General features: G+C 40.1%; 8 protein-coding genes and 1 long non-coding RNA gene across 14 annotated transcripts; 5 read left to right on the top strand and 4 right to left on the bottom strand.

Annotated features, from left to right (window-relative positions):
- The first annotated feature begins 14,815 nt into the window (after positions 1-14,815).
- Positions 14,816-35,168, top strand: LOC136748612 (cadherin-like protein 26). The gene is made up of 16 exons (XM_066702519.1): positions 14,816-14,944; positions 19,330-19,449; positions 19,924-20,073; positions 20,631-20,772; positions 21,296-21,459; positions 21,704-21,835; positions 22,227-22,409; positions 22,688-23,007; positions 23,495-23,637; positions 23,807-24,037; positions 24,649-24,873; positions 31,088-31,209; positions 31,840-31,947; positions 32,081-32,215; positions 32,747-32,815; positions 33,085-35,168. The coding sequence occupies exons 1-16, from the start codon at positions 14,909-14,911 to the stop codon at positions 33,289-33,291; spliced, it is 2,487 nt and encodes an 828-aa protein (XP_066558616.1). The 5' UTR covers positions 14,816-14,908; the 3' UTR covers positions 33,292-35,168.
- A 6,698-nt stretch (positions 35,169-41,866) lies between these two features.
- LOC136748611 (uncharacterized) lies at positions 41,867-46,276 on the top strand. The gene is made up of 2 exons (XR_010816599.1): positions 41,867-45,408; positions 45,856-46,276. It is a non-coding gene; the product is annotated as an uncharacterized LOC136748611 (long non-coding RNA).
- A 6,008-nt stretch (positions 46,277-52,284) lies between these two features.
- Positions 52,285-55,585, top strand: LOC136748609 (histamine H3 receptor-like). Its single transcript, XM_066702516.1, has 3 exons — positions 52,285-52,844; positions 53,173-53,339; positions 53,689-55,585. The coding sequence occupies exons 1-3, from the start codon at positions 52,598-52,600 to the stop codon at positions 54,475-54,477; spliced, it is 1,203 nt and encodes a 400-aa protein (XP_066558613.1). The 5' UTR covers positions 52,285-52,597; the 3' UTR covers positions 54,478-55,585.
- A 975-nt stretch (positions 55,586-56,560) lies between these two features.
- LOC136748610 (uncharacterized protein SCO4629) lies at positions 56,561-60,460 on the bottom strand. Its single transcript, XM_066702517.1, has 6 exons — positions 60,213-60,460; positions 59,390-59,478; positions 57,893-58,016; positions 57,499-57,651; positions 56,973-57,155; positions 56,561-56,773 (listed from the first exon to the last, which is right to left on the bottom strand). Exons 2-6 carry the CDS (start codon positions 59,459-59,461, stop codon positions 56,655-56,657), a joined length of 651 nt encoding a protein of 216 aa, XP_066558614.1. The 5' UTR covers positions 59,462-59,478; positions 60,213-60,460; the 3' UTR covers positions 56,561-56,654.
- Positions 60,461-60,991: 531 nt separating this feature from the next.
- On the bottom strand, positions 60,992-65,029 carry mtg2 (mitochondrial ribosome-associated GTPase 2). 2 transcript variants are annotated; one of them, XR_010816598.1, is made up of 8 exons: positions 64,963-65,029; positions 64,109-64,324; positions 63,631-63,778; positions 63,199-63,314; positions 62,889-63,107; positions 62,074-62,212; positions 61,500-61,958; positions 60,992-61,393 (listed from the first exon to the last, which is right to left on the bottom strand). XR_010816598.1 is itself a non-coding variant. In XM_066702515.1 (7 exons), exons 2-7 carry the CDS (start codon positions 64,319-64,321, stop codon positions 61,564-61,566), a joined length of 1,230 nt encoding a protein of 409 aa, XP_066558612.1. In that variant the 5' UTR covers positions 64,322-64,324; positions 64,963-65,029; the 3' UTR covers positions 60,992-61,563. The 2 variants fall into 2 exon arrangements, 1 of the variants encoding a protein (XP_066558612.1); XM_066702515.1 differs by having other exon boundaries at positions 60,992-61,958.
- Positions 65,030-65,407: 378 nt separating this feature from the next.
- Positions 65,408-78,319, bottom strand: LOC136748604 (calcium-responsive transactivator). Of its 3 annotated transcripts, none has more exons than XM_066702508.1 (11): positions 78,006-78,319; positions 76,411-76,487; positions 75,849-75,933; positions 75,208-75,352; positions 74,627-74,827; positions 73,972-74,136; positions 71,324-71,425; positions 70,295-70,387; positions 69,598-69,717; positions 69,217-69,416; positions 65,408-68,834 (listed from the first exon to the last, which is right to left on the bottom strand). In XM_066702508.1, exons 1-11 carry the CDS (start codon positions 78,072-78,074, stop codon positions 68,808-68,810), a joined length of 1,284 nt encoding a protein of 427 aa, XP_066558605.1. In that variant the 5' UTR covers positions 78,075-78,319; the 3' UTR covers positions 65,408-68,807. The 3 variants fall into 3 exon arrangements, with proteins under 3 accessions (XP_066558605.1, XP_066558606.1, XP_066558607.1); XM_066702509.1 differs by having other exon boundaries at positions 69,289-69,416; positions 78,006-78,317; XM_066702510.1 differs by lacking the exon at positions 71,324-71,425 and having other exon boundaries at positions 78,006-78,316.
- Positions 78,320-78,533: 214 nt separating this feature from the next.
- LOC136748606 (proteasome subunit alpha type-7-A) lies at positions 78,534-82,031 on the top strand. The gene is made up of 7 exons (XM_066702513.1): positions 78,534-78,756; positions 79,286-79,412; positions 79,794-79,918; positions 80,314-80,436; positions 80,925-81,044; positions 81,204-81,266; positions 81,828-82,031. Exons 1-7 carry the CDS (start codon positions 78,661-78,663, stop codon positions 81,918-81,920), a joined length of 747 nt encoding a protein of 248 aa, XP_066558610.1. The 5' UTR covers positions 78,534-78,660; the 3' UTR covers positions 81,921-82,031.
- A 699-nt stretch (positions 82,032-82,730) lies between these two features.
- Positions 82,731-87,504, bottom strand: lsm14b (LSM family member 14B). Of its 2 annotated transcripts, XM_066702511.1 has the most exons (9): positions 87,235-87,504; positions 86,714-86,877; positions 86,426-86,555; positions 85,355-85,540; positions 84,740-84,817; positions 84,393-84,554; positions 83,945-84,095; positions 83,656-83,823; positions 82,731-83,540 (listed from the first exon to the last, which is right to left on the bottom strand). In XM_066702511.1, the coding sequence occupies exons 1-8, from the start codon at positions 87,353-87,355 to the stop codon at positions 83,658-83,660; spliced, it is 1,158 nt and encodes a 385-aa protein (XP_066558608.1). In that variant the 5' UTR covers positions 87,356-87,504; the 3' UTR covers positions 82,731-83,540; positions 83,656-83,657. The 2 variants fall into 2 exon arrangements, with proteins under 2 accessions (XP_066558608.1, XP_066558609.1); XM_066702512.1 differs by lacking the exon at positions 85,355-85,540.
- Positions 87,505-90,188: 2,684 nt separating this feature from the next.
- taf4a (TAF4A RNA polymerase II, TATA box binding protein (TBP)-associated factor) lies at positions 90,189-110,794 on the top strand. 2 transcript variants are annotated; one of them, XM_066702506.1, is made up of 16 exons: positions 90,189-90,441; positions 90,584-91,570; positions 96,575-96,729; positions 97,162-97,281; positions 98,583-98,705; positions 99,667-99,789; positions 100,147-100,236; positions 100,660-100,893; positions 101,336-101,477; positions 104,648-104,762; positions 106,213-106,382; positions 106,544-106,674; positions 106,764-106,889; positions 107,372-107,428; positions 107,802-107,921; positions 109,062-110,794. In XM_066702506.1, the coding sequence occupies exons 1-16, from the start codon at positions 90,210-90,212 to the stop codon at positions 109,227-109,229; spliced, it is 3,093 nt and encodes a 1,030-aa protein (XP_066558603.1). In that variant the 5' UTR covers positions 90,189-90,209; the 3' UTR covers positions 109,230-110,794. The 2 variants fall into 2 exon arrangements, with proteins under 2 accessions (XP_066558603.1, XP_066558604.1); XM_066702507.1 differs by lacking the exon at positions 98,583-98,705.
- The last annotated feature ends 4,440 nt before the right edge of the window (positions 110,795-115,234 follow it).

Raw genomic sequence — 115,234 nt, 5'->3', positions numbered from 1 at the left:
ATATCAGCCAGCAGTTCACGAGTTGAGCATTCACTGTCGCTCACATCCAGATAAAGCCTAGAAATCCGTGTAAGTCTCCTTTCTTACAGCGTATCTGTACCCTAGACTCACGGGCAGTAACACACTCACCGCAGATTGCATGTGTATCTAATGTGTATCTAATGTGTGCATTTTGTAATCGAAGTTTGGACATACAAGATTTTCAATTGATGCATCTCTCTCTATATGGACTGAACACAACTTTTAAGAGGCGAACACTGCATCGAGTGACACTGCTGTCAAAGCGGCTGTAGCGTAAACATGAAGTATAATTGCAATTATTAATATTTACACGAATAGGTAAAGCATGGAGACGTCTGGATGATATTTATGGAATATGTACAGGCATATATGGTTGCGTAACTTGCAAGCCAGTTTATCCAGTGTATGAGGTTTGTGCACTGCACATTGGGTAGATTAACTAAATAAATAAATACATAAATAATCCATTAGAGGCAAACCTGAACAATGTAGTGGATACATTTAGGATTGGAAACAAATATAATCTTAGAAAAATAATCTGAACAGATAATCTTCTAGGGGGTGGTCAACGTTTTGGCTTTATCCCAGGCACATTATACGAAGTGGAAGTGATAACTATACATGTTAAATTGATACACACACACACACACACACACACACACACACACACACACACACACACACACACACTACACGAAGCAGCATCGGTGCAGTCGGATCACATACACACACACACAACCGGACATACTGTATTACAATGTGTACTGTAGAGACTATGTATGTATGGAAATGCAATTTAGACAATGGTACAACTGTCATATATTGAACTGTCATATATTGAACATGTATGCACAGTGCACACATCCTTTGCAGAGATATGGCACCACAGGGTCTACTGTCAGTACTGCACCTTGAGACACCGAGCATAAAGTTTGTACTTATTGCTTTATACAGTAGATGGCAATGAGTGATATTAAAATGATGTACTTTGTACTGATGTACACATCACTGTTCATTTTCAAGTGATGATAATAAAAATTGTAATAGGCGTTTATATCACAACATCGTGTCCAGCAGTGGCGTGTTTAGGGGGGGCACGGTGCCATATGGCTACCCGAGCGGGACTCGGACCCGCAGCTCAGACACTCAGAGCTCCTGATACTGTGTTACACCCGTCAGGGCAATCAGGTAGATATGTTGAATTGGGTGGCTTAACACTGTAATTATTAATTCGGAAGGTTATGTCACTTGTAATGTACTATGTTCAGTGAGCAAAAACTAGTTAAAACATGTTTGCACTCCACTATGGCAGAAGAAAGTCTTTATGGGCAGCGCACCTGTACATAAGGACTCACACTGATGTCTGTTGATGTTATTGATGAATTGGGGCGTCACAACAGGAGACTTGCATTCACATAGAAACTCCAAAATAGCGGCAGAAACAGCTGATTTCCAATTAACAGTTGCGGCTTATTTTTAGTTGGTAGTTTATTCCAATGAAAAATGTAACCACTATGAGTTTTGTAGCCGGTGCGTCACAGTTTGTTTTTAATCTGCACCACTACACATAACGATAGGTTATTATCATAACCCCGGTTCCCTGAAAAAGAAAGACAGCCATTACCTAATGGGAAGAGCCTTCTGACCTGCCAATCATTGAAAACATGTACCAAAGCTGCCCAATAGGGGCCCTGCTGGCAGGAGGAAGACCCACCCCCCACGGCTGTGAAAAGTCTCCTCCTGACTGCAGCTCCCTGCTATTTCTTCATCAGTAAGGTCGTCTGGCCGAGCGACCCCTGAAGAGAAATGGCTGTCTTTCTTTTTCAGGGAACCGTGGTTATGATAATAATCTATCGTTCCCTTTCAAATCGAAAGACAGCCATTACCTAATGGGAAGACTATACCAGAGCTGTCGCGAGTCCTGACACCTGACTAAGCCTAAACCTATAATGACAAGGATAGCAGAGCCTCACGGCACCTGAGGGCTAGCAGTTTGCAGTACCTGAGTGCCCAAGCCTGGGCGCAGTCGGTCTGCCACGTTGAGGCGGTAGAACCTTGCGAAGGTCTGTTGACCGGACCAGATACAGCATTACACAGTTCTTGCAGTGTGGCACTGTGAAAAAGAGTCCATGACGTGGCTTGTCCCCTCGTTGAGTGCGCTGAGATGTGTTCAGGCATGGGAACATTAGCAGTCTCATAGGTGAGCCGGATCATGTCCGCCACCCAGTGCGCCAGTCACTGTTTGAAACCGCCTGCCCCCTGGTGGTGGAACCGTAGCAGACAAACAGCTGGTTGGATTTGCGGCTCTGCGCAGTCCTCTGCATATAGCACCTCAAAGCCCGGACAGGGCAAAGTGTGTGTAGTCTGCAGCCCTCATCTGATTCATGAGGAGGGGGATGGAAAGGCCCGGGTATGTCCTGAGAGTGACTCTGTCATTGCTTCCCGAGAAGATCAGACAGGCATTATCCACAGAAAAGGCATGAATTTCACTGATTCTCCTTGCCAATGTTATTGCTACAAGAAAAGAAACCTTGAGCGAGAGGAATGGACTGGAGGATACACTGTACAGTCAACATGCGGAAGGGTCTTTTCTTCAGAAACATGTTGAGGCCCCTCAGATCGAGAATGGGCCTGAAGCCTCCATCCTTCTTTGGCACCAGGAAGTACCCCAAGTAGAAACCTGCTCGAGAGTCTTTGTTGGCCACTAGTCGTATTGCTCACTTCTCCCGCATCACCGTGATCTCCTGAGAGAGAGCTTGAGCCCTTTGGGGACATCTGACAGTAGTGGTCAGCGCCCCCTTGAAGGAGGGGGGGGGGGGGCAGAGTGGAACTGGAGGGCGTATCCGTTGGTCATTGTCGTTCGCACCCAGGAGTCCTGGGTGCAGGCTTGCCATAGGTCGAGTCTGGTCAGTCTGTTGGGGGGGTGGGGTGGGTTGGCGATGGCAGCCGCAGGGGGCGTCTGTTGTGCTCTTAGGCTTCCAGCTGGAGAGCCTGTTCTTTCCCCTCACCGGCGGCTGGCCACTGCGGCACTGGTCAGGCTGCGAGTCACTGGGCTGTTGCGGTCTAGCTTGAGGCCTCCTCTGCCTCGGCCATGGCCTGTTGGGTTGCTGGTGTCCCCATAGGCGGTGTTGTGGTTGCCGTCTAGTCTGTTGGAGGTCAGCATATTTTGATGCTGACTCTTTGGCCTTCACTGACCGCTCAATGGAGAGGTCCACCGATTCTCCAAATGTCTGGCCCGGGGTGATGGGAGCATCAAGGAGGACAGACTTCTCTTTGTCTTGGAGCTTCACCTGTGTCAGCCACAGATGGCGTCTGGCTGCCACCATAGCTGCGAGAGATCTCCCCATAGCCTTTGCTCCCTCTTGCAGCAAATCTGTCATGTAGGTGTTGACGAGCTCCATCTCCTCCACATCCGCCATAGATTGGTGCTCCCTAAGGTGTCCCGTCAGGTGTCCCATGTACAGGATGAGGATAGCCTGTGCATTATTGGCTCGGACCGCTGAAGTTTCCGCAGCATATGCCTTCTTCAGCATCGCGTCCGTCGTCCTGCACTGTTTATTAGGGCAGAGTGGTTCCTTGCACAAAACAGCACCAGCTTGGACTGATGTCAGCTCGTTAAGAGGTCGATGGTCGAGGGATCGATAAGGTTTGTCGATGTCGACAGAAGGGTCGAGGGATCGATGAGGTTGATCAATGTCGACAGCAGGGTTGAGGGAATCGATGAGGTTGATCGATGTCAAGCAGCAAGGGAGAGGGATCGATGAGGTTGGTTGATGTCGACGAAAAGGTAGAGGGATCGACAATCGCGGTGTGTCGAGTGCTGTTCTCGGCGTGTCGAGTGGTTTAAAATCCACCGAAAGAGGTCGAGATCCCAGGATAGAGTGGGCGGCACAACCGCGGGGAGACTGCTCCGTGGAGTAGACTCCTTCTCTACCCTCTCCTACACCACTCGAATCTGTAAAAAAATATATAAATGGTACAGAAGGTAAAATCATGCAGTAGATAGAAGGGAACGAAGTTGGCTCCAAGCAAGACTCCTCATGCACACTTACCTCCAAGAGAAGCTGAAAACGCAAGAGAAAAAAATACAAAAAGAAAAGACTGTAGTCTGAGCTCCGAAGAGGAAAAGTAATAATAGAATAATCAAAGGATATAATCCGATGAGGAACCTAACTCTGAAGAGTAGGGGAGAGCAACTTCTCAAGCTTTAGGCTTGCAAGCGAAACCGAGCACATTCACTGGCAAGTGAAAGAAGAAATGGCAGGGAGCTGCAGTCAGGAGGAAACTTTTCACAGACGACGGGGGCGGGTCTCCTCCTGTCAGCAGGGCCTCTACTGGGCAGCTTTGGTACATGTTTTCAATGATTGGCAGGTCAGAAGGCTCTTCCCATTAAGTAATGGCTTTCTTTCGATTTGAAAGGGAACCCAGCTAACACACAATGTTGAATTACGTGGCAACGTTGTGTGTTAGCTGGGAAGTGGACGCTGAATCAAATATTTACATTGATCTGTTATTCACCCAACCATTGATCCACCTGCTAATCTGTCCATAGTAGCGGTTACATTTTGAGTACAGTTTTCTATTAGTGGGTGGGTCAAAGTTTTGATTTAATCTGGCCCAAAGTTGTGTTCTGACAATAAACTAAAACATGACAGGGTACAAGTTTGTTTTGATTTGGTCCAACTTTAGGTTTCATTAGGTTGATAAATTAATTTTATTAGTTTGTTTGTTTATATAGAAACTAAATCACATATTTCATTGAAATGTCAGCCTACACCACTACAGTAAATGCCACAGCGATACTCTATGTAGGTTTAACAGCTGATACCCTGTAGCAAAAAGAAACCTGACATGCTTTAGAATAGGGAAAGTTGGTTGATAGCACTATTTGAATCTATTTTAATTAGGGCTGCTTCGATTAATCGATTAATTGGGTCTATTATTCAACTAATGAATTGATTGACGATCAATATTTTCTTAATTTAATTGAGCAGATTTTTTAAATTATAATAATGACTGGCGATTATACAGTTAACAGTAGAAGCACCGATAACTTTTTAAATGCTGTGGTGTAATGGATGTCAATCGATTGAATAAAACTAGGACAAATGTATTTAAATGGTAATATTAACATAAAATATTTAGATGATTGGTATAAATAACATCAAAGTGCTTTTTTTTTTAAATGCGTCACTGCACGTCACTGCTCCACTTGTCACGGAGGCATTTTCAGTTGCTGTGTGCAAACACTGACCGGCGCCTCTGCTGCATGTTTCCCTGTATACGCGCGTGTGCGCTCGGCGATGAGCTCTTCTTGCCCCCGCCACTGTGCTGCTTGCGGCCAATGCAACTTGCCTGCCTGGAGTGGGGAGGTCCTATGCCCCATCTCTCTGGGCACTGACAGCAGGTGCAATTTGGCTGCAACTTCCGGGTCCGCTACACCTGCGAGGAGGACCGCCTGTCTCTGGGTCCGCACGAGGAATCAGAGCTGGAAGTGGAGCTCATGGAGGAGGAGTTGGTCGCACCCACCCCTCCTCCTCCGTTGAGCGTGGACACCCCTCCTGCTCCTACAGGACAGGACTGGGAGTTCTGGGCAGTGATGCAGAGGGCTGTGGAGTCTTTCCAGCTCCCCTGGTCCTCTGATCCTGCCCTGCCGCGCTCCAGGTTTGAGAGGGGTCAACGTTTGCAGTGGCCCACACAGGACCTCCCGCTGCTGCCTGACCTCCTCGAGGAACTGAGGGCCACCTGGGACCATATGGCAACAGCCCCCACCCTAGCCAGGAGAGGGGAGGCTTATGCCAGGACCCAGGGCTTGGCAGAAATGGGTTTTGTCGAATTTCCCAGGGTGAATTCCACCATAGCCACGCTGGTCTCTCTGCCTCTGCTGTCCACGGAGCCACGCGACCTGGCCTGCCCCAACAGGCAGTGTCAGGTCACAGAGAATCTGCTCCAGAGGGCTTATGAGGCAGAAGCCCAAGCGGCTCGCTTCAGGAACATGGAAAGCTTGCTGGCCCTGTATTTGGCCCAGCTGGCAGACCCCTCAGAGCATGATGGCGCATCACCAACCCCACCCCCTATCTCAGAGATAGTAGCGGCAGTTGACCAGCTCATCACAGTGATGCGCCAGGGGGCAAGGGCGACTGGGCAATCTCTGGCAGCCATTGTGGCGGCACACTGCCAGCTTTGGCTGTCCCAGGCACGGCAGGTCTCTGAGGTGGACAGGACTTGCCTCATCTCCCCGGGGTTCACCTTTGGCCCCTCTGTGGAGGAGATGCTAACACGCACCCTCCAAGAGAGGGAGCAGTCCCTGCAGCTGGCCCGGATTTATCCCATTGCACCCCAGGCCCAGCTGCACAGGCAGTCTGCGGCAGCTTGCCGGCAGGGAGGCCCCCCGATCACGGCTCCCAGACCACAGCCCTGCCCACCTGCCGATCTCCGCCAGCATTTCACTGGCAGGCAGGCGCACCGCCCTGGCCCCTGGCAGCCCACAGCAGCTCATGGTAGGAGGGGACCCGGCCCGACCCCACCTCCTTCACCACCTGAGCCCCTTCCCTGAGGCGTTCTAGCAGCTTCTGGCAACTCCGCACCCAAGTCTCTTTGGTGCTCCAAATTATATCAGTTGGCTACTCCCTACAATTTCAGACACGTCCACCCCCCTTCCAGGGCATGGTGTGAACGCGAGTGAGGAACCCATTGCACTGTGCGGCGCTCCGCACCGAAATCGTCGCTCTCCCAGAGAAGCAAGTAATCCGTGAAGCCAACTCAGCAGGTATAGTTCCTCTGACTGTGCCTTGATTCCATTGCCATGCTTGCCACGTTGGCACCAAAGAGATTTGCCTCAATACACGTGTCTCTCCCTCTTTCGACTGAGAGCTCGTGTCAGGGTGTCCCTTTGCCAGAGGCTGCTGGGCCTCCTAGCGGCTGCATCACATACCCTTCCCCTCGGCCTCCTCCAATTGAGGCCACTGCAGTGGTGGTTCAGGTCTCTCAAGATGTATCCCCGCCGCAATCTAGCACACCGAGTCAAGTCACTGGAAGGCAATCCGTTGGTGGTGGAGCCCTCATAATTTGATCCTTGCTGTGCCCCTGGGGCCAGTCTACCACCAAGCAGTCATGACGACAGATGCCTCCAAGCAAGGTTGGGGAGCAGTCTGAGACGGACGTGAAGTCCGAGGCAGGTGGACGGAGCCAGCACGGGCCCTCCATATTAACATCCTGGAGTTACAAGCAGTATTCCTTGGACTGTCTCATTTCCTGCCAGTCCTACGGGACAGACATGTGCTGGTTCGAACGGACAACACAGCGGTGTTCCTCCCTAAAGTGCTGTCTCCATTCCATGTCAACAGGCCTATTGAGTTGATGGCTTTTCATCCTCCTCCCTTCGCTTCAGAGCAAGAGAGTCGGCTTCACCTGCTCTGCCCTGTTTGGGCCCTCAGATGCTATTTGGAACGCTCTAAGGACTTTCAGTGCTCAGACCAACTGTTTGTGTCTTATGGAGCGCGGACACAGGGCCAGGCACTTTCAAAGCAGTGCCTCTCGCATTGGATTATGGACACCTTTACCATGGCCTACGAGTCCACCGGGACCCTGGTGCCTGAACACCTGTTGGCCAACTCGACTCGAGGCTTGCCACATCTTAGGCCCTTTTTCAAGGCATCCCCTTGGCAGACATTTGTGCAGCTGCAGCTTGGGCCTCGCCACTTACATTTGCCCGGTTCTACAAGTTGGATTGAAACTATTGTTACTATGTACGAAGACATGATAAAGAGCATTCAAGCAAATTAAAACAATTAGGTGCAATCACTTTTCAAACCCTTAGTGGAGGAGTTAAAGTATCTTGGCGTCTCCGTGAGTGATGGTAAGTGGGAATGTGACTTTGTGATTATATCACTCAGATGGCCTGAGAGCCTCTGGGAATCTGTTGCTGTGATGCTCACCAGGAGGAGCAAATTTAAAATGGAAAACATTTAATAAGAAAGACATTTCTATATTGCATATAAACATAGGGTCAAAGCATTGATTTGGTCAAACCCACATTTTACTACAAGTTATTGTACATCTAAGCAAAATACAGTTAGGTCCATAAATATTTGGACAGTGACACAATTGTCATAATTTTGGCTCTGTACACCACCACAATGGATTTGAAAGGAAACAATCAAGATTTGCTTTAAGTGTAGACTTTCATCTTTAATTATTTTTATGTGTGCCCCCCCCCCACACAATTTTAGGGGCTCAAAAGTAATTGGACAAACTAACATAACCATGAATTAAATTGTGAGTTTTGCAGTCAATGACTGCCTGAAGTCTGGAACCCATAGACATCACCAGATGCTGGGTTTCTACCCTGGTGATGCTCTGCCAGGCTTGTACTGCATCTGTCTTTAAGTCCTGCTTGTTCTTGGGGCATTTTAACGTCAGTTTTGCCTTCAGCAAGTGAAATGCTGCTCAATTGGATTCAGGTCAGGTGATTGCAGAACATTCCACTTCTTCGCCTGAAAAGTCTTGGGTTGCTTTGGGTCATTGTCCATCTGCACTGTGAAGCATTTGGCTGAATCTGAGCAGATAATATAGCCCTAAACACTTCAGAATTCATCTTGCTGCTTTTGTCAGCACTCACATCATCAATACATGCAAGGGAATCAGTTCCCTTGGCAGCCATACATGCCCATGCCATAACATGCTTCACAGATGAGGTGGTATGCTTCGGATCATGAGCAGTTCCTTCCCTTCTCCATACTTTTCTCTTCCCATCATTCTGGTAACAAAGTTGATCTTTGTCTCATCTGTCCATAGGATGTTGTTCCAGAACTGTACAGGATTCTTTACATGTTTTTTGGTAAACTCCAATCTGGTCTTCCTGTTTTCAGGGTTTACCAATGGTTTACATCTTGTGGTAAACCCTCTGTATTTACTGATGACAAAGATGGTGATGACAATTGTGTCACTGTCCAAATATTTATGGACCTAACTGTATGTCCATTTGTTTGCCTGGGAGTTTTGACACTATGTGTAATTGTAATCCCACACTGAGGTTTTATGTTATTTAAACTAGAATAAACGTTCTTATGAGATGCTTTGATTCAAAAGCTGTATAGGCTGGTCTGGTGGGTGTGTAAAACCTATGAAACAAATACTGAATAAAGATTGTGGTTCTCACACCAAAAAAAGAAAAGAAGTGATAACTCTAGCTTTCTTTGCGGTTTCTGAATTCATTTTAAAATACAAAACAACACCAGCTTTGGGGAAAAGAACACAAACATTTTATACTTGTGCTTCCTCAGAGCCAGCAGACTGACAAGTGGTAGGTATTTCTAGAGCAGACAACAGGTGTGGTTAATTAAAAGTAGACAATCAGATGTAGGTCATTAATAATTAATTAATAATGGCTCAATCATGACAATAATAAGAATAGTTTGTTTGGAGGCTGATAAAATAGAGGTCATAAGGCAAAAGCCTATCATAAACTTTTAAACTCTTATCTACCTGCCTAGAACAGAATACATGCCAAACACAGAATACATCCTAGTCCTAGCACAGAATACATGCCAAACACAATGTGAAGTGTCACGGAGTGAACATAGATAACCTCACAGAAAAGGACATTTTTTTCTTACCACACCAGTTTGTATCTGAAATATGATGCTTTACCTGTAGGTGGAGGAACAAGTAAATCTCTCCCTGCCCTTTTAAAACATTCGTAATGGTTTTCTCAGGAAAAATGAATCACAATTTGTATAGAAAGTGAAAGAGTCACAGAGAGAACATTCTTCATTATTGTGTATGGCGCCAACTTTATCATGAACCTCTGGCAACGAGATACATTTGTTTGTCATTTTGCAGTAGAAGAGAAAAACAAGAACAATTGTGGAGTCAAAACAAAATTTGAAACCTCTCTGTCTGTGTATGTGTGTGTATTTATTAATGACCTTAACTTTGACCACTCTAAACAAGCCTAGTCTGAGATTAATGAATGATGTTAGCATTTATTTGAGTTTGTTTGGTTGTTTTTATGGTGGGGACTTCAAACCTTACAGACACAAATGTTTTCAGAAAAAAAAAAAAATTCTGTCTGCCAAGGATTTATGGAGCTGTTTTTACAAACACACAAAGAAATTCTTGTGGAATCTAGGTCAAGCAAGTCAAGTAAAACTTCACTTTTATGAGTTTGTCCTCCCCAAAAGGTTAGGTAATCACCTGTATGTGGAATTTATTAAGATACGCCCAACAAACATAGGCAGGCCTGCGCACAGGAGGGTCTCGACTGGGGAGGATGGGGTGGAGCTGATGAATTGTGCTTTTTTGTATTTTTAACAGGTAAACAAAGTTCTTAAGCACATACAGCACTAGAAAAAACATTTTTATAATCTGCTTTAATTTTGAACACTTTTTCCCGAGTCCATGTTTATAATTTGAGTTTTATCTGATGTTTGGGACTTAAGTATTTAATCTATTTTAATTACACAGTGCTTTCACCCCTCTTTTTATGTTGTGCCTGTGACAGCACCACAAAGAAGGAAGACAGCATTATAAAACAACAAAAGCAACTCGAACAGTAAATGTAAATTATTTAGTGCTCACACACTAACATGAATGTGGCTTACAGCAGAAAATAGATGAGAAACAAAACATTTTGTTTGAGGGGGGCTTTCAAATGAGCATTATTTTGTGACACTTTCAGAAACTGAGGAAAATATTAAAGTAAACTTAAATTAGTTTTTCCTGTTTTGTGAAAGTGGTTTTAAAATATTACAACAATATTATAAGGTGTTATTATTATTATTATTATTATTATTATTATTATTATTATTATTATTATTAATGACAGGTGGAATAAGTCAGCTTGGAAGCTCTTCCATTTGCAGTAACAAAAAAACTTAGCATGAGAAAGAGAGATTTTTTTAATTATAATTGTTCTCAGGATAGATGTCTTAACTAACTTGTCTACAGATGCATAATCAGAACAATTCATATTGTTTATTAATTTCAACGTTTATTATCCTATTGTTATTATTAAGAAAAAAAAAAAAAAAAAAAAAAAAATATATATATATATATATAGATATATATATACACTCACCTAAAGGATTATTAGGAACACCATACTAATACTGTGTTTGACCCCCTTTCGCCTTCAGAACTGCCTTAATTCTACGTGGCATTGATTCAACAAGGTGCTGAAAGCATTCTTTAGAAATGTTGGCCCATATTGATAGGATAGCATCTTGCAGTTGATGGAGATTTGTGGGATGCACATCCAGGGCACGAAGCTCCCGTTCCACCACATCCCAAAGATGCTCTATTGGGTTGAGATCTGGTGACTGTGGGGGCCAGTTTAGTACAGTGAACTCATTGTCATGTTCAAGAAACCAATTTGAAATGATTCGACCTTTGTGACATGGTGCATTATCCTGCTGGAAGTAGCCATCAGAGGATGGGTACATGGTGGTCATAAAGGGATGGACATGGTCAGAAACAATGCTCAGGTAGGCCGTGGCATTTAAACGATGCCCAATTGGCACTAAGGGGCCAAGAAAACATCCCCCACACCATTACACCTCCACCACCAGCCTGCACAGTGGTAACAAGGCATGATGGATCCATGTTCTCATTCTGTTTACGCCAAATTCTGACTCTACCATCTGAATGTCTCAACAGAAATCGAGACTCATCAGACCAGGCAACATTTTTCCAGTCTTCAACTGAGCTTGTGCAAATTGTAGCCTCTTTTTCCTATTTGTAGTGGAGATGAGTGGTACCCGGTGGGGTCTTCTGCTGTTGTAGCCCATCCGCCTCAAGGTTGTATGTGTTGTGGCTTCACAAATGCTTTGCTGCATACCTCGGTTGTAACGAGTGGTTATTTCAGTCAAAGTTGCTCTTCTATCAGCTTGAATCTGACCTCTAGCATCAACAAGGCATTTTCGCCCACAGGACTGCCGCATACTGGATGTTTTTCCCTTTTCACACCATTCTTTGTAAACCCTAGAAATGGTTGTGCGTGAAAATCCCAGTAACTGAGCAGATTGTGAAATACTCAGACCGGCCCGTCTGGCACCAACAACCATGCCACGCTCAAAATTGCTTAAATCACCTTTCTTTCCCATTCAGACATTCAGTTTGGAGTTCAGGAGATTGTCTTGACCAGGACCACACCCCTAAATGCACTGAAGCAACTGCCATGTGATTGGTTGGTTAGATAATTGCATTAATGAGAAATTGAACAGGTGTTCTTAATAATCCTTTAGGTGAGTGTATATATATATTATGTTTGAACATTTAAGGAGCAAGAACATGCTAGTACCTGTGTAGGAGGGGGGAACTGCCAGTGACATTACATGCACTGCCTTGGAAATGTTTAGTTTGTGATTTGAAAATCATTGTGTTAAAATTAACTTACCGTCCTATGGTGATGACACATTCAGAGAAACATGATGACTCAAAGTCACAGCCTAAATCACCACTGTTTAGTCTAAGCATAATTTTTTTAGTTTAATGTAAATTATTTATTTGACCCCAGATTAACATTATTACATTCAATATTTTATGAGTTTTTGTTTTAAGTAAAGTACCTTTAATGGTGTATGGATGCATTAAGTTAGAATTGAAGATAAAAATCAAAGACTGAAGTCAGATAGCATGACTCAGGATGTAATAATTAAATAAAAGCAAGACCTTTGTTAAATGTTAATTGTCCAGGATTAGTAATTTTATTAAAATCATATTGTTTATAAAATGAATGAATGAATAATTTAAACTTTGCATCAACTTTGCAAAGTCTGTAAGCATTGAATAACTTTCTTTTAGAAATCTCGTAATGCAACTTTGGATAGGCAGTGATTCAATGAAATTCAATAATTTTAACCCTGTACAAAATAGCTTAAAAAAATGTTTAAGGAAATGAACAGATAAACTACTTTTAATGTTGTGATATATTCTGTTTTTGGAGTATATTGGCAAGGTAATGTAATATCTCTCACATTAATGTTTTATTTGATTGTTTCAAGATGAACTAATGTAAAAGGCTTTGAAAAACTTACAGTATTTACAGTAAAACTATTTGAATATGAATGAATATTTATTATAAAATAATGTGTGTTAAACACTAAAATTGTAGCCTAAAATTTGTGAAAAACATGGAAAATGTAATCTAGTCAAAACACAATATACACATATAATTCAGTCAAATTTAGTCTATAATCTTTATAATGAATTGTCTTTTCACCATGTCTTTAAAATCTGTTTTCAAAACTCTAGATAAAAGTATATAAACCAAAACTATTCATGTATTTTCATGTATTGTATTCAGGTATTTTAATGTCTACAAGCCCATACAGGGTCTAACTTTCTTCCTGTTTCTTACTGTTTCAACTCAAAACATGTTTACTAGACAAAATAGTTGATAGTGTTTCTCATATATAAGATAATCATTAATCTGGATTAAGACTACATAGTGAATCCTATTAACATGTTCTTGGTTTTTATTTTGAGGTCAAAGTATTGACTTTATTACATCAAAAAATAAACAATGATTTGAGGTCACATGGTGATAACACTTAATTCAAGGAGTGCACATACCACAATTTGCATATATGGAGTATCAAACAGACTTGTCAGGTACTTCCCTCTGAACAATAGAAAATGGACAGAAATAAATATCCCAACCACCCACAAAAACAAAAACATATATAAACTTTCAACCATACTAAACCATTAATAAATAACCATCCTACTCTCTGGTGTTTGTCTTTTTACTCTTAGCTTTCAGAAAAGTCACATGGATGACATATTATTATGCATTTAATCTTTAACGTTATGTTGTGTGGTTGATTTAGCAGTTTGACAGTGCAATTTTAGGGTTTCTTGGACTGGAGGTGATTCCCAATGCATAAGCACACAACCAAACACTGGTCTCAGTTTTTACAGATTCCTGATTATTTAATGTATTTCAATAGCCTAATATCCCTCAAATTTAACACACTCCAGGTGTTAGCCGTTGCACTGACAGATTCACTAGCACAGGGTTGTTTCTAATGTACAATCAATCAATACATGTATGCCAAATTCCTACCACAACAATTTTAGACTGCACATAAGTAGTCCACTGGCTAGCTTTATGTTTCTCTGAAGCAAAACATTTTTTTGCCTCATGTATCTTTTTCTTACACTGTTTTCCCCCCTGGATTATATTAAAAACCCACGCAAATTAAATTAAATAACCATTTTTGTTTTTATTAATGGGTGAAACTAAAATCCCCATAGGGCAGACATAACTTAATTTTAATAAAAGTCAATATAGATGTTTCATGTCTATATGTGTGTTTATTTATTACAGGTAAATAAACATTTTTCAGAGTGCTGGATTTGAATGGCGTTACAATGTCAGTGTCAGTTTCAAGATTCGTTTGAAGGCTTTGTTTAGAAAAGAAAATCGACCTTGTCACAGGACACTTGAGCTAATGAGATGTTTTCAAGGTGAGTTTGGGTCACAGTGGAGCAAGAAGGGTGGGAGAACAACTCCATTAAGCCCTTTTCTTGTTTGTGTGCCATTTAGTGTTAGATTTGAACATTTACACAAAAAACAACAAAAAACAACAAACACAATCAAATCTTCAATCTTCTTCTTGTGCCTGACCGAATAATGTAAAAAACTCTGCTTTTCTGAACCTGTCACTGTATTAACAGTGTATTCACACACAGCAGTATTTGACTGTATGTGCCTGTGGCATTTCCTGGAACAGGTTACATCACAGGGTCAGCTCCACAAACCTGCCCACACTTAAACAGTCAAGCCCCTAGTTTCAGTTCTACTTGCACTATAGGAGAGTGAAGAATAGAAATAGTAGCCATCTGTGCCTGGGATTATAACTGAACCTGTTTTGGGTGCACAATGAAGATTGTTATTGTACTTCTCCTAACTATTTCAGTAAGTATGCTTAAAAATGTATTTGCAATATTGACTTTCTTGTTGGTTTTTAAATTAGCAAAAAGTAAATAGAGAGAACAGGTACTGTATAGGTTACTGTAAAAATGACCTGAAGAGGCTTGCTGTGCATTCCAGAACAATCCACATATGATACAATTCATAGAAATGATTCTTAAATAATAATTATTTTTATTATGATGATTATGACGATAATGATGATTATGATGATACATTATTATTACTATTATTATAATTATTATTATTATGTTATCTGACACATTTACCCAAGCCTGGAATCAACAGTCCATTGTACTTAGTACTGTTTAAAGATAATCATTTCAATAGCAAAATTATAAAAAGGTCCGCATTTTTTGGGAGGGGAATGCATAAGTGGATTGAAACAAATCTAAAACAAGTATTAAAAAAGTTATAAACTTACCTTAAAAGTAAATTTGGTAATATTGAAAATTACAATAATATTCATAAGGTTCTTTATTGTAAAATACATGAACCTGAAACTTTATCAGGAATGCCTTATCAGGAACCCCGCATCCCCCAGGCAAATTGAGCTTGCATTTGAAATTGTTTCTTCATAAAGGCCCAAAGCTTCACACCATGTACAGAACGGCATTTTTTACAGTTTTTACACATTGTATGACATTTTCCCAACAAAACTCTACTCTAAGGCATTAGGACTGCATGAGAGGCATTTGAGGTGCTTTTCTTTGTGTAACATTACATTTTTGGTACAGTGTATTAAAATGACAAGGTTGCTATGCAGGTTTAAGCACATACTTCAAAGGCTACAGTTTTTGGATCTGAACATGAAACGAGCTATGGAGCTTGGGGGGGGTGTTTAAAGATTGCTTCGCTGATAATGGACCACCACAGGAGCATACTGCACACGTGCAAACTAGAAAAACAGACTTACATCATGTCAAAAATGGTTGAGAATTCTAGAAATGATTGTTTTATGCAATTGTGAAAATGAGTGAAGCAGCATAGTCCAAAAAAAAGAATTTGTATTGCTGTACACCCAAGTGCTAATATATATTTTCTCTGTGATGTAATTATTATTAAACATTGACATCATAGAGCACTTCTTTAGAATGGTAAATTATATATCTGTCAGCTTTTACACATGTAAACAATTTATCATTACTTCCCCCCTGTAGAGATTTTGTGATTTAAGTTATTCTTATGTATGCATAGAAATTAAGTTCATTATTATAAAATGTTGTCGATTTGGGTTCATTATCACACGATCATGTAATTTGATGATGCAAAACAGAGTTGAACAATATATTACCTAACTTGTCCCTTCAAATACATTCAGCTTTAAAAGTCCAGGCTCCACTCCTTGTTCCACATTTGCCGTGTCCTCTGACAGACATGTTTGTGTAGTTTAGTACCACACTATCCAGTTACTAACTAACTATATTCATTTTCAGTTTAAATTAGTGTTTAATTTGAATAAATTAGAACAGCCCAGCGGTTGAATATTGTTTAACTCACTGCATGATATTTGTCTGTTTAACAATCAAACAATCAAAGTTACTAGCCTGTAATGTTAATCTTTTTCATACTCCTGAACGTAATAGGAAAAGGCACACGTGTTTGCTTCTATACATTGATTTTAATAGCAGCTGTGCTCTCAGTATTTTGTATACCAATCAATTAAAAAGTATAGAATGGCATAATATCAATATTGTATACACCAAAAGCATATCTGTCTAGAATAGTTCCATATATACACCGGCCATCCGGCATTTAGTGAATCCTCCGTTGGCTTTGATAATCACAGCAGGCTTCCTGGAGGGTCTCAGTAGGTGAGGAACCTTCTCAGGAGAGATATTCAACCACCACTCCATGCAGAACCTTTTCCAGGATCCAGGTTTCATGGCTTTAGCTGGTGAATTGCTTTTTCAGTTTGCACCACAAATTTCACGAGGAGTTTTTATTTTTTTATTTTTTATTCAACTTCAGTAATTCAGATTCTCCGGCCATTTCAATACTTTTTTGTTTTTAGATCAACACAAAATCACAAAATCAACATTCCCGACATGCCTTCTCGATCTCCATATCTCAATCCATAGCAAAGGTGTGGTACAATCTGAAATAAGCAACTCGCAAGCTACAGGAAGCATCAATTTGATGTGATGAATAAATGTTAACCTTGTATATTTAGACAAATATGTAACTATTTTTGACAGATATGCTATTTTCCTTATTTTTTGCATTGGAAAAAGCACTAAACTGTGGTTACTTTTCACTATACTTAGGACTAGACCAGTGGTGTAGTCAAGGCCCCTATTCATTTGAAGGGAACTTTGCGTATGTGCACGTAACTTGGCATATTCCCACTAAGAATTTATGTATAACCTCCTATAACCCCTATAACAAATTGTGTCACCAGCATTGAATTCAATTTGTCAGAGGGGGTGGGGCGGGAAATTTATGGAGCATACTTCTGTCACCACTGTCAGCACTGGACTAGACCAAATCAAAACCTACCCTCAAATCGCACAGTACAAATCTGTACTATATAATGGTTTAATTTATTGACACTTTATACTATGTATAAATCAAAATGCAATTTGGTACATCTTCGAAATTTGTGATTTGTGAGAGGGTTAAAGTTTTGATTTGGTCTAGTCCTTAATCAAAGGTATGAATAAATGTGTAAATTACTATATATATATATATATATATATATATATATATATATATTATAATGTGCACCACTTGGGTGCAGCATTTAGTCTCAGTTTTGGCTTTGCCAGCATACAGCATAAAATCCATACACAGGGAAAATAATAAATAAATACATTAATACATAAATAAATGTCAATGTATTTATTTATTGGATCATTTATGTATTTACTCATGTATTTATTTGAACATTTATTTATTTATTTATTATTTTCTCTGTATTTTTATTTTCAAATTTGGCCTACATTATCATCCATACTGGTCAAGCGAAATACAAGTATATATCCCCCCAATGCTATATTACAGATAGATAGATACACAGGTAGATATTCAATTAGTACAATTCTTAGATTCTATTTTTTTTTTTATTCCTCTCTGGTAATTTTGTAAAATACAAAATAGGTCAATAAGACTTGAAAATCAATATTGTGTAAATACTTAAAAATAGTTATTGACTTGAAACAGACCAGAACAATGTGTTTTGCAGTTCCAGGATTTAGTATTCTAATTTGATGACTGCATATCTGTTCTTTGGTAAGCACATGTGAGATACATAAAACTGTTTGCCTGGTTAAAGGCATATACTAAGAAATCATTGATAATAACATAAAAATCTACACACAGTGTGCGCTTGAAATGGTTTATCTAAGTATACGATGGATTACAACATTATAATTAATCAGTTCAATTTAATTATTCATCCATAGACTTGTCATTTATATAGACATTTGTATGTGATGGCTATTGGCATTCCCTGCCGTATGTGCCGAATTTATGAGTAAGGCCTAAGGTAACCACCAAATCTCTTTCAACTGACACATTAATGTCATGTACTAAAATCTAACATACCAGAGAGGAATTTCACCATGCGTTAGCTTCCTAGTAAATATATTTGTTTAGCTACTATTCCTTACTGTTAGTGTCTTGTTTTGTGTTTTAAAAACATGTTTACTGTCACCAGCTATAACAACAACAAAATAAATATATAAAACGTAACACAGTAAGCATTTAGCCTAAGGGTACTAACAGTAAAATACATAATTATAATGTTCGTATGACTTCTGCTAATATTGTGTCTTTCATAATAGTGAAAAATGAAATGATAACACATTCTGGAAAATGTTATTGCTTTTTTTGTCTAGGTTTCCCAAATCTACAACACCTCCAAGCTAACAATGTATTGTCACCATTATAAAACTGTTCAAATTATGTGTGCATAAGTATATTTTGAAAAAGAAGATTTTCAATTTTAAAATAAATGTCTCCAGTCCAAGACAATAAAATTACAAATATTATACAAATTAACATAAAACCTACTTTGTTTTTGTATTGGTTCTTTCTACGTCGCCTTGGTGATCCTTTTGTTTATCTGTATCAAAAATACTTACGAGATATGTGTATAAGATATATGTATTTATTTTCAAAAATAAAAATTTGCTTCAAAAAGGAGGAGTGTTTACTTTCTTTTTAAAACAGGTTCCTCCAAATAAATTTGTTGAAGAAGTCTGCATGCAATTTTAAAAGGATCAATGGAAATGTTAGGTTCAGCATTGTCCTATCACATGTTGCTTAAAGTGTATGAATGTGCTTTAATTGTGTTACTCATTTGTAGTGTATTTTGAGCACAATTATAGGTGTGCTCTTGACTGCAGTTTTTTTTTTGTTCTTCTCAGCACTTGGACATGCTCAAAGCTTCTTCGGCAGTACTGGCACGTCAGAAGCGAAACTGGATCATAGAATCCTTTAGCATTGAGGAAGGGAATAAGAGGTCTATCCCATATGTTATTGGAAAAGTAAGTACACTCATTTTGAAATGCTTCTGTTCATTTTGTGAGTTTATGATGATAATGATTAATTATCATTAATTAAATCATTTGGTGCTGATTTTACCTCAACTGAGGTGTCACTAAAAATAAGGATATAATGTAATATTTTGCTTTTGTGTTGCAATTAATAATATGCACAAACAGGTTTGTCTGCTTGTGCCTGTTTAAAATTGGTTACTTTATGTGTACTTTACCTTACCTTACAATACAATACATTCGCTGAGTACTAAAATCTGTCTGGGCCTTGGGATTAGTCCATTATTATTATTATTATTATTATTATTATTATTATTATTATTATTATTATTATTTATTTATTAGCAGACACCCTTGTCCAGGGCGACTTACAAAATATTAAATGGTAATCCTCAACCATAGGTGTTTAAATGTACATATTCACATCAATATTATAATTAAAATCATGATTGCACTGTACTTCAGATTGTGCTGGAGCGTAACTACACTGTGAGGTTCACATTGACAGGCCAGGGGATAAACAAGCCACCCATCAATAGTCTTGAAATCAATCAGGACAATGGAGAAATTATGTTGATAAAAGAGATAGATTATGAAACGTACACCAAACTGGAGGTAAGCAGAAAACATTGCTAATAACATTTAAATCAAATTATTTTCTATTTGTGTATGTTATTACAAAATGTGAAATGAATGAGGTCAGTTTTTGTAAGATGATATCATAAAATACACAACATGTGTACTGGTGCGAGGGCTGTGCATGTCTATAACTTTGGGTTATCAACTTTGGGTGTGTTTCTGGTTAAATCTCCTTTTATTATTTGCCTAACTGGGAAAAAAGAAAAGAAAAACATTAATGTTGTGTTTCCAGTATTTGTATTTGAACACTGATATGTTAGTTCAAATGTGTAATGAATTAGCTTTCATGAATTGCAAGCTCCCACAATGCACTGTGATCTGTGTCCCTATTTAAATCAGCTTAACAATTTACATTAGTTAGTTGTTTGACCCTGAACAGATCCATTTCAGCTTCTCACCACATCCACCAAACAAATTTCACTGTATATGTCTTCTAAGCCGGTGCTATTTTAAAAGTATTCCTTTTTTGGTTAAATCTGTTATGGGAACATAAAATATAAGTTTTAGTATGATGTGTATGTCTTTTTTAACAGCTGGTATTCACAGCACTAAATCCTAATCAAGCTGTGGATACACAACTTGGAGTTCATATAAGTATCTTGGACATCAACGACAACGCACCAGTTTTTCAGTTAAATCTATACAATTTTACAGTCAAAGAATCAATGAAACAAGGTATGTATACTTTTCCAAGACTGGGCTTCACTGAGGTTTTGTTGTTATTTTCTTATTGATGGAAACAAGCAATTGTATAATAAGATACACAAAGCCTGGTTATTTCAAATGAAATAAATACTAAAATAATAATGATCATTTTGCCAACTGTTATGTTTCTTGTTTTACTGCTCATCTAGTGGCCATACACTATCACTGGCAATCAAACCGTTATCAGCCATGATTCAGAAAACAGAATATAGCTATTGGTTCTCAAAGCTGTATTCAGCCATCTTCCTTAGAGGGACATTATGTGAACCATGTAATAGTGCCATAGGTGTATCTGAGGTCAAATGCTAGTTAAAACATATTTACAATTATATTTTAGATTCAAATATATAAACCTTTATTTACAGTTTCTGTTTCTTTCTAAGTGACCCAATAATTTAAATCCCAGTGTTACTAGTGAGCCCAAAAAGGACATTTACTTAGGTATCTACATTTCTGTCTCAGTTTAAATGTTTAATTGTTCTTTTTCACCAAGGAGACATACTTGCTGTCATACACGCTATGGACAGAGACATGCCCAATAGCGTGAACTCAACCGTCAATTACAAGATTGTCTCAGTGAATCCAAAAACATCCAATGTTGACTTTGAAATTGATCAAATTGGGAGGATAAAGTTCAAAGGATGTTTGGACTATGAGGTAGGTGTGTTGCCCGATGCCTGGAAAGTCAGACGTGAGTGGGGTTGTCCTCCTCCCAAACCTCAGTTTAAAACTCCATATTGTGAGGTTGACCTTAAAGCGAGTAATTCCTCTGAAGTGTTATAATGAGCTTCAAAGCAGCTCTTTCCATTTGAATCTTTCCCTTGGACTGTAACAGGAGGTCTGCAACTGGTGGAAAACTGAATGACCATTTATTCAGATTCTTACATTTTCTTTTCTTCAGGAGACATCTCTATATAAGATCATTGTTGAAGCTAAAGACAGGGGTGATAAAGTACAGCTGTCAAGCTCTACTACAGTTGTTCTCAATATAGAAGATGCAAATGACAATCTTCCGGTCCTTGTTAGCCCCATGGTAAGTAGCCATTTTATTCATAAGAAAAACATTTGCTTTCACACAATTTACTGTTTCTTATTAATGAGATGAAAAGGTATACAGGTCAAAAATCTGGATGCAAAAACTGGGGGGTGTTTCTAAAATAAAACACAGGTACCTCCGTTAAAACTGCTATATTGTGTATGTTGTCCTAGATTAATATTATAATAAACATTAAGATTGTATTCAACCAATTGTCAGTTACTAAACAGGGGTTTTGTATTTAGAAGAAAACAATGTGAATAGTGGTTTCAAAGGTAGTACAGTACCTTTGAAACCACTATTCACATATCTGCCTGGCCAGAGCAACATTGCAATACAGCTCGTCTTTACAATTGGCCGATGTGTGGTGTTTGGTCTGGTGTTTTAGGCAACTGGAAAGGTGAAGGAGAGGGAGACGAACGTCACTGTTCTGACTATAAAGGTGACCGACAAAGATAAGCCATCCACACCTGCATGGAAAGTACGATATTACATTGAGGATGACAAAGACGGCCACTTTCAGATCGACATTGATGAAAAGACCAATGATGGAATCTTGAAAGTTATTAAGGTAATATAAAAAAATCACATTAGAAATATGGAACCTGAGATACTCAATTTCTGCAGCTAATGTTTCTCCATCCTTTGGGGTTTGGTTTGTTTTTTATATAGTTGGCTAAGTATACCTAAAAGGAAATATCAAATTAGAGATATGTATTTAGTTAAGTGCAGTCTCTTTTTGGAGGACCCCATGTGTCACAAGTGTAACTCCACATAATAGGACAACTGAGTAGACTTGCATTTGACATGCTCGTTCAGTGCCCTCCACCTCTTCTGCTCGTTTCACAGCCTCTGGATTTTGAAAGTGGCATCCTGTGGAACTTGTCAATCTCAGTGAAGAACGAGGAGGATTATTTCTCATGCATTGTGAAGAACAAGAAACCAAGGGGGCTGTGGGATGTGGAAATTATACATCTTGATAGAAATAAAGGGAAATCATCTATATCAGTGAATCAGCGCGTGGTCATCACTGTGGAAGATGTCAACGACCCCCCAGAATTCAAAAAAGGCACTGAGAAGGTTTACGTGAAAGAAAACGTAAAGATTGGTCATTTCCTGCAGAATGTCACTGCCACAGACATGGACAGTGGCCTTTTAAGCGTAATTACGTAAGTACCGAGATGTAAAATCCCTGTAGACTTTTGAATTTAAGTAAGTTATTGTTTTCAGTTGCCTACTTAGGGCTAGACCAAAGCCAAACTTTGAGCCACACACAATAATAAAGTATAAACCTGTACTTTATGGTCATTAAATGTATTGTCTAAAGCCACGTTTTACTAATTATAAACATAATTTAAATAAGATACAAGCTTGTAATGTGATTTGACTTGGTTTCATTATAATTAATTAATTAATTATAATTAAACATATCAATGGATAAAGACTAGAACCTCCCCCCCCAAAAAAAAAAGAATCTAAAATGATTTTTTCCACTTTTATTTAATTAAAAATGTGTGCTTCTATTTTGGAAAAAGGCCAAATACTGACCTACCATCCTACTGAGTTAATTTTGAATACAATTTCTGATATGTTTTTAGTCAGTGTGAACAAGTACAAATAAATCCATTGGCTAACTTTGCATTATTTTTGTAACAGGTATAAAGTAGCAGAAGACCCAGCAGGGTGGGTGACTGTGAACTCTAAAACGGGTGCAGTTACAACAAAAGGCATAGTGGACAGAGAAAGCAAATATGTTGTGAATAATACCTATACTGTGGTTATACATGCAGTTGATAATGGTAAGACCTGTACAACTATATTTCACATTTACATCTGAGTTTACTAGCTACAATAAAGAAGGCAAAGTCTAATTTGTAGAACCATGTAACAGATACAACTTTTTACAAAGAATTGTGGGGAATTGTCAAAGTTCCAAGTGATAAAGCAATAATTTTTTCTTTATCACAGGAAAGCCCCCCATGACGGGCACTGTGTTGTTGAAAATCTATGTGAATGATGAAAATGACAATACGCCCACCCTGATTTCGAACATGATAGACATATGTATGGCAGATGGAGAGTCAATGAATAATATCACGGCTGAAGACATAGATGAAGGTTATAACTCTGGGCCATTCCGCTTTGAGCTGCTCAATGCGAAAGAACTGAAGGGAAAATGGAGATTGGATCCCACTTACGGTAAAGCCTGACCACTGCACTCTGTACCACATTGTTCTTAAAATATAGTAAAATAAAAGTGCTGTTTCATAAAGGCTCTTCACCCTTTGCTCTACTTACCCCAACAGTAAGGGCAAAGACCCTAAAACATTTTATACCTGCATATTTTTATATTTGTTGTACTTTCTGTGGCTAAATCGTAAGTGTAGCCTTGATGTGTTGTTAAGTTAATGGCAGAACAATATTATGAAATGGCAAGAAATCACAGAAATAAGCTACGAAACTTAGATATTGCACATTTTAAATGGTAACTTCAGTATCTAAAAGAAGAGTGCAATATTTTTCTCTTTAGTTGTTTTACAAACTCAGGGTTAAAACTAAGCAGACCTAGCAATCACCTGGATCAAATAAAAACTAAAAAAAATAACAAATATAATGTTTAACAGCAGCTTTTGTGTTTGCCACAGTACAGTTCTTTTATCAAATGTTAACATCCCATCAAGTACTGTGTTTTTATTTGCCTTTGAAAGGATTGTGGACATTTTGATTTGGTCTGGGCCATGATCTCCTTACCAAATCTGTAACATATTAGTTCAAAATGTTCCTGATGTCATGTGTGTGTCATTTCATAGGGGAGACTGTTAACCTCATCAGAGGAAGCAAGGTTTTCAGTGGAGTGTATGAGCTATCTGTGAAAGTCTACGACAGACAGGATTACTGGGCTCTACACAACCTCACAGTGACTGTGTGCAAGTGTACTTCATTGCCACCCAACTGCAGACACAGGATGTCCACAGCAGCACAGATTGGAGGCGGGGCTCTAGGGATCATGTTTGTGGCCATGTTTCTATTGCTGGGTATGGCCAGGATTCTTTACTTCCTTGTGTCACGTCAATGTCTACTGCGCAAGTAGGGATGCACCGAATGTTTGGCAACCGAAAATAACAAAAAAAGCTAAAAATGTTAAGGCATTTTCATTGCAGCTCACATTGCTAAACTGGCAATTGAATGAAAATGTATAAAAAAATGAAAAAGAAAAACATATTGCTCGGTCAATTACAGCTGTAATTGCAAAATATTCCTTTATAAAACAAATAGTCACAACCTTTATAGTTAATTTGAAATTGTGACAATAAAAAGTGATAATGTCAGGAAACAATAATACTAGAGTCTGACAGGCGTGAGAGTTGACAGGTCTGCTGTTATTATGCCATTTCCATACGTCTTCTAATAATGTATTTTTACATAGATATTAATTCAACAAAGTTGTTGTGTTAGATAAGTATTCATCAATTGCATCAATTACAGTATAACGTATTTATTAGTGTTTTCATTTCATTTTCTGCTGCGTAGCGGAGATTCTGCTGAAGAGAAGCGTGCAGTTTGTTCACATTGCGTCTTTGCTGGCGTGCGGTATTGACCAATGGAAAGGACGTCACTGTCTGTCATCATTCCTACAGAATATATATTTTTTACCCAACCACAGACCATGACTCTATGAATATCTAGCCAATCCAATGAAATCTTTTTAATGACGTGCAGAAACCCACAGAAGGGCGTAGCACTGAAGAGGAAGAGGAGTATGAAGAGCAATAATGTGTAATCATATAACACCCCTTCGAATGTGTTAGTGTGTTTATACAGATCCTCATTAGCTGACATGTTATTTCATATGTGATTGATTAATTTGAAAATGATGCTCCCGCCTCTACTAGCAAGTGTTATAATTCAACAGAATGCAGTGTTTTGGTCAAACACTTGCAAGTAGAAATTGTGTGAGCGCATGTTTTTTCTATCAAGATCCTTTTCCCTCATACACACCTGGCTATTAGATTTTGTTATAGTGATTTGATTAATTACCTGAATAATTGCCACATTTTAACATGTTCACCACACATTTATGCACCTTCATGCATTTTTGGTGATGTTTGCCTTTGGCTGGTAAAAATACCAAGTGGCTGGTAAGTTTTTTTCCTTCTACCAGACACAGTGGCTAGTGGCCGAAAAAGTTAATTTTATCCCATTTCCGATCCTAGGTACTTGTCTTACTTGTCTTACTACTTTTCATAAAGAAGAACCGGCAACTTTTCCTGAAGAAGTAGGCTAAGTAGGCTTATGTCTAGTACGATAATTAATTTGTTGTGGGTTCATCCACTTTTTGCACTCTTTTCAATGCACTTTTTAATGAACTTTTTTGTTGTAGGCATACAGAGTACGTTACATTCTTTCAGCTGTCAGTTAGATGCCTAATATAGGCTATTCAAGAAGGGGGGGCTCAAAGATGGCCAAATATTTTTACTTTACTAATTTATTTTAAGTTATATTGTGCTTTGTTAGAACATAAGAACATAAGAAAGTTTACAAATGAGAGGAGGCCATTCGACCCATCGTGCTCGTTTGGTGTTCATTAATATCCAAGTGATCCAAGGATCCTATCCAGTCTATTTTTAAATGTTCCCAAACTTTCAGCTTCTACTTCATCGCTGGGTAGTTTATTCCAGATTGTGACTACTCTCTGTGTAAAGAAGTGTCTCCTGTTTTCCGTTTTGAATGCCTTGAAGCCCAATTTCCATTTGTGTCCCCGGGTGCGTGTGTCCCTGCTGATCTGGAAAAGCTCCTCTGGTTTGATGTGGTCGATGCCTTTCATGATTTTGAAGACTTGGATCAAGTCCCCACATAGTCTCCTCTGTTCCAGGGTGAAAAGTTTCAGTTCCCTCAGTCTCTCCGAGTAGGACTGGACCTGGAATAAGTCTGGTTGCTCTCCTCTGAACTGTCTCTAAAGCAGCAATATCCTTCTTGAAGTGTGGAGCCCAGATCTGCACACAGTATTCCAGATGAGGTCTAACTAGCGCATTGTACAGTCTTAACATTACTTCCCTTTTTTTAAATTCTAAACTTTTTACAATATACACTAGCATTCTGTTTGCCTTTTTTATTGCTTCCCTACATTGCTTGGATGGAGAAAGTGAGTAGTCCACATAGACTCCTAGGTCTTTCTCATGCGTTACTTCATCTAGATCTGTACCTCCCATAGTGTAATTATAATGGACATTTTTGTTACCTGCATGTAATACCTTGCACTTGTCCACATTGAATTTCATTTGGCAGGTGTCGGCCCACAACTGAATATTATCTAAGTCCCTCTGAATTGCCTGTGCTGCCAAGATTGTATCTGCTGAGCCACCTATTTTAGTATCATCTGCACATTTGACAAGTTTGCTAACTATCCCAGAGTCCCGATCATTAATATAGATTAGAAAAACCAAAGGCCCTAGTACTGATCCCTGTGGAACTCCACTAACAACCTCACTCCAGTTAGAAGCAATTCCTCTAATCGACACCTTCTGTTTCCTATACAGCAACCAGTTCATAATCCATTTACTTACATTACCCTGAATGCCTACAGCTTCCAATTTGTGGATCAGTCTTTGGTGTGGAACCTTATCAAAAGTATTTTGAAAATCTAAGTATATCATATCATATGGTTTCACGTGATCTACAGCTGCAGTTGCATGTTCAAAGAACTCTGATAAATTAGTAAGACATGATCTGCCTCGTCTAAACCCATGTTGACTATCTCCAAGAATATGGGTTTCATTAAGATGCTCCTCTATTTTCTGTCTAATCATTTTGTCCAACATTTTACAGGTGATGCAGGTGAGACTGATTGGTCTGTAATTTCCTGGCTCAGTTTTGTCCCCTTTCTTGTGGATTGGTATGACATTTGCTGTCTTCCAGTCAGTTGGCACATCCCCTGTTCTAAGTGTCATTTGGAATAATTTAGTTAGCGGCCTATAAATAATTTCCCTCATTTCTTTAAGTACTGTTGGAAATATCCCATCTGGCCCAGGTGATTTGTTTGTTTTTAATTCTGCTAGTCCCTTTGGTACCTCCTCCTCATTTATCCTGATCTCTCTTAGGGTTTGACTGGACTGATTGTCAACCTGTGAAATACTCATTTAGAATATTTGCCACATCTTGTTCGTTTTCCAAGATACCTCAATTTTTGTCCTTTATCAGTTTCACTTCCTCCTTTATTGACCGCTTACTGTTGTAGTATTGAAAAAAGCTCTTTGCATTGGTTTTAGCTCCAAGAGCTATGTTTCTTTCTATTTCCCTCTTTGCTTTCCTGATCCCTTTCTTAAGATCTCTTTGCAACTCAACATATTCTATGTATTTTGTTTCATCACCATCCCTTTTGTATGCGCTATACAACATTTTCTTTCTCTTGATATTTTTTTGCATACCTCTATTAAACCATTTTGGCCCGTGTTTTTTGTTCCTCAATTTGCTAAGTTTTGGTACAAATTGCTCCTGAGCCTCAAGTAGTATATTCTTAAAATATATCCTTCCATTTTCAACTGACTCTGTATCCAGTGTGCTCCAGTCTATCTCTTCTAAGTGCCGCCTCATACCTTCAGGGTTTGCTTTCCTAAAATTGTAGCTCATTGTTTTAGACTTGGACCTTGTTTTTTGAAAGAATGCCTCAAAGCTAACCATATTGTGATCACAATTTGCCATTGGTTCTCTAACTACTGTCCCCCTGACTCTATCTTGGTCATTTGAAAAGATCAAGTCAATACATGCGGTCTCTCTGGTTGGTTCCCTGACAAATTGAGTTAGAAAGCAGTCATTTACCATCTCAACCATTTCTATTTCTGCTTCTGTAGTCCCCACTGGGCCTTCCTAGTCTAAGTTTGGGAAATTGAAATCCCCCATTATAACAGCCACTACACTTGCTACATGCAGTCCTGATTACACTGTACAATGCAGCATCTTTCTGAATATCTGAGTTTAGTGGCCTGTAACACACTCCTACCACTAATCCTCCAGATCTCTTGTTCAAAAGTTTCACCCACAAATATTCTGTTCCGTTACTGGGATCTAATACAAGTTCTTCTGCCTCAATGTAATTTTTCACATATAATGCTACCCCACCCCCTCTTCGATTTTGCCTGTCTCTCCTAAACTGTGTGTATCCTTCCAACTTGTATTCATCCCCATCATTTTCTGTAAGCCATGTTTCTGTCACTCCTACAACATCATAGTCACACACCAGCACTGTGGCTTCCAAGTCTAACATCTTGTTCCTTATACTCCTGGCATTGAGGTACAAACATTTCAGGACTTTCCTACTAGCAGTTTCCCTTGGTTTTCTTTCCTTAGTGGAACATCTCCCATTGTCAGAGCTCCCTGCCCCCCTGGTTCCTAGTTTAAATGATTCTCAATTTCACTGCACATACGCTCTCCAAATGCATTAGCCCCCCTTCTGTTTAGATGTAGACCGTCCAGTTTGTACAGGTCCCATCTATCCCAGAAGAAAGACCAATGCTCCATAAACCTAAACCCCTCTTCCCTACACCAAGCTTTCAACCACGTGTTAAACTTTCTAATCTCTGCCTGTCTCCCTGGCCTGGCACGTGGTACTGGAAGTATTTCAGAGAAAACTACCATGGAGGTTCTGCTCTTTAGTTTTGTTCCTAACTCTTTAAATTTGTCTTGCAGAACCTCTGTACTACCTTTTCCTATGTCATTGGTTCCAATGTGGACCATGACCAGTGGATTCCCCCCGGCTTTGGCCAGTAGCCCGTCTACTAGTTTAGGGAGATCTGCAACCTGAGCACCAGGCAGGCAAGATACCATGCGGGTCTCCTTGTCACTAGAACACACTGTGTGATCTACACCTCTAAGAATTGAGTCTCCTACTATAACTACCTCCTTCTTCTGGGGGGGAGTGGGCACCATGGTGCTCTGGTGCTCAACTGCCCCCCCATCACCCTCTGAGCTGTCACTGTCCAACTCGGTGTCCAGCAGTTGGAACCTGTTGGGCAATTCAAGCTGTTGGGGTGTCTCTAGGGGTTGTGCACGCCCTTTTCTGGAGTTACGACCTACTGTAACCCAGCAGTTCTCTACGCTGTCCTGCTCTAAGGTCTCAACTCTCCTAGGTTTTGGCGTGCACACCATCTCTCTCATGGGCTGATTGACCAATTCTTCTAAATCCCTAATACAGCGCAGATCGACAAGCTGAGCCTCAAGATCATGAACCTTGATCTCTAGGATTTCAACCTGCTGACAACGTTCACAAATGAAGCCTTCTTGGATGAGTTCATCCAGGAAGGCAATCATTCTGCAAACCTGACACTGTAGTGGCCACATGCTTCTAAATGTTACTTTTTTTTTATATACGTCTCTTGGTTCCTGCTGCTAGTCAACTGCCTAACTTTTGTCAATGAGAAACAGCACAGCTCGTTCTCAACAGCTGCTTTATGTAGCTTTTGTCTACCTACCCCCAATTCACACCTAACTGGCCCCACCTGGCTCCTCCTGCAACAGAATTCCTGCTAGTCCTAGACAAAATCTCCCCTCTCCAACCCGTTTACTTTCACCAACTCAGCAGCTAAACTGAACTGACTTCAATTTGGGCAAACTACAGACAATGCTAACGTCAATTAAGGCAAACTTAAAACAAAATGAGCAATGCTAAGACTGGTCTGAAACTAGTCAAACAACAAGATGACTACCTTTCACCTGTACTCTCCTGTCTCCCTCTGTGGCAACTTGTAAATACTTGTTTTGTTGGTATAATATCTGTTGGAATGTACTTTGAAAAGCAAGACAAAATAGTAAAACGTACATTTAGACTATTTAATTTATGCAATGGTGAAAAAATTGGCAAAATAATTGGAAAAAAATGCAAAAAAACGTGTTCGGTGTTCGGTATTCGGTATTCGGCCTTCAGCCAAGTGTTTCATTATATTCGGCTTCGGTCAAGAATTTTCATTTCGGTGCATCCCTATGCGCAAGTTCACAATACACATGTCCTGCCCCTGCAAATAAATGTACACATATTTTAAACTTAAAACTGTATTGCGTCAAACTCCAGTGATATGTTATTAACCTGTGGCTAACCTGGCTGTGAGTCTCAAAATGCCAGTCCAAAAACGTCACTTGAATCGATCTAAAGAATTAGTTATTGAACATATTGTCTACATTACATCGGCAGGAACCAAAATGTAACTCTCCCACAGCTGTAAAGGAGATGTTTAATGCTTTCTCCTCTTTGCTTGAAAGGTTTGGTGCTTTTGGCAAGTGTACTCTCATGCAGACACATTAAACAAAGCGCTCAAATTGATGATGATGGAGGGAACACGTTGCTGGTATTCAATACTGAAACACCTGGATCGGACTGCACAGTAAGATGTCTTTATCCTTCCTGTATTAGAATCTGAAAAATACAGCTCTTGTCATTCGGCCCAAAATTGTTTTCTGAACATAGATTTTAGAATGAATATTATATTATCTCTTTATCTACTTTTAAAATGGTCTATTACACAATTCAATAAACACTTCACACTTAACTTAAGTGTTGATAACTATAAGTGTGATTGCTGTTGGTTTGGAACTACAATCATCTGTTGGGAGTCCAGCTCAAGACAAATTAGATAAACCGTCTGACACTGACTTCCAAAGTCCATGAGATTGGCGTCAGTTAGGATTTGAGGACTTTGGTGTCAGATCAAATCAGAGTTTGAGCCAGTGTTTGTGTCTGCTTTTAAAGCAGAATTACTCAATAAAAGTTTTAAGTCTGCATAATTAAACAGATATTCAGAGCCTATTCAATTTCACTTGATAAGCCAATGGAAAAAAGAAGATACCAGAATCATTACTGTCTAATGCGTTTCTACCCAAACATGTAAGGGATTATTTTTATGCTATCAAAATGTGAATACATTTCAAATGCATTAGAGATTTTTTTGAGAAAAAAAAATGTTTTGTATTAAATAATGTTAATCTGTTTTTATATTTGCAATTTCTGTATTAAGGTCCCTCATAATGCACAACTTATCAATGCAACAAAAGTCGGAAGTCAATTCAGCTATGCAGGAAAGAATGGGATACTTCCACCGAGCAGATATGATAAGGTTGATATGGTAGGCCACATATAAATATTTGTCTTCAGTGATCAGCATCAGAAAATAGATTTTCTAATTTCAGTAAAGCTCAAAATGTGGATAATATTTTCACAGAGCTTAATGTTTTTTTTATATATTTATTTCTTTGCAGGGTTATCAAAACAGTTCTGCTTGTAGTTCTTTCCATCATGGTTCTGCTCGCAGTTCTTTCCGTCATGCTTATGGCAATACTGGAATTAATCCAGGGCAATACAGCAATTTTCACAGTACCACCACTTCTGTAAAGGTGAGTATTCTTTGGTGACTTGGAATAACGTTATGAAATCAAGATGACATCATCTGATGCTTCTGGAATAATTCATATTATTAGCATACACAGTGTTGGTTAGAATATTATCTTCTACCTTCTCAATTCTATTTCTTGATTGTCTATGATTATATATTTATTTTGAAATTACTTCAATAGAGGAACTGGATAAGTGACACTACAAAACTAAATTGTAATCTTAATTTTATTAATTAATACATTTTCTATAACTTGACTTTAAACCTCATTAAATTAAAGTTAATCAGAGCTATTATAAGTTAGAGGCCAATTAGATTTTATTGATTTCTTAGTTTACTGTTTCTTCATGTAGACATGCCTTCTGCCAATTAGTCAACTGCTGTAGAGATGCAAAACTATAGTGAATTATGTATAGAAAACAAAATACAACATTGAAAATGTATAGCAGCCAGAGTGACAATCCCAGTAAAACCACAATATTGGACACAACCAGTATTCCTTAATAAACTGTATTTGTTTAATGTCCCAAAGAATCACAACTGGAGAGCCCAAAGTGAATTATTTTCCCAGAGAGAAGCATTACACTCCCTGCTTGAAAAGGTAGGTTAAAATAATCCTAAATATATTAAGGAAACATAAAATATGCAATGCCCGTGTCTGAGATTTTACATATAAATAGATAAAGTCAGCTAATTTAATATGAGGTTGCATTCTTACCTGAATATAAATATCTTCTTGTTTGTGTTGTGACTGAAGATATTTGATATTTAATTAATTAATTGTACTGGGTCAAGACGCAGTTAAGACTAGGCTATATCATTCATGCTTTTGAGTAACTGATTTGGTTGTTTGTTTGTTTCTGTGGACAGAGACTATTCACAATACAAGGTAACAAGACTGAACACCAGGATTATGACCCTCATGTGTATGCCTATGAAGTCGACTCCATAACTGATGCAGACCTAGACGCCATTTCTATCACTGACATTGAGTTTGTGCCTGACCAAATGCTACACGTGGGACCACAGTTCACTCAACTCGCCACAATTTGTATGTCCAGTATGAACAAACATTAGAACATGTCAACTGGAAAGCATTTTGTGATGATGAGACAGGCCAAGGCTAGAAAGAGGTTTCTGCATCCTGCATACAGGTTTTTTTTCCCATATGAAGAAAAATATAAAGGAGACATTCCATTTTAAAAAAGGACAGATACATAGATTATGTTTAATGGAATAAAGTGAAGAATTATCTGCCACAATAGCAGTGAAGGCAGTTGACACTATACCTCTTTATGTACAATTCTGTAGCAAATGTAGCTAAAGAATAAAAGATATCTTCAAATGAAGCCTTATAAAGCTCTGGAATATATACCAGGAATATATTCCAATAATAGAAAACAGTCAATACCTGCTAAGAAACAGAAGTCAAACAGATCTTGAATAATCGATTGTTGGATTTCACCAGGAGGCCCTTATATTTGATACGCACTTATGTTTAGAGTAATGCAGTGAAAAAAGACATAGCCTAAACATAAAGATTCTCCGAAAACAAAAGAGTTTTTGAATAGTTTAAAATCCCTTCAAATCTAGTGGGGCAAAACTGCCCAATATTCAAAGTGTACATAGAATGTATTTGATTTACTTGGAAGGATGGTGTCTGGGAAGGTAGATGGTATGTAGATGGTATGTAGATGGTTTCTTTTACTTCATGATGTAGGCTCCGAATCTACAGTGCAATGTTAATGCAGGGTATATGGTGTGCTGGTAGCAGAGAGAGTAAAAAAAGTAAAAACAAAATGGCTAATTGAATGTGAATATCCATATTTCAGAATCTGGACATTTGTAAAATTCTCTGTGTGGTAGCAGTATTAAAGGTGCTTTTCAGATTAATATATGTATATAAATATGTACAAAATACTATTTAATCTACTCCCATTTTGTACAATAACAGTCATATTACATAGCAGTGCTGGGGGGAAGATATGTGTTGATCACAAGTTTCAATGGATGGCCTCATTTGTCCTGCACTAAACAATCTATTTCAATAGCCTGAAGAACCTTTTGGAGCACATCCATAACAGTGATGTGAAACTAATGCAGTTTGGTCTTGCAGTGACCATCTAATATTTTACTTTTTCCTGTCTTTGAAAAAAAGGGCAAAAGCCAAAAGATTTAAATTGAAAGACATGGGGATGGGAAACAGTGAATCAGTACACCACCACTAGCATTGTAATGAACAATGAGAAGGATGGACATCTACATTTTCTTTCATTTGTTAATTACTGAAATTAAATGTTAACATTTGTTATTGTAAAAAAAGAAGAACACATGACAACATTGATCTGTGTACCCAGTAGTGGGTAAGATAATGGGTACACCCACATTTTAACATTGTTTGCGGATTTTCACACCAGTGTTGGGATGTCTACATTGTGTCATGTCTACCACAAACACAGACAGGTTCATCTCGTTTCTTAACACAAGCTCAAGGAATATTAGGCCATAGATGTCCAACAAATCAGTCAAAACAATGGAGTGACAACAGAAATAGTCTTAACAGAAAAGGACAACAAATCTGAGCTCTTTTTTCCTAGACCTGTGGTGTGTGAATGAGTTGCCTTGAATGACAGGCTAGTTGACACTTACAAAATAGTATTGGATGTCAACTTATCCCTTCTTTATGTAGGCTATGGCACTGATGGATGTACGCAACCAACTCACTTTGAGATTCTCATCAACACCCTCTGAGACTCAAATGAGAGTGAAACAACAGTTGGGTCTACCAATGTCTAGCACTGAATATATCTGTGTGTATGTTTATGCCTTTAAGTTCATGTTTGGGGTGTTGGTTGCTTTTGTTATGAATTGTGTAACAGGCTGTGGTTTTGCAACTTCCCTGAAGGCTGTGGACAAACACATGAGCATATCTATAAATAAAGATTATTTAGGGAGTCCTGTGGGTTTGTTTAATTTGAAATTAGCTTGATGACTCTTGTGGAAAGAACGCATCTGCAACCTTTGAGTGATTCATTTGAGATGCATACATTGTAAAATTACATTAATTCATTGGTATAATGTCTCCCTTTATGGAACAGAATCAAAACGATGTTTTTCACGGAAATTACACAAATGTCACAAAGTTTCTATAGCTTTCAGTGTAAATAGGGATTGCAGGCTGGTCATATCATGAGCATATCCTTAATCCTTTATTGAGCCAGCTGTGAGCAAAGAATACTTATTATTAATCACAAGGTATTTTATTGACAGTGCCGCATTTATCAAGTGTTATTTGTTTAAATTCTTGTTTTTTTATGCTTTTGAAAGACACCACAGAAAGGTAAAAGCTCGGCAGCCCCTATGTAAGCCTTTAACCAATTCTCTTACATGCCTAATTAATTCCAAGTCTTTTTAATGTCAATACAAAATACAGAGCAATACAAAAAAAGAACAACAGATGTTGCTAGGCTGCACATGCAGTAGCTGTGTGTCTTACAGAAAGACCTGTTTGTTTTAACCCTCAGAGATACCATGACAAAGGAGGATCCCATTTGGTACATTTCTCATCTGCTGCAACTACACAGAAGTGTCACGTTGTGATGGCACATTAACAACAGACAGTTCAATCAGGAAAGGATTTCAATACCTGTGTTTCCGGTAGATTGTTTAGATTTGGTTTGCATGGTTACTAATCTGTCTGTAAAGTACTTGAATCTGCTAACAGGCAACCAGGAAAAACACTGAGATGGAAATAAGAACATAAGAAAGTTTACAAACGAAAGGAGGCCATTTGACCCATCGTGTTCGTTTGGTGTCCATTAATAACTAAGTGATCCAAGGATCCTATCCAGTCTATTTTTAAATGTTCCCAAATTTTCAGCATCTACCACATTGCTGGGGAGTTTGTTCCAGATTGTGACGCCTCTCTGTGTAAAGAAGTGTCTCCTGTTTTCCGTTTTGAATGCCCTGAAGCCCAATTTCCATTTGTGTCCCCGGGTGCGTGTGTCCCTGCTGATCTGGAAAAGCTCCTCTGGTTTGATGTGGTCGATGCCTTTCATGATCTTGAAGACTTGAATCAAATCCCCACGTAGTCTCCTCTGTTCCAGGGTGAAAATGTTCAGTTCCTCAGTCTCTCAGTAGGACATTCCCTTCAGACCTGGAATAAGTCTGGTTGCTCTCCTCTGAACTGCCTCTAGAGCAGCGATGTCTTTCTTGAAGTGTGGAGCCCAGAACTGTACACAGTATCCAGATGAGGTCTAAGAAGTGATCCAAGAAGTGATAGAACAGCTGATAACTGAAGAGTTTAAAAAAAAAAAAAATACTTTCTATAAACCACCAAGAAGCTTCCAGGCTAGTCGGTTCAATATTAATTTGTTTTTAGTTTATTTGACATACATCATTCAGCTACGATAACTATGAATCTTAAATCTCCGGTTTGAACAAAACTCTTCAATTTCCTTGTGTGCGCCTTAACTAGATTTGAAGATGAGTTATTTGTGACTAGCTCTGATGTAATGCACTGCTTTTTTAAGCCACCTCTCATCATTCCCAGTATTATACGGTGGCCCATAACCACATATCACATTTTATACAGGAAATCACTACTTTAGACTTAACATTATGCTGACCAATCTTAATGTCATTTCCACCAAGGAGATCATTATAAAAATAATCGTGATAAAAAGACAGTCTCATTTCTCCTGGTATTTGATCAATAAATATGTTCTATATAAATATTTATTCTGTATGCTATGAACTAGAAGGTAATGGTAAGTAACAACTAGGCAACATTTGGAGTAAAAGACCAATTTCTCTATACATTTGAACATTTTTGATATACACTGTAAGGGATATGTGGGGGACTGGGGATGTTACATGAATTAGACTAAGGCAGGGTTTTCTAAGGGCAAAAGAGCAGCTTTGAGAAGCAGTCATTCACCTCTTTGTACAGAGGTGATTGTATACGAAGAGCTGTACACAAGATCAATCACAAACTGCCTGTGATTTGATGTGTCCCCTGAATCTAATTTAGAATTCCTTCCTTGTTGAGATAATTTGGTTTGGATTTTCTTCGCTAACAAAGATGAAAAGAAATCAGAGGCAGCACTTGTCGGTAAAAAGGTATGCAGTATTAAAAAAAGAACTTGGATCGCTGTGCTTTGATCTCAAAGCCTTTTTTTTTGCTGTCAGCATAAATACATTTCCATCGAGGGTTTCAAAACAGACATGAGAGATTTTTATTGACTTATAATGAAGTCTGGAATTGATTTGCAAGAATTAAAATAAATGTATTTTTTAGAGAGTTTTTTCAAACCTTTATTGAAAAAGGGCCCTGATATGTAACCCTATTATTCTGTAGTGTGAGCATATTTTCTAAACCAAGCAAGAGACATATAAAGTATTTACCTCATCTGCAGAGTTCCTGATACTGACAACATAGAGCATTTTGACTGTATCCCTCTGACAAATGTATCAGGTGCAATTGACATATAGCCTAGTAGCATGATGATTTACTGATTTTTGCGGTTGTAGATTACAGCTGCAGTTTTGTTCTGCTCCATAACCAGCCACAATAAAATTTGATTAATACATGTTCTGTACTTGACTAGAATATGTGAAAACAGCTACCTATAATATATAATTAGAGATGCTCTTATTATTAAATTACTTCCAATAATTGCATGTGTTGCTGTCTAAAAATATAGATCTGTATTCTAATAAACACTAAATTCTTTGATGTAAAGAAACTACACACTACTGCATAAATCATGTTAAATACATAGTATATTCCATTGGAAGAAATTACTCTTGCTTCATATATCAGAGTTTTAAAGGTGGCCTATGCACCTGATGTTTAGTTTGGAAACTATTCATGTTTAGTTTGCAAATAGGAGTGCCTGAGAAAACACCTTTTCAATGCTGTTCTAGAAACTCTAAATAAGGTCACAACTGCCTTAATTTATTACGCCAAGCTAAAGACCAAGGGAATACATAGAAAATATATATGATAATGTATATAATTATTATAGGCAGCCTATAGCGCAACTAACATTAACAATACATTACTGCTTGCAACTGGCAACAATTACTAGCTTCATACATTTGCTTTCCATTATTCATTAAGTGTTTTTCACTGTATCAAAGTATAGATACACCCGGAGAATATATACACATATGTATATTATTTTTTTACTTTTAAAATATTTTCAAACACACTTCCAACTGTTCAATTTGAGTAAATTAAAAGGAAATCACTTGCTTTCTGGCTTTAAGTCCACCATTGTGTTACAGAACTACATTGATGATCCTATGCTTATAATACATATCTGTACATAGACGATAATACAAATCTGCAATCACAAAATAAAAATAGCTTGTTTGTATGGGGTCAAATATAAGTTACTGACCCCAACCCTGCGAGACATGGTTAACTTTATTCTAGACAAGAGACAATAACATAGACATCTAGAAAGTATGTGAATTGAGAGAATATTAATGATACAAATAATATATGTTTGAGAATATGAACTGGGGAGCACAGAACTATACCACAAAAACAATGCTGGTTACAAAGTGTACAAATATATATATATATATATATATATATATATATATATATATATATATATATATATATAAAGTTTTATTGGGATAAAATCCCAAGGTTTTGGTACAGTCCACTAATTTCACTCTGTCAGTAGGAACCCAAACTGTGGTGTTCAGAGTGAATGACTCCGATTAGAGAAATTCAAGGTGTTACAACAGACCCATGTAACTGTTCCTGGTCTCCCCTATCTTTTAAACGCTCCTGCCATAACATTGCAAATATATACCTCATACTTATATAAGTACTTTTAATGAAGTCCTTACTTTTAACATTTCAGTGATTTATTCTGCGATTGTGCCTTTTTCTTGTTGTACTCTGATATATATTATTAGAATTTTTTAAAATCTCTCTACCTAAATAGTTTGTTAAACCTACTTCATTTTTACCAGACTGGAGAAACGTTAAAGACGTTTTGCTGAAGTCCTACCAACAGATACCTGAACATATTTGATGTAAGACGTGTGTGAACCTGTAGGCTACTGTAGGTGTTGATGTTCATTATTAATGTTGTGTATTGGAACAATGGAAATGCAATACGGCTGTTAATGGCAGTATATATTATATGCAAAATGTAAATACATAAACCAGTATATTTTACCTATATTTCACAGTTTCCTGGTGAAGAGCTCACTGCCAATCGCTGATTCCGCAACCTGTTTAAACTCCTTCCTTACGGGTTTTCCTTGAAATGTATTCCAACCCGTCACAGGCTCTCTGGGTTGTCACTCTGCTTAGGCCCGCCTTCAGCGGAAGTCAGTGACCCAATCAGCGGAGGTTTTGGTAACCAACTCTTTTAGTACGGAAGTGCGGGGCGGTGGAGGCGGTACGCATATGAAAGGCTTGTAAACTTCCTACAACTCATGAGCAGCAACACAATCATCTTTTGTCGGACCTGCTTGCTCTCTGATTTGCGTATTTCGCTCCAGTTTTTCTGCCATCAGTCGGACGGACGGAGTCGTGTTTACTAACGTGACGTGCTGCGTCATCAACGCGCTGACGGACATCCGGGCATCATTAATATTGGATCGAAGAATTCGCAAGGAAGATTTCGTTTTCTGAAGAAGGAGGAGGAGGATTATGATATTGGAAAGCTACACAAAGCTGCCGCTAGGGGCAATTTGTCGAAGCTGAAAAAGCATGATGGTCAATGAGATGGACAAAGACAAGAGGTAAGAAATGTATTCATTATTATTATTATTATTATTATTATTATTATTATTATTATTATTATTATTATTATTACGAATAAAATTATTATGTTGTATAGAGGATGGTCCTGCCTTACAAATGGAAATGTAACATACATTGAATAACTGATGTCTAAATTGCATGCTCTCATTCAGCATGTTGTGGAATCACTCTGTAATATCACAGGGTCAAATCCCCGCATCCTGACCTGCCATTGATCTAATGGATGCACAAAGACAGCGTTGATTTGCTGTACATTGTTTTAACGTATTTTGGGACATTTCACATGTAACATTGTGCAGTGCGTACGAGTTGTGTGTGTGTGTGTGTTGCTGATTCCAGCTCAAATGTTTCCGATCAGATGAGGCTCCGGCCCCCCGACAACGCCTGGCTTGGGAGGATGAAGCCAGTATCCACAGCGTTGAACCTGCTGAGGCACTAAATGAGGTAAACTCTACCCTGACTTCAGCTGGTTTGTTTGCTGTACAGGACATGAACTGAGAGTTGCTATGACAATTTAGTCTTTTCTTAGTTTCTGATTCTGCCTAGTGCAAACTGTGAAGGTACCAGCTTCAGTCAATGGTGTGTCAGTCAAAGGTCTACACATCCTGACTATATCCAGTTCAATCACTTTCAGGTCTGTGATTTTGAAAAGGTAGGTTGTGTCCCCCCAGAAAAACAGGCCAGTGTTCAAATGACTGAACGTGTGTGCGCTTGTGAATGCGAGACTTAACCTTTTACGTGGTTTTTGTTTTGTTGTGCTTTTCTATCGTAAAGGATGCGTCTCTGAGGCTCCAGCTGACCGGCCTAGAGAACAAGTGCCTCTGGGTCACCCTCTCCCTCACAGAGAAGACCTTCCTCCTGGAGAGTGTGCAGCGAGAGAGAGACCAGGACTAGACACGCCTGGAGGCCCTGCTGCAAGCGGAGAAGAAGCGGCAGAGCAAGTTCTGGAGCAGAGCATGCAGGAGAGACTTGACCAGGCCAACATCGAGAACTTGCTCCTGCGACAGCAGCTGGAAGCAGTTCAGAATGAGGGCCTGGTCAATGACAAGGCCATGACTGACAAGCAGAAGCAATTCAGCGACATCCTGGCCGAGATGACAGCCGACTATCACAACAGGGTCCAGATGGTGGACAAGCACAACCAGGCACTCCTCGCCAAAAACAGAAAGCTGTAGGAGCAGATCACCATGCGGAAGAGTGAGGAGGCGAAGAGAGAGGTAGGCGTCCAAAAGATTGCATCACCTCTGACAAGGAATAGAAGCTCTTCATACCTGGTGATTTACGGGGAAGGAGACTGACACATTTGTAGCAAGGCTTTATTTTCCAGGCTCAATTGTCCTAGATTCCAGATTTGTCAAAGGGATAAGGAGCTATATGTAACTTGTGCAGGTCAGAGCTCCCAGCTTGGGGTTCAAACCACGACCCACAGGTCTTCCTCTGCCCAGCAGAGCGATAAGGCTGCTACGCCAACAGACCAACTCTCCTGCTACAGGAGGCATATAAACTCTACCAATCACACAGAGGGGTTACGGCACTGTAACGAGCTCATGTGCACAATGCGCCCTGTTACACACACTCCAGTTCACAGAATCAGTGCTGTGCAGTACTGTGTGGATGACATCGTTCATTAGCTGGGAAGTGCTGCTGTTAATGCCAAACTATCTGTAGAGTGGAGACGATGTGATGGGCGGCTCAGAATCTAACAACAGTGTTTGGAGTAGTAGTCTGCAACATTGAGTTAACAGTTGACGATGTGATTTGCAGGCCATCGTGAGACGTCTGGAACAGGAGCTGGCTGACACGCTGCAGAAACTGTCCGTGTACGAATCGTCTCTCTCCAGGTCAGTACGCGCAGCAGAAATGACCTGGAGAAGGAAAATATCTGCCTGAAGAAAGATATGGACAGGATGAATGTCTTGCTTTGACAGTTTTTAATTACTACTTGTATCTTGATTTCCTATATCTCTCCATTCTTTATCATGGTTTCATTTGTGCTGATGTACAGGTGTTGGTATAGCAACACAGCATTGGTACTGAATAGAATTATACTGAATAGATTCTTATATGTACAAGTAGCCGATATACATATGTATTACATTACAGGTGCCACATAAAAAGAAGTCTCAGAGGTAGACGTTGTCAAAGGAGCTGAGCTTGTGCTCTGAAGTTAAGTTGACAGCTGACAGTGACAAAAGTACGCCCTCTATTACAATAGCACAGACTGAGAAAAATAAAATGCCTCAAGGGGAACAAAAACATAGTGTATCTAATCTGGTGACTGAACGAAAGAAAAACATTTTTATAAAACCACCTGCATTGACTCTAACCACGAAACAAACACGACAAGCAAAATGAAAGGTGGAGGTGGATCTGTGCATTGGAGGCAGCCATGTGGTTAACAGAAAACATGTAGCATCAAAGAGCAGGAGGCAGCCATTGGTGTTGCGAAAGGCAGCTTTCATCAAGGACATGTGCAGTTTGGAAATAATAGTGGGCAGCAGTGTGTGCCAAACACTTATTCATAGCAATGTGAAGAACATAGAGACCTGGACTAGTGCTGATTTAGATACTATTTTACAAAGTAGTATAAATAAGTTATATGGCACACTGCAAATGGCTTCAACAATGGATAATAATTACATTTTAGTTACCGAACTTCCAGATAAATTAGAAGTGTTTGATACCTCCTTTAACATACTGATGAGCAAGTCTCTGGCCGGTTTGATGGGAAATCAGAGTGACAGTGCTTTTGCTGACATAGTGATATCCCTTGGTGGTGCTTTGAAGAACACACTGACTGTGCTCAGTGCTGGTCTTGTGACATTTGCAGCATCAGCATTTGCTGTGATTCATGGCAGTGGGACATTCTTCATCTTTGATTCCCATTCAAGAAACTGGGAAGGCATGCGAGTACCTAATGGAATCAATGTACTGATCAAAAAGAACAGCATCCAGGAGGTAACACAGCACTGTGTCAAACTCGCTGAGTCCCTGAATGCGGATGAGCTCACCCAGTTTGAAATCACTGGACTAATTGTTAATGTTGATTAAGGAAACACAACTGGAGGATTCCTAAATTAGTAGAAGTATGTTTAAATTATTTTGTGTTATATATCTCAGTGAGACATGGAACCTACGCAAAACTTTGAAAGCTGTGAATGAGAATCGCTGGAGATTCAGAAGTTTACGGCAGAATTGTTTTGGTCAGAAAGATTGCCCTCTCTGCTTGCCTTATTCATTGCCAATGTAAGTCTGCATCTCTTCGAGACATGGAAATCAGTCTGTAACAATCACAGAGCCATTTCCACTACGTTTTGTTGTTGTTTTATGGTAGATGATATTTCAATGCATTTATTATACATTTCTTTGTCTTTACATGCTGAATAGATTGACAGAGTAACATAAGATTAAGAGGAAGGGGAGTATATTAAGTTTATGTAGTAAATTCAAATTCAGGACAGTGAAAATACAGGGGAGTTGGAGGGAGAGAGAGAGAGGAAGGAGAGAGAGAGCGAGAGGAGGGAGAGACAGCAAGAGAACTTAAGGGAGAGAGCGAGCGAGAGACAGAGAGAGCGAAAGCGAGCAAGCAAAAGAGAGAGAGCGAGAGAGCGAAAGAGCGAGAGGGAGCGAAAGAGCAAGAGGGAGCGACAGCTCTTTTGCTCTCAATCGCGCTCTCTGGCTCTCTCTCTCTCATTCATACAGACTGCAGCAGAGCTGTGGTGCTCCGGCTGTTTGTTGTGTGTATATCGTCCCCATACATCTGTGGCGCTCCGGCAGTTTACTGTTTGTGTATCTCCATGATCATACATTTGTAAGTCTGAGACAATCAAAATGTCATAGGACTTTAAAATGCATTGGTAGTGTTGTTAGTATTGCAACAAACCACTGATTTATACAATACAATGAAAATAAATAAGCCTTCCTACAGTAGAGTAATTAAAAAATGAGGCGAGGATGTAAAGTGCAATATTTGATACCATATTCAATCTATATTTCTTGTCAGTTAAGTTTATTCTGTAAACTGATCAATAAATCATTTTCATAGTACTTTTTTATATACATGTATGTATTCATTATTTTGTACCATCAACTTATTGGTCATCATTGTGTCCTGTTAAAACTGCTTATCTATTGTCAGGAGAATTCCAGGAGAATATGTTTGCAGCACATTTGAAATTAATGTTGTAAAAGTATTGTAATATACAATTATTTCTTATTCTGTGAGAAAACATATGTGAAAATAAAGAATAGGCTATATAAAATAAAGTTTTTGTAAGCACAAGTCTGGTAAGGAAAGTTTGTTGATTTCAAAACCGCATTTTATTTTCAACAACAATGCATAATCTACAAAGGTTTATTATTGTTTCCTGCATATTATTATTAATCAAATTGAAAGCAGCGTTGCCAAATGCTGAGTCTCGCCAGCCGTTCGCTTTCAACCCAAAATAACAATTGAGATTCGAAAAAGACATTTATTAAAAAAAACAGGCGCGTCTCATACTTTTTTGCTAATAACATAAAAAGCCTGATGAGTTGGGCTTAGCTCTCTTTAAACATGTAATGTAGACAGATACAGGTACCACTCGTATCAGCGGCACAGTGGCACTTTTTGGTTTAGGCTAGCTGCACTTCGGCTAAAGTAAACAAACAAGATTTTTTTTAACTTGCTGACGTCAGATGCAAGAGCTCCAGCTACCTGAGCTACCTGAGGCTGTAACCTATCAGATATATGTCAGGGGTGAACGCCCGACCAGGCTTGAGCCCTTTTATGAAGGGAGGAGCCGACAATTATGGTGCCACCCCCTTGCTGTGTGGAGGCGCTGCTGCAGGGGTGAAAACTGAGAAGGAACATTCGACCACTAATAATAAATGCATTGAAATATCATTTACCATAAAACAACAACAACAACAACAAAACTTAATGGAAATGGCTCTGTGATTGTTACAGACTGATTTCCATGTCTCAAAGAGAAGCAGACTTACATTGGCAATGAATAAGGCAAGCGGAGGCATATATCCTTATTGCCACTTTTATGGATGTTGTGAATCCAGTACCTTCTGTATAGAGGACTGTATACCAAAGTCCAGGTATACTAAACCTGTGTGATCAGCACTGTCCTCTATGGAAGGGAGTCCTGGACGACTCGCACACGCCAGGAAAGACGGCTGAGCGAAAAAGCAAGCAAGAATGAGCGAAATAGAGAGGGGGAGGGGGGGCAGAGAGAGCAGGACTTCAGTCAGTAAGGAGGGATCTGGGAGAAGCAGAGGGAGAGCAGAAAGATGAAGCTGAAGTAAGGAGGGAGAGGAAGATGAGGCAGAGGGAGAGCTGGAAGAGCAAGAGTGGGAGCCAGGGATTGAAGAGCAGCACACTGGGCACAAGTCCAGTAGGAATCACGGTTTGTTCATTCTCTGATTGTCATTGAGAGCAGTTTTTCTATTCACATTAATACAGATTATTCATTTGTCTGCAACAGGACATTAGGATAATTGTAGATTGTCAATCGTAGCACAGAACAGACAAAATATATCACATTCATTCATTCATTAAGAAGTTATATACAGTAATGTGCAAAAGTTTTAGAATGCTGTAAAGTAAGAATGCTTTCAAAAATAGACATGTTAATATATTATATTAATCAATTAACTAAATGCAAAGAGTGTGAACAGAAGAAAAATCTACATCAAATCCATATTTGGTATGACCACCCTATTCCTTCAAACACAGAAACTAGTGTCTTGGATTAATACAATTTCATGCATTCTCTGAATCTCAAATAAGAAGGTCCTGAGTGAAGGCATTAATATAATTTTTTGGTTTTGATTTGTTTCTGCTTCTCTTTCAGGTAGGATGAGGCCAACACCAAGCTGCGCGGTGAGAATAGAAACCTGGGAGGACGCTTCCTTAGCCCAGTGGGACATGGACTCTCTCACCACTGCCGAAATAAAATCTGAAATTCAACAGCTGTGTTCATTTTCAAATTAACTTGTGTATTTCTCATACTGGTGTTTGTGCAAGAGGGTGTATTATTTATTAAATGTACAATACAATCTTAGTACACATGTGCCATATGTTCGCCATCCTTGTCCTAGATTGTAGAAGCTGATAAGTGCAGACAAGATTTTAAGTCAAAGTCAAGGGCCGAGGGAAAGGGAGCATAGAGGAAATCAAAATAAACAATACGACTGCTAGTAATGCAAAGCAAGAAGTATAACAAAATGTTGTATAAGTGCAATCTTACAGGAGAATAAATGACTAAATTACAAGTACTGTCTGAAAAGATTTGTCTTGAGTAAGCGCCAGAAGGAGGTCAAGGACTCTGCTGTTTTGATTTCAGTGAGAAGGTCATTCCACCACTTATGGGCCAGGGATGAGAAGGAGCGGCTCTGGAGGACAAGACAGGACAGGAGGTAGAGTTAGTCTTCTGGCAGCGGAAGAGCGCAGTGGTCTGGAGGGGATGTATGGGGAGACGAGGGTCTGAAGGTAGCTTGGTGCAGTGTGATCGAGACAGCAGTAGGTGAGAGTCAATGTCTTGAACTGCGTGCCGGTATCGGGAGCCAGTGGAGGGAGCGGAGCAGTGGAGTATCGTGTGCGAATCGGGGCAGAGAGAATACCAGACGAGCCGCAGAGTTCTGGATGAGCTGGAGCGGCGGGTAGTGGATGCAGGCAGGCCGGCCAGGAGGGAGTTGCAGTAGTCCAGGCGGGAGAGGACCAGTGACTGGACAAGCAGCTGAGTCGAGTAGTTGGTGAGAGGGAAAGTGAGAAAATTTGGCGTATGTTGCTCAGGAAGAATCTGCAGGTGCGTGTCAGCGTGGTGATGTGCTGGGTGTAGGAGAGCACAGGATCAAGGGTGACTGCTAGATTTTTAGCGGAAGAAGAGGGAGAGAGTGTCGTAGATTCCAAGGGGATTAAGATGAAGAGATCAGCAGGTGAGGAAGAGTGGGGGGAAGAAGGAGGAGATCAGATTTGGAGAGGTTGAGCTTGAGGTGGTGTGAGTGGATCCAGGCGGAGATAGCAGGCAAACAGGAAGAGATGCGAGGGGATGAGATGGTCAGAGGAGGAAAAAAACAGGATCTGGGCATCATCTGTGTACAAATGGTAAGAGAAACCATGGGATGCGATGAGGGGCCCAGGGAGCAAGTGTAGAGAGAGAACAGGAGGGGACCCAGGACGGAGCCTTGGGGTACACCTGTAAGAAGAGGTTGGGGGGTGGATGAGGAACCTCGCCATGTCGCTTGGTAGGTCCGGTCATTGTGGTAGGAGGTGAACCAGGTGAGAGCAGTCCCAGAGATTCAAAGGTCAGCGAGGCAAGAGAGGAGGATGGAGTGATCGACGGTGTCAAATGCTGCGGAGAGATCAAGGAGGTTGAGGATCGAGGAGAGGGAGGCCACCTGAGCACAGCTGAGGGAGTCAGTGACTGACAGGAGAGCCGTCTCAGTGGAGTGAGCTGTGCGGAAGCCGGATTGCAGAGGATCAAGGAGCAAGTGATGGGAAAGATGCAGAGAGCTGATGGTGGAGAGGAGTTTGAGTTGAGGAGGGAGGAGATGAAGAGGAGAAGATCAGGAGCAGTTGCTTGGAGGAGGTGAGTGGGGAGAGGGTCCATGGCACACGTCATGGGCTTGTGAAGGAGGAAAGAGGAAAGTTCAGAGTCCGATAGAGGTGAGAATGAAGAAAAGGAAGCTTGATCGGTGGGAGGTTTGGGTGTGATGGGAGAGGAGTGGGGACTGCTGAAGAGTTTGAGGATGTCTGTGATCTTGGAGGAGAAGAAGGAGGCAAAATCATCTGCAGTGAGAGATGAGGGAGGAGAACAAAGAGGAGGTAGCACAGTTAACAGACAGTTGGGAAAAACAGTCAATAGAAGGTAAGAGAGTGAGGGCAGTGGAGGCTGGGGTGGAGGGGCAGACGGAGCGGAGATTACGGCAGAAGGTGACATAGGGGAATGGGTGGGGTGGGGAGGGAGGGGAGAGAAAGGGAGAAAGAGATTAAGTGGTTCTCTGAGATGTCCAGGGGGGAGCAGCCTCTAGACAAGATGAGGTCTAGCTGGCGGCCTGCCCTGTGAATCTGGGGTGACGGGGAGAGAGAGAAGTTAATAGAGTGGAGGAGGGGAGGGGTTGAAGAGGTGGATGTTGAAGTCTCCCAGGAGGATGGTAGGTGAGGACAGTGAGGGGAGGGAAGAGAGAAGAAAGTCGAGTTCATCCAGGAAGGAGGCGAGTGAACTGGGAGGATGGTAGAGAACTAGAAGGAAAAGGTGAGAGTGAGAGGTGAGTTCAACTGCATTGAATTCAAAGCTGTTAGTCGTGATAGAGGAGAGGGGGGGACAGAGAAAAGGAGAGAAGGGGAAAGCGGGAGCCCTGTTCCTCCTCCCCACCCGGTAAGACGTGGGGAGTGGGACAGGACAAACAGAGAGGATAAGGCAGCATGGGTGGTTGAGTTCTCAGGGGAGATCCATGTCTCTGGGAGAGCGAGGAAATCTAGAGAGTGGTGGGAGGCGAAGGTGGAGATGAAGTCGGCCTTGTTGGAAGCTGAGTGGCAGACCTCCAGAGAGGGCAATAGAGGGGAGGGAGGAAGGGGGGAGAGGCAGGGAGATGAGGTTAGAGGGATTATGGAGGCGATGGCGTGCAGGTCCACGCCGAGAGGAAGGAGAGAGCAGGACAGGAATTGGAGTGATAATCATGGCTGCCTGGTGTCGATGTGCGGTGCCGCCTCACAGTCTTCTCGCTGGAGTCCCACAGCTAGAGTCCCTGCCCTTTGTAAGCGTGGCCCTTCGGAAGGGGGGCACTGAGGCTGCTGGCGCTGACTGCTGGCGCGGAGGTCCTGAGGGGCTGTTAAATAGTACACCTATAACTAATTCGGAGATAGCACATCTGAATTGCATTGGATTACACTGCTTTGTCCAGAGCCCGCAAGTCCCGCCCTAGTACAGCGTTGGCCGAACTGAGTGCTTGGAATGTCTGGAATGCTAAACTCTATGTAAATGCCTGTTCTGATTGCAGAAAAGGTGAAGCTAAGCGCACAACAACACTGTACAATCTCTCTACAACAGTATGTGCAATGCAGCTGTTTCTGGTTACAGAAACTGCATCAATATATAGTCCGAACTGCACTAAGTAAGACGGTAACTAACAAACAATAGCTGCCATTACGAATATAGGTGCAGTAAAAATGCAATTACCTTACTCCTGCTACGAGGAGGAGAGGGTTAGTCTTACAGTTTGGAGTGATTTATTATTTTATAGTTTAGATTTGTTTGAATATAGAGGTGATGTAGGATTATACATTTATTTTCATAAAAAGAATACATTTGTGGGAGTAGTTATGTTTTGGGATATTGTATGTTTTTAATGTTTCTTTTGTTGCCCTATTTCCTAATGGTTGGGTCTAGAGGGAGGGGCTATACTGACAGTATATAAGGGGGATCAGGGAGGTCAGTAGAGAGAGCTGGGTGGAAGGTTAACACATGCACCTTTTTGATCCTGCGTTGAGGAGTTGTTTATGGTTTCTTTCTGTTTATCTGAAATGTTGAACTGAGTGCTGGCAGTGACATTATTTCCTTGTTTTGTTCCTGTTTTAGTACGTTTGTCCCAAAAGACAATAAATATAATTTGTTTGGACAACTGTTCCCCTTGGTCTTAAATGTGCAACACTTGCACCACTTGTGTGTTGGTTAAAGCTGTACCTCTCTTTTTTTAATCTATTACCCTTTAAAGTAATACTTGCACACTTCATCTCATTTGTGATGTGTTTTCAAACACATCTAGATCATTAGAAAGGGCTTGAACAAGAATCATAATGATCAAAGCTGATAATTATGCTTGTATTAAAATAGCCAGGTCATGAGTTAGAACTTTCACAATTGGACAATCTAGAACTGATCCCACGAGCACAGACTGGGATTCTCATGAACACATTTCTCCAGCACTGTCAACCTGCTCTTGGGGGTGAACGCTTGTACAAGGGATGTAGCCTGTGTGTGTTTGTTTCACTGTATTTCATGACTTCTGAATGAAAAAAAAAAAAGCTGTGATGGAGGGAACCTATTTAGTGCGTTTTTTGCTTCATTTGTTTGATGGGGAGCATCTGTGCCCTGTTTTACAAAATATTTGTCTCACTAATAATCCAATAGAAATGATGCAGTTCTATTAATATGAATAAAGAAACACATTCTGACACCTTTCTTTATTAATAAATGCCCTATGGCTGTTAACACCACACAACAGCTGAACCATAAAGCAAGTATAGTGAGGGGAAAAAGTATTTGATCCCCTGCTGATTTTGTACGTTTTCCCACTGACAAAGAAATGATCAGTCTATAATTTTAATGGTAGGTGTATTTTAACAGTGAGAGACAGAATAACAACAAAAAAATCCAGAAAAACGCATTTCAAAAAAGTTATAAATTGATTTGCATGTTAATGAGGGAAATACTTTATTCCCCTCACTGTACACGTGTATTCATATATGGTCTATAAGGAAGTGTTTTACAAAGGGAGTTATTGTTAAAGTCTTTTGAGATGCTTTCCATAGTTTTTTTCCCTTTCTGTTTTCTGGTTTTGAAATGCTAAAATGTTTGGTTTAAGAGCCTTCTTTGGCGCCAGACATTTCTATGATAATTTCCGACAGGAATAATCAATGTCAAAATGGATTTTCAGATTTTATACTGCTCTTTTGGATGTCATTTGCAACAAAATGTCATACTGGAAAATGTGAACCCTACAAAGAAGGAAAAGTACAAAATAAATAGAAAACTACATGAACATTAAGGTTTTACTTGCAACTGCAAAATAATGTTTTTTTTTTTTTTTTTAACTCTTATTGGGATAATGGTTTTATAGAATTGTATACTTTTTGAAATTACCCTCCAAGGATTTAAAAAAATCTGCACATTCAAACTAGATTCTGCTGCCAGTCTCGCACCAGTAATCAAAATGATCAAATCTCATGCAATTTAAACATAGTAGATACAAATATGATTTGTTTCTATTTTTGGCTTCAGTACAAAACAGCAGATAAACATTTACTAAAAGAATAAAAATGTCCTTAAAAGAGCTGAAGTCCATATGATGGATTTCTCCCCCAATTGAATATCCAGGTACCATAAAACCCAACATCTGAAACCTCCATGCCAGTACTGCCATCAGCGGACAGCAGAAGTGTGTGTTTCTGCACGAATGATGCCTCTGTAATGCAAGACTGCATCGCTGAAATGCATGTTTTATAGAAAAAGTACTCGCCACATTTGCAAAGATCAATTAACAGTGTGCCTCAAGAAGTCCCCTATGCAAGTGAAATGAGTTGCAGTGCAGATGCTCTTTTGGGACTTTCCTAACAACATGTGGGTGTAAAGGGGACTAGATTCTCCGCTTCAAATTCTGCATGTCATCCTTTTAAACTGCCCAGTTTCAGGGACTTAAAAAATGACTTTGGAGAATACAGTTACTTTGAACCACGTCACCTAAATGTTTAGATTTAATGTCATGCATTTTGACAGAAGAATAACTCAACAGAAATCATAGGATTCTGGTGTCTCTGATGGATGTGCGCATGCGCCAGTTGCCAACCTCGGTATCACAGAGCACAGTACAAATATTGAGACATTCGTTTATATGAATTTATTATTACTGCACAGGATATTTGTATTTGTATAATTCGGCTACATCAATGCAATACCATCTTCTAAATGTTTATTTACATATTGATTTGTAACTTGTGTAGCTGCCACACACACACACAGATAGAGCAATAAGAAACGTTGAAAGCAGATTATAATTGTTATTTTATGGCCACATGCATGCATACTCAATCACTTTTGTTACTCAGGTATGCATTTAATAAGCAAATAATAAGGTGTGCATATTGAATAAGCAAGGGGACACCACATTTTCCAGTGGCTGTAACAAATGGTGACAAAGTGACAAAAGTTGCATTCATGTGGCAAAGAAATACCCATCATAATCTGCTTTCAATTCAACGTTTCTGTGATTGCTTCACCTGTGTGTGTGTGTGTGTGTGTGTGTGTGTGTGTGTGTGTGAGAGAGAGAGAGAGAGAGAGAGAGAGAGAGAGAGAGAGAGAGAGAGAGAGAGAGAGAGAGAGAGAGAGAGAGAGTGTGTGTGACAGTTGCAAAGATGCCAGGAATTCAATTACTTCCCAAATAAATATTTAAAATATTGAATGGCCTTGATCTTACCACCAACCCACACACACACACACACACACACACACACATACATATTGATATTTATAACTTGTTGCGTCGTCTTTCCCTCAGCAAAACCCACCGCATCCTCATTGGCAGATAAAGCTGGGCTGCTGAGCCAGGCGGATACAGGTTATCCATTGGTGGACACGGCACGCATTGTCCAGTGCTGTGTGATGCTGGATATCTAGACCCATAAGCGTTGCAACACAGATCAAAGATACACCCGTCTGCGTTAGAGCTAGAGCAAGAGTGAAGGGGAGCATAAGTTGCGAAACAAGATCAAATACAGTTGCAGGACCTGTCAGCATCCTAATAGTAAGTCAAGGTCGGCGCAGAGCATCCTCGCCAAGTCCTCAAGCGCAAAGCTTTGCCACAGCGCACCAACACGGGATGGACGTCTTCCCTGACATTATGGACGTAAAGAACGGGACAGAAGCATTTGGAAAGCATGCACATGTGCAGGACCGGCGTTATCCAGTGTTGTGCACCATACTGCTCTTGTTCCTGGTGGCTCTCCTGGTCGTGGTGACCGTTTTGGGAAACGCGCTGGTGATGCTGGCTTTCGTGGTGGAGAAGAGTCTCCGCACCCAGAGCAACTTCTTCTTGCTCAACCTGGCGATTTCTGATTTTTTAGTAGGTGAGTTTTATTGTTGCTGTTGTTGTGGTGGTTGTTGATTATGCTGCGGTTTGTTCTGCAAAGGGCTTGGACTTGTGGGCATCAGAGATCAAAATAGAACTGGTTATCAGATTGAAACTGAATTGCATGAAATGACGTCCACTGTATACCTGTGCATACAATATCCAGAGTTTTAAGGTTGCCCAGGCGTATGAAAATGACCCCCAAGGCTTGCAATGAACTTATTCAATTAAATAACAGACCATCACCCTAATCGAAAAGCGTGTATGCTCTAATCAATACCATTAGATTGTGTCTCATTGCTCACATCTTTCTGTGACCCCACCAGGAGCATTTTGCATGCCCCTGTACGTCCCCTACTTGCTCACAGGGCGATGGTCTTTTGAGAAGAGTCTCTGCAGGCTGTGGCTGGTGATGGATTATCTGATGTGCACCTCTTCTGTGTTCAACATCGTCCTCATCAGTTACGACCGCTTTCTGTCAGTCACTCGACCAGTAAGTGCGGTATGAACGACACCAAACAGGACAGATGTTCCAGTGACTAGAAAACCCAATGCACTTAAAAAAAAACAACGGTTTTGTACAGTTGAGAAACAAAAAGTCTGCTCCTCAATCAATATTCATTTCATATTTGAATGACTGGGATACAGAGCATTGGTATTCATTATCATATAAACATACAAACACATACATATGCACATAAGTCAACTAAAATCAAATAAAATAACCAGCAGACCCCACAATTAAGGTTTCAATATATTTTTTTAATCAAATTACAACATATTATATACAATTCGTAACTAGACACACATATCTTGTCTTCTTCCTCTTCTTTTAACCAAAGGTTGCATACAGGACCCAGCAAGGCAAGGTGTCTCAGGCTGTAGCAAAGATGGCTCTCGTTTGGTTTCTGGCTTTCTTGCTGTATGGTCCTGCTATCATTGCCTGGGAGCACATCGCCGGGCACAGCATTGTGGGAAACGAACAGTGCTACCCTGAGTTCTACTTCAACTGGTATTTCCTCATCACGGCATCCACTGTGGAGTTCTTCATGCCCTTCATCAGCGTGACCTTCTTCAACGTGAGCATCTACCTCAGCATCCGCTGTCGTGCCCGCAGCCGCAAGAAACTGGTCAAGGAGATGACAGGTGGGCCAACGGTTCAGGGCAGAGGAGCCACCCTGGACCATCTCTTGAAAGCAGTGGTGATGGTAGTGGGACTGGAGGGCCAGACTCATCTCATCAAACCCAGTGCCGAGACCCCGTCAGCCCCAGACACTAGAGAGTGCGCTGCTGGCGAGACCACCCAGACTCCAGCCTGCTCGGAGAACCATGTGGAAACTTTTTCGCCCACCAGTGCACAGCAATCCAGGCTGCAAAGAGACAAGAAGGTGGCCAAATCCCTGGCCATCATCGTCTGCACATTCGGAGTCTGCTGGGCTCCCTATACTTTGCTTATGATCATCCGTGCAGCTTGTAACGGCCAGTGTGTCCCCACATATTGCTACGAAGTTTCCTTCTGGCTGCTGTGGCTAAATTCAGCCATAAATCCTTTCCTCTATCCGCTGTGCCACAAAACCTTCAGGAAGGCCTTCAAAAAGATGCTTTGTTCAATGAAATTCAATTCATTTTAAAACGACATGACAATGGGTGACGAGTCTAGAAAGATTCTTCAGTGTCAGAACGGGAAACAAAGGGTGCAACAGGTTGGTCAAATATTCTGGGCGTGTTGTTTTTACTGAAAGCTTGTAAAGGTGTAAAAGACAAACAGATAAACAAAAGCTAGATGTTTTTGGTTGATCACGCCTGTGATTCTCATTTACTGGAGTGGAAATTCCCAGCCCAGGATTCCATAATCCTAAATAAACAGTATCTAATGACTTGGAACAGTTTTAGTATGGTATGTGATTTAAGATCACTAGAAATATGAATATCAACATACTGAGTCAGCTGCTTTGAGGTTGCTAAATAAAATCTGGTTGGGCATGATTCTGCAGGACTCTAGTTTTGTGAACTATGATAATAGTAGGCTGATTTAAAATAATTGTTTAATTACCAGCAAAATAAAATTTAAAACAAAGACAAAAAACGAAGCAAGCAAATGTTTCTCGTTCTGTCAGTTGAAAACTTCAGCAAAAGTTCTTGAAATTTCAGGCCGATCATATCCAATGTGTCCAGTGTGTATCATATTAGCACCTTTGCAAACAGTAAAAGAAAAGAGAAAATCAGTGAACATCATAACATTTGTGAAGCAGAGACTTCCATGTCAGATTATTTCTATAGTATATGACAACTGAAGTATGAAATATATTGACAGGACCTGGAGACTTGCACTGTTTCAAGTCATATTTCAAATTCCTAAAAGCATTTATTATGTATCCAAGCCGAGACAGATCTACGCATCAAGGCAAGCACTATCAGATGATTTATGAGGATTTCAACATGTGAAGAATCTTATTGTGATTGTCTGACAGATAAGCCTGTTCTGTTTAATTGGCAATTAAAGAGTGTTTATGATGAAATGAAAACAAAATAAACAGCAAAATGAAAAAGTAATTTATCTTGTATGCATGACTAGTTTGAATTCCCCGTGGTACCTGACATTATAAATGACTTGATGTTTTTTAATCTGATGTTCTGTGATAGTTCCACTCTGCGCCTCGGCTTATCATTTTCGAATGAGAGACTGTATTAGAGCTGTCACACACCATTTCTCGTGCGTGTGATGAATTTCATCGTTTACATCAGACTGGAAATAAATGGCTTCTGGAAAGTATCCATTGGTACTTGAGTGATTATACAAAGGTCACCCTTAACAAACCCGTTTATTTATTTATTCATTCATCTTTTGCACACTCACTTTGTGAAATTGCATTTTCCATGGGAGGACTTTTTCCAAATGGTTTTGATTGAGGCAGATTAGCCTAGCTGTTTGCATACATGAAAACATACATAATAACTTATACAGCAGGGGTGATATTATGTTATTGTCAATATTAGAAGTATCTCATTATAGTGTTTAATACTGTATGTGAGATGTTCCCCCCCCCCCCCCCCCGTTGTAATAGCCATTGTGTTTGTTAATTTAACTCTAAGGTTGCACAGGTTGTTGCAATCAAAAATATTCAGGGAGCAGGAGAACTGATATAATATTCCCTAGGAAACATGCAAATCATAAACAAAATTTACATTGTTTCAACTACTGTATATCGGTGGATAGAGCGATAGCGAGAGATAATACATGACACAACATGACATGACCCAAGGTTGAGCTGAAGAGGTAAACATCTGATTTTACTGAAGATAATGGAATACAGACCAGGTGAAGAATTGTGTATTGTTTGTATATTACCGATGTAAAAATAAGGTGATATGTTGTAATAATTGTAAGTCACCCTGGATAAGGTTGTCTGCTAAGAAATCAGGTGCTGTTAGTCACAGACTTAAAGATAGGTTAGCAAGATGAAAGCTGCAACGCTTTCCACTGAACAGAGATAAGGGTTTATTATACTAGGAAGGTGTAGTTCTTTGGAAGTAATTCTGTTCTTTCTCATGAACTTTGATCAGTGATTAACAGGATGCACAGTAGTGAAATCAAACTGTTAAGCTTGTAGTTTTAAACAACAAAATAAACCTTTGACACGTAGTTAAACATTGACCACACTTCCTGAAATCCCTGACTGCCAACTGTGAAAGATTCAAATTCAGTCTCCAATAGATAGTCAAGTCCAGTTTATTTTTAACACACTTACAAAATATGAATACCGCCGCAAATTGACCCTTCCCAAACAAATGAGGAGACAGTGCTGTTTTATTTGGGAGAGTAGCCTGCGCGGAGGAGCCGCTGATAGGCATCGAGGACTTCAGCCGACATTTCTTGTTCAACTTGGAACCCTTTCTGTGGATAATCTCGTATCCGTTCAACAACCCCTGAAAGAAACGATAAAGGAACCAGAGCACGTCAACACTAATGTGTTTACAAAGACAAATGGATGTTAATGATTAAGCATGGCAAAACAAAAGATATCACAAGATCAGTTTTAATCTTAATCCATAAATGATTATGAAGAATCAACACCATAGCCTCAGTCCCAGAGATGGAGTGAGGGCAGTGACAGTGCCAGCATACCTAACATGTAGCAAATGAGGTCGCTGGCATTGCCCACCGCAGGGTTGGGGTAGTCCCACATGTCGACGCTGGGAGAGGTGACTATGGCACGAGTGTTTTCCTTCTCTCCGGGCCACTGGCGGAGAAATGTAGCCAAAACCCGGCGCTCCATGAATGGCTGCTGCACGAGAATAACCCTGCAGGCTGCACCACATAAACCACAACCAAAAGATAATAATTATAATGATTCCTCCAGTACTATTATTCTCAAAAACCACATAAACTCTGATTTAATTACAAGGAAGCTTCGTCCTTACTGTAATCTCCTGCAGCAGGAATACATGACACACGCAGACTTGCCTTTGCATGGTCCTACAGCTCCCCCTTGTGTGCAGTTTGCATCATGACACTTGAAGGTTTGTACCACTCAATTTTAAACAGGTTCATGAAAGCTTGTGCCTCGAGGGCCCCTGCACAATTTTCTATTCGTTCTTTTCTCTTCTGCCTCTGAGAAGCCCTGACTTGGACAGACCATCCTACAGCCTACCTGGGATATTGTGCTCCAGCAGGACATGAAAAGATAACCTGATGTTCTCTCCAGTGTTCGTGGCTTCTGTCTCCAGCAAGATCCTGTCCCTGGGGACACCCATTTTCTGGGCCACTTCCATGAACACCTCAGCCTCTGGACGCTGCCAGACTCCTAGACAAAAACAGGCTTCCGTTAAGATGTATTAGAAACAATAATGAAACCACAACTAGCCTTAAATACTTGTGAGAACCAAAAAGGAGTATAAAGGATTAAAGTTTACACACCGCTCTCACTAGAGGGCTGCTGCTATACCCTACAGTCCAGTAAAAAGTTCCGGGACGGTGGATTTTGAATGAATTAAAACCCTCCTTTACAGCCACTTGAGGTTTGCAGCCTGGGCCAGATTCCTCACCTACAGTTTGGTTGCCCATGTACCCTGTGAAGAGCAGCCAGGGCGCCCATCCGTCCAGGTACAGGGAAGCGGACCTCTCGGCCACACGCAGGTCATGGCAGCCCAGCCCAATGATCACGTCACTCTGAAAGAGGGGGCAGAGAGTTGAGGATGGGGAGGCGTGGTTCATGGGAACAGAGTTTTCCCTATGGCGATGATGAGTAAAAAGAGATTAATTCCTTGTTAGCGCTGTCTATTTTCCTCTACTCCATATGGAGAGTTTAACTTTGGGTTTCAAATAGTTTATATATGTATAGATGACCTATGTCATGTTTAACAGCTTAGTTAAACAGCGTATCTCAGAAAATTTAAGTAGATCAACAGACACTTGAAGAAGTCCAAAGTTATGTCTGCCTTGGACAACTAACACTATGTAACACAATTTTTGTTCCTGGGTAGTAAGTGTTATTTCCTAATTGCTTATGCCTCAAAAGTATAGAAAATGTCTATTATTCCCCATAAACTTTGGTTTTGTGACCAGGACAGTGATATTTTGAAATCTGCCTATTTCCAATGAGAAAATGGGTGAATTTGTTTATTTTTGTTCACATAGTCAGAAAAAAACAACATATGAATCCAAATTAACATGTATTTATACTAAAGTAATACAAAAATGACTACAAAAGATTTAGAAGTGAGTAGTTCTTCAAGATTCATGATTATACTGTAAATATTTCAAAATATCACTGTCCTGATAGTTTGTGGGGAATAATAGCCATTTTCTATACTTTTGAGGCATAAGCAATTAGGAAATAACACTTACTACCCAGGAACAAAAAAAAATGGTTACACGGTGTAATCAGTGCAGATGCTAGATTTTATGGAAGAAATCAAAAGCAGAGTGAAAATGGGAGTACATTTGGAAGAAACAGCACTGTTGAAAGGACATGTACCCATTAGCCTGGTCACTAAACACAAACATGATACAGCAACTGCAGACGACACAATGAAGCATTGAAAGAATATCAAGATGAAACAGAAAAATACATGAATAGATCCGAGAACAAACGAAAATATGTGACATCGAGTGAAAATATTTAAACAGCAGTGGGCCGGACACATTGCAAGAACAGATCAAAGATGGACATGGGAAGCGATTGAATGGACCAAGGGATGAAAAAAGACCTAGAAGACGACCACATAACGGATAGCAAGATTAAATCATAAACTTTGAAGGCTTGAAATGGAAAAGAGAAGCTACAGATCAAAACAAGTAGAAACATCTTGGGCAGGCCTTCATCCGGCAGGGGATCGATACCAAGATGGCACGAGTGTCAGACTTGATGTGATTTTGAGAATGTGTGTGTGTGTGTGTGTGTGTGTGTGTGTGTGTGTGTGTATATATATATATATATACATATACATACATATATATATACACACACATACATATTACGTATTATATATATGAACACAAAGAAATCATAAAGTGGAAATAGACCCAAACCAGTGTCTTACCTGTACTAGGGGCTGGTGAAGACAGAGGTAGTTCCACAGAACATGCGCCCACTTCTTACATACATCATCCATTCCCTTTACATGGCCACCTGCGAGAGGATACACATTTAGACACAGGAAACACAGGTACACACAAGAGCCCCGCGGCTTTTTCAGTCACGGAGCTGGACACGGCTGCTCCATGCTGCGGTGTGGGGCAGCATCCGTTTCTCAACCACCGAGTGAGAAATGGAACAAGAAATAGAGCACAGCTTCCGTTATTTGCAACCATTTAGTTGTTTCTGACCATATGATGTTCAGGATTCAGTCAAAACATTCACAGCTCGGGGTTTCAGTGGCGAGAACAGCCTGTTGCAATTCAGATTCTCAATGGCTCAGAAACAAATATACAGATACCCAAAACATGATGACAATTCTTTTTAACTGCATGGACATATGGAAAAGATTCAGTAATGTATAAACTGTTTTCACAATGTACTGTATACAAGGAATTAAAACACTTAGTCATACATTGTAAGAACAATCCTGCTTAAAAGGACTGAAGGCCACTTAATTTACAAGGCCCGAGGTGACCCTCAAACCAAAGCACATTTTCTCCATAACCATGTCATACTACAATACATTACAGTCAGCTTATTTTTATTTGACTCCCCAGCAGCGCATTATAAGCGACAGAGCGGTATTCAATCTGGAAGATGCAATGAATAGCACGGCCCGAGCAACTGTAATCATTTGAGAAAATTTAAAAGCCCTTTAACAGCTGCAGTACATCAACCACAATGACAACGCAGATTTCATAACATGTATCCTGCCGTTTCCTTACCATCCTATGAATGGCCCACCTCAGTGCCGAGCAGAGTAGTTGTAGCAGTCGTCCCAGATTGCCAGTGCAGAGCTGGGGATGAAGGCCCGAGAAGATCCAGTGGCTGGCAAACTTGTGCTTTTATAACCCGGACGTGCTGTGTGCATCCCCTTTGTTTTCATCACTGTTGTGTCATCTGACCCATCACAGTGTGACACAAGGTAGGACCCCCCGCAGCTCATTTGACCAGCCCCCTTTTTTCTGTCTGGGAGCCCCGTTAGCAAGAATGCAGAGTAAGCATCTGTCAGTGCAGGTGGAGGGGGCTGGATGCACGTTTCCAGTGTGTTGTTTTAGAGCTGAACAAAACACACCACCATAACATGGAGTGCTTTAGAGCACTCATGCACTCTGCTGCTCGATATAGCGCTGCCCTACGCCCGCATCATTTATTTATATTGACTGTGAGTTAGTGTCGTACCACTGCAGCAGGAAATACACAGACTGTTTTCCACAAACCACTCTGCTACAGCTGCTATTTCAATGCCATGTCATTTGACATGTTTTCATCATTAAGAATGTTATATTGTCAAACATTTTGTACATACATATGTCCTCCCTCTATTTAAAGTACACATCGATCTAGATCTTGATCTCAATATTTTAACATTTTTCTGTTTGCCCGGAACGTGTAAGTACACACACATTCAAACATAAAGGTCATACCATGCACACTATATATATATATATATATATATATATATATATATATATATATATATATAAAAGACAATTGGGAGGAGTGTACTCAAAATAGTTTAATTTAACACACAATACAGTTCACAGTTTGAATTCATTATATCAATTATACATAAACATTTAAGCATGTTTAATTGCTCAAAACATAACACTGGGATGCCTTAGCTCGTTGTAAGAAAAAAAAGAGATACAAATATAAACATAAAATGTCTTCATAATTAAGATTTCCTAAAGAAAAATAATTATTTAAAAAATCTATAAATATGTGGTTGAAATTGAAAATATACTTTTGCAAGCTGGCTGTGACGGGGATTCCCCAGGAGCAGAGCACAATTGTGTGCTGGGGTTCGTGGGTCTGAACTGGGCCTGGGAGCCGGCAGGATTGCAGTGTTATCGGTGTTATTGTCAGTTGTGGGCCTCTGCCGTTTGTGCCACGGGCCTGCAGTCTGCAACGAAGAGAAAGGCCCAGAATGCATGTTCCATGGTGGTTTCTGATGTTTTGAGATTAAATAAATAAATACATAAACAACCTATACCATAAATAACACATACCACATTTGCCTGTGGGCTCGAATGATACGGGGCTGCAATTGTGACTCAGACAAGTCGCTGCACATCACCACCTCACTGGCTGCCCTCCCGTTCTCTCCTCCGTCAGCAGGTAGCCGTCGTACAGCTCCCGGAGGTGCAGGATGAGTTCCCCGATGTTTTCTCCCGTGAGTGCTGACACGGGGATGACCCGCTGTGCCACGCGGCTCCTCAGGGCGGCCAGGTTGGCAAGGGCCTCCGGGAGGTCCGCCTTGTTAGCCACGATGGCCTGCGGCCGCTCGGACAGGCCCGGCTCGTACTGCTCCAGCTCGAAACGCAGGTCCTGGAGTTGCGCCCAGGGCTCCGGATCCGACAGGTCCAAGACAAAGAGCAGGAAGCGGCAGCGCTCGATGTGCCGCAGGAATGAGATCCCGAGGCCCCGGTTCACGTGCGCCCCTCGGATGATCCCTGGGATGTCAGCAACTAACCAAAAGAGATGAGCGATTGTAAATAAAAGATACACCAGGCAGATATTTCAATGATTTCAATTAAGATATTTTACACTTCATAAATAAAGAGAGAAATGAGGATTGCATACCTGCCACTTGCTCATGGTCCTGGTACTTCACAATGCCAACATGGGGGTTTAGTGTAGTGAAGGGATAAGCAGCCACAGCTGGCTTAGCATTGGAGATTGCGCGCAAAAGGGAAGACTTCCCAGCATTTGGAAATCCAACCTGAAAGATACAGTCCAAAATATAGTTAAAGGTTACAAAGTGAATTAACAAATAGTCACATGCACCTTATTTAAGATTTGCCAATAGTTTTGGAGGTGACTGTACATCACAGAAGCCCATATTGTGCAATAAGTAAAGCAGACATTTTAATAGACTTGATTATCTGCATTTCCCTGAATGATACACTGTAGGAGGAAAGTCTGAGTTAAGTGTACAGTTTACAGCAGTGGTTCTCAATCCGGTCTTGGAGGACACCCTATCCTGCTGGTTTTTGTTCCAACCGAGCTCTCAATTCCTTAATTAAACCCTTAATTGATGTAATTTGATTACATTTGACTCTTTCAAATGTGTCACTGATAAAAAGTTGGTTCCTTAATAATATAATTTCCTTATACAATTTTATACTTAACTTAAAACCCCTACTGTTAAAAACAATTACATTTGGAAATTATTACTTCAGTTAAGTAATTGAGAGCTCGGTTGGAACATAAACCAGCAGGGAAGGGGGTCCTCCAGGACAGGATTGAGAACCACTGGTCTACAGCAATGCAGTTTCAGCAGAACGCATGCAAGCAACATATTGAAACCAGTCAGAAACTCAATAACAGTGTCCTTGCACTGGTCACTAACTATCCACCTGAGCTCTGGCGCCCCAGTGACCCCTGCTCTCTCTCACCATGCCTGCGTGTGCCATGGTGCGCAGCTCCAAGTGCAGTATCCGCTGCTGCCCGGGCTCCCCTGGCGTGGCAGTCATCGGCGCCCGGTTCTCGTTGGAGAGGAAGAAGCGGTTGCCCTTGCCCCCCGCTCCACCGTATGCTGCGACATACTCCTGCCCCTGGGTGGACAGGTCAGCCACCACCTTCCCGTTCTCCTTCACTATGGTTCCTAAAGGTACCTGTGACACAACGCACACATGCAGTGTAAGCCTGGTTAAGCTAAAAAACGCACTGGGTCAAAATGGATCTTTGAAGACGAGGGCAACTTACTCTAATGTAGGTGGTCTCTGCGTTCCGGCCATAGCAATTTTTTTTGCCCCCCGGATCTCCGTCCGTCCCGCGGTAGAGGGGAAACACCAGTGCCAGGGATTTCACCTGCTGGTCGACTGGAAACACGCAAACGGTGTCGATGGAACTTTAAAATCACAATTTTGTACATCTTCTACATCTTTTTAGACACCTAACCACTCCCTGACCTCACCTGGCGGAGGGGTCACATAATCAACCTGGTGATTCTCAGCTCCGATGAAGATGGCCATGACTGGTTTCAGTTCTACATTGTCTACAGATTTTGAACCTAAAAGGGCCCGCTGTCTTTCGATTATTTGGATTTCGTTCAATTATGTGCTGTAAAGACTACTGAAAGGTTTGTTCACCACAATCCCATCACCCCACCAGAGACCAGATCAATGAATCGGATACCTTTTATGACAACGTCTCCTCCATCGCCTCCATTTCCACCATCTGGGCCTCCAAACTCCTTCCTGGGTTCGCTGAGGAAAGTGCACGCTCCTTTGCCTCCCGACCCCGCGGTCAGATTCACTCTCCTGTGGTCAACGAAGTAGCGAGTCTGTTCACAGAGAAAACAAGTGATCAGATCCAGTGCAGTCTGCATTACATGAGAACACAGATAATGCAGGCTCTCTGAATTGAGATCATTTCCATTGTCTCACACACAACCACGGATACCTTAATGACATCCCTTTTGACATTAAAATTGTTGTCTACCCTCTGTTCAGATTGAACGTGGAAAAATTGATAGCTTGTCCGAGAAGTCTGTTAATTCCTGACATAATGAATCAATCTATCATAGTTTAGGTCAATTATAAATGATACATAGTACAACCTATACACTTTCATTGATGCAGAAAGTATCATATACTACGTTTGTTATACTAACCAGCTTTTTTTCGGAAATGGCTTTCTTGGGTTTCAATGCCCTGCTCTTGGCATACTGGGAGCGGCTGGTGGAGAAGTGCCCCAGGGCACAGCGACTCGCCCATACAGACAGCGCAGGTGCCAACCTCCCACTGCCCAGCACTTTACTGTACAGGCGGACAGCCTCTTGCAAGATCCATCTCCTGACTATTGAACCCTGGGAATTCAGCATCATGACCTGGGAAAGCAACTCAGTCACAGCAACAGCACAATGTGCGAGCACCTATATTAACTTATTCCTGGAGAACTATGTCCAGGTCCATCAGTTTCAAATTAAATAAAGCACCTTATGGTTACTATTACTCTACTACGCCTTAGAACAAAGAAAGTTACATCCATCTCTTACGGAATGATAATGTGTTAATAATAATAACGTCTTTGGCTGAAATACAATTATAGTTGGATACAGTTGCGATTTCGAGCCTCGTCTGTTCTAATGCTGTCTGCACTGGGAGACATGATGGTTCATTCTTATGAGTGAATCATTATAATATATAATTAATAGTCTTCTTGTCTGTGGAAACAGCGCAGATAATGTGCTTATTTAAACGCATTCATAGCCGACAGACACAAGTTTAACACCCTATTGTTTCAGCGAATTGCGGCGAATGATAGTGTTTCGAGGTTTGGGACCATTGCTACCGAAGGTTACTGTGTTTAACAACATACGAAATATGCAGCTAGATCATATTTTCAGTAGTGCTTCTCATTTGATCAGCTGTACAATATTATTATTTTATTTGCGTCTCGGTTTAGTTTACGTTTATGTAAAACGTTTAAATTCAATCTATGCATATTTCTTTTAAAGTTACTTACCTAACGAAAGCATGCCGCGTCTCATGAAGTATGGCAAGTCTTAAGGGTAAAGATACTTTGAAAAAACGGCGTTGCGAAAAAGGGGAAGAAAAAAATAAAAACACTTCGTAATGAATAATGCCAATATGGGTAAGTTAATAATGTGAATAACCATATATATATATATTTAACCTGATTCTCCTGTTAAACTAATATCTCTATAAAACTATATACTGAGGTAAAATGGTTTAAAGAAAACTGTTTTAAATGTGTCAATAGTTTTACTTCAAAATAAAGTGTATAATGCAATGCAATGTAATACTATTATTATTACTAATAGCCTTAGGACAATGACTTATGCAGTCAGCACAGTAGCCTATAGTTTTTCACTAAGATTATCCTGTCACTTGAACCACTAATTAGAATTAAGGCCTAATTACACTTGTACATCATTGAGCACAACAGAGAAGGTGAAAGTTATGTTTTATTGTTTTCATATTAAACAGTAACAAAAAGAAAAAGAAAAAAAACAATTTACTAACAGGCAATGCAGTACAGTATACAGTAGATAAAACATTCATATTTGGTCAATGATCATACCATAGTCTCTCTCACCAAATGTGTTACAGTGACAGCATTTTGTTTCTTTTACATTATAAACAACTTTTAAAAGAGGACATATCATATTTTCAGTTTACAGGAACTTAATACATGTTAGAAAATACATCAGGTTGTGATGCTGAGAACCCTACGATTGTCATGGAACAGAGTGTAAAATTATACAGCTGTCTAACAGCCAAACACAATGCAACTGGACTTGAAGCAACATTAAAATGGAGATAAATTGTGCTGATATCCTTTGTAGTAAATAAATCTTCAGACCCCATATTGTTATTATTATTAAAAAGTTTATTTTTTGTATTTAATAAATCAATATATACCCTACTGTACTTATGCTACTGTGATATTTATAAACAACAACAACACCACCAACAACTAAAATGTTTGTACTGTACATGACCTTGCCATTAAATGGAAACAATAAGGCAAATGTGTTTGTGAAACCTTTTGCATTAAACATATCTCTTAACTTCTAACATACTACCAAGGACTCAATCACATATTCCCAAGGAATTTGGCACTGTTGGCCATGTTGTTTTGCTGAAGAGTAGAAGAGTTAGTTCCCTCAAACCAAACGGCAATCTCATATACAAAAAATAATCATATTTTTCCCTCTAGGCCAGGACTGCTTGGCCTTATACACCTTATGCCAACACACACAGATGACAAGCAATGTATGCATGACTACAACAATCATCAAACATATATAAAAAAGGAGAATACACATAACATATCTGAAGATTATGATTAATTGGATTTTTTTAAAGGGAAATTCCCTACACTATTGCCAAATCAGGGCCACAACTTTCTGTCTCTTCAAAAGCAAGGGGTTACCCCATCTACGTCGTTAGATCTCCTAGTAATAGCCCTGGATCTTTTGACCCTCCCTCGCTCGTACCGGAGAAATCACCGTCAGCACCCCCCCCCCGCTCGCACGGTGGGACGCTCCTCACAGGGATTGATCCAGTGGGGGAGTGCTTTCCAGAAGTTGATCCCAGGACATGCCGTGTCTTCTACGATCGCCCCTATCTGGATGTGTATAAACACAAATGATGTCTGGGAACAATCTCCGGGGTCTTGCAAACACGCTCCCCAAAGTCTGTGTATCACACTTTGATGGTCAACAATTTCACACACCACAGTTCTATGAGAATGACCTGCCTTCACCCTACCAATGACTCAGATTGTAGCAGAAAGTCTAGATACAGAGGAAATGCTTGTATTTTTTCACAGTCACATAGTAATTATATTTTATGTTCAGTGTCAACACAGACTTCGGAGGGATATTGGAATTCAACTGACCGCTTAATTAAAAAAAAATGTATGGAATTCTGCCAGTGGTATAGAAACCAACAGATCAACTCTGTACGATTATAGAAAAATTATCCTATGTTTGTTTGTTTTTGATCATACCCCAGATGTTTGTTTTTGATCATACAGCATACATCCACATACTTAAAACACAGACAAATTAAAAAAAAAAAAACACCCTTTCTTTATGAACTTTTATTTTTTTACCAGCAGGTCCAAATGCCCAATGAGAAAATATAACACTAACAGGTGCCCTGCTAGGGAGCGTTCACATGCTTTTCACACAGCTTGATGGTCAGGTAACCAGCAGTGAGCACTGACCCCTATACTGAAGTATTGCACTTTAGAACAAAAACAGGTGCTATATAAATAGTACATGAGACTTTCCACTTGTCGCCAGATTCTGCATCTTTACTTTCAAATGTACAAATCTAGGCAATAACAAAAAGGCTATTGTTATTTCACTTTTTATTCTAATCTTCTCCTTTGTCAGTGCTGCAGAATAATACTGGCAAAGGTAAAGGGGGCTTAAGCAGCTTAAAATTAAGTGCAAATAAGTGCTTTAATTTTTTTTTTTTTAATTGTAAAGAATCTTTAAATCAATCAATCAATCAATCAATCAATCAATCAATAAATAAATAAATAAATAAATAAAATGGAAATAAATATAAATATACTGCTACATAAAAATAGCCTTTCCCTGCAGTAATGGCTATATTATTCTGTGTAAAACCGTAAATAAATAAATGAAAAAATAAATACACAAATACATACGTCAAAGATACTTGTTTCCTGCAGTTCTCATGCAGTGAATTTAAGACAGCACTGTGTTACAACCTGCTACACGGACCTGACCCCTTTCCAACAGGGAAATCTCAGCTTCTGTACTGCACCTCCGAAGAGAAAAAGACTGTCACGTACAAAGACACATAAACACACCGAGGCGGGGAGAAACGGAGAGTGGGAAGCTGACATGGAGAGAGGGTGGGTGACTGATACGGGCAGACAAAAATGTAAAGGAAAGCAGAGACATGGTTTTCAATTCCCACCTTACAGTACTTCCATATTAGCCCCTATAATTAGCAACGGGAACATTACTATACATGGCCTTGCACATACATGTAACAACAACAACAACATCAACAACAACATCAATGACAAAAAAGGAAATAACAATAGCTGTGCAAACAATGTGATACGCTAAAGAATTGATGGGAGTGTCTACAAAGCTCCAGAACATTATGGATGGGTGGAGCTCACAAATGGTCTCTTCCCTTGAATGACCAATCAGTCCTGTGGCTGTCGGACGGTGACCATGGGTAGACTGACACAATATTTATACCAGCTCTACACTGAAACTCATAGTTTATCGAAGCTTAATGAATAAAGAACTTAATAAAAGAAGCACCTTAACAACATACCCCAAAGCTATCTTAATAACATTAGTGAAAGCAAGTAAAATGCACTTCCCACACCCCTCCCCCCCAACTACACTATACCTAATCTCTATTTCTGAAAGATAACAGGCAGTACCTGTTTAATTGCTTTACTAAAGGCTTCTTGGAATCTGATTTTGAAAATACCCTTGATGGTGGCATAAGTCTTTAGAAAGAAAAACAAATTGGCACAGTATTTTGTTTACAATCTTAAAAAAAAGAAAAGTACAGTAAACTCTTGCTGATAGCTACACATAACAATTGTTTTTTTCTTTACAGGTACAACTAGCAGAAAACGGTGCTGCTAAAACAAAATCCACTCAAACCACACAGCTGCACCCTGGAAACATTCAGTCTCGACTCGGCTTTAGGCCAATATACACTCTGACAGATCACAGCAAAAATTCGGAAGAAAGACAGGTTTAGGGAAAGAATACAAAAACAAAGAAACCATCTCCTTGTAACTTGACCTACAACCGCTGCTGAAGACCTTGTGTCTTATTGCTGGTAGTTTCCGTACTGACCCTGTTGAGGAAAACAGGATGCACAATATTACTACAGCAGTGTATGAAGGATAATGTTTTAAAATCAAAACTGCTTAGCACCTAGAAAAATATATATCTTAAAGTAAAACGTATAAACACAGCATGCTCATTTTGAAAACATCGCCAATTACAGCATTGTCTTACAACATTATTCTCATTCACGCACTACAATATTCTTTGTAATCGGTGGAACTAATTTTGAACAACAAAATAAACATATCCACAGTGTATTATATGTACAATAATAAGACACCTAGGTGTGCTAATTAATTATGAGACATGGAACACAGTGCAAATGCATAAACCATTGACATGCTGTATCCTAGCCAAGCCTCGACTGGCTAGCGATATTTTAGATTCACCTTTTGAAGAAGTGGATCACTAGAAAGCGCCCCCTTGTCTGAGGTGGGGCAGCCGGGCAGGGTGTGGCGTACCTGCTCATATCCGTAAGGTCTCTGTGTCTGTGCGCTGGGGCCAGACTGGGAGGAGCGGTAGGAGCTGTACTGCTGGCCTTGCCCCTGCTGATAGCTCGAGTACTGGGAGGAGGCTCCTTGTGCTGGGCCTGGGAAGGGAAAAGACCTTTACACTGCAGTCACATTTCGCTCTCCTGGAAAATAGTCAAAGAATTTAAACACACGGCCCCTCACACCACTTCACTGCTATTCCCTTTCTATTTCAAAACCCTCTCTTTACTGTTTTTCACCACTGGCCATCTGTCCATCATCCCCCCTTCCTTCCTTTACCGTAGCCCTGTTGCTGTCCAGCATAGCTCTGTTGGGTGGGGTACTGCTGTTGACTGAATGGTTGCTGTTGACTGGACCCTTGCTGGTATGAGGCCTGTTGCTGGCTGTACTGTGAGTTTCCTACAAAAACAGATCCAAAAAAGCACTTATTAATGTTCTGGGTGCCACTGTGCCATTGTTGTGGTAGCTCTGTAAACGTGTTCTGTGCTGGATAGCAGTGAAGTTTCTCCCACACAGGTTGCAGTGATCTCAATTTACTTTGAATTCCAATGTTTCTATATACCACTTTCCTCAATTTCTAGGCACAAACTAGCAGGAAATCTCAACACCTTTTCCTCTTCTTGTTTGCAAAGATTATAGTTCATCCCCCCTGAGAAGAGAAGACTTTATTTTGATAAGAAAAGCATATATCTGAATAACTTAAGAATCCCTCAAACCATGTAAGTTCAGCTGTTTGGTATTTTACCTGAATTGGTATTATTCTTCTAATACATAAATATGATGGTATTGAAAACTAATAATAGATCTCCCTGTGGGTTAAAATATATATATATATATATATATATATATATATATATATATATATATATATATATATAATGAATACTGTAGGTTTTCAGAAACCACAAAACATTCTGAGAATGAAATGAGTCCTGAGAAATACACAATGTCCCAACCACAGTACAGCAGACATTACCTCCTTCATAATAGTGCTGAGAGGACTCCTCGAAGGTTCGTTCGTAGCTCTGTTCACTGTATGAAGACTGCTGGTATGAATACTCTCCGTGGCCTGCAGGAATGACACCACATCATCAGACCCACTCCACTCAACAAGGTCAAAAACACAGCCAGCTTCAGGACACATACATCTGCAGAGCTGCCAGGGGGAAATTCACGAAGCCTGTTTTTTGTTTTGTTAAAGTACATTTTCACTTTTCCAGAATAAAACACTGTTACATCCATTATATTGACCGACAAATAGCCAAGATCTGTGATTTAGGCTAAAGCAGGCACTTTAGTGCTGAAGAGAACAAGGCAACTGGCACAGAGAGCCAAAGACACACATATCAATCTACCAGTTCACAACAGAGACATTTATATAAGGAAAGCAAATGGACTAGCCTACTTCTCTACTAATCTTCGGTTTGGCACGTTACAAGTCCACTTTTTCATCATAGGTACTGTAAACAGCTGAAATGAGCCCCAAACTTGACAACAATCACACCACAATTTATTATCCCATTTACAAAATCTACTAGTAAAAATGATTGAAATCTGGTGTTCATGTTTTATTTTGATTTAAAAAAAAAACTCTTATAAATGACAGATCGGACCAGTACAAGTCACAAAGTGTAACTTGTTACCTTTTTAGCCTTGTACCTGTATCGATTCTACATTCAAATAGGATACTGACACAGTTAGCCTTTGCTGTAAATGAAGTAGGATCTGGGTAAAGGAAAACCCATTATGTTTTTTCTGCACACTCCTATATAGGTATTTAAAGAGGAAAACACTGGAGAAACTGCTTGCCAATTTTAAAGAGGGATATATTGCTAGAGGGCCAAGACTGAAAAAGAAAGGAAGCAGAGGATTGGAGACCCTGGATAAAGAAGAACACTGACAGAAAAAAAAATGAAGACAGAAAAGGAGGAAACTAAAATAGTAATGACAATAATAGCAGCCACTGAAATGGGTGTTGGAGATGAAGGAGAGAAGGTGTCATTACCATCGGGGTAATATTGTTGGTTAATGGGCTCGCTGGAGCTCTGACTGTGTCCGTACTGCTCGCCGTAGAACTCCTCCTGGCCAATGTACTGCGCGGCGGATCCTGCAACAGACAGGCGACACCAGGATTGGTTAATCAGTTGATTTGACCAATGTTGAAGTCTGGTGACTGGCGAGGGGGGTGGGGGTTCAGGGGTTCTGATTCAGGGGCGGGGGGCGACTTTGGCTTATCTCCAAAATATGAAAATGACAGGTCACTACAGGGCTGCTATTGGAGCAAGGGATTGTTCTTTGTTACTACTGGTTTCAACTCACCTCAAAACCAGATGGAATCAGTAATGACCAGACCAGATAGAGTCAATGGTATTCTTGAGATAATTTAGACAAATGTGTCATGAATATAAATAAGGGAAGAGATATAGATAGATAGATAGATAGATAGATAGATAGATAGATAGATAGACAGAGAAATGGTGAAAATAAGTAATGAATAAAAAATGTCTTTCTTAGTGGAGTAAGATACATGTGTGGTATTGCCTCTTTAAGTATACAAAATTAATGAAATATTAAATGTTTTATTAAAAAGCACCCACTGTATACAAATTTTCAAAAGTATACTATGTTAACATAAACCTTATTATAAAAATACTATCTGTTAGCTGAGGGTGGCTTAAACTGATTACTTTTCCCTCAATTTTGTAATAATAGACTTTAACAGTAATTAAGCAATTTCTTAGACCATTTCTGCTTGCTAGGTCAATAATAGTGAGTGCTGTTTGAAGAAAATTAAGAAGAAAATATAAACATACAAAAGAAAAATACAAAGTTTCACTCTGAGATTGTACAATTTGATTAATAGCCAATTAATGAAAGAAAGGGGTGTGCAGAAAAATCAGATGCCATTTTCCCTCAGATCGTAATAATTGGCTTGAAAGATTCAGGCAGATCAGCTCTCAAAACCGACTGAGAACAACAGCAGCAAGATTGTTCCATTGATCACACAGCAATAGCACAGTGAGGGTCCCCGTACAATTCATTTAAATTAAGAGTGAACAACTACGAGTCTAAGGACCATAGAAAACAATGCACACATGACAAACTCTCTATGCTACCACTAACACCATAGCACCCTCTTGCTATCACATACCACTCCTCTGAGAACTGACTTTGCTATTTTCACTCTATACAAATCCTGCTTTTGTTCAAACTAAGTGCGTGTTCACATCAATATCATCTTCATACTGAGAAATCAATATAAATTGAGATTAATTATGGTAACCCAGAACTTAAGATTCATAATTCTTTTAGGCAACATAAGCCTAAAAGTAACAACTCAAAATAAGATGTAATTAACTGAACTGAGACAGTATTAATGGAGAACTAAGATAGGAATTAAGGGGCAGAATGGATAATAAAATGGCAATGGGGTTAATGGCAATACAGATAAACTACGGGTTGGAATCCTTTCAGGGCAGTTATGGGTTAATCACAGGGCCTTTTCTAGGAAATAAAGTGTAATGGAGAATAAACGCTTCCTGCTACAGAGCCAGCGTGAAACTTTCAGAGTGAGGGCGCAAGCGGAGCTGTCATGCATGGAGTGGGCTGCACCCACATCCATGCAGTACACACTGGAGAACATTGGGACCTATTTTTAGGTGCACACTGACAAAGGCAGGTCTGTGATTTACAGAGTCTAGGACCAGAAGTGACAGAAACAATAAATCTTAACTTGCTTCTTAAAGGCACAGGCAGACCACACAATGGCCTACTTAATCTGCCGCGCTGACAGCACATGCACCCTCTGTGAGATTGGACATGCAGCCCGGCTCCGTTGCTAAGGCTAATAAAGCACATTCTACACCATGACAAAACAAACACAAAACCAATTACAGCCACTGAAGATACACTCACATCAGCTGTTAAGCTTTCACAGACATGATTTTAACTTTTTGCCAAGTTTCAGCTATAGCAGTACAATATCTAAACTACTTTTCAAACTCCTAATTCATCTACATATTAAAACCACATCTCACTCTTCAACTGAAACACACCCACTTAAACACAGTCTAATTTCTTAGTTCTCTTTATTTGTAAAATGCAAAACAAATCAGACCTCAATGCAGACTCCACAATAAACCACACATAAAACCAGATCTTAATGAAACAGTCAATCCCCTTCGCTCAAAATATGAGTTGTAACTTCATCGGACTACATTCACACTGCACACAGTTGTGTAATGTCTTGTTCTGCACAATGCATCCATTACCTTTCACAAGCTCTCATTGTGTTTCTCCTGATCGTTAAAAGCTTCCACAGATGCTTACTGCCCGGTAATAAACATCATAATTAACTGTTTTACTAGCGAAGCCATTAGAATTTATTTGGTTTAATTGTATTTTTACATGCGTTTAACAAGTTCAATAGCTTTACAAGATGTTGGTACTTATTTTCCACTGTGGGCACATTGCCTACTCCATAGTCAATGAATAAGATGGGCAGCATGCCTACAGTGAAAAACTGGTTGAGTCAAACAATGCTACTCCATCTTCTTTATCATGTTCTTCCATTTAGGGAAGACTGGTTCTTGTATTTTTACAGGCAGGATAATAACCTCAACTGAAATCCCAGCAGAAAAACCTGTCGCTTACCTTGCTGTGAGGGACGGTATGTTCCCATGGGTCTCTGTGCCATCATATTGTTGCCTTGGTTACCCTGTCCCAGCATGCCTATGGACTGCTGCCCCTGATAGTGCTGGCTCCCAGCTTGTGCAGAGGGGTAATGCGATGTTGCAGCTTGCTGGTGCATCATTGTGACTGGACACATCGTGCGACACATTCACCAGCAAAGAAGAACAAAAACCTTTTCAGTGCTTTTACGCTAAACAAGTGTGCATCAGTATTCTTTATTCCTGTCCTTTTTTCAATCCTGTGAGTAAGTTTCTGTACCTAAAAAGTCTAGTTGCACAATGAGTGGCTTTCAAGACTAATAACATTAAGCAGTAAGCAGAAGCTTGTGCCACCAACTCAGGCTGCAGTCTGTACAATCCAAAACAAGAACCCTATATCTTCCTTTACAAGATTATATGCACTTAACTGCATGCTTAATTGTACACAGATGGCCCTGCAGCTGAGTAGAGAAACTGTATAAATAGCATTGATAGAAGCCTGCATGAGAGAAAAGAGAAAATGCACTTTCGTCTGTCCTATCCTCCAAGCAGTAGACCAGGAAGTAGAGTGAATTATCTAGGCCCTCTTCGCTGCTCTCAACCCCTTATAAAAAGCCCTGAGGTCAGCTCTCCCTCACCTTGGTTGGACTGCATGTTGAGATTGGTCCGAGACGCGTAGTTGCCCATAGACTGGCCCTGGCTCTGCATCTGCATGCCCTGGGAGGAGGACACCGAGTGGCTGTAGCCTGTGGCCGAGCCATGGCTGCTGACCGGCATGCTCATGGAGGTGGTGGGGAGGGATGTCTGACCGGACTGCTGCATGGACACGTGACTGGGGCCTGAGGTGAGACACACAGAGCACTGCCTTTCAAGACTGAGCCTTCAACATAAAAGCCATTTAGGGCAGGCCTATGGATCCCCTGCTTTAATCTGGGTAAGCACTCTTCTTACTCTGTAAAATACATTCTAGTAGTAAATCTAGTCATTAGTTTTTGTTTTGGACATGTCTAATTGGTCCAAAACGGTGTCTTATTACTTATCCATTATATTTAAAAGTTTTATTCTGGAATTTTGTTCACTGGAAATTAGAGAAATGCCAGATAAGGGTACTTAGGATTGGTTTCACGTACAAAATCTAACCAGACAGATTTTAGATATTTTGCTGAAAACAAAGGCAGAAAGAAAGAAAGATAGAAAGAAAGAAAAAGAAAAACTGCACCATTGCTCATCTGGCTCTGCATGAGAGAGGTGGGTGGCAGACCAGTGGCCATGCTGTCATTCAGGTTGCTCTGGGAGTGAAGAGACTGGCTCGAGCCACTCTGATTGATTCCTCCTGGTCCCATGTTCATGTTTTGGGTGGGAGGCTAAAAAAGAACACATTTTAAAATGGAGGATCAGGCATTGTACACAAAACTAGAGACACTATCCTAACGTAATGGGTCGTCCCAGAGAGCGCAGTACAAAGCAAACAGCTGCCAGATAGAGAAAGGAAATCTTCTGTCATGGTTTCTTAGCTTACTAATGAACATGGCCCACATCAAATGGCCTTTCAGCACAAAGCACTATACAACACAGCTGAAGGGAGGTTAAGGTAACAGCAGCAACTGTATTTTGTGATTACAGACACCATAAGGTGGCACAACATAAGTCAGAAAGGGTGGACGGTGTACATACAGTGAGGAGTGCAAGGTCCCCAATCAGTTTACACCATGTCTGCTGAAATTCAACTAAAGAAACAGTCATCCTACACACTGTATAAAAGGGCATTAGGTTCTCAGGTACTACACAAGAAAGGCCAACAGAGGGCCTGAAAATATACTGAGGAAATAGTCAAGATTTAGGATGTTTTTAACCACTTACTGCAGGTAACAAAGACTGCATGTTCTGATTGGAGTCTGCTATTGTAGCCAGATAGACCAGGTTTCTGTGCAGTATTTGCTGGTATCTGTAAAAATAAGGATTGATACATAACCACTTGTATGGTACATGATAATGATAAAGAAACCACATTTCTTAAAAAGGTAGCTTCCATTGTACACCTGACTGGAGCGACACTGTAATTAATGTGCCTGTGGAAACTCCCTTTCACTGGAGCATACGAAAACATAGTGAAATCTATTTTTTTAAGACCACAGACATTGCAGTTTGTTTCTTTAATCAAATACCATTATAAAGTTGTATACAATGTATTACTTATTATTTAGGTATTAAGTATTGCTACGATTTTGTTACAATGCACTATTTAAGTCTGGAGTGTGTTTTTTTCAAATGTACATTTAAGTCCCCTATATTATCATTGATTCTGTAAAATGTACACATAAGCATTGATAACAAAGCAATAAACTAGTAGTATAATTTATAACAGGTTAAATGTAAGGGTTAACTACTTAACTTCCTTCCATTCAGCAGGGAATATACTTACTGAGTGCATTCTGCCGTCTTCCCCTTACTCTGATAGTCCATAATACACTGTATCAGGTGATGGTTTTCATCAAGCATCTATGAAAATAAATAATATACTTATCTTAAACGATCTGAATTCAAATTGGTAGATTATTATCAGAATCAGAACCTGCCTTAACTAATTTCTCAACTGTTGTTGTTATATTATAATTATAATTATGATAATTATAAATTATTAATGTTGTTATTTAATGCTAGTAGTATTGCAATTGTATTCGTGGAGAGAGGTGCAAACCAAATAATAGTAATAATAATAACAATAAGAATCTAATGAATTACATTCATGACTTTAATTCCAGCATGCACATGAGTGCAGAGTGACAATCCTTCATTCTGCAGTTGCGCTCACTCCTCTACACACACAATGTATGTGGGTCAGTTGACTCTCCGAGTCTCCGTAAGTTGGCAGCAGGAGGTTGTGGTGAACGGGCGCAGAGATGAGAGAAAGGGGGCTGATTTGCTATTTCATCTCTGTCTCCCAGCCTCCTGCGTTCGCCATCATTCATTCATCAGAAGGCAAGAGGGAAGCAGCAGAAGAACAAGGAGCAACCTAGCGCATCGCGAAAAAACCCCGCATCACCTGTGCATTACACATGTATGTACAGAGCGAAAGAAACCCTGCGCTACATCCATGTCCAGGTACGCACTCACACCTGCCACATGTTTCCCCTGGCCTTTGACAAGAGGAACAAAGGTCTGCTGTGCGCCGCTGTCTGCGCCCCATGTCTCCACACACCCCATCATCACCCAGCGCACAAAAAGCCCTCAACTGCGCAGCACCCCCGCCAGCTACCTGCGCACCAATTACACCGCGGCCACTTCATTTCACCATTTTGACAAACCCCTGTCAGAGGTCCCTTCCTGGCTTCCATTCCTTCAAGTCTGATGCTATAAAGCGTCGCATCCCCATAGCAATGCAATACAAAGAAAAAAAAACATTAAAAATAAAAACGCACTGCTATCACACAGCACCCTAGGAGAAGCACTGTATTCAAATCACCTATGTAGCACCTGGAATAACCACTGATTGTAATTCAGTAGTATATTATGCATTGGGAATATTCTACATTTCAACATGTGGAAGGTACAGTAACTACTACCGTCATTAGTCAAACAATGCTATAAATGCACATGTATATATTTATATATGTAAATGCATATATATGTGCGTGATATAGATAAATAGCTATAGATACACACAAATTAAGAATGCATAACATTGTGGAAATATATACATGATTATTATTATCAATATTATTATTACTACTAGTTGTAGTACTATTATTTTAAATTAAGTCAATACAAATAAAATAACAAATAAATAAGTAAAGGGTAACAAAAAAACAACATTGAACTGCATCTTAACAGCCATTTTACTGCACTATAAATCTCCGTTATTTAAGGACACAACACCTCGCTTTGTTTAGCTGATACTAGTTGCCCATCTTCGCAATCCCTGAAATTCACTACTTTCCCACCATTGAACTCACGCATTTCTCAGTGACCAACTAGCATAAAACCTCCACATTAACACCGAGATCAAGAGCCCCTTACCTTCTGTATAGTCTGTTGTGTCACCTCCCCTTTACTTCTGGGGCGAGCCGAAGCAAACGCGACAGACATTATTATTGTTGTTTTATCTATAAAAACGCTTCTTTTTTATTCTAATATTTTATTATCTACCTCCTATTACAGACTCTGAGATCCCATTCCGTGACAGAAACCAGGGGGGGAGTCCAGTCTAACTGGACCCTTCCAAATCCCACTTGAATTTACTGCTGAAAACTGAGAGCGATTATTCCAACAAAAATGTATTTTAAATACTGAATCATATACTATAATTCCACATAAGTGTGCTTCGTGCTGAAATGTTGAAACGATACCGTCCCACCAAGTTACCCGGGCACCCCTCGGCCAGTTTTATGGTACATCCCCATTCTCAGGTTTCCTGCTGTAGTAGTAAGCGTGTTCTCTGATTCACGACACCCGATACGTCTATTCTTATGCGTAGACGGCAGCACTGTTGGGCAAAACAAACGCAATAAATCACACGTAAATCTGCTGCTAGAAGCGCGGACTCCCGGAAGAGGCGCTGCTGCATGAATTGGCTGTTTTTCTGCTTAACCCGACTTTCGGTTTTGGTCTTGAACGGTGCTGCGTTCCCCCATTACTACACAATTGTTGAAAACGTTGATTTTGAGACGAGAGGATGAGTTACGACCGGGCGATCACCGTCTTTTCCCCGGACGGGCATCTGTTTCAGGTGGAATACGCGCAAGAAGCCGTAAAGAAGGGATCCACAGCAGTGAGTTACAAAGAAACTGAGCAAACTTCTCTTTTGTTGCAGTTTTAACCGGCGTGGTAGTTGAAGTGTGTGTTCATGGACATCTAGCACTTTAGCTGCTTGAAGTAATATGATATGAAGAAGTTTGACACTGAGAGACCTGGGTACGTCTTCAGTAAATCAGATGGCAGCAGCGACTGTCAAGTTTCACATCCTTTCTGTTTGACATTATTTCAATGAGTGCCTCGTGTTTGAATGTGTCAGGCGCTGTGCATGGGAAATCCTCTGCCTATCTTCCCAAACTTTAAAAACATAGAGCACAAATGCAATGTGGCATTCAGCTGTTATAAATAAATGTGCACGGGTAACTCACTTTTTATGTTTAAAATAATTGCTAAGATTTTTCCAAGACATAATTGTATTCCTTAAAATGTGAAGGTGCCTTTAATATGGTTGGGAATTCACGGAGCCGTTTTTAAAATAAAGATTGCTAGTTAGGAAATGTGGAAAACAACAAAAATACAACTGTAGTGCATTTTATTATTCCTAGGTCGGAGTAAGAGGCAACAACATCGTTGTGCTGGGAGTGGAGAAGAAGTCAGTAGCCAAGCTGCAAGACGACCGGACTGTGCGTAAAATCTGCGCCCTGGATGACAATGTTTTCATGGCTTTTGCCGGTAAGAATAAACTCACAATCAAATAAAGCAAACTGTTGTTTCCAGATGGAGGCTTTAAGAATGAAGGCACTGCAGATTGAAACAATATTTACAAAATCAGTTGTAGGGATCTGAAATGATTTACCTAGCCATGTAGTCAAAGCTGACTTGTTGCTTCAAGAAGTAGCTAGATGGGTAGATTAGCTATTGAGTCCAAACAAGGATGGTCTCATTTAATTTGTGAACAGTTTTCTTCTGATTCTCTATGAGATAAAACCAGAAGGTGACTGTTTACAAATGGGATGAGACCACAAGTATAAAAACACTATTTTACTTTGGTCTCCTGCTTTGAACACACTTGTCCTGTTAGGATGTTGTCAGCGTGTATCTTTGTGTTTCCAGGGCTCACAGCGGATGCCAGGATTGTTATAAACAGAGCCCGGGTCGAGTGTCAGAGCCACAGACTGACTGTGGAGGACCCCGTCACAGTCGAGTACATCACACGCTACATTTCCAGCCTCAAACAGGTAGGAATCCCACCAAACGCAATAAATACTGACTTCATTGTTAATTGAACAGTACCCATTAGCAGACAGATTATCTCTTCAGACTGGCCTAACTGTAGATGGATAAAATAGAAATTTCAAAGACATTTTCAAAAACACTGTAATTTCTCCAGCTGTGAGAAGGATTCCTGGTACTTAATTTGTCTTGCGTAACTCGAAAACGGTAGCAAACCATTACTGAGGCTTCAAATTTGATTGAATAAAACCTATTTGAAGAGCATTTGGCCTCAGCTTGTTCAAAGAAAAGACCGCCATGAATCTGCACAAGTGACACTGTCATTGAAAACTGTAGCCTAGTTTTACACTCAAGACCGAATGCTGAACTCTAAATATTCTCCCGTGTGTTCACCCCTCAGCGTTACACTCAGAGCAACGGGCGCAGGCCTTTTGGGATCTCCTCCCTCATCGTGGGTTTCGACTTCGATGGATCACCAAGACTGTACCAGACTGACCCATCAGGAACGTATCACGCTTGGAAGGTAAGCCTGTTCAAGTTTAATAAAAGTACAACCACAATTGTATGGTAGAGAGAGTAGCAAAAGTGTTATACAACATCACTACATGAATACTTGGGTAATGTGTCGGTGACTATTATCGTATTTGTTTCCTTGTTCAAAGCTTTACAAGTCCAAGCTGTGTTCCCACCACCCTTACTTTTAAGGATGTCAGTTTGGGTTCAGTGTAGTGTTGGTCTCCCTCGTCTTTGTTCGACACTTGAAACACCACGAAAGGTCCTCCTACCAGTGGCACTTGCATCCCATCAGCTTTTGGAGAAAAAAATATGTTCTCAGACAGACAGAACCACTGCAAGCAAGCAAACTGTCGATACAAACTGTCACTGTGCTTCATGTCACTGGCAATGGACATGCTTGTTACTGCAGTTTGGTTTAGGCTGTTCAAGGGGCTGAGCATTCCTAAAAAAATGTGAACTATGTTTACGTTCCCCTCTCCCCATCTACTCTGGCAGGCAAACGCCATCGGGAGATCTGCGAAGACCGTCAGAGAGTTTCTGGAAAAGAATTACAAAGAGGAAGACATGGACACGGACAAAGAAACCATAAAGCTTGCAATTAGAGCTCTTCTTGAGGTAAGACTCCTAAAAAGAGTTTAAAGTGGCTTATAATTTTAATCATGTATAACCAGTTAAAGGATGTTTAGAAATAGTAGTGCTGAACTCAATAAACTAAGGAGTAACTGAACTTCAAAATGTGTAAAGGATGTGACAAAGCCCTCTATATATTTTTAGGTTGTCCAATCTGGAGGCAAGAACATTGAGCTGGCAGTCATGAGGCGTGATGAGCCACTAAAGGTTTGTATGAAAAATGATAGAATAATGCTTAAGGTGAAGAAAGTCAATATGTGATGGGTACAGATTCGTGTAGCCTGGTTGAGATACTTTCATTGCAAAGGTTATCTGCACAAAGCTGAAGAAAATGTTACTTGTCTGGCTTTAAAGCAGTGGTGCCCAAACACGGTCCTGGACAGCCCCTATCCAGTATGTTTAGTCAGTCACCCTAAATTGCTAATGTGGTCAGACTGGGACCACATGGAAGTTATTGATCAATTAAGCAATTACATTTTTCAATTAAGGGATTTCTGGTCATTGAGGGCTGAAAAGGGTGGTTCATTTTCTGTATAATCTCTACATAACCTAATTTCACAAATTACCTGCTTAATTGATCACATTGAAATGGTTACAGGTGTTATGCAATTGATTACCTAAGGTTACCTATAAAACCTGGTGGATAGGGACCCTCAAGGATTGGGTTTGGGCAGGACTGTTCTAAACTATTTTTTTTTTTTTTAAAGTGTCCCCCTGAAGCAACTCCTAAAAAGCACTTGTTTTTACCAATTGCTTATATCTCTGCAGATTTTAAATCAAGAGGAAATTGAGAAGTACGTCTCAGAAATTGAAAAAGAAAAGGAAGAAACCGAAAAGCAAAAGAAGAAAACCACAACATAGATCACACCGTTTTCCCTTTTATTTGGTGGGAAGCCATGAAAACTACAAAATTTGCAGTTTTTAGAAATACAAGTGCTTTACTCTTGCAATAAAAGTCAGTCTAAACATTTACTGGTTTTCCATTTTTAAAATCAATGGTGGTAAAAGCAAATGGGTACCATACATCCTTGCTTGCAGAGCAGATTAATTGAAAATGGGATGCAGCACAAATGTGAAAGTCACTGGCTTTTCAGTCAGAAGTCTAAATCTAGTCAAATGGATTTATAGAATAGCATAAAATCTTACCTAAAAACATGAGCTACACCACATGCACTTCTGAACTGCTCCACTCAAATATGCAGTTTACGAAAGGTGGTTCTGGGGAATTCAAAGCTTTGGCCTACACATTGGAAACCCTGGGGGGAAAAAATAAACCAATCCTGAAGGACCTTGTAGCCAGCAGTTTTGTTCCAACCAAGATCAAGGGGGTGTAACCATCTTAGATTTTACTTTAAAAGTGTACCAAGTGTTCTTTATTTATACAATTATATACAGTAAATATCCATATACTTATATTCTCTACACTTAAGTGTAAAGTGTTAGGACCTAGATTAGAATAAAAGCCAGGAGGGTAGCACTGGCATAGAGTTTTTTTTTTTAAATGGTTAAAAGGTAAATGGAAAGCTTGACAGTTTAGATGGATGTGCAGTTATTTTACATTACCTTGACAGACAAACTGGAATCCTTTACATTCAGACCTTAATTGTGCAAGACCTTCAGCACAGCATTGAAGGGAATCATACATTCTGAAAATCGCCACACACCGAGATGTTCAGTTAACGCAACAAAATAGTTTTATTGGCAATGGATCAAAAACATTAAAGATTTCCTGACTGTTACAAAGTGGTTCAGGTTCAATTTCCAGAATGTTTAAAAAAAAAAAAAAAAAAATGCACAAAAGAAATCTCCCAATGTATAATCCAAACTAATACAAACTGTCCTGAATGAAGACACCCACTTTTTCAAGCAACATGCATTCAGGTTGTCTTAACCATCTTTAACAAGTTCCATTGCTCAAGTTCCACATTATATACACATTTCTATTTACAAAATTGAAAACAATGCATTAAATAAGGTTCAGTAAATTTAGGATGATCAAGTATTGCCTTTTTTATGCAGTTACAGACATTTAAGAGAATATTTTGAAAATTGTTTAGGAAGCGAATGGCAAGATTTAATCATAGAATGAAGATAAAGAATGTAGTTTGTATCCTTTCACTGTCCAAGGCAAAAATGTTGAGTAATACAAGTTTAAAAAAAAAAAAAAGTGCTTCTAAAAAATTCTATTGGAAATAAAAGCTCAAGAGTCGTAATTTTGGAAAAACTTGCAAGTTAAAGCAAGAACGCTTGAGATTCACTTCCTAGTCAATTATAAAGAGGGGAAAAAAAAAAAAAAAAACTCTAAGATGAATAAGGACTATTGGGGCTCTTCAATATGGCAGTCTATAGTGTAACCAGTAGAAACTAATCCAAATCACTGGAAAGCAAACATTTCAAAAAACAATTGGTCTTGGATGGTAGTTGGGAGAATTTGCACCAGCAACCACATCTGTAAACTCAAATCACTGGCATCCAAGGACTCTGGGGGAGGAAGGGAGAGAGAAGAACAGTGAGTTTGAACCACATGCATGGACTTTATTTTACACCTGGATGTGCATCACGAACCGTTTAGTACAATACACTGACAAGTCCCTACCTTTATAGCCTCCCACTGCCCACTTTTTGCATGCTGGGTAAACGCTGAGCTGCCCCTCGCCCTCTACGCCCTCTGAATCCCCCTCTGAACCCACGTCCCCTCAGGAACCTGCCAGGAACCCCAAAAGTCTCCACATTGAGCTTCCTCTCCTCTGCCCACGTAGTTCGTCTGTAATATGGAGATTACGTTACATCCTAATGCATCAGCAGTGAGGACCATAATCACTTTAGTATTCAGTGTTGAAATTGGGAACCAAGTTGCTAAAAATGGCATACAATTCAAAACAGACCTGGACTTCAGCTCAGAGGAAATGTTGTCAAAGAAGCATTTGGTTTTGTCATAGTAGCAGTTTGGCCCCAAGGGATCCTCTTCCACAGTCCCCTCACTATTTTGAGTGTCAACCCCCGAGTCCCCTTTCTCCTCTTGGTCAGTCTTTGCATCTGCAGTTTATAGATTTACAGAACAGGTATAAGGTAATTTCCCCTCTATATAGAGGTTCAATCCATAACTTGATTGGTCTGAATAGATTTTGGGAAGCTTCTCCATTTGGCTCAAAGCTGCTAAGTTACAAAGTCTACTCGGATGGATTTTTAATATTCAACGAGAGAATAAAATTATGGTAAGAATGCACTCTGATCTAGAAAACTACACTTGTAGGAGATTGGCACCATTTACAAAGCTATATGCATACAATATGCATAGAAATACAGTTTATATTAAAAACCATAGGCACAAACCTTTAATGTTCAGCTTGTTTTGGATCTCCCTTTCAAGATCATCCTTGTTGAACTGAGCATTTGCACTTTCAAAATCAAAGTCTGCATCAAACTGGAGGGTAGTGGGCTTTGAGCTTCCCACCAGAATCTGTCCTTTCCCACGGTTTCTGGACCTCCGGTTTGCTGTGGCAGCATTTTTGTTTGTAATATTTCAGCCATAAAGACAAGTCCAGTGGATTAGATCAACATTTCGCAAAGGCAGCAAACTTTGAAAGTATCTAAAGCCAACATTTAAAAGCACATTTGAGCCACTGGCATCAAATGGGCTTTAAATGTTGGAATCCATTTCACCTGAAAGCCATCCTTACCTTGTCTCCGTCTCTGGGGTCTTCTATTCACATCATTGCCTGGCACCAGATCCTGGGCTACAGCACGTTGAGGCGGTACTGGATATTGAGGGAATAAGGGAGTACTTCATGTATAGAACAAGACATTTTGGCAGCTTTATGTTACCAACATTTGGACTGAAAGAATTGGGCAAAGTATCTTTGGTAAGGTGCCACTAGGACCATTTCAGAAACCAACTTTCAGATTTAATACCTTACAAAACTACAAAGACTCTTGCATTTTGCAACTGCTGTTCCAATATTAAGACTGCCCACCATGACCAACAAAATCTGAAAATGTACCATCTTTGTTTTACACTAGACTTTTGCAGTTATGATTTAAAGTTAGAGGGATGTTTAGGTCATATTGTGAAGTCCTACAGAAGCCAGATTTTGTGATCACTGAAATTTAATCCAAGCAACTACTTCCAAATTGACATACCACAAACAGTAAATGCAACCCAAACACCCACTGTGTTAAACCATGCCTAACTACACCAAACTGAAGAGGAAAGTGCGCTTTTATAAAATTAACTGTAATCGACCAAAATAAAAGGAACAGTGCTGTAGCCAATCACCAGACAGCTCTGATCTTACGTCGCTGGGGCAGGGGTGCCTCTTGCACAGCACGCTGGGAGGCCCTGGTAGGTTCCCCCCCGGGCAGCGGTGCTGCTGGTGGTGGTGGTGGGGGCTTTTTCTGTGCAGAGTTGTCAGTTGGGACAGTTTGTACAGCCTGCTCTACCATAGGGGCCCTTCTCACTTGCAGGCTATGAAGACCTGCCCCTAGAAAATGGTGGCAAACGGAAGCAGGCATAGAGAAAACCAGGCAATGAGCAATATTCAAGGGAGCCATATCACACCTTTTAAAACCTCAACCCTACTTCTGTCTCAAGGACTGCAACAGGGAGTTACTTCAGCCTTCAGTGTGCACCCTGACAGGGTCATTTACCCTGGCTGTGGCACTGTCCCTTTGCCTTCTCACTAGCGGAAGCCAAACTACTCTCGCCCTGCTCTGTGCTAAGCTGCTGTGGAGAAGCACTCCTGTTGGAGAATCTGTTTACAAATGGGTGCAAAAGGAAAACCACATTAATAAAAGGTTTCTATTACATATTGGAATGCAAAGGTTTCACATTTAAGGAATGGTTTCTTAAACCTGACACTTGAGCCCATGTTTGTGATTAGCACTCATCCCAGAGAGTGGCCAATTCATTGTGGCTTCAAGCTGCTTTGTAATCCATGACAATGCACTAGTGTAGAACAAATTACCAGAGGATTGGACATGTAAACCCATGTACATAGCTGGTTAAATTGCAAAAAATTAAGTGTGGTGAACTTATTAAACAATTTGAAAACAATGTGAGGTGAGTACCAAAATAGAGTTGAACTACTTAGAAAATCCAGTATAAATAAGGCTGGTCAAATCAAGACTTCCAGAATTACATGCAACAAAAATAAGTGCCAAATCCTGAGATTAGATTGACCAAATGTTATTCTAGAATATTTTATTGACAAACCCCAATACAGGATTTAAAGAGATACACTACACTATATGCAAAGGGTAGCACAGCCTCTTTGCCAACCCCCTCCCCTCAGAAGCAGAATAAATTCATGAGGGTCAGACTTAACTGTAGGGTACCACTAAACTGGTACTGCCACAGTGGCACTCACCCAGCGCTGCAGCATACTGCTGATTGAGCAGAGAGCTGGCTGCCAACTGGCTGTAGGAGGACATCATGCTTCTGTAAGGGCTGTAGGAAGCCTGGGGCTGGTAAGAGGCTGAAGAACCACCAAGAGATGACTGCAAGTGCAAGCAAAGAAAATCAAATCGGTTGCTTCGGAAGCATTTATTAGGTTAAGACGATCAAACATGTTAAAAGGCATACACATTTAAACACCCTGAGCTACAGGTAAGCTGGTTTCTCCAGTTTACTGCAGTAGGAACCTGCGGACTCGTACCTGCACAATAGCCGGATCCTGGGGTAAACCAAGGTGCGGTTTCGGCGGCTCGCACACCGTTATGTCTTTAATGTCACTTCCCCTGAAGATGATGTACTCGTAGATCTCGTCTCTGGGGGGCACTGGTCTTTCAGTGGGCCGGCCTTCGGTTCCAAACGACCGCACTGGAAAAATGAGCGCAATGCAAATTACACCAAAGGGGGTCAATTAACATGGTTTTCGCAATCGGTTAGCGTCTACTTCCATTGTTCCCCCCTCAAGAGCGGTGTCTGAAGGGTATCAATCAGAATTTCACTACATTTCATGATCAGAAAGTCTGTACGGTCTTTATAAAAAAAAATTGCACAGAGGGCCTTTTCAATGTAGAGGTTTTATCCGCATTATGTCAGGTGTTGCATTCGGCCTTTTCTTCTCAGCACAGCCACCATGTTACTCTTAATGACGCTAAAATACAGATACGGCATAAAGGAACAAGGTTTTAAACTTCATACTAAAATATTATGCTTCAAGGTCATGCTCACCTTTGGCCAAGGCCACCGTCGAGTTCTCCGTGTCGATGGTGTACAAAATGCCCTCATACCGGATCTGGGCCTTGGATATCAGGCTGATCTTACTACCGATGTATGGCGTCCCGGAGCTCATGGCCGGCTTGGATTGGGTTGGGTTAACTGGTTTCTTAATCGAAACTCTCGATCCTTCTTTGCTTACGATGTGGAAAATGACAAAATCGTGACTCCTAGTGCAACCTTTCACTCTCACCAAACTCACACAGACCCCAGCAAGCGCTCGGCTGGGCGGGCTCCTGGGGTTTTATACAGCCGGGGGCGGGGCAACACCTGTCAATCACCGAGACAGACAGCTCCCCTGCGCGGCGGAAGACAGACACGTCAAGATGCGATCATTTACTTTATGGTTTCTTTATTTGTACATGTTATAATAAGTTATTGTTATGGAACTTCGATTTCGAGTTGTTGTGAACTTGAGAGCCGATCATATATATATATATATATATATATATATATATATATATATACTGCAAGAAGAACAGACCAAAGATGAGCAAAGGAAGTTATTGAATGGATCCCAAGAGATGAAAAAAGACCTAGAAGACGACCACATAAAAGATGAGAAGATCGATATGGGCTGATGCTGATCTATATAAAATATGTGAAAATGAAATAATAAACTTTGCAGGCATGACACAAAGTGACACAAAAGATACACACTTCATCCAGCAGTGGATTGATATAGGCAGTGTACAGGTCAACGAAATAATTGCATTATCAACAGTTTCCAGCTGTGACTATAAGTGATTTTCTCTTATTTTGTAGGCAAGTAATGTATATTATGACGGTAATAAGTTTAATCATGTTCTCCTTCTTTCTTTCTTTCTTTCTTTATTTATTTTGTTAATCTAGGAACACACATCCAGCTAGCAGAAATCATTTTTTGTAGGATGACACAGTGAAAGTTCTTCAACTTAAATGTTTGGCTTAAATTAAGTGTAAGGGAGCAGTTTAGGATGCTGAGTAAACTACAAAAATCCAATTTACAGATACTTGTTCATAAATAATGCTGGGATATACCTATTTATTTATTTATTTATTTATTTATTTGTAACACGCTGCTTTTGTAGTGCAGCCACTTATAAGCACAATAAGCATCACTTATAATATAACAGACTTCTTTATTTTTTAATTATACATACTGCCTAAGGAATATAGTAGAGCTCTGTTAAAGTACTGGACAGCCCACATATGTTGAAGGTTATGCAGATCGATTTTAATGAGTCGCTTTTTAGGAGGGGAAGGTGTATTTGAATGGGTATCTTGATTGAACTCGAGTTACCTCTTATTCTAGAGTGCTTGGTGGTTTAATATGATAAATTAGGGACACCTAGGGGGCAGCAGCGACCAAGCTGAGTTTGTTGCAAGTGGGACCATTTTCAATCTGGAAATATTAGTGATACTGATATTGACTCAGTCTAGTCCTGAGGTACAAACAACTTTTGAATAAGTTGTATATTTTAATAACATAAATACTGTCTTAAATCATTTAAAAAGTATGTACATATTCAGTTCTTTTTGTTTTCGGGGGGTTGAATGTTTGAATTGTATAGTGTAGTCTGTGTTTTATACTCCTACATTTTGTTTGTTTGTTTTCTGACTGAGTAAAGAAAAACGTATTTTAAGTCAGGCTTCTTTTAAAACCACATGGTCCAGGAAAACAAACGATAAATGCTTCATTACAGTTTTATTACCACTTTGTAATGAGGTTGCTTTCACTTGTGTTTTATCCTTATCACTCTACATCTTCAATCCTAGAAATTGGATATTATGTATATGGGAAGTATATGTGGGTGAGTGACTGCTTAAGTGTATTTGTAAATAAATCGCACAATCTCATAAGATAATTTAGGGCATTTTCACATTAACGGTGATCCCCTCTGCAACTATTTTTAATGTTTTTCTTGTTGTGATCACATTGTCCTCAGGATTTAAAGTGCAGGATTGAGTCAACATATATTCTTACAACTTTAACCCAACACACCATCTCCCACCTCCTCCTGCAACCTTTTTTCCTAATTATGGAAAATGTTAGTATGAAGAGGCTAATGCTGCAACACAGGTAATACAAACTAATATATATATATAACTGGACTAATTTAATATTTCAGTGACCTTCTACTAATCTCAGCTGAACGACAACCTTCGTAAAATAATGTGGTTTCCATTTGAGCTGTTGATAGACCTACATTTGTAGAAGTGATTGTATGACAATGTGCGGGAATTGCTTGCTACACCAGTGCATAACACTATACTGACCGGATCACGAAATCTAAAAGGTACAATTATAGTTTTATCATTGCACACACATATACAAACCATCCCCCCCAAAAAAAGCCAACTACCAAAACAACGCTGCAGTCGTTTTATTTAACTTAAATCCCAAAGATTAAACGTAAAACAAAGCACATGATGCGCGTCCCTGCCGTAATGTACAGCCGGCAAGCTGTCCGCGGAAACCCCCCGAGTCCTGACAGCCGGCACTACACGGCTCCGGCAGTGCGCCTGCGCTCTCCCTCAGTCCGGAGCACAAACACCGCGGCCATCTTGGAACGCTAGTACAAAAAGCAAAAGCGCCAAAACATAAAGTCTCCTTGGATTTCTGCAGTTGAAATGAACCCAAACCAGCATTAGTTACTCAAAAACATGACAGCGTGCAATTCCCAGTTAGGTCGGCGGACTACATCTAGAAAGTAGAGTGACTAAAGCTGCTTAATACGATCCCACTTCTTCACCACCCGCTCCCTCGCAAGCGGTGCTGTATCATCCCGTACTTTCTCGATAATGACGCTTTCAGCCATTTGTCCCGCCCTTTAAGTCTTGACGCAACCAATCACAGCCTTCCGGAATCCCTACGCCGGTGACGTTGCAGCCAGTTGGCGTGTGCGCAGTGCTGGGTGAGCCCCCCCTCAGTGCACAGCAGAGTAAAGATGGCGGCGGGCTCCGATCTGCTGGATGATGTTTTCTTCAACACAGAGGTGGACGAGAAAGTAGTTAGCGATCTGGTGGGGTCCCTGGAGTCCGAGCTTGCGGGTTCGGGTCACGGGAACTCCGAGGCAAGGGGCCAGGCAGTGGGCAACCACATTGCCAGCGCTGGAGTGACAGGCAATGCCAATGTCCAGGAGAGCAAAATGGGACTTGCACAAGAGCTGGCAAAAGCAGGTAATGTAACACTGTGAACGCTGTTTTCTATTTAGTTTTTCTGTAGAAACAAGCGCAGTCGAGGAGAGTGCATGAAGTGGCATGCCTTGAATGCGCCCTGGCGCTTTCCCCTCTCACTCTGCTCTGTTTCCGTTCCCAACAGGGGCTGGAGTGCAAGGGGGTGTTATTAATAATACGAGGTCCCAGGGTTCAGCTATGGATGCAACAACAGGGATCACATCGTCGGCTGGGTCGGAGGCAGCGGCGGGGCTCAGCCAAGGCAAGACGGGGGCTGTCAGCGCCATGGCGAGCGCTGTGCCCGGCCACGGAGCGGACAGCGGGAAAACCGGGACGTCGGCTGTGCAAACTTTGAATGGGAGTAACGTAGTAATGAACTCTCACAATTCAGGAAGTGCTGCCGCTTTCCCCGGGACGCCAGCAGCAAGTACTACTACGAGCAGCAGCACCGCACCTGCTGTCACGGTGGTCAACAACGGACCCGGGTCGGTGGTCAAAGGAAATGTAAGCGCTGTTTTGCCTTCAGCCTCCAACACTGTCATACAGACCTCTTTCCCGAGCAGCCAGAATGTGCTCACCTCGACAGTCATTTCGTCTCAGGCGACAAGTTCGGGAAGTGGACCTACCGTCACACTCGTGAGGCCGCCTATGCACACAGCCGGACCGGCGACGACGCAAAACGGGAATAATAACTCGACTGTCAGTGTGGCGACCCTGGCTGTCCCGGCGGGCTCGGCGGCACCTGTGCAGGCTCCGCTTCTGAACAGCAGCCAGGCGGCGCCGGTCTCCGTGTCTGCCAGCGCCGGAGCGCAGGTCATCAAGTCCGAGTCGCCCAAAGCGGCCCCGCAGCCCACGCCGCCGGCAGCGGCAGGTGTGGTGGCAAACGCGGGTACCGTGTCTCTTGGCCAGCCTATGCAAACCGCTCTGCAGACCGCCCCTCCGCAGCAGCCCACCCCGGCCACCGCTATGGGAAAGAGCCCGGTGTTGCAGAGCATAACGCGGACTTCCACTCCAGCAGCAATCGCTGCCAGTCCCGGCGGAATACGAGCTATCGCCCCGCAGGTGTTGGCCCCTCGCCTCCCGCAGGCTCCGCAGAATCAGCCTAACATCCAGAACATCCAGCTTCCTCCAGGTAACTTTTAAAAGTTTCTCTAGGACCCTGCAGCCGCCTCGGATATGCGCTTGTGAAGCTCAGATCGCACGGCAAGTTTCCCTGCTTGATATACATGTTTTGTCCCCTCATCGGAGTTCAGTATCAGTTGTATCGCATGTTGCTTTGCTCAGTATGTCATACATGCGGTACATTTACAGCTTAGTTGTAAAACCCCCCAACATGAATTAGGATTTGGTCTGCATGTCACTTCTATATTATCTCTAATGATTGTGACAAAAGGGGTGGATAAGTTTTCGTGTCTATTAGTTAGCCCAATTTATGTGTGTGGGTGTCTACAATCCTTAGAGGATATATTATCTATATATCATCAGCAGCAGCAGCCTCTACCGACCCACTGCTCAACCCCCTCCACCTGTTGCCATGTATGCATCAGCTTGTATCGATGCACTGCTGAGTGAAAGCATCCCCAAGATGTGTCAGCTTTGCCTTCCATCTAAATATGTAGACCGATATATAGATATTATTTTGTCTTGGATTAAAGTCCATGAGATATGCATACTCTTATTTTTAATCCCTAAATCCTAGTTAAATTGGTAATCTGTGTGTTATGTATTAAGCCACAACATGCTTGCATCTGGGACCTAAAAGGCTGGCATTTGTCAGTATGTACTCTGATCTGTTTTGTTTGGTATTTTTGTTTTTTAAGTGACAGTTGACATATAATGCTAACAAATTTTGCAGTATGATGCTCTCTGTACTTATTTAAAAAAACATATAACCTCATTAATGTCAAAAGCTTTATTGACTGCAGAAGATAATTGCAAGATTAAAAGTTTAGGCTAGTTATATCATGTTGACACAGTTCCAGTTTCACCTTAGTCTGCTTTAATTAAACACTTCTCTGAGATTCATATATATATAATTTATTTATATATTATCATTAAGGCAAATTGTTAAATGAAATAATAGTTTTATTTCAAAAGTGGTAAACACCTTTAAAAAAACAAAACTATTTTACAGGTTTTATGAGCATAGCTATTTAGCATATTGTTTACATTCTATAACAAAATACTTCCCATCCAATTTCAAACAGTGTGCCAGTTATAACTGCCTTGCTACAGGTGGCCACTTTACACCAGGCAAGCTGCACATTAACTTTTTCTTTAATTCTTTCATTTTTTACACAGAATTGGGCCCGAGAAAATCCCTAGAGTGAAAATCGTCTTCGACAAATGAATTTTATTAATTTATTTTGCTAGGATAGCCTCATGAGATGCAGCTCTGTAGGGAAAAGCAGAATTCATACAAATAATTTGGACTGAAATACAGATAAACACAGACACTTGGAGCAAGATGTACATTTTCCTTTATGGCATAGTATGGCAATTTCATAATTTGTGTGGAATAAAGTCCTAAATGTATTTGTTTTAAAAGTTTGCTATTTGTTACCCCCCATATACACATTATTTCTGTAACAGACTAATATGTGGTGCAGGAGGTCCCTGTTAAAAGTTCTCCCAGAGTGCAGTGTGCACTGTGGGTGTTTAACTGGTTGAAGAGACAGTATGCTAAGCTTGTGGATCAATTTGCTCACTCATGTGCATTGAAATAGTCTGTCAATGATAGTGCTGTAGCAGAAATAAAAACAATTTCCTGCTGTGATGCTGCCCCAGAGAGCAACTCCCAACCACACTACACTGGAAATGCTAAATAGGGAATATGACGACTTACTTTACATATCAAAACATCTTCAATGTACAACTAAAAATGTCTCGATGTAAAAATAAGATTGTTTTTCTTCATTTTATGACTTTCATATTCACTTTCATTTTCTTCCTACTTGTCTGCTACATACTTCAGTGCACCAAAGTACAGTACTGTTATTAAAAATGTTATTGACTGTGGTATAACGGTATTCCTTCCCACCCCCACCCCCTTTTTAGCTTAATTGCATTATCACATACTTTACATGAAATACCTTTAAAGTCCAAGTGACACATATTCGCTACATTGTTGCTTTCTTAAGAATATTAACATGAATGCAAAAGGTAGAGTTGAACTAATTCCATCCATATGTCCTTTTTTGCATCTTTTTTATTGTCAGTTGGATGCAGAACTTGATAGGTTGGTGTACTGTGTGTCAGTTAACATACAAGGGCTCTCCTGCTCACGTTTCCAAAGTGTGTGTTGTGATGTTTATTGCTGTGCACTCGATTTTCTGTGTCTGGTTCTACACACACTCAGGTGCCTGGGAAATCAGTGATTTTAACTCTTGCTTTTGGAAGAAACCAAAGCACGGTCTTACATTCCTTTGGTACACTAAGAAAACAATTAAAAGTTATCTATTTTTGAAATAGCGTGATATTTTTAAACAAAATTAATTTCAAACTGAATGCATTTCCCTTCCCTCAGTGCATCAGGGTGCTTCAGTGCAGAACTGCTATTGATTCAGCTAATTGTACCTTTTATCAATGAATATCCACAACTAATCATAAAAGCATTAAATTGAGGGTTGTACACCAGCTGCAAAGACTGTTTACCAGGACTAACTTTTAGTTTGAACATAAACACAGACTTGTGCTGATGTGTTTCACTTCTTTCGTATTCTGTCGTACGTCTTGTGCCAGACACCATAAAGGTTAAGTGAGTGCACATTCATAATCAAATCACTAGCAGAGGTCTGCTTTATAAGCAGGAATTGCACATTTGAGTAATAAGCAGGACAGAAAATAGTCCTTCATCTGAACAAGAAATAGGAGAGAGCAGCTTCATAAACTGTGCACCCTGAGCAGTCAGTTAGGAATAAATGTAGGTTAAATGCAGTTGCTTGAAGGCACTATTGTACTGTAATGTAAATATATATTTTTGTGTCTTTCAGTTTGATGTATGCATATTGGTTTGTGTGTATATATATATATATATATATATATATATATATATAACTAGTTAATACACCTCCAGTATCAAATTAATAGAAGGCTAGTGATGTTATATTTTATTCTGAGGAAATGTTAAGCTTTACATGTTTATGGTATTAAACGGTAGCGAAAACTAAACATTTACAAGTGGAACAAATGATAACTACATTCTGATTTACAACCACCTAGTTTTAATTCTCTGAGAACAAAATGCTCTCGTGCATTGTAAAATTGAAACATTGTTTAAAAAGCATAACATTTGTCAATTGTAGGACATAGTTGTGTATCAATAAAAAACAAAATTCTTCCATGTTTTCATTTTTAAATTGACATGCTCACTTTTTCAGGTTGACTATATTACTGTACCTAATTTATTGCTTTGTATGTTGTACTGTATTTCCTCTACTGTCTCTTTGAATATGTATTCCATACAAATTATTTTATAGTTCGATAATATCAAAAATTAGTTGCTTTTGACAAATGTCAAACAAAATTATAGCATAACATTTATTTATGTATATAAATAATAATAATCCACTATAAACCACCACTGAATATATACATTTCTTAGATGAACTAGTTTAAATCTTCAAGTGAAAGAAATATAACTTTGAGATTTAATTTCTTAACGCTAGAACTGACAGATTATATGTATTTCAAATCACTTGTTTTTACGTACATGTCATGAAGCAGTATATAAAAGAAAACACACAAGAAAACACGCATGAGGTACTAACTGTTTGTGTGATGTGTATTGCTCTCCCAGTCAGTGTTATTGTTGATGGAGGGGGACAGTGGTCAAGTACAGCATGCTGATAAGTTTTGTTATGCAGTTATCCAGTATTGGCGCCATTAACTACTCCGTAAAATTGAATGTAGTCTTCAGAGAAAGAAATTAGAACCGACTTTAAGACGCTGTTTGGCAATACAAACCCTCTTTAAGGTCGATGTGGCTGTGGAGGGAGTTATATAAATGTATTTATATTAACAGAAATTATAACAGTCAGGCTCACACTTTCCCCAGCAGTCTTTCCTCAGGATAGGAAAATATTAGCGATCGGGAATAAGTGAGTGACTACGATTTAATTTTCTTTCTCAAAAATAACAACAACACTTGGTGTAGAGTATAGTCATATACCATTTGGCATGATACACTTGCAAAGTACAGGAAAGAAAGCAAATGGCGTTGAAAAAGTTGACTCACTTTCCATGTATGGAAAAAGTAGTGAGGACTCAGTGCTTTAATTCCCAGGGCTTCCTTGACCAGATTGGATACAGAGGCGATTACAACATTGCTTGTACAGTAAGCTAATTAACTATTGCTACTACTTCAACTTCTTATCTGAACTATTTTGTTAACAAAGCATAATGTTTTTTTTTCCCATAGTGGATAAGTGAATGCAAATGTCTAAGTCTTAGCTGCATGTCCTGACCTTATGAGCTGAATGTCTGTAGTTGAGAAGGACTAGGTCAACACGATGGTGAAGTCTTTTAGTTTATTAAATGTCTGAAGATTTTTTTTTCCTTCTTCTTCAAGAAAAAGGTTACAGCTGGGGTTGAATAATGTTTCTGCCATAGGGTGTATTTTCAGTGTGACTTCGCAGGGCAGCTCGGGACAGATTCAGGGTTTTATGCCGAGCCCGGACTGACGTACTCCTATGGTTTATAACAGAAGAGCATACAAATGAGAAGAGGTCATGTGCTCGATCTTGATTGTTTGGCTGCAACTTGCTAGTATCTAATGAGACCCAGAAATTAATCTGGTCATTCCTCGAAGGAACATTGACAGTCAACTTCCATTAGCCTCAGGGTCAGGGAATCTGTTTTATACATCCTATATGTCTTTTGTGAATAAGTACTCTCTTAAGTCCTTAATGTAGTCATCCTTTATTTCCACTTGTGACCCCAGGTCCTCTTTCATAGTGTTGCTTGAGAGCAGTCCGATTGGTTGGCTTTCTCTGTGCTTTTGCAGCATTTTGAATACTTGAATGAACCCCCTATGCCATCTCCTCAGTTCAGATCCTTTAACCTCTTTGTTCATTTCAAACCCACATCCTCCCATTTGACAATAAGCCTGTCTGTGTGTGTGTCTGTGCCCCGGCAGGTATGGTTCTGGTCCGCAGCGACAGTGGCCAGTTGTTGATGATCCACCAGCAGACTCTGGCCCAGATGCAGGCTCAGTCCCAGTCCCAGAGTGCCATGGCTCCCCGCCCTGCCACGCCCACCAGCACTCCCCCAGTCCAGATCACCTCAGTGCAGGTAAACCCCTCCAGTTCAGCGATGCCCGGATCCCCTCAACCACCACGCTACCTGCAGGGGGAAAGTGGGGTTACCTAATCTCAGCCATGCTTTTGATACAAACGTAAAAACAAATATATACCTACGTTTACATGTATATATGTATCACTGATTCTGTTTTTAGTGGAAAGCCATCTTTTTTTTTTGTACCTTTATGTTTGAGAACTTAGTTAATAAGCACCTATATGCAAATCGTGAAAACAAACTTTTAATCCATGCATTTTCTCTTTTAATTATTGTTATGCTTGACAAACATTGACTCAGATAGTCTTTTGGCAGAGACAGAAGTGTCTGTGATCTGGAACTGAAAGCACTGAAGAGCAGTGATCTGATTGCTGAAGTACAGTAATGTTAAGTTACAAAAACCAGACGCCTCTTATTGTTAATCTCCAGGCCCCTGGCACACCAATTATCGCACGGCAGGTCACGCCAACGACGATAATTAAACAGGCCTCCCCTGCCCAGACGACAGTGCAGGCCACCACCACACTACAGAGGCCTCCCGTCCTGCAGGTACTGGGCACCAGGATCGGAGTCTAATTGTACAGTTCTTGACTACAGAAGAAATAGCAATTTTCCCCAAATATTTTTCCTTTTCCTATTCCTTTGTTCAGTCTCCATTTTCATAAATATATATATCTATATATACATTTGTCTTCCTTTTTCTGCATTACATGCATATCGCTACAGTATTTGTTATTGTGTTTGTACAGTATTTATACATGGAAGAGCACCCCTTCTTACTCGGTTTAGTAAGTGATTTTCTTGCCCATTCAAAAATCGAAATGGAGACTTCTGTAGACCAGGGCTGCCCCCGGCTGCTTTATTCTGAGTTGCATGCTGTTCTTGTGAGGGATCTAGTTAATGTCTTACCACGTTGTTACCTAACAGCTGATAGATCAGTGAAACCTGCCTTTGTCTGCAAACCAGATATGTAGACATCTATTCAGTCTCACTGCAGGTCTGGATAGGGAATGTGTGCTAAAAAAGACTGGATAGTTATTTATTGTTTTGTTGGCTAGTGTGGATCTGGTTACAGATGGGTTGCTTTAATTCTCTGTTTTATAGTTGTTCACTATTCCCTTGCTGTAGAGGTTCTGGTATTTGATCTCACATTGAGGAAGACTGACTTCCAGCTTGTTTTGATTTCAGTCAGACACTGAGAATTTAAATCCCATCCCAAAAACCCATCAACTGTCCTACTTGTTAGGTGGCGCCCCCCACCTAGATTGCATTTGTCTGCGTAGATGATCAGATTGTAACTTACCGACGAGGTGATTTATTGGATATTTTAATAGAGGTTTTAAGACATTTGATTTGGAGGAAAGTGTCTCTTTAGTAGAAGAGAATGAAGTCAAACAGGCCTTCCTCTGCTGATATTGCAAACGTGATTTATTCCAATAAAACACATTTAAACATGTCAGGATATGAACAATGAAAATAAATTACAAGCTTCTTACATAAACCATTGAAGAAAACCCTGAGGATTAACATTTTGCCATTGCACAAAAACTTGTAATATTGTCCTGACATATATGCAGAAGAGCTTTGTGTCCCGAGCCTCTGATGTCACAGAAACCGAACTAGTCCAGGCAGCATTTCTTAATTATTTTTTGAAAACAGTGTCTTATACTTACATAAGCCCAGCGTTGAACCATTTGTATTTAATGCCAAATGATGGGGATAGAAATACTGCGGCCATAGCAGAATTATCAATTATACTTCATCAACAGCAAGTTTTAAGTTAAGAATCTTAAAACGAAGGAATTAAGTCAACAACATGTGAGTAATTCCTGTTTCTGTACTCTTTTAAGAATCAAATAGTGCTCGGTGGGGCAGCCACGGCCACTCCGATAGGAACTCCATCCCCAGTGCAGCCAGGAGCCGCCCAGAGGACAGTAACAGGGGCCACTGGGGCCTCGTCTAACACTGCCACGGTAGGATTGAATCAGCACTTTTCAGTTCTCATCCTCTTAGCCTAAGATCGGTTTTAGTATGGTTCAGTCCTTTAATTCATTACATTTCATTCTTTTTCTTGTTCTTTTCTTTCTTTCGTTTGTTCTTTCTTAAAATTTCTAACAGTTCTGAATCAATTTAATTTGGAGCTCCTTGTTTTTCCTTGATGTAATAAATACATATGTTTTGCCAGTGGTGTTTCCTGTATCTAATTTTTAGTTTGTTGGGCCATATATGTGATTGCAGTTATTTCTAAAAAGTTACTCTGTGGGATTGTCATTCCTTTCAAACTCCATCTGCAATGTCATTTTCAACATGATGACCCTTTTTTGTAATGGACAATAAAGTAAAAAAACCTTATTGTGGGCTTTATCTGTTGAAGATTTATCAGTAGTGTGATTTGTTAACTAGAGGGAAGCATTTCTTAATATATCAAACAGTGAGTCATTCTTGGTAAGATTAACTGGGCTTCCAAGATGATTTGTCAACACAAGTTGAGAGAGCATTGGTGTCCTTTAAAACTGGTAGGAATTGCATGTGTAAATGAATCTAAATACAAAGGATACTTTAATCTGTGATTCCAATAGTGTGCAAGAGTTGAGGGTCAACCCTTTTCTGGCACTTGCTTCTTAAAGTGAGTTTTACATTCATTAAATGAGTAGATAAAAGTATCAATTATCAGTCACATGACAGGCCTTGTTTAACAAAAACTTACTAATAAGGGAAATGTATATGCCATTGATCTAGAAGGTTGGTTCTAGAATAGCTAAGTCAGATGGTGAAGCATGTTGTCAACACTTGTTTGTGTGTTGGAAGGGCATCAACATTGGGGGGCTTAACATTGCAGTTAACTCTAGAAGCATTTGTGAAGTTAAACCTTTCAAACATTGTTGACTTTCAGTGTCATTTTAGTGACCATGTATGTGGTGCTTTGTTTTGCAGGAAACCTTGGAAAATGTGAAGAAATGCAAGAACTTTCTCTCCACCTTGATTAAGCTGGCCTCGAGTGGGAAGCAGTCTTCAGAGACAGCAGCAAATGTGAAAGAGCTGGTACAAAACCTTCTGGTAAGAGATGAGGCACATATACCATTAACCTCATTGTCTCTGTGTGCTTTGCCAAAGAAAGTCCCAAACTTTCCACAAAGTGCCTTTCTAATTAATTTAGATTAGAGTTTGTCTGAGGTTTGTACCCAGGGAAACAGTAAAGTAAAATAATGTCTCAAATCTCACTTAAATAGAGTTTGGATGAAACGCTGCACTAGAAAGTTAAAATACAATACAATTTTAGTTTTTCTCAGAATTGACCAATGTCAGATTGCCTTATCTGCTAACCAAGACCACATTCTTGCTTTATTTGATTTATTTTATTGATATTGTTTTAAGATGTATGTCTAACATTATTTTCTCCATACTTGTTTAAAGGAAGGAAAAATCGAAGCAGAAGATTTCACAAGCAGATTATACCGGGAGCTCAATTCCTCACCTCAGCCATATCTCGTGCCTTTCCTCAAGGTAAGGGTTGTTAGACATTCTGCAACACGACGGTGGAAGAATAGAGACACACTTTGACCCAGAAAGTCTCCAAAATCAGAATTAAGAGGACATGTTTTACTTTTCATAGAATGTCTATATGATTTAGGTAGTGTATCAAAAGTATTTTAATTTCTTGTATTTTATTCACATGCTACGTGCACAAAAGTACAGTCTGTGGTAAATACTATGAAGGTCAGAAGTTGAAACAGTCCCCGTCTAGTGACTTGACTTTACTAAGTAGTGCTTGCAGCTGTAGGCAAGGTGATATAGGAGCTTTCCATTAAGTTCCCCAAATTTGTTTGTCCAGAGCAGCCATCTGTGCTCCGGTGTGTGTTGGTGCTTGTCGGGCAGCCCGTGGTCCTCACCTCATTGCCCTCTGTTTTCCTGTTTTCCTCCCTGCAGAGGAGTCTCCCGGCCCTGCGGCAGCTCACCCCCGACTCCACGGCGTTCATCCAGCAGAGCCAACTCCAGCAGCCCAGCACCCAGGCCACCACCACCCTGACCGCCATGGTGCTGGGCAGCACGGTGCAGCGGACTGCGGGCAAGACCACCGCCACTGTCACCAGCACCCTCCACCAGCCCGTCATCAGCCTGGCCCAGCCCGGCCACACCAAACCAGGGCAGGCCACTCCGCTGGTAAGAGAAACCACTCTGGTCTGGCACCGCAGAAACCAGGACGAGCTCAGAGCCTCTTAGCTTCATGACTTTGAACTAACTGCACCTACTCATCCATCAGTACTTTCAGTTATCACCTTGTTATCTGGTATGTAACACAATATGAAAACCCTCAAGTTAATTGAATCATGCCTGCTACTAGAGAGAAGTTGTTTGGGTGACATCTGGCTTAGTAGACGGGTCCTGCTCATTTTAGCCAAGGTACATCTGTGCCTTTTCTGCATAGACTGGATGCTTTCTAGAACTAGAATGCCTTCCATGTTAACCCTTTAATAAGTTGAGTTTTCTTTCTTTCTTCCATCTCGTTTGGAAGCTCTCACTTGGGGTTTGCAGTCCAGCAGTGAATGCAGATCAGCTGGTTTCCTGTTAAGGTGGAATCTTTTTGTTTTCTTCCCTCGGACAGGTCCTGCAGTCACAGCAGCAGGGTGCCATGGTGCGGCCGCCCCAGGTCACGCTGACGCAGACGCCAATGGTGACACTCAGGCAGCCTCACAACCGGATCATGTTGAGTCAACAGCCGGTGCAGGTGAAGCAACTTCAGACAGGTACAGTGAGGGTCTCTCACCTGCCGGGTCTACTGGGAGAAGGGGGTCAGTATCTGTGGTTGGGACGATGAACCTTTGAACAACATTGAAAAAGAAACCCATACTGAAATGACTCAGGCTTGGTGATTTCAGCTCACATGTGGGCCTTGTGTTGGTGTTTCATCCCCACAAAAACACAGACCCACATTTTTAACAATGGCACCAATGAAATCGAAACCCACCCACCAGTGACAAATTCCAAACCCAGTAATTCCTGGTTGGCCAGGATTTTCTCGCTTCTACTCAATGGAGATTCACCATCAAGCACTGGACTCTTAACGTGTGATTGGTGAGTGGGTGGGTGGGTTAGGCCAAGAATTTGTCCTGCTGTGTTTTTTTGTTTCTCCCCCACATAAAAAATATAAATGCAGCACCTCTCTCGTGGTGCTGTGTTACGGAAGTTAAGATATTTAAGTTAAGATTCTGCAATTATGAAAAATAAATTTACTGTAGGGTGTTTACACTGTTAAAATCATTTTAGTGTGGTTTTACCATAGTTTTGCAGGGGTTTCCTATACCTCTGTGAAGTTGGCACCCCATTTGTTCAGAATATGAATACAAATATATGTATTCGTCTGTGCTGCATTTGTGCTCGTTTGTGCCGCAAAAATCATCGTTTGTGCTGGTATGGTTCCTGAGGTAGTAAAGATTATATTTTATGAGCTGTGACGTCACTCAGCACCCCATCAACGTCCAAATCGCACCAACATAGTTTCTTTCGTTTGTGCTATGTTTGTGCCGGTTTGTGCCGTATTTGTTTTCATCAGTGCAGTTACAGTTTTTTTAGATATTCATTTTTTAATTATCAGCGATGATGTCATCTAGCACCCCATCAAACTCCAATCGATTAAAAGTGGTGTCATTTGTTTGTGCTACGTTTGTGCTGGTTTGTGCAGCAAAAATAATTGTTTGTACCGACATGGTTCTTGAGATATTAAACATTATATTTTAATCACTTAACAGTGTCTCTGTCCTTTCGTATAGGCTTCAGACTAAACCCTTGCTACGAGACTCATTAGGAATGATTCAATTGAAATTGATGTTTTTTACTAAAATAAATATAGACTTTTTGTTGTTGTTGTTTTTTAGTGTAACAAACATCTGCTTTCAGTTTTGTTGTATGTAGATGTTCCGTGCCAAAAATGTTATGGCTTTAATTTTCGCTATTTATTTTCGCAGATTGGCTCATATGTAACTGAGAATTCAAAACGGCAATGTACCCAACATATCTAATGCACAGTGAGGTGAGCTCAGTTAATAGGAGTAAAGCTTTCAACAACAACAAAAAGTCTATTATATTTATTTTAGTAAGAAACATCGATTTCAATCGAATCATTCCTAATTCTGGAATGTCTAAATCAGCTTCTTTCATTATCACATGTCTACGTGCTATGCTGACCACTGTTTTATTAGGGTACATGGCTTAACTTTTTATTAAATAAAGGAGACTGTTTTTAATGCAGTGTGATTGAAATCACTTAAAATGCGTGAATAGCATCGACCGTCTAGTAAGAAGTTGTCCTGGATAACTGATGTCTGGTGCAAAAAAATACCTTTTTCAAGTGTATAGGGTTCACATGGAGTTATTGGCTACTTCCCTGTACCCAGAATGGAGTGGTGAACCTGTTGATAACAGGTTACAATTTGTGAACTGAAAGTATTCATGGTGTTCTGGTTTCCAGTGTTTGTTTGCGGTCTCATAGCAGGGGTTTAGTAGGAAGGCTATACGAAATTAAGTAGTCCTAACCTACGAAAACGAGACATGGAGAAGTGTATGCATTGATGCAAAACATGGCTTTGTCGGCAGTCCAAACCCGACTCTCCTGCTTTGCTGTAGGCAGCCGAATAAAGAACCCTGTTGTGCAATTACACTGCCACGTATAAGCAGAATTATATTGAAGCAGGATACGCATTTGAAGCCGGATACTGCCAAAATAGCCTGTGCATTTACTGCACAAATCGGCACAGTCGTATCATAAAGGACAGAGACACTGTTATGTGATTAAAATTTAATGTTTAATATCTCAAGAACCATGTCGGTACATACAATTATTTTTGCTGCACAAACCAGCACAAACGTAGCAAAAACAAATGACACCACTTTTAATCGATTGGAGTTTGATGGGGTGCTAGATGACATCAGAGACTATTTTGGTGCTATTTGGACGTTGATGGGGTGCTGGGTGACGTCACAGTTCATAAACTATAATCTTTAATATCCCGGGAACCTGACCAGCACAAACGATGATTTTTGCGGCACAAATGCAGCACAAACGAATACATGTATTTGTATTCATATTCTGAACACATGGGGTGCCAACTTCACGGAGGTGTTTCCTATGGGTTCAACATGCCTTCACTGATTTTTACTACACTGGGGCATGGGAATACCATGATACAGCATAATAAATGTTTACTTGTGGTCCAATTAAAGGTGTATGAAACCATATGAAAGCGCATCAAAAGGATTGCAACAACACAGAAAAACCTTGTTAAGAGGGCACAAAGCTCATGGTAGATTTACCAAGGCAAAGTAATGTGTCATAGAACATTAAAGCAGTGTGTGTGTTTGTTTACTTGTCTGAACCACTGTTTTCAAAGATAACTGATACTTCTCCAAGCTGCTTAACCCTGCTTTTGATCTTTTGCTGAGCTTCACAAGGTAAAAGGAGTCTTTTTTTGAGAAACGCAGCTATGGCCAAAACACATTTAACAGCATAATATGTGTTTTATTGCCTGTGGCCTGTGGTTTGAGAGATAGTACTAAATGTGTTCAGTAGTTCCCCAGTCTATTGATTAAGTAAATATCTTCTTGCCTGGTGATAGTTAACAAATGCTGCCACCTTGTGTTAGATTGCGTAGCTGCAGCCTTGTGCCCAACAAGCGAGGGAAACCAGGAGTGACTGTTACACCCGAGAGTGAATGTCATTTTGGTGAAGGCAGGAAGTATGTTCAAATTTCACAGTCTGACTAACCTGGAATTCAGTACTCAGACATGTGAAATCTTTAATTACTGATATGGAGGTATATGCAGATCTTAATGAAGACAGTGATTTCTGTGTCTGTTAGTTCTATGTTCCATAGCAGTCCTTGCCCAGCTCCCTGTACCATGTGCCGCCTTCTCTCCGCAGTCCCTGTCGTGAAGCAGACGGTATTACCTGGTACAAAAGTGTCCCCGGCCTGTCCGACGCTGGCATTGGCGGCTCAGAAGAACAAACTGAAGGATGCAGGGGGGGGGTCCTTCCGGTAAGCAGTTGTGATGCAGTCATGTTTGCCCCAGAGTATTTCACCATTATTTGACTATATCACCATATCACCCATAAATAACTCCCATCTTGTTCTTATACCGGTTTAAAGCAGGGCTGAGGTTGTCTGTAGTCGTTTCACGGTCATTAATGTTTAGGTTCATGCAATGAAAATCATGATTAAATAGCAGCAAATAAAAGTGCTCTCCAAGGCCAGGTTCTTTTGCTAATATAATAAAGTGCTGGACAGTTCAGTAAGTCCATGACAGAACCGTTTCAATGGAGGGTGACATTTTTTGCTGCAGTTTCTGTAGTTTTTGTGTGTGTAGCAACCTGCACACTAATGATAGCTTGTGAAAAACGGGGGCTATGGACTTTGTTTGCACTACTTGTTGGTATGCTGCTTTGGAAGCTTCATACTCCAGTAACCCACAGTTTATGCTAAACATGGTAAGTTGAAGTCTTTTAAAAATGAACAGCTTTCAACAAACTACAATGAAAATGTGTTTCCAGGGACATCAGCATTGAAAACTAGAGGGCGGATATAAAACAAACAAACAAACAAATCTTATGCCAACTTTTACACCTCCTGCCTACTGTATTGGCCTGAAGATAACACCTTTTTTTTTTTTAGAATATACAATTTAAAAAATATGAGTCGTCCTATATTTGTGGACAATGCTCAAGTCAAGTTAAGGCTGTTGGTAGTGAGGAAATTGCGTGTTCAGTTAAATGAGTGTTTGAGCACTTCTGAAAATAGATAATCCTATCTTGTGTGATTCTGTGGAAAAGAGTGATTCGAAAAGGGTCAAACATCAATGGGATTAAGACGTTTTGATGCACATCTTAAAGATCATGGTTGTCAGAGAAGCTGAAGTATTAAATAATTGTGGTGCTGCTAAGAAGAACATAAGAAAGTTTACAAACGAGAGGAGGCCATTCGACCCATTGTGTTTGTTTGGTGTCCATTAATAACTGAGTGATCCAAGGATCCATTTTCAGCTTCAGCCACATCGCTGGGGAGTTTGTTCCAGATTGTGACAACTCTCTGTGTGAAGTGTCTCCTGTTTTCTGTCTTGTCTCCTGTTTTCAATTTCCATTTGTGTCCTTGCTGATCTGGAAAAGCTCCTCTGGTTTGATGTGTGCTAAACACCTTCCATGACCTAAAAGCCGTTGTAATTTTATTGTAATACAAACCTGGATTTCTGGATTACAAACAACTATCAGAGCTTTACTGGATCAGAAAATTGTATCACTGACGCCCCCTAATGGTTAGTAAAGAAACCGGTTTGTCTCCTGTTGATTGCTGAAGGTGTTTTATCTGTTTGATAGGCATTTTTGTCATTTTTAAACATTTGCGCTTGGTTTGAAGAGTCTTAAATCCGACACATTGACGTGAACAAAGCAGGTGGGAGAGCAGCCTTGGTAACCATGCCCGTTTCTGTGCCCAGGGACGATGACGACATTAACGATGTGGCTTCCATGGCGGGGGTCAACCTGTCGGAGGAGAGTGCGAGGATACTGGCCACCAACTCCGAGCTCGTGGGCACGCTGACCAGGTCCTGCAAAGACGAGGCTTTTCTCTTCACATCGTCACTACACAGACGGATTTTAGACATCGGTAACTATGGTCCAGCAGCATTGTTCCTTGGTGGCTTTGTCTTTCACTGAGGGTTATAAATGCACTCCAATGACATAACCACTCGATCCCATTTCACTTCAACTCTGCTTAAGTTGTACAAGTTTATTAGCTTAAAAATGCCTTTCCTGTGCTCTGTGCAGGGAAAAAGTATGGAATCACAGACCTTGGTCCAGAGGTTGTCAACTTTGTCTCGCATGCAACACAGCAGAGGCTACAGAATGTTCTGGAGAAAGTGACAGAGATCGCACAGCAGAGGAACATTTCATTCAAGGTAAGGCTGAAGAAGCCAGTCCATCCTGACTCTAACAGAAGCCTGTAGTTTGGCCCCCTTGTGACCGTGGTGTGTCTGCCCTTCCCCAGGAGGACGACCGGTACGAGCAGGCCAGCGACGTGCGCTCCCAGCTCAAGTTCTTTGAGCAACTCGATCAGATTGAGAAGCAGAGGAAAGAAGAGCAGGAGAGAGAGATTTTGATGAAGGCAGCAAAGGTAACACCACGGCGGCTGTGAAATACATGTAGTCATTTAGTGTTACAATGTGAAAAGTCCCTCTGTTATTAACTTCCTATGGCTCAAAAACGGTTCCCTCTATAGAAAAGGACCTGACGCCACCACCAGTGCAATCAAAAACAATCAGGAGAGACCTGTTCTCTTTGTGTTCAATTAAAGTGGGCAGAATTGTTTTTCTGTATGTATCTGTAATGGAAAATGGATTTAAGATGATTGTCTCTGTGGTTTTACACTGTTATTCATGTCCTGCTAAAAATCACGGGAGACAGACATTTCAAACTGACATTTCTTCCCGAGTAGTTTTCTTTTTCACGAAAGCTCGCAGTATTTTTCTTCACCTAGTGGGATATATAGAATGCCAGTGAAAATATAGAGAAATTGTGGTGTTAACAGTATAACATATACTATATATTATAGTATGTTTTTGAAGAACTTTTTAATTTAATTTCATTCCTCTACAGTCTCGATCAAGACAAGAAGACCCAGAACAGCTCCGGTTGAAACAGAAGGCCAAAGAGGTAAACAATATATATATATATATATATATATATATATATATATTTAACCCTTTTAAACAAAAATATTCAAAAGAAACACAACTTAGCCTCCCCTTTAATGCTGTGAGAGCAAGATGTATATTTTAGGTACTTAACATTGCATAACAATACAAAATAATGAAAACTGGCAATTATCCCAGCATATTTTTCCTTTAATTATACATACTCATTAAACATGTCTTTGTGTGTGCTCTATGTGTGATGCACTGAAGCAGATATCATGCATTGTGCAGTCTTTTGGTCATTTGATTGCGAGGACAACAGCATTGCACAGTAAAAACATGGTATCATTGTGGATGAGGTGTCTTAACTGCTGTGTGTGTGTGCGTCACAGATGCAGCAACAGGAGCTGGCCCAGATGAGACAGCGGGACGCCAACCTCACAGCGCTGGCTGCCATCGGGCCCAGAAAGAAACGAAAACTCGACTCACCAGGATCTGGGGCAGGAGCTGAGGTGCTGCATTTTCCCACTTGTCTTCATGTTTCAGTGTTGTTATTTTTTTACTTCATAATGAGCAAATCGCTTCGAACTGAAGTAGGAAAACGCTGAGGAATCAGAACTCTTAAACTGGGACAGCCAAGAGCGAGTGACTGAAGTTATTTTGTTTTGCTGCAGTTTCCAGCTCTAATTCACTTTTTTAACAGCTGATATTCTCTCTCAGTGAACTTAACTTTGATAATCGAGTATCACAGAATGCACACATTACAGTTTCTTTTGGCGTTGCACTCAGTACTGTAAGTGTCCCATAACTTGGTCTGATATTATCTTTGCACATTTTATGGCTGCGCTTGTGAATGTTGCCATTTTTCCTTTAGTTTTATTTAAATTACATTATTTAAATGTATTTAAAGTCATGCAGTTTTCTGCATACATAGTATAAAACATGAGGTTTGTCCCTTTTGCAATTTCTGATTAATGGCTCCCTCTTCTGGACTAAATGTATTATTTATATTACTACCACTAATATGGTTATTACTACTTATGTCTTACATAAGAGTATTTCATTTGTTAAATATAAACTGAAATATTTAAAGGTGAGATGTGTGTATGAATTTATCAGAAGTACTACTAAATAATGATTCAATATGGAATCCCTAGTTAAATCAAGAACTTTCTCTATATTTGAAGACTGCAGGCAAATCTTCAGCAATAATTATGGGGGCAAATAAATGTATAATCATTTTGATATCAGTTGAGATCGACTTCTGTGATGATGCTCTAGGGTGGGACAACCATCATAAATGTCAAAAGAGAGAGAGAGAGCAGAGAGCATTGAGGGTAGAATGGAATTAATCCATGCTACCTTCAATGCTCTCTGCTCTCTCTCTGTCTTTTGACATTTGAAATTACTTTGGAATAGAAAACGCACATTTATAATGTGTACAAATATACGTGTTCCTGTCAGGGAACCATGGCCACCATATTGCTGTATAAGAACCTCTCCGAAGCATACAAAGCCTGGCCTGATCTCAGCCTGCTCCCGTAGTGGGAATGTGAGCTGGTATCTTAGTGGTGGGGTGTGGAGGGCGGGCAGGCAGGGCGCTGCGGCCGGCCGGCGGCAAGGTCCTGATGGGCTCTGTGTCTCCCCTGCAGGGCTCTGGCTCCAGCGCCGCGCTCCCCGGCAGCTCCAGCGTCAGTGCGTCTCGGCAGTTCACTCGGCAGCGCATCACGCGTGTCAACCTCAGGGACCTCCTCTTCTGTCTGGAGAACGAGCGAAAAACCAGCCACTCGCACCTCCTCTACCGCGCCTTCCTCAAATAGCACTGGCTACGGGCACAGACTGTTGACTTTCTGTTGGCAGGACATGTTCACAGGACTTCTTTTCCCTTTTTTCCCTACTTTAATGAATATATATATATATATATATTTATCTATATGTATGTATGTATATATACATTTTACAGAGAGCGCCTTTTTTGTAACATGCAAATGGACAAATGTACAAAATAATAAAGAAATCAATTTTATATATTTCTGTTTATAAAAAAAGTTCAGTTAAAAAGGTTTCTATAAAATATAATTATTGTTATTATTTTATTATTATTATTATTGTTATTATTATTATTATTATTATTATTATTATTATTATTATTATTATTATTATTATTATGGCCTGTGGATTATTTTAACTGGATTAATACTTCATTTACTGAGTTGCCTTCTTGCCAAAATAAGCCATATTTGTACCTGATCTTAAAAGGCTAAGCAATTAATTAATCAGCTACCTTTTTTGTCCAGCTTTTCAGTAGCTCTCATTATTTTCAACTGTTTTCACTGTTTTAGCTCAGATTAAACTTGTCTGGTGTGATTTTTTTATTTAATTTTTTAGTTTTAGTTTAATTTAATTTAAAGACAATTTGAGTTAATGATTATGTATCCCTCAGTTTGCTTTCTGTGTTTGAATGGAGGAGATCTACACACCCACTCATGTGTAATCTCAGCAGCTCATAGCAGCTCGTTGCATGGTTAAAAGGGCCTTTTAAGCCTAAACAGATGTCCATTGTTTGAATGTTTTTAAAAAAATCCAAACAAAACCAACAAAAAAAAAAAAACCTGATTTGATACATTTCCTATCAACATTTTTTTTTAATTATTACTTTATTAACTTTGCATAAATATAGGGTAATTGCACTGTTTGGGGCTTTCTATTAAAATCATAAACAATTTGATTAAAAGAAGAAAGATACCAAGTCACTGAGAACCAAGAAATGTTTTTAAATATGGATCAAAGTCTAGAAAATAATCATTTCTGGGAATGATTGCCAGTAATTGTACATAACTTTTGGCACATAAAATGCTATGTAAACCATAATTATTTTGCTAAAAAGGACTGCATTCAATGACAGACCTACTTTGAAGCAAATTAGAAGCCAGAGGGAAGCCCCATAATTTGTACCTATTTTTTTATTAAATATACTAATTGTTTCTTTATATTTTTTGCAAGTATTGTATTACAATTGTCTATTAATAGTACTTTTATGATTGTAAATACTTTTGTTTTCCTTTTTTCATGTGTGTAATTATGTTAGTTCTTCAATGAACAAAACTGTTTTCAGACGCTCTGTAGTTTTAAGGACCCTTCTGTGTACGCCTAATGCTAATCAGTATTTTTTACCAATGCCTGGTAACTGTTACACATTTTCCCTCTTTTTGTCTTTTACAGAGAAGAAAAAAAAATCTAGACTCATATATATCCCTCTTGTACATTTTGCACAGTCACTTGTTTATATGTAAATATTTTACCTAAAAAAAGTTTTTAATTGCTATTGTTTTATATAGGATTGAAAGAGAATTAACTCCTTCATTAAAAAAACAAATGAAATCGACCCTGTTGTTTGAGTTGTTGTGTACCACTCCTTTCCTGCCTGTTTGATAGGTAACAAACTATTTACTTACTTGATACGGATAAGCAATGAAATACTCTTCCTTGTGAAGTCAGACAATTACCCAGATTAAATAAAACAAAATAAAAACATAGATTTTCTTAAATGATTTGGCTCACACCTTTATCCAAATTTGCATGGAACTTTAAAATGACCTAGTGCTAAAGTTACATAGTGTACAGTGCTTTAAAAAAAGTAGAAGGGATATAGCCTAATACAGAAAAAGGTTAGTTCAACCACAGAGGGAGAAAGGAGGAGACAGGAGTAGGAACAGGAGGTAAGATATGTTCATCAATGTGAAACATCCACTGTATTCCTGATTGTGGCCAATGAGATTTAGAATTTGAATCCCCCTACAGCATTTTTCTATTAAGACACTAGATGGCAGCCCAGTTTCATATTCATAATTCTCCGATCCACATTTTTACAACTATTTATTCTCGGCTAATGGGAGCTGGCTGAAGTTCCTGGCGTTTAGAGAGAGGAAAGTTAATGACTTATCCCAAATCCAAGGGTCTGGTTGTTTTCTCGGGTACCTACAACAGCTCATAGAGCACTCTGAAACACTTCACTAATGCACTGAGATAATCCAGGCTTTCAATTCCCGTTGTTAAGAAGGGACCCTTTCCATTCACAGACTCCTCCACCATGTGCTGCAGATTCTGGGCTCAGTTGCAGTAAACCATACCCTCCCGAAAATCAGTCCTGCAGATGTTGTGCAGCACACCAACATGGTTTCATGTTTTTCTTGTCTTTCTCTCACACCAAATGTACTGCATACTAATACATGGCAGGCCATGATTTTTCTGTGGCATTTGTTTGTTTCCCACTTTGGTGAATTAAAGCACAGCATGTATCCTTCAAGGGATAGAGACCATCATTCATCTGAACTTAAAAAAAAAAAACACGATTGCTTCTAGCAGAGCTTTCTCTAAAATGGTTGAACTGTAAAACTGGTAGTTGGTAATGATAAGAACTAAAGATATTGTGCTGGTTTTCAAACCGCTGTTCAACCCATATGGTATAAATAAAACCCCTAGAAATGCTGCTTACGTCAGTTTCAAGTACCTAAAATTATTGATTTAGCTTTACTGTGTATTTGATTTAGCTCTGAACAAAGGAAAACTGTGAAAATGCCCCCTAAAGTGTAAGATACCTGCTTCTCACTTTACTAACACAAGAAATAAAGGAAGGTAGCTTGAATCGATATACTTGCAAATGCATCTTTCTTGTCTGGTAAAAGCTGACATGAGAGGAGACATTTTGCAGCAACATTCAATTTACACTCCTTCCACAGTTAAAAAAATCTAAGAGAAAAGTTTTGACTTCATCTGAAAGACATTAAAATAGTCACTGATGCACTCCCATCTCTGGGCAGTACCAGTAAAATGAAGTAGATGATAAAACAATCGAGGCGTTTGTAATTTAAAAAAAAGATATCAGCATCACAGAGGGAGAGAGCAGCAGAGCACATAAATCTTAGCAGAGGCATTGAATTAAACATTGGCTGGAAACAGGGATAAAATAAATAAATAACGCAGTAAATCATTAATAGTGCTTTGGATTGTGTCTTCAAGATTGTTTTGAAGCACAGGTATATTTACCACCATAGGGGGCTATTTAAGCGCTGTAGTCTTGAGCTTACTTGCACTCCTTTTGTTACAATAACAGAAGGTCTGGGCCAGGTAAACTCAAATGGGGATAAAGACCACAGTATGGTAACTCTTTGAGGGGCTGACGAATTAGTTCTTCATTCTCTAAAACATACGTTCAAGGCTTTTATTTTTATTGGCCTCATGTGTTTCAGTCTGACCACTCTGATGTCAAGATGCTGGGTATCTCACTGCAACAGAAATCTTTAAAATATATTTTTATACTCTTACAAATAATGTCATTATCGCTTGTTATTGTGTGACTCACTGTTTTGTAAGATATTTGTGTATCTTACGGAATACAAGCTTGCCTTTTACTGTATTTGTTATCGTCTGTTTTTTAACCTTACAGTGCCCATGTGAATTGCTCTGTGGCAATCTGTTGTGAAGGATGCTGTGTTAAATGATTGATTGATTCATTGATTCATCTTGGTTTCTCAGTGGGAACTTTAAAACTTAATATAGAGGGTGATTGTATTATATAGAGCAAAGTACCATCTGTCAAATGAAAAAAAAAAAGGTCATCAAGTATTGTAGATGTCATTTGCAATTGAAGAACAGGTAAAAGTTTCCATACGACCAAAGCCCTCATTAGTGTCATGATCAATTCCAAACAAAGTTAAATCAAGAAGTAAAACAGAAACATGAAAACACTTTTGTGAAGCAAATCTGAACATACGGGCCTTCAGTGATAAGTTAGACATGCAGAGATTGGACTGAACTGTAGCCAGGGCTGTTAAATCTGTGCAAAATTTGAAGCTAAAAAAAAGACATAATTATAAATATAACATTGATAACCCCCATAAAACGTAGGTGGACAAAGATCTCTAGATCAGCGGGAGATGGGCAAAGATACACTGGTGTCAGCTGCCATTGCTGTATCTGCTGCTCGTAATGGTAAGTGATATGATACAGGTCGCCTGGGAGTAGCGAAAAATGCGAGGTGTGCCTATTTCAGCCACCTGGTAGGAAACACTCCGCAATCAGACGCTTTGATGTTGCACATGCCCCAAAGGGAGTCCTGCCAATTACCTCTCTTGAGCAAACACTGCCGATGAAGCTGAGGGAAAATTGCTTCACTCATTGTCAGTCACGGAGCACCATGCTAAATAAGCGACCAGGGAGCCGTGCAATAAGCAGGTCAGGGTCTCACGATTGCTGCTCAAGTGGCAGGAGGTAATCCTGCAGGGACTGGGGGATAAGGGGCTTGAGAAGTTCTAAGAGGAAGGAGAGGAGAGAGAGAGAGAGAGAGAGAGAGAGAGAGAGAGAGAAAGTAAAAGACAACAAAAACAACAGCCCACTAGCAATGAGAAAGAAAGCCTTCCGCAACTTAGAGCAATACCAGAACATAGAACATAGAACATAGAACATAGAATCAATTAAACAACACCACGAATGCCCCAGAACAGCTGCATCTCTTTATTTATACATTACATGCTTTGCTTCCATTTTTAAATGCTTATTGTCTGTCATTTTCACACACCAACTAATGAATCGTAGTCTGGAGTCCATGTGATGAGGTTTTTCAGTGAATCAATAAGGTAAAAGGTGGGGTTAAACTTTGCCCTTGATGGAGACCAGAAATCACAGGCTTTTCTATGGCCCATCATAAGATATTTACACTGCCAGAGACCTTTTTTCATGGCTGGATGTCTCGCAAGCATCCGATCCAGACTCAGCCACTGGCACCACAGGTTAGGACGCAGAAGATGGATGGGCTATAAATATAGAAGTGGTGTGGTTTGAATGGGAAGAGAGGAAGTCCCAGGGACCACGTGGCAGACCGTGTGTCAGACTTTTAAGAACAAGGGGAACAACTAAAAAAAAAAAGAAGGAAAAAAGAAATGTATTGTCTTTCAGGACAAACAGCCAAAATCAGGAACAAACAGGGTGATCATGTCACTGCCAGCACTCAGTCTAACAATAAAAACAATAATCCTTGTAGGAAGATCAAAACAGTGCAAGTGCTACATTTCAAACCAGCTCTCTCTAGTAGTACCGTCTTAATGCTCCTTATATACCCTTCTATCGGTCTAGCCCCTCCCCTTAGACCCAACCATTAGCCCATAGGGACAGGAAAAAACAACAACATTCGAAACAAAAACCAAAATCCTCAAACATATCTAATATGAATATTAGTCTTTACATAAAAATAACAAATCTATAATCCTACATCACCTCTACACAAAAAATATACAAACTTTAAATTACAAAATAAAACAAACACCCCAACAAAGTAACACACTAAGCCCTTCCTCATAGCAGGAACTCTAGTCTATAACACCCCCCCCTCTGTAAGATGGCCTCTGTAACCTCCTTTCCTTCACCAATATGGCCAATTTTCAACCACATCATAGGTGAGTCTTTGTTGGTTCTCTTTTCCTTACTAACCCTGTCTGAAATAAGCTTTGTAATAAATCACATTAAGGTTTGCATTCTATGCATATGGTCTATAATTGCAATATTATAATACCTAGAATGATGATACCAAACATGTTAAAACAAACAAATGTCTAAGAGAGGGATGGGTCTTCCGCCATCACAGACCACAAAGTCCGGGAGGCTCTGAAGCCCAGAGTGTTTTCTAAAGACGTTTTCATGGATATCAGAGAAAAATGCATTGTTATCCTAAATGTAACGGGGCCATAGTGTGTAAAATGAGCCTGATGTCTTTCCCTGAAGATTTGGTAGAGAATTCAAACCACCCATGTCAGATCTTCAGAGACACTGG

This window comes from Amia ocellicauda, chromosome 4 (genome assembly GCF_036373705.1).
Source record: "Amia ocellicauda isolate fAmiCal2 chromosome 4, fAmiCal2.hap1, whole genome shotgun sequence".
Taxonomy (NCBI): domain Eukaryota; kingdom Metazoa; phylum Chordata; class Actinopteri; order Amiiformes; family Amiidae; genus Amia; species Amia ocellicauda.
Note: the sequence above shows the minus strand (reverse complement) of the source record. Positions and strands in the feature narration are given on the sequence as shown.

Bases quoted from the DNA above. Each gene is read 5' to 3' on its own strand.
- LOC136748612 (XM_066702519.1), top strand. From the start codon at position 14,909: ATGAAGATTGTTATTGTACTTCTCCTAACTATTTCA. The intron at 19,450-19,923 runs GTAAGTACACTC...ACTGTACTTCAG, and splicing joins TCCCATATGTTATTGGAAAA to ATTGTGCTGGAGCGTAACTA. The intron at 24,874-31,087 runs GTATGGCCAGGA...TTTGCTTGAAAG, and splicing joins GGCCATGTTTCTATTGCTGG to GTTTGGTGCTTTTGGCAAGT.
- LOC136748609 (XM_066702516.1), top strand. From the start codon at position 52,598: ATGGACGTCTTCCCTGACATTATGGACGTAAAGAACGGGACAGAAGCA. The intron at 52,845-53,172 runs GTGAGTTTTATT...TGACCCCACCAG, and splicing joins GATTTCTGATTTTTTAGTAG to GAGCATTTTGCATGCCCCTG. The intron at 53,340-53,688 runs GTAAGTGCGGTA...TTTTAACCAAAG, and splicing joins TTCTGTCAGTCACTCGACCA to GTTGCATACAGGACCCAGCA.
- LOC136748610 (XM_066702517.1), bottom strand. From the start codon at position 59,461: ATGGATGATGTATGTAAGAAGTGGGCGCATGTTCTGTGGAACTACCTC. The intron at 58,017-59,389 runs GTAAGACACTGG...CCCCTCTTTCAG, and splicing joins TTCACCAGCCCCTAGTACAG to AGTGACGTGATCATTGGGCT. The intron at 57,156-57,498 runs GTAGGCTGTAGG...TATGTGGTGCAG, and splicing joins GCTGGAGCACAATATCCCAG to CCTGCAGGGTTATTCTCGTG.
- mtg2 (XM_066702515.1), bottom strand. From the start codon at position 64,321: ATGATGCTGAATTCCCAGGGTTCAATAGTCAGGAGATGGATCTTGCAA. The intron at 63,108-63,198 runs GTAAGTTGCCCT...GTTGTGTCACAG, and splicing joins CAGAGACCACCTACATTAGA to GTACCTTTAGGAACCATAGT. The intron at 62,213-62,888 runs GTGAGAGAGAGC...TGTATCTTTCAG, and splicing joins CCATGGCACACGCAGGCATG to GTTGGATTTCCAAATGCTGG.
- LOC136748604 (XM_066702508.1), bottom strand. From the start codon at position 78,074: ATGTCTGTCGCGTTTGCTTCGGCTCGCCCCAGAAGTAAAGGGGAGGTG. The intron at 76,488-78,005 runs GTAAGGGGCTCT...TTATTTTCATAG, and splicing joins CACAACAGACTATACAGAAG to ATGCTTGATGAAAACCATCA. The intron at 74,828-75,207 runs GTGCAGTTTTTC...GTCTCACCTCAG, and splicing joins GCAGAGCCAGATGAGCAATG to GCCCCAGTCACGTGTCCATG.
- LOC136748606 (XM_066702513.1), top strand. From the start codon at position 78,661: ATGAGTTACGACCGGGCGATCACCGTCTTTTCCCCGGACGGGCATCTG. The intron at 79,919-80,313 runs GTAGGAATCCCA...TTCACCCCTCAG, and splicing joins ACATTTCCAGCCTCAAACAG to CGTTACACTCAGAGCAACGG. The intron at 81,045-81,203 runs GTAAGACTCCTA...ATATATTTTTAG, and splicing joins CAATTAGAGCTCTTCTTGAG to GTTGTCCAATCTGGAGGCAA.
- lsm14b (XM_066702511.1), bottom strand. From the start codon at position 87,355: ATGAGCTCCGGGACGCCATACATCGGTAGTAAGATCAGCCTGATATCC. The intron at 84,555-84,739 runs GTAAGGATGGCT...ATGCTGCCACAG, and splicing joins ACCCCAGAGACGGAGACAAG to CAAACCGGAGGTCCAGAAAC. The intron at 84,096-84,392 runs GTTTGTGCCTAT...TATAAACTGCAG, and splicing joins AAACAAGCTGAACATTAAAG to ATGCAAAGACTGACCAAGAG.
- taf4a (XM_066702506.1), top strand. From the start codon at position 90,210: ATGGCGGCGGGCTCCGATCTGCTGGATGATGTTTTCTTCAACACAGAG. The intron at 98,706-99,666 runs GTAGGATTGAAT...TTTGTTTTGCAG, and splicing joins CCTCGTCTAACACTGCCACG to GAAACCTTGGAAAATGTGAA. The intron at 101,478-104,647 runs GTACAGTGAGGG...TTCTCTCCGCAG, and splicing joins GGTGAAGCAACTTCAGACAG to TCCCTGTCGTGAAGCAGACG.